At 33.0% G+C, this 144,179-nt stretch overlaps 8 protein-coding genes across 8 annotated transcripts; 3 read left to right on the forward strand and 5 right to left on the reverse strand.

Annotated features, from left to right (window-relative positions):
* Positions 1–19,020: 19,020 nt before the first annotated feature.
* On the forward strand, positions 19,021–21,365 carry LOC133316889 (protein neprosin-like). Its single transcript, XM_061518686.1, has 7 exons — positions 19,021–19,173; positions 19,271–19,357; positions 19,441–19,635; positions 19,738–19,905; positions 20,407–20,457; positions 20,666–20,812; positions 20,997–21,365. The coding sequence occupies exons 1-7, from the start codon at positions 19,021–19,023 to the stop codon at positions 21,363–21,365; spliced, it is 1,170 nt and encodes a 389-aa protein (XP_061374670.1).
* A 2,985-nt stretch (positions 21,366–24,350) lies between these two features.
* LOC133316890 (uncharacterized) lies at positions 24,351–30,659 on the forward strand. The gene is made up of 6 exons (XM_061518688.1): positions 24,351–25,449; positions 25,630–26,179; positions 26,230–26,437; positions 26,714–27,241; positions 28,058–28,254; positions 30,602–30,659. The coding sequence occupies exons 1-6, from the start codon at positions 24,351–24,353 to the stop codon at positions 30,657–30,659; spliced, it is 2,640 nt and encodes an 879-aa protein (XP_061374672.1).
* A 10,180-nt stretch (positions 30,660–40,839) lies between these two features.
* Positions 40,840–43,980, forward strand: LOC133316874 (ADP-ribosylation factor-like protein 8c). The gene is made up of 6 exons (XM_061518669.1): positions 40,840–41,074; positions 41,281–41,362; positions 41,456–41,488; positions 41,581–41,702; positions 43,354–43,515; positions 43,640–43,980. The coding sequence occupies exons 1-6, from the start codon at positions 41,037–41,039 to the stop codon at positions 43,755–43,757; spliced, it is 555 nt and encodes a 184-aa protein (XP_061374653.1). The 5' UTR covers positions 40,840–41,036; the 3' UTR covers positions 43,758–43,980.
* A 15,828-nt stretch (positions 43,981–59,808) lies between these two features.
* LOC133316873 (probable inactive receptor kinase RLK902) lies at positions 59,809–65,006 on the reverse strand. Its single transcript, XM_061518668.1, has 3 exons — positions 64,990–65,006; positions 61,664–62,910; positions 59,809–60,703 (listed from the first exon to the last, which is right to left on the reverse strand). Exons 1-3 carry the CDS (start codon positions 65,004–65,006, stop codon positions 60,039–60,041), a joined length of 1,929 nt encoding a protein of 642 aa, XP_061374652.1. The 3' UTR covers positions 59,809–60,038.
* A 14,845-nt stretch (positions 65,007–79,851) lies between these two features.
* LOC133316881 (15.7 kDa heat shock protein, peroxisomal) lies at positions 79,852–80,703 on the reverse strand. The gene is made up of 2 exons (XM_061518678.1): positions 80,464–80,703; positions 79,852–80,265 (listed from the first exon to the last, which is right to left on the reverse strand). Exons 1-2 carry the CDS (start codon positions 80,603–80,605, stop codon positions 79,979–79,981), a joined length of 429 nt encoding a protein of 142 aa, XP_061374662.1. The 5' UTR covers positions 80,606–80,703; the 3' UTR covers positions 79,852–79,978.
* Positions 80,704–90,733: 10,030 nt separating this feature from the next.
* On the reverse strand, positions 90,734–92,465 carry LOC133316891 (plasmodesmata-located protein 7-like). Its single transcript, XM_061518689.1, has 3 exons — positions 91,736–92,465; positions 90,883–91,003; positions 90,734–90,737 (listed from the first exon to the last, which is right to left on the reverse strand). Exons 1-3 carry the CDS (start codon positions 92,463–92,465, stop codon positions 90,734–90,736), a joined length of 855 nt encoding a protein of 284 aa, XP_061374673.1.
* Positions 92,466–103,705: 11,240 nt separating this feature from the next.
* LOC133316885 (nudix hydrolase 18, mitochondrial-like) lies at positions 103,706–104,746 on the reverse strand. The gene is made up of 5 exons (XM_061518683.1): positions 104,649–104,746; positions 104,404–104,515; positions 104,200–104,283; positions 103,964–104,092; positions 103,706–103,846 (listed from the first exon to the last, which is right to left on the reverse strand). Exons 1-5 carry the CDS (start codon positions 104,744–104,746, stop codon positions 103,706–103,708), a joined length of 564 nt encoding a protein of 187 aa, XP_061374667.1.
* Positions 104,747–108,753: 4,007 nt separating this feature from the next.
* Positions 108,754–110,926, reverse strand: LOC133316892 (probable inactive receptor kinase At1g48480). Its single transcript, XM_061518690.1, has 2 exons — positions 110,700–110,926; positions 108,754–108,905 (listed from the first exon to the last, which is right to left on the reverse strand). The coding sequence occupies exons 1-2, from the start codon at positions 110,899–110,901 to the stop codon at positions 108,754–108,756; spliced, it is 354 nt and encodes a 117-aa protein (XP_061374674.1). The 5' UTR covers positions 110,902–110,926.
* Positions 110,927–144,179: the final 33,253 nt, after the last annotated feature.

Raw genomic sequence — 144,179 nt, forward strand, 5'->3', positions numbered from 1 at the left:
GCTTGAGTTTGAAGCATGAGATAGTCCACTCACTGACAAAAAAACTCCGAGGATGGTAAGACTATAAGTAAAAGTAAAACAATACCTCAAATTATATGTACACATCACAAGTCTCGTCTCCTATTTTTTCTTTGACATATTCATATACGAATACTCGTTTCATAAATGAGATAGTCCACGTTTCATACGTGAATACTCGCAATGTTCACATGGAAAAAATTTATTATGTTATCACCCATCATTTATTCAGTGATTCTTTTTTATAAATAGAATTTTTTCTATTTAGACCACTGTACTCCCGTTCCACCAAAAACTCTCTTTTCACATAAGGTGAATAGAAAAAAAAGATATACACAAGCTGTATATTTAATATAGAAGATTTTAGACTTGACGCGTAGATATTGTATAGACCTAATTTTTTTTATTGTTAATTTATCTTGTACTTATTTAATTCTACAAATAGAGAGCGGTGAAGATCGAACTTATAATCTTATAGCCACTCAAGCTCTGATAAGAACTACTTCAACCCAAAATCTTATGACGTTGGTTGATAATTTTTTTATGATTTATATTATTCTTTATCAAGCAACAAATTAAATTAGTACATTCAATAATTTGTTTTAATATATTAAATAAAAAATTTAGATATTAAACAGATGTTTGAAATTTCAATTTAAAAGTCTATACCCTCATTTTACTAGAAAGAATATTAAACCAAATGTTAACAAAAATATTGTTAAATGAAATTTTTGTATCTTGTCACTATATTTTTTAAGCGTTAAATGGGTGGACTAAACATAGTGGCAAAGCTAGAAATAAAACTTAGTTATTGCCAAAAGACTTATTGGGTGGAATTCAGTCAGTGTCAATGTTGTATTATTTTTAAAAACTCAACCAATATTAAAGTTGTACTATAAACTTTGAAAAAAATCTGTATCATTTTTAAAAATAAATGGGGCGTGACATACAAGTGGCTTCGCTGCTGACTAAACACATGTATTTTCTTTAAAAAAAAAATATGAAGGTTTTCTAAAAAAGATAACTGTATTTTCTTAACAAAAAATTGCTAAGAAGAAATGTGAATAAATAAAGGAGTTTGCATTTATCATTTCACATGACACAAAAAAGTTTTCTACACACACAATATTTTGTGAGGCCCACACTTTTTGAAGCAAAAAAAAAACTATGACACGCAAAATGAATTTCTATAACATTACACAATCACTTTTCCTACAACATAACTCTTACAAAACCCATAAATAAAAGGATTGGCCCGAATACAAAAGGAAATAAATAAAACTGGCGGCTGTTAATTGCTTAATTAGATGTACGATAAAAAAAATATTTTTCTAAAAATGTTCTTTTATTATAATATATCTTTGGATAATTTGTTTAACAAAAAGGGTAAGCACTGAAAAATACATTTTGTATTTCTTTAGTTAGCCTCTGTGCTTCTAAAAAAAATACATTTTTATACAGCATAAAAAAGCTCTTTATACTTTTAAAAAATAAAAAATATTTCTCAATGTTTACATCTAAATATAACTATTTTTAAAAAAGCTAACCGAAGAAGCTTAAGCCATCCTCACATCGCATATACTTTTTCCCTGTTTGTGTCAAGAAAGACGTATTTATAGGAAATTATATTTTTAGCTTCTGCCACTTCAGAACCAAAATTATATCAACACTTGTGAATTTGTGAACGACTCCAAAGGATGATGTGATCATGTTGTAGTTTTTTTCTTTTTCTTTTTCTTTTTTGTCTATCGGTTCATCAATAGGATTACAACAACGGTAACGTTCTTCCTATATCACTTTTTATTATATATCATGCTTTTAAATTTTAACACAATAGTATAAAGAAACAAAACCGTCAATAAATTTACATCCTTAGTGATAACTATTCTAATCCCTTAGATCCACAAAAAGAAACAATAAAGGACGTGATGTGTGATCAACAGAATTGGCTAAGCAATTTAATAATAGTAATTGATGATTTAATATTTCTCGAGGAGATAATGTGACCTAATTATCTTCCATCATGACTATGACTCAAAATGATATAATTTTGAGATCAGAGGAAATAACTTTATTTTCAATGATTGAAAAAACTTTAAATTCATATATATAAAATATATATATATATATATATATATATATATATATATATATATATATATATATATATTCTATGACTATGACTCAAAATGATATAATTTTGAGATAAGAGAAAATAACTTTATTTTCAATGATTGAAGAAATATTAAATTCATATATAAAACATTAAATACACACATATATATGTATATATATATATATATACATATATTAAGGGTTTCTCGTTTCTGCTGTTGCTGCAGATAGAAAAAGTTGCAGCAAACCTATTAACACTAGGATATGGAGTCGTATCCTGGAATAATAATAAAAAATACCAGGATACAGAACCATGCATATCCTGATGGAAAGAAGTGCAAATTACCAAGAAGATCTGTATATATAATAGGAGATTGATTTTTTTTTTTTTATAAAAACTTTTATTGTTCAAATTATATGATGAAAATTAAGTTTTTTCCTCTTTATTAGCAATAACTTCTCTATTAATTATTAATTTTCTCCTAAATTATCATTGCTTAACTAAAAAATGAAAGAACGGGAAAGAGGAATGAGGTAAAAGATCCGTATCGTAAAATGGATTGGTCCCCTACTCTCTTTAGTTTTACGGTTTTACCATATATATAAGCAAAGGTATAAAAACACAAATATATAAATCCAGTGTCATTATATATTTACCATAAGTATTAGTTCTCGTTTTCTCAAGCAATGACAGGTTGTGGTTGCGACATTGTTAAGCTGCAACAAATTAAAAGGACCTGCAGAGTAAGTCTATGTACGCAATTCTTATTATTTATTTTTTTTGGTAAACAAATTCTTATTCTTATAAGAACTCATATATACACTATTTTCAAAAAGAAAAAAAAAAACTGATATACCTTATTTTTTTAGTTAATACCTTTTTTAAAAGATCTGACTTATAAGCTTCCAAGTTTGGCCTTATTTTTTAATTTTTTTTTTTTTTTATCTTTTCAAACCCTCCTCTTATAAATTTGATTATTAATTTGGTTTAAAGGGAATGTGGAAGGCAGTGGCGTAGCCACATTATGTTTAGGTGGGGCTGGACCCCGACTACATTTCAATAAATTTTATTTATTATATATAATTATATAAATAATTATAATTGGGCCCTAACTAAAATTGTAAGTTGGTCTTCGCTAAAATTGTAACAATGGTAACATACGAAGATTTGGAGCTGCTCTGCTTGTATGATCATATAACAAATTGCTTTCTTCTTAATTTCTTCTTCTTCTTTTATCTTTTTTCAATTAGGATTTTCTTCTAACTTTTTTTTCTTATTCGCACCCATCACCCGAAACTCAACCATTATGTGACAAGGTACGATGTTTTGTTCTTTTTTCAAGATTTTAGGAATACATATTCTTGGAATATGCATTGGTAATTATATTGTCCACTCGGAAAAAAATTGATTTATATTTTTGAACCTTGTAAAAGAGAAATTCTTTGTTTTTGCTGACCATAATTATTTATTGGGTGTTTTTAACATGAGTGAAATTCATTCCCTTTTTTTTATTTATAACTTTTTTTGCGCGGTTGTATTTATTGATTTTATTTCCTTTGAAACATAGAGTGCTGTTTTACATTTATCTTTTTTTAAAAAAAATTATTTTAATGTAGAGTTACAGTTGCTATTGGTAATGGAATTGAATTGTTTTGTTGGAGTTATTTGTATTTGATTTCACAACAGGAATGAGAATTTTGACGATTAATCAATGAAAATTGTTAAAAAGAAAAATCAATTAAGATATATGTATATATATGGAGTATGAAAATTTCTTGTACATATTCATTAACAACTTCTTTGGTTTTTTTTTTTTGTATTTTTAAAAAATTTAAAATATCTAAACACTAATTAAATGATTTATCTGGATCAAACGTCATTTAAATGATTTTCGACATTTGTTGCTGATTGTTCCATGTTTCTTTTTAATTGTGAAGTTTGTTGTCCCTCTACGTTGATGTTCTTCACAGGTCACGACTAGAGGTATAAATGGACTAAGTTAGACCAGGCTTTGACTTTGATAGCCTAAGCCTAAGCCTATGTAAAATATTTATAGCCTATACTGACCTATTAGCCCATTAAAGACTTGATTTATAGGTCTATCCTGACCTATTATAAAAAACTAAAAAATCTAATTCGACCTGTAAGGCCTATCAAGTTGCAAATTAAAGTTTATAGGCCTCAAACCAAATTAAAATATAAAAGATAAAAAAAATATTCACAAAGATCACATGAAATAAATTTTCATTAACATCACATGAAATAATATTCATAAATATCACATAAAAATATTCATAAAAATCACATGAAAATTTCATATATGTATATATGCATATAATTTGCACTTTCTTTACTAATTTATTTTTATATTGTATTTTAAATTTTAAATAAATAATTTATTATTTGTTAAAGTAACATCAATCCTATTACTTTATAAATTTTAAGTAATTTTTTTCATAATAGATTTGTATAATTACGAAAATATTTTGATAATTTGATATGTCAAATTTTTTAGTCCCAGCTAAAACTAAACCCTAACTCTGCCACTGGTAACGAGGGAAATGAGAAAGGAGGGTAGAGTTTATAAAGAGGAACAATGCCCAATGCAATCATGGCGCCAAAACTTCCCGCCATTTTCCCCGTAGCGTTTGGAATTGGATCGTCGAGAACGTACCATGCTTGCTGTAGCGTTAGTTGAGGAGTGTGTGAGTCTTCAATTCAATACCACTCCATAACGGTAAATGTTTTCCTTAAAATAAAAAACAAAATAAAGTATTTGTCATTTTAAATGGCATAAATTATGTCATTTTAAGAGAGATAGAGACAAAATGAAAAAAATATTTAAAATTTAAATTAAAAAAAAATCACTCACCTTCTTCCCCATAAATTTCATTTCTTGTGTCTATATCTATTAAAATGACATAACTTAAATAATTTAAAATAACAAACATCAAACCCTTTGAAAAAATAGAAGAAAAATATTTTTTGAAAAATTTATAAAGCCCATGAGATGGTCCAAGGAGACACCGCAATTAGAGGTGTTAACGGGCCAAGCTGAGCCGAGCTTTGGTCTTAAAAGGCTAAGCCTGTATTTAAATGTGTCAGCTTGACCAAGCCTGTTACTTGTTATAAATATTATTATTGTCCTATGGCCTGACTTATTTACAAAAAGTAAAAGCCTGATTTAGCCTGTTTAAAAAAAATAAAATAATAAAAATTTATCCAAACAGAATATACAATCAACAACACTAGTAATTCCATAAATATTATAAATTCAATATATATCCAAACAGCATAATATAGAAAAAAAAATCATTCAAAAAGTATATTTAACCAATAAAATAGAGTGAAATGGGTTGAGGAGAAAGAGAGGATATTACAACTAGTATAAAGGGCCGACCCAGTTCAAATACCCACTTCGTGAGTGTCTGGGGAAGGGAATACTCTAGGCAGTCTTTCCCCTGCTTTTTGCAGAGAGGCTGATTCGAACCCGCGACCTGACACACAACTAGTATAAAAAAAAAAATATACTTGGCCAGCCTGAGAGGCTCTAAGGCCGAGCTTTTGAATTGGAGCCTGTGACCCTTTTATTAAATGAGCTTTTATACAAGTTCAAGTTTGGTGTCAACAACCAAATTTTGACATGTAAGCTCAGGTCTTCACGAGCCGAGCCAAAAGCCCCTGACTCATTTAGCACCCATAACCGCAATGTAAGAAGGGATATATTCTATATTTGTATGTCTAATATTAATCACGAAAAATTGTATGTTTGGCTTTCATGAAAATTCGATCGTATGAATTTGGACAATTTTAACCTTATTTTTTGTACAGTCTATGACTTCTATCTTTAAAATGTAATTAACATACCCCAAACTCTATCATAGATTCTCTCTTATTTGGAATGTTCATCGACCGATTCAAACTGTACTGACTGAACTAAAAAATCAATAATTGAATTAATCAAAAATAAAAAAATTGAAAATCGAAAAAAATTGTAAATTTTAATTAAAATTGGATTGATTTTCAGTTTGATTGGTGAAAAATCGATCCAATCCAAACCGAACAATATATTAATTTTTCTCTATCTACTTGGGTCTTTCCCCAATCATAACCAAAAAATTCTAAATTTAAGACCCATTAACCCATCAGCTAAACCCCAAGATAATCACACCTCGTCAACAAAATTTCGTCTGTGTAAAGCTTCGTATTATTACCCTACCCGAAAATATTTGAAGGAAATTATTGATACTTGTTTGTCAAGTAGAAATCACTAATCCCAAGGAATATTCCGTGTTATATATTTGCTGGGCATATACATACGAACAAGATTGTCCAGAGATGGACACAAACAAAATAGGAAATTTATTATGTTTGAATGAGAAACAAATTAAGGGGAATAAAAAAGACAAAAGAGATCCAAATTCTTTTTATTTGAAGAGAAACAGAAATATTATTTCCATCCGTCATATGTTATAGAATTATTCCCCGTGAATTCCCATAACCTTTCATCGTTTGAGCAGGGCTTGTAGTTTAAATTCATCATCCCTTCTTAAAGATATATTTGGTGGGAATAAAACTCATGTTTTCTTCCTACCTTCTTAATCTATATTGTCAATTAAGCTACGCTCATTAAATTGTTATAGAATTATTTTCCTATATTTAAGACTAAGAAAAGGCCCTTTTTTTTTGTTGGGAATCCATCCGTAATGTTACAGAATTTTTTTTGTTTTTCCTACAGACACAGTTTTTTTGAGGGACCCATACATTGCTTTTCTCTCTCTTTATATCATTTTCTCTCTCTCAAAATATTGTCTCTGCGGGACAATTTGTTTTTTTTTCTGTAACATTACATATACATTCCCCTTTTTTGTTATACATAAAAAAATGTTTGTTTTGAATTAAATAGAAAAAAATCTCCATAGCCAACAGATTTAACTCATTTAATTGACCTTTTACTCATAATTCAAATCCCCATGAAAGAGTCTTCCTCTTAGATTAAACAATTTTTTACCAAATAAAGAAGGCAAAAGTATTTATGCCTTTGTGGCAGAAATATTTTGTTTGTCACGGATGCATTTTGTATCAGATCCGATGTTAGATCTTGGATTTTAAAAGAAAAAAAAAAAAGAATGATGAATATGTGTATGCGGCACATAAATCTTTTTGTCACATTTACAAAAAATGGAACCCAATAAAGAAAAAAGCTTCATTTTGTTATCAATTTTGACTTATAAATGATTCAGAAAACGTTTAGCTCATTTTGTGATTTTGCCTAATATTACACCCATAGTATATTATTTTGATATTTGCTTTCTTGCAATGAAGGAGACATAGCAACAACATAAATGAATAAGAAACTAGTACCATGTGCTCAAAGCTTCAAATCCAAATAAGTATGAATAAAATGATCTAACTAACTTTTAATATATATATGGGTGCATCGAATATCCTATTTTTCAACTATGTATTCCCAGAGTATAAATTATAATATTAAAGTTATTTTTTTTAATATGTATTTCCAAGAGTATATAATTAAAAATTGGTTGCAGGAATGAATATTATCATATTATCATTCTTACAACATGATTATTATATTTCTGTTAATAAATCTATCAATTTTTTCCACAAACAAATGGAAAAATTAGTATTTCAAATATAATAATCTTCCTCGCAGCAAAAAATTAAAGATATCTCCCTCGCCTTTCTTGAGATGATTGATAAAATGATAGGGCATTTTTGTATCTTTGTTCGTTATGTAGTCACTGTCGTCTTGTGATTGATGAACTCCAAACCCCCATAGAATAGAATCCATAAAACTCAGATGAAGCTTTTATGTATCACAGTAGTTATTTCATTAATTAATTAATTTTCTTTTAATTTGTGACATCTATTTCTGTCTTCTTCAGTGTGAATGGGTTATACATAACCAGACAAAGATTATGGAATCAGCTAAGAAGAAGCAAGGTCAAACTTTATCATGTTAAAATGTATTCAATTGAAATGACATGAAATGCCATTACATTATTTTCTACATCCAGGATTCAATTTATATATGGGTTTGTCTACTCTCATGTCATAGGAAAGAGCGTATCTTATGCTAAGACACAAAATGATGAGACCCACCACTAAAAAAGTGAAAAGAAAAGAAAAAAAAAATAGCAGCACACTTATCGAAGTGTCTATGGCATAAGATAATAGTCTCCTATAACATGAGACTACTATTTCCCTTTATATATACTTTGCGCTGCTGCTGAAGATACCTCTCTACATAATAAATGCAGCTCTAGATCTATTGTCCATGCTTCAATTTTCTTGGTTCGAAAATATCCAGGTGCTTACAGTTTTTGATGAAAATTGAATGTTCACTCTGCATACAGAGTATGAGGTTGTGAAGGAAAAGAGAAAGAATAACAATTACAAGGGTAAGAAGTCAAGATAAACAAACTTAATGCAAATTTAGATTCAGTAAGCGCTGTGTTACGATCGAGGGGCACATGGAATATTATTTTAAGAGGAAAAAATGAAACAGCAACAACCAGTTGATGGAAGTAGCAAGATTTGAATTTGACATCTGTTCTTACTAATTTTGCTGTTGATTATTGTTTCATGACAAAACTATTGTCCCATATGGTGGGAACTAACACTTATCTATATGTAGTAGCAATTGAAGATAAGAACATATGTTTGATCCTCTTAGTATCATCTTTGAAAATGATTTAAAGTCTTATTCTCGGGATCTGCACCTGAATCGGACTAGTCACAAAACAACAAATCGATTGGACTATATATAAAAAAATAACAGTCATCTTTCATCTAGGCGTTGTTTTATGTATATTGTCGCTTCGCTCGCGAAACAAGAGTGATGTTTTGTCTTCTTAAATTAATTATGTCCCAATTGATAAATGACTCAGAAAACGAAAATTTTATATTTTAATGTAAGAATGATGTTAGGAATAAATTTAGGGAAAAGTTAAAAAAATAAAAATAAAAATTCTGGTATTACTTTGAATCACTTAAGTTGTTTTCTCCCTCCACATCCCTCCTTAACATTGTTACAAATTAATTAAATATATCTATTCTACTCTTCTTAGAAAAAATAAATAAAATGATAAAAAAAAAATAAGACCAAATAATATGAAAATTTAAAACACTTAATAAAAGATTAAAAGAAAAAAAGATAAAAAAAAACCAAATGTGTCAAAAAAATAAATAGAATAAGAACAAAAAAATAGAAGAAACCAAATAACGGTAACTAGGTTGCGCATAAAGCTAAGCAGGTGTGGTAAGAGTATGTGCTCGATCCTCGCTAATACTTTTTTAGGGAGATATTTAAAGTTTTAATTCTGAACCCGCCTCGAATAGGATTGTCTCCCATGAAGGATATCTATGGTTTACCCACACACAAAAAATAAAAGAAAAAATAAGATCAAATATATTAAAAATCACAACAGTGAAAAAAAAGATTAAAATTAAAAAAAAATCCAAATGAAAAAAAAATACTGCAGACAAAAAAGAAAAAGATAAAATTAAGATAAAAAAATAAAATAAAAAAAATCACAGTTATGAGTTTTCAATGTATTTAGTTTATTTTTGTCCTTAGTCTATTTTATTCTTTTTATTTAGATATGTTTAGTCTATTCTCTTTTTTTTTCTTTCATTTTTTGGTTTATTTTATTCTGATTTTCTTCTCAAAAAAATTTTAGTCTTGTGCCACCCCATCTAATAAAAAATTTCCTAAATAAAAAATAAAAAGAAAAGAAACAATCAAATAGAGATATAAAAAAGATCAAACATATCTAAATAAAAAGAATAAATAAACCAAGGGCAAAAAAAGAAGAAGCAAATATATTGGAATTTCATAATTGTGATTTTTTTTCTTCTTTTTTATTCTTTATATATATATTTTTACTATAGTTTTCTGTCTTATATTAAGCGTTCTAATTTTTATAACATTTGGTCTTTTTTTATCACTTTATTTTATTCTTCTAAGACGGATATATTAGATCTACCTAGTTAATTTTCTAACAATGTTAAGAAGGATATGAATAGAAAAAATCACAGGAAATTAAATGATTAAAAAAAACTTAGGGATATAAATAATTCAAAACAATAGTGCATGAGTTTTTGACCTTTTCCCATAAATTTACTTATATATAATGTCATCATGGAGTTCATTAGTCTTCTTCATAGAGATCTGACAGTGGCTGCAATACCCAGACTTAGTTGTGTTTTCTGTTTTCTTTTGGTTTAATTTGTTTCTTTACAGATTCTTATAATGTGATTGATCTACAAGCATCGTTATCGCATTTTGAGTTTCCCTAAAAGGATTATCATTAACGTTAAGGGGGCATTTGGTACAAGAGAAATTTGTTTTTAACCAGGGAAACAATTTTGCTGTAATGTGGTTGGCAATATTTTTTTCTGGATAAATTATAAAAATGTGTTTGGTTAACCAAAATTTGTTCCGGAAATATTTGAGTTAGTTATGACTCCACTTTTACTTTTTCATTCAAAGTTAGTACAACAAACAAGGTTATTTTAGTCCACTTCACACCGACACTCTTTTCATATCCTCAGCTAATAATGTATCCCATGTTATCAATGGGCATTATCTGTTGCTTGTTGTACATGCATTAACACATAAAAGTAAAAAACTGGGATAACTTGATACCCGGAAAACAAGCTATTTTTTGTTACCAAACATGACATTTTCCTTTGACCAATGTTACTTTCCAAGATAAGCAAACATAATCCGCATACCAAACGCTTGTAATAGTATTTTTTGAGCGACTTGGCAAAAAATAATTGACCTTTTATCGTTGAAATTTTACTTCTCTTGCCGATAGCAACTCTGTTTTTGTTTATAATTTGTTGAGTTTCCATCTCATGGTATCCATTAACTTTGACTTATATATTATATATATATTTTTGCAAATTATATCCCAAAAACCAAGTTGTGTGCTGTCTCCAAATTGGATGAAATATATTTAACAAGTGTAATAGGCTTTTTGGATATCCACAATGTTCCTGCTTCTTCTAACTGCAACTGGTCCCCAATCTGCAATTAAAAAATTTCACCGAGCTTGAGTGTTCACGGCAAGATTGTGTAGTTATATGCTTTGGGAGCGTTTACTAGGGGCTGTTCTTATCTTCATCACAGTCTTTTGTATATTTATATATTTAATTTGGATTTGTATATATTCTCTCTTTCTTTCTGTGTCCTGGTTTCTTGACAAAACTGCTGCTGGTTTGCTCAATTTCGTAGCCTATATGCTTTCCATTCAAATCCCTATATTATAGTACAAATCTTTGTTGTACAATTGTACTAACCTTGGACTTGCCTGCGTAGCACTACTTTCCAATAAAATTACCAAACGAGAGTGCCACCTAATAAATAAGTCATATATAATACTGACTTTGAACTTTAACGATATACTTTTGTTTTTAATTTTAAATTCCAAATTTTGAGGTCATTCTAACGTGTTGCTTGTGTATGCAACCACTGAGTATTTATTTTTTTTCATTCGCTTGTCAGTGAGAGAAAAAACAAAGAAGTGTCATATACAACTTGAGTGAGTAATGATGTCTGTGTTACGATGTTAAAAAGTACTGAAATCTTCTTTTTTTAGAGATTAAAGTATCGAAGTCGTGCTATTTGTGTTAATTCAATTGGTTGCAAGAGAATTGAGTAAATGAAAAAGAAAAATCCTCGATTAGTTCTCTATTTGTCATTTTTAAAATAAGTTTAAATATCTGTATTTCTAATCTGTTCGACACTCTCGATTAATTTTATAGTCGGCTCAAAAAATCGAAGCTTATAAAAATACAAAGAGAGTCAACTCACCTCAAAGAGATAATTAAAAATGAGTTAACTAAAAAAAAAGTATCGAAGTCATATATTCAATATTTATTAGTATAGTAGCACCTAATTAGATTTTAAGATTTAACCAGTTTAAAGGGTAGTGAATTCGATTTCTCAAAATCGCAATTTCTCAATGGGCGAAAAATTCAAACCCAAAACTGAATTAATCAGATTTATTATATCTTCCACATTGGTTGGTACCTAAAACAAGTATTGATTTTTTTTTTAAGATTAAAGTATTGAAATCTTAGATAGGGTTGCAAAGTCCTTGGGGATAATGATTTTCAAATTCATGAAACTAGCTTGGTTTCCATATATGCTGTGCTTGAAAATTTTGTCATGCCTAATGGAATACTTAAAGAAAATAATTATACAACCATGAGGAGAGAAAGAAAGAACTTACAGCATGCTCTTTTAAATTTCCTCGCAACTCGGCTAACACCTTTAGACAAACAACTGAAACAAGTGCATGCGCATAAAGCTAAAAAAACAAAATTGAAAAACTCAATTATGAATCGCTCAATTAATGGGTGGTTAATATATAATAATATGCATATTTTCCTCGTTTATATAAATTGAATTACTCTCTTCATGACACTTCATGCTTACATCATTATTTCTATCTCAGAAGCTAAAAATTTGACGCTGCTGACTTCAGAGTCAACTGAAATGTTAACACCGGCTTCTCTCAGCTGCACAAATTTTCAATGAGAAGAAAAAATAAATACTAGAAATTTAGAAAGAAAAAAAAAATGGAAGAAAGAAAAGCCGTCGGTGATGTTTTTTCTTCTGCAGTTAATTATCTAGTAGATATTTGATAGAATTTCGATCATGCATGACATATATATACACTTCCAATTATTGCTATGTGACTTGTGTCGAAAACGTTGCATTCAAAATTAGGAAAATATCTTATATACGGAAAAATTTAATATGCTCCAGGCCTACCACTTATTTAGTGGTCTATTTTTTATAAATAAAAAATTTTCTTCCATTTCTACCCTTTTCTTTTTGATTTTTTTCTTCTCCATCTTTTTTTTTCTATTTTGGGAAAGGACCACCATAGTCCAAGCCCACTAAATATCTTCTCCTGATGTACTTAGGTAGTATCTACATTCGACTAATAGGGACATAACATATGTGTTGACATATTTTTTGAAGAGAAAAAAAAATGAATTTTAATATTATATTTATGTCTTCTCAAAAATACATAATTTGTAATTTTCTTTTAAGTAGGAATCATACCCACTATTTAATACGAAAAAGATCCGTTTACAAATTTTTATAAATTAACTATGTATTCTTAAAAGTACATATTACACAGTGTAACCTAATGTATTTCTGAAAATACATAATGTAGTTTATAAAAATTTATAAATATAACTCTCTCTATTTAATATAACAATAGTACTAAAAATATTCTCCAAAATTGTTAAATTTAAATAGCTCGTGAGGAAAAAGTACAATAATTTAGCCTTATCATAGTAACAGACGAAAGAAGTGACATCACACTTTACTAGGAAAACTAGCTAATGGATCTGGAAAAAGTCTGAGCCTAAGGAAGTAGCTGAGATTTTTGTGAAAATATTCATATGTATTTATGATTGCTTTTTTCAGTAGTGTGCCCAATCTAAAAAGTTAGTCAAAGAGTCTACCAAAAAAAAAAAAAGGTTAGTCAAAGATAGTTGGGTAATAGACAAAGCCCAACCTATTTGATCAAATTGCAACCAAATCCAAAAATGTCAGAGGCCTATAACATTCTTTGTTTATATAGACCCAAAAAGAAAAAACGATTGCAGTTTTTTTTTTTCCGGGAAAGACATGGTCAGAAAAAGTAAGAATGTGAAAATTTTAAATAAACATTACTTTATATTAACTAGGTATAGCGAAAATTTTTAATTTTTAATTTTTAAAAAATACTTATAAATTGGTTTATTTTAATTAGAAGAGAGTGAAAATAAATTTTATTTGAAAGATGATCCACTTTTGCTGAGGTTTCAAGACGGCACAAGCAATACAAGAAAACCTTACAATTCATAAGACAATTGAAGATGCTAAACAATAGATGTTGCATGGATTAAAACAAAAATTTAGTAAACATTTTATTGAGCAATTAAGAAGTCAAACAAATATGTTAACCTTAATTAACCCACTACAAACTTGTCAAAAAAATAAAAATAAAAAACCATTACAGAAAAAGCTAAAAATTAACTAAGCTATCTCCGAAACCCAACATTCACTGTTTCAATGCTTTTGCAAAATCTGGCCCATTAACCCAAATAAAACCTTACTAGTGTAGCAGTGGTGACTGCTCGATGGGTTCTGTTCAGTGGTAATTGGGTCATGGGGAGACAGGGATCAGTGGATAATTTTTTCTTGGTTATGGGTTCATAGTTTTGGGTTAGACATAAGGAGAATGGCATCGTGTTGTTATGTACGGGTGTTAATTAACCAATCCAAATCGATTCAATCAGTGGTGACCGAATCAAAAAATTGATAACTGAATAAATTAAAAATCAAAAAATAAAAAACTGAAAAAAACCGCAAATTTTAATTGGATTGGATCGATTTTCGAATTGGTTGATGAAAATCGATCCAATCCAATCCAAACCGGTCTATTATATTAATTCTCTTTTACCTATTTGGGTCTTTCTCCAATCATAGCCCAAAAATTTCTAAGCCCAAAACTCATTAACCCATCAACTAAATCCAAGAAAAAAACCTAATCACATCTCGTCAACAGAATTTCATCTATGTAGAGCTTCATATCTTATTGTCCAAAAAAAAAACTATATTATCGTTTAATGATGCTTTTGTATTTCAAAAAAAATAAAATTATAAAGTCAATACATACAGAAGATGTCATTTGCACAATAATCATGAAACAAATTTTAGGATTTTCAATAAATTGAAAACCGAAAAAAATTGTATTGGATCGGATCGGAATTGAAAAAAAATTCAAATCGAATAGATAATTATATAATCAAACCGAAAGGATTGGTTCAGATGATTTTTGCTTTCAAAATTGATCCAATCTAGACCTCGAACACCCTAATGTTATGATCTTATTAAATATTGAATAAAGTTAAATATTTTTATATACTCTAAATATTAAAAATGATACATTATCATTCTTAAAAATGTTTATCATTTATACTATTGTTTCTAATTTATAATATAACTCGTTACTGATGTCTTAAATTATTTAATTTAATTTCATCTTTGTCCCTGCTAAAAATAACAAAATTATATGGCCCCATCCTTCAATAGGTAATACTTATGAAAAGGAAACTCTGATGCCCAAGGTTGGCGCCCCTGAATTGTAATTGATTCCTCAGCTTTGTGCTGAGAACTCAGTTTCTTTAGGACGTGTTTGAAAGTGTTTTAGTTTTTTTGTTTTCAAAATATGTTTTAAATATGAATTTTAAAAATTGTTTTTGAGAGTAAAAAATAAAAAAACTTGTTTGAGTGTAGTTAAATTAAAGTTATGAAGAAGTTGTAATTATTTACAAAAATATTATTAATGAAGTTTTAGAATTATAAAAATTCCACCATAAAGTAATTGTTTTGAGTCTTGATATTAACGAAATTGCCATTAATGAATTCTGAAATTTACATTTTTGCCACCACGTAAACAGTGCTGCCGGAGAACATCGAGAGTTTGTTTTGATTTTCTGGTTTTTAAAACTAAAAAAGAGTCATTGTTTTGGGAAGCATTTTGCAAAACAATCATTTCCAAACAGATTTATTTACTTTTTTGTTTTAAAAACTTAAAAACTATTTTTCAGAATAGGAATCAAACAGACCCTTAATCTCGACCAAATTTTTTTTTGCGAAAGTCAAATATCGAGCTCAGAACTTGGTTATAAAGGTCGGCCTGAATTCATCAAGTCAATCTATGTGTAGTAGAAACGAAAAACGCAAAGGAGAGAGACAAAGAGATGAACACAATAGATTATAATGTGGAAAAACCTACTACAATGTGAAGAAATAAAAAATTCACGGGACACTAGTTTAGAATCAAACTTCTATTATGAAAATAATGGGTTACAGAAGATCAAATTTTACCAATAGATAGTGATACACTCAAACCTCACCTATAATGGTGATATTATCTCAAACTTTCCTAAAGAGATTTAACACTCGAATTTCTCCATGCTCTTCAAATTATCTCAAAAGTGTCTAACAAGTCAACCTCTCCTCCAACCCTTAACTAATGCTTATATAGGGGAGGAGAGAAATATTAAAAGTGAGGATTGGGGTTAACTGAGCCTTAAGTTCATAGAACCTCACTCACCAACATTGAGCCTTGGGAGCATTAAGAAGGAAAAGCCCAACAACTTGACTCTCCTTGTTCATGCCTAAGATGGATTATAATATACATAAAGAAAAATGAACTCTCTGTATACAAAATATTCTTTTAATCTCTTAAGAGCTTTACCTAAGTTCAAATCTAATATCTATAAATTTATTTATTTTTTCTTCATGCTTAGTTATTATTTTCTTTTTCTTTTTCTTTTTCTTTTATTCATTTAAGCATATATTATCTCAAGTATATACATGAGGGGAAAAGATCTACAAATATGACATTAAGTGGGTGTTTGGTAGATAGTTTATTTTCAAATTCCCGATAAAGTAAGGGTGGTAATCTAATTTATCCATGTTTGGTAGAAGATTTCTAAATTTTTTCCTGTAAATGTAATTTTCTCAGGATTTTATTTTGTGTATAAAACATAAACCAAAATACCACCCAAGAATACCACTCACAAGGTGGTATTCTCACTTTCACGGAAAATAAAAAAGAGTAAAACTTCTTTTGGGTCCTTGAAAAAATATACAGTCCCCATTTACGTCCCTTACAAATAAAAAATTAACTTTTGATCCCTCTACAATTCTGGTTCTTTAAAAATGTGATCCCTAAAAAATTCAATGAAGGCCCAATTTAGTACCCATTTGGATTAGGGGTGTTCGCAGTCTGGATTGGATCGGTTTTGGAAGCAAAACTCATCCGATCCAATCCCTTCGGTTTGATCACGTAATCATCCATTCGGTTTAGATTTTTTTTCAAATCCGATCCGATCCAATTCAAATTTTTTCAGTTTGGATTGGATCGGTTTTCGGTTTTTTGAATATCCTAAAATTAGTTTCATGATTATTGTGCAAATAACATCTTTTGTATATATTGGCTTTGTAAAAAGAAAATTTGAAATACAAAAATATCAGTAAACATTACTATAGTTGATGAGACGTGACTAAGTTTTTTTTTTAGATTTAGTTGATGAGTTAATGAGTCTTGAGTTTAGAAATTTTTGGGTTATGATTGGAGAAATGACAAGTAAGTAGAGGATAATTAATATATTGGATCGGTTTTCATCAACCCATCCGAAAATCAATCCAATCCAATTAAAATTTGCGATTTTCTTTCGGTTTCCGATTTTTTGGTTTTTGGTTTATTCGGTTATCGATTTTTCGGTTCGGTTTTCGCGGTTTGGATCGGTTGATGAACACCCCTAGTTTGGATGAGCTTTTATTTCTTAAAAAGTCGTTTTTTTAAAAAATAAAAGTCCTTTTGAGAATTTTTAGATATTTGGATAACAACTTTTAAAAAAGCAAAATTTAAAATAAAAGTTAAAATGCTGCTTTTTCTTATAGCCAGTAGTTGGTTGTACTTGAAAAAAGCAGAAATTAAAAGATAATAAATTTTTTTTTTGAAAAAAGATAATATAAATTTTTAAAATAAAATTTTAACCTTATCCTATCATACTTATTTTATCTCTCATTATCCCTCGATCATGCTATTTTATCTCTCCTTTATTGTAATTTTATATATATAAAGTGTTTTTTTTTAACATTCAAATCTTTTTATGTAAAAGTGATTTTTAGATCATACATCCAAACGTAAAATAACTTTAACTTTTAAAAAAAGCAATGCATAAAAGTCATTTTTAAAAAAACTCATCCAAATGGGCTCTTAGTCCTTAAAAAAACACTAATATGGGTGTTTTTTTTTAACGGACGAAAATGGGAACCGTGTTTTTTGTTAGGGACCTAAAAGGGGCTTTACTTAATAAAAAATTAGATGTGAAATTCTGACAAAAATTCTGATAATATTTTGTCATACCAAACAACTTTTTGGTAACATTCCTGGCAAACTCACTTTTCCATTATATTCTGATAAGAAAAAAAAATCTCCTCTACCAAACACCCCTCAATGCCATATTTGAAGATATTTTCTTTATGCCTATTCATTAATTGATTTATTTTTTCATTTAATTGTATATTATTTTAGGGATACACATAAAGGAAAATAATCTACAAATATGACCTTGAATGTTTTACATTATGCTATGAAGATAGATATGTCTATCTGAAATGCCTAGTGAGTTTATCTTCGATCTAGGTGCTCTCTAAGATATTAATGAATTAGATATCCTTGAGTATAACAGATTATCGTGCATAAGAAAATAAAAAACAATGTTTGCCAAATGGGTGATGTCAGTTTGTGTGCGACTGTGCGCACAGTGATGCTATCGTATTAAGATTAATATCTTAGATTAATACTCTCGTTTCATTATATCATATTCTTATTTGAATTGCCTCTTATACTAAATGGGTCTTATATATAAGTCCATAACATATTATATTATTTTTTCTTTAAGTCCATTTATTTATTTATTCATTTCCTTTTTTTCATTTAATTATATATCATTTTAGTGATATACATAAAGGAAAAGAATCTACGGTCAACACTTGATATTTATGTTATATTATTTTTTTATTTATGCCTAGTTATTAATTTATTTATTTTTTCATTTAACTACATATCATTTTAGGGATATACATAAAGGGGAAAATCCGTAAAATAGGCTGTCAACACCTGATATTATTTACTTGACGATTATGAAATTAAATGTGTTACCTTAATTCATTTCATTTAGTCAGCAGCATACTGCTATAAAAGTAGGCTATAGTAAAATGAAATTGATCATCGAATCATTTTGTTTGACAAGAGAGTTGTGTGAAAATGATAAATATATTGTTCTTTGTCTTGTGTTTGGTTAGTAGCAGTAGCAGTAGCAGCCATATAGTTGGTGGTATGCAAAGTGCACTGAAAGAAGATTTGGAGTTGGAGCAAAAGCTAAAGGATATCAACAAGATTCCCCTCAAGAGTATTCATGTATTCCTTACATCTTATATTTCACCATATGCTTCCTTTTGTTGAATTTGATTTCACCACATGGTTTTATTTATTTTTTTAATTTTGGTTTCTATAGACAAAGTTTGGGTACATTGTTGATTGCATCGACATTAACAAGCAACCAGCTTTTGACCATCCTTTACTAAAGAATCACAAGTTGCAGGTACACACCCAATTTGAATAGGTCTAACGTGGTTATGTTTTTTTATCTTTTTTCTTTGATTACATTTCCTCTCTCAATTGCAGAGAAAACCTAGCTTTCAAAAAACAATTGGAAAAACAAATTCGAATAGTTCACCGGCTAAACCCATAATCGGGCTTGAGAAGGACCAGTGTCCTACAGGAACTGTTCCTATTAGGAGGACAACAAAAGATGACCTCATTCGAGCCAATTCATTATTAAATAATCATATCCTAAGTCAAGACAGTCCTGTTAGTCATGTAAGTTTTCTCTTGTACAACTCAATGTCAAATATTCTTAGTTTATTTCAACATGTAATGTTTCAATTTTGGATAACTTATCTGAATCTATTGAATCCGTAGGTTGCAAAACTATATCTTATAACAGTTCCTAATATGCCTTATTACGGCGTTGGTGGAGAAAATAGCCTTTATAGTCTGAAAGTTACGAAAGATCAAACAACCTCTTCTCATATATGGGTTCAAAATGGAAAGGGAGATGCTACTAGTAAAATCCTCACCGGATGGCACGTGAGTTTTAATTTGTGAAATTATCGCAATATTTTCTTTTTTTAAAAAATGAATATATATAGAGAATTCTTTGACACCAAATCATAATCGTTAATTTCCATCAATCAATGATTATTATTTTTTAGGAATTAATAATTAAATCATAAATTTGATTCCCAATATATGATAATCATTGATCGGTGAAAATCAATGATTAAGATTTGATGTCAAATTTTAAAGTTTGATACCAATATCAAAGGATGTTGCTACATATAAAGACAGAATTCTTTAACACAGTTATCAAACTTTGATTTTTGACACCAAATCTCAATCATTGATTTCTGTCAATCAACAATTATTATACATTGAAAATTAATAAATGTTGATTGACAGAAATTTAATGTCAAATTTTGAAATTTGACATCAGTGTCAAATGATCATACCTATATATATATTGTTAATTTGAGTCAATTTTAATGATATATAAAATATTACCTAATTTATCCTACGCATTGGTGTTAGATACATCCGCAATTATACGGTGACGCTGGAACTCACGTCTACGCATACTGGGTAAGGAAAGTTTTATTTATATATTTTTACCATTACTTATCCTATAGAGAAGCTCCATTTGCTTATATTAAATTATTTTTTATAAATTATTTGCTTTCTGCCAAAATTTTCAATTTTGCTTTGAATGTAATTTTGCTTTGGAGGTAGACTGAAAAAAAAAAAAAAGTTTCATTCCTTCAAAATTTAACGTGATGTTAATAAATGGCAGTCAGATAATTCCAAGAAGACAGGATGCTTCAATGTACAATGTCCAGGTTTTGTTCAGACGGACAAAGAAATTTACCTCGGTGCACTTGTGGATAATACATCTACCTATGGTGGGAAAATGTTTGTGATTACATCTTATCTTCACCAGGTTATGCCCGATCCACAAAATTTTCTCAATAAGATAGAATTATATTCAACTTATATAAGGTTAAAATTTATTCAATTCACCAACCATAAATTCTCAAGTAAATGTAATGACAAAGTTTATATGTGACGATCGAGCAAAGGCTAGCTATGATATATTTTTAACAAAAGTTTATGGATGTTTGCAGGACCCAGTTACCAAAAATTGGTGGTTAAATTTGGAAAATAAAAATGTTGGATATTTTCCAGCAGCTTTATTCTCCAACCTGACCTCAGCAGATCAAGTAGGGTGGGGTGGGAGAACAACAACAACTGGTGGTGCACCTAGCCCTCCAATGGGATCTGGATACTTTCCTGATGGTGACTTTGTTCATGCATGTTATTTCAAGAATGTTACGTTTCGGAATGCTTCCAGACAAGATGATGGACCTCCAGAATATTTGGCAGAACCATACACCGACAAACCAGATTGCTTTGGTGTTAAATACTATGGATATGTGAATGATTTTTTTAATTATGCTCTCCAATTTGGAGGACCTGGTGGTGAGTCCTGTTGATTCATATTTTGATCAAGCTTTGTTTGAAGCTCAAAATAAATAAATAAAAGAAATGTGACCTCATTACTTAAAAGAATTTGTTTTTCTAATGAGTTATATGTATCTCTTTGCTTGGGATTTTCACTATGCTGTCTATTATCACCCTTGATCATCCTCTCTGTTAGGAATGCAGTGCCTAACGGAGAAAACGAAAAGAAACTTGGTTTATTACTTTCTTGAATGGTTCCTTACAGTACATACACCATTATTTATATTCGAGTCCATACACAAAGATGCATATATCAGCAAACTGAAAATGATAACAGATCACAACTACTAACCAATCTACTAACAACTATTCTAAATATCCTCCAACTTCTTTAACAGTTTTTACCATTAGTCTAAATATTCTCCCATGATATTCCAGACCGAAGATGGAGACCATCAACATTATATCATAACAAAGTAAAAGGTTGTGCATATCAATGAAAACAAAATTAGACGATTAACTATGTTACCATACAATGTGTATTTTGATGAAATGCAATGCCTGAAAACAGAGATGAAACAATGATTGCAGTTGAATTGCAAAGGAACATTCAATGGAACATATTATCACAGAAAATCACTCCAAAATCCTACCAATTATTAATGGACAAATTCATAGAAAGTTAAGGTAATATATACAATGATAACAAACTTTAAAATAAAAGTCTTTTCTAATTTAACTAGTGCCATGTGAGTCAGGCTTAGCACCGAACAATGAAATGGAAGTGATTCTTCAGACAGGGCTTTAGCTTCATGTTGTAGTAATGCAGAAAAATTCTTAAATTAGTTGCAAGGTATTTAAGAATGCAATGGTCAAGGCAGGGCACTTAAGTTAAAATTGTTTACATCCCATCAAATTTTTAGTTATAGTGAAGATTATGCATCATCATTCACCGTATGAGAGAGTGAGAAAGGCTTAAACATTGAGATGAAACTATTGAAGCTATCAATATATCTATGAAGATGGAAGCATGTAACAAAGATTCATGAGCTTGATCTATCGCATTAGAACTTTCAATTCAAGGGTTAAATTATTGAAATTAAATTCAATGTTTATCTAAAAAAAAAGAAATTTAATGGGTTTAACTGATTAAGTATTATAAACTGAAACTAAGATATTCAGCCACAAACTGTTTTGGACCATATCACACATCTTCTCTAAGATGTTCAGCCATCTTGATTTAATTCTCACTTTAAATTTTGGAAATCAAATTGTAATTTGAAGCATATGTCTTAAGTGGCACAAAACCGGGGACTTGAAAATGGATACATGGTGTTAAAAACTGCCATTGAAGGATGAGACAATGTTGCTCTCTCTCTCTCTCTCTGTGATAAAACATCATGAAAGATTTGGCAGAATTTCCCGTAACCATTTCAAATATGTAACAGTATTACTATCACCGAAAAGTGTTAAATGTCATTTCAACCAAAAATAAAGCTTAGGGTAAGCCCTCCCCTTTGCTCTTGAAATATGGATATTGCACAAGCCAAGTTCTTTGAGCTTGAAACATGAATATTGCATAGGTCCAATTTTTGATTTATCTTTTTGTGTTTTTTATTTATTTAATTTCACTTGAAAGTGAAGGCTGTGAGAATCGAACTCGTGACTTTATGTTCTTTGAAGCTCCAATATCATGTTAAACGCGACTTCAACCAAAAATCTTTTTAATGGTTTATGTTACCGTGTAACGAAAAGAAACCCAGCTACTGACATATAAACTTTTTATGTTAAATAGTATTACATTCAGTCATTCACGTTTGTATAACTGTTGAATAAAGGCTTCAAAGAAAAGTAATGATATGTGAATGTCATAGTTTTTACCCAGAGTTTTAGCTTAAAAGGTTACAGGTAACGGAAATAGATAACAAAACAGAACCTGGTCAAATAAAACCTCTCCTAATAGCTCGCTCGTAGTACGTAGTTCTTATCGACCTGTAATAATCCCACTGACAACCCAGCTTTCAGGCGAAGAGTACTGGGAGGGTGATCGTTCCTCCATAGATGACGGCAGAATAATGGGTTGCGGAGCAGCAACTGGTTGTGGCGAACGACGCCGCACTTTATAGATGGTCCAAATCAGCAGCAGCAGCACCAGAATTACAAAGAGTATCACGCTTACGGCGACTATGATCGGAGTCCTCCAATTTTTGTGGCCGAAGGGATTCGGGTGAGGGACGTTGTAGCCTCTGACATGAAGGGGCGGAGGATGAGAGGGTGGGGGTGTTGCCATTCTTGTGCCATGACCATAGGCGAGGAGGTTCTTGAAGAAAGTGTAGGTGCCATTTTTGGTGGTGCTCTGCAACAGACAACTGCAGTAAATGGAAGAACCACAGTAATAGCATTTATCTATAACAAGACTTTACTTAAAATCACTCTAATAATTAACTTTTTGAGTTTGTTTAGGTTCTGGGTGCCAATTAAATGCAAAGCAATCCTCCTCACTTTAAAAACATTCTCTAATTATTATTAAATAAAGGATTTTATAATTTTCGACTAGAGTTGAAATCTTAAGTCATAAAGATAAAAGATATATGAGATTTATATTTTAAAAAATATATATGTGTGAGGAATTTGGATTCTCTTGTATAAAAAAATAATCATATATTTAATTACAATCACTCATATAAGAAAATTTTAATCTATGTGTAATATCCACCTAACACAGAAATTGAAAAGTGCATAGAAATATTTTAATAATATTGAATAAGAATTATAAAATCTTTAAATAAAATGTTATATTCTTTTAGGGGGCGTTTGGTTGAGGAGAAATTTGTTGAATAGTATGTAGGAAAATATAATTGATGGGGAAATGATTGGAAAGTGAGACAAAGTGAGATAGGTAGGAAAATGTAAAAAAAAGTAATTTGGTTTGAAAAAAATTTACTGGATAAATTAGGTAACTTTTATGAAATCCATGTTTGGTTGAAGATAAAATATAGATGGGTATTTTTTGAGCGATGAGTGAGAGAGAGAAAGGTGATCATGGGAAGAATCCTGGCAAATCAAGTGAAGAACTTGACATTCTTCAAAGAAGTAATAAGAGGAATAAAGGTGAGGGAGATCAGTTTTCAAATGATGTATCTATGATACCTAGACATGAAGGTTGGATGGAAGATGAGAATGACCAACGTTCAACCTGGAGGGAAATTCTGATGCGTCATAATGGAGAAGATGATGAATGGGAAGGAGAGGCGTCTGCCGAGGAAGACTTAGATGGGGAGGAACCTGCTGAGGAAGAGGATGTCAACCATGGAGGAATTAAGATGTGGGAGGAAGATGATGGGCGTACTTATTTTAGTTGCACCAAAAGAGCAAGGAAGAGAATGAGGAAACCTTGGGAGAAAGCTCTGATTGTTAAACTCCTTGGGAAGAAAATTGGGGTGGAGTTCATGAAGAAAAAAATAAATGTCTTATGGGCTAGAAAAGGCAAAATCAATGTCACTGATATTGGTAATGACTTTTTCGTAGTCCAGTTTAGTGAGAAGGATGATCTCAATTTTGCGTTGAACGGTGGTCCATGGATTGTTTTGGGTCATTATTTATCGTTGAGGAAGTGGGAACCAACTTTCAGACCTAATAGTGCTGGAATTGCTAAGATTGCTGCTTGGATTCGTCTACCGGATATTCCCATTGAATTCTATTATGAAGCTTTTTTTAGAAGGATTGGAAACTGGTTAGGCAAGATGATCAAGGTAGACAACAATACAAATGCTCATGTAAGAGGACGGTTTGCAAGAATATGTGTGGAACTGGACCTATCTCAGCCATTAAAGGGTGATTATGTGCTGGAAGGATTTACCAAACAAATTGAGTATGAAGGATTAAGGCTCATTTGTTTTGGTTGTGGGAAATATGGACATAGCACCGAGAATTGTTCAGCTGCTCCAAAGCAACGCAGTTCATCCGATATTCATAATGACGATCAAATTCATCAAGAGGAACCTGGCAACTCAGAATTCCATCGAAGTAAAGGATTGGGACCTTGGATGGTTGTTAATCGTCAACGCAGGAGCCGGCAACCTCCTCAGACGGCCGGTGCAGTCCAGCCAGGCGCTGGTTCAAAAACGTTACAAAGGAATAATGATAAGGGAGTTATGACCAGCGATAATCATGGAGATAATCATGGTGATAAGAGAGTTATGACCAGCGATAATCATGGTAATCATGGTAATAAGGGAGTTATGACCAGCGGTAATCATGGTAATAAGGGAGTTATGACCAGCGATAATCATGGAGATAATCATGGTGATAAGGAGGAAATTACGCAATCACGGTTTGCAATCTTAACAGCTGGACCTATTAATGAGGAGGATCATAATCAAATAATTAATTCTGTTACTCCTCATATGGGGGGCCCTCAGTTTGAAATTCCTCAGAAAATATGGACTAAATCCAAAAAGTCCAAAGATACCCCTAGGACTAAATCAACGGTTCCTGCTATGCATGCGGCTCATTCTTCAAGCACGGGTAAGAGGTGTCCAGTCCAGAGTGAAAATCGTGAAGATCATACTCCCATTCCACCATCTCCATCAATTGCTACTCCCATGGCGGTTAGTCCTATGCAAGCAAATCAACATGATCAGGAAAATGGGATGAAAGCAGATAGCACTTTGAACCAGAATCAAGAGCAGTTATATGACACATTTCATAAAACTGGTCCTGATATATCAGTTGACAACAGCAGCGACATCCAAAATCCTGAAACCTCAACCATCTCTACGTGCATGGAGGTGGACAGAGTTCACCAGGAAGATATTTCAAGAATGAAGGATGCAAGAACCTTGGAGTCTTGCGTTCAACATAGTTTTTAATGAATTTATTCTTCTGGAACTGTAGGGGAGCAGTGAAACCCCAGTTTCAAAATTCGCTTTTTCTGTTTACTAGGAAATATAAGCCTAGTATTGTAGTGATTCTAGAACCTCGGTGTAGTGGTCAAAAAGCTTCTGACATTATCCGAAAATCTGGGTTTAAGCATGCTTTTGTTCAAGAGGCAGAAGGTTACTCATGGGGTATTTGGATCCTCTGGAATGATGAGACTGGTCTCGTTGAAATTATTAATCACACAAAACAGTTTGTTCATTTTAAAGTTCAGAATTTTCATGTTCCTTCCTTTTCTTGCACGGCAGTTTATGCGAGTCCTAGGGAAGAAAATAGAAAGGAGCTATGGGATGATCTGCTAAACATTAGTCTCCATTGTAATGGGCCGTGGTTGGTGGCTGGGGATTTTAATGAAATAGCAAATCGGGATGAGAAGAAAGGTGGTTGTAGAGTTAACTTAAACAGATGTTCCAATTTTGCAAATGTTCTTCATAATTGCAAGCTGCTGGATCTTGGAGGATCAGGTCCTTGGTTTACATGGAAGGGTCCGAAGTTTCTTCATCTTGATCGTGTTTTTAAGAGGCTGGACCGAGCCTGTGCTAATGCAAGTTGGAAGACTACCTTTACTGATGCTGGCGTTAAGGTACTTCCACGGATTTATTCTGATCATAGTCCCATTTTGGTCTACTTGTCTAACTTGGACACAGGTTGGAAAAATCGTCCCTTTCGCTTTGAGATTGCTTGGATGGAGCATTATAACTTTACTCAGTTTCTGGCTAGGAGCTGGAATGTTGTGAAAGACACTAGAACGAATCTGCATGATCTGACTCCAAATTTAAAAAGATGGAACAAGATAGTCTTTGGCAACATTTTCAATAGGAAGACTAACCTATTGCATAGTATTGCAGAAATTCAGAATCAAGTTGATTATCATACCAACTTATCTCTCCAATCTAGAGAAAAGGAGGTTAGGAAGGACCTTGATGCGGTTCTCATACAAGAAGAGATCTTATGGTTTCAAAAAGCCAGGGTGAAATGGATAAATGATGGGGATAGAAACACCAAATTCTATCACATTAAAACAGCTACTCGAAGAAGTTCGAATAGGATTCTTGAGTTAAAAAATTCTGATGGAATTTGGGTGAAGGAAGCTAGACAACTTCATCAATTGGTAACAGATTTCTATAGCAACTTGTTTAGTGAGGAAGTCCTTAATCGTGATTGGGTGAAATCAAAGACTACTTGGCCCCTTCTGCACGATGATCTGCTATCTAATTTGACTCGTAATCTTTCGGATGACGAAATTTCAAAAGCTGTTTTTAGTATCAATGGGTCAAAAGCTCCAGGGGAAGATGGTTTTCCAGCTGCCTTTTTTCATAAGAATTGGAGTCTTATTAAGACTAATGTTATTAAGGATGTTAACATGATGTTTCAGAATCCCAATCTGATTCACCTTGTGAACTCGACTCTTCTGGTCCTCATTCCAAAAGTAAAGAGACCTGAAAGTGCTAAGCAGCTCAGACCAATCTCTTTGTGCAATGTCATTTATAAAATCCTCAGTAAAATTCTGGTTAACAGAATGAAGCCCCTAATGGAAGAGATGGTGTCTCCCTTCCAAGCTAGTTTTGTTCCTAAACGACATATCCAGGACAACATCATCATCACCCAAGAGTTGATCCATTCAATGCGTAGAATGAGAGGAAGAAAGTGTTTCATGGCAATTAAAATCGACTTGGAAAAGGCTTATGATATGTTAAATTGGGAGTTTGTTCGTAAAATTTTGGATGAAATTCAAATCCCACACTGGTTCACAAATATTATCATGAATTGTATCAACTCTGATAAGGTCTCAGTGCTTTGGAATGGAGCCATTGCAGGTGACTTCCTTTCTTCAAGAGGAGTTCGTCAGGGTGATCCTTTATCTCCCTACATTTTTGTTCTAGCCATGGAAAAATTGTCTCATCTCATTCAAGATGCGGTTGACAATAAGAGATGGAAGCCAATCTCCGTGGGATCAAAAGGTCCTAAGATAGCCCATCTGATGTTTGCTGATGATTTGATGTTGTTTGCAGAAGCTTCTCTAGATCAAATCAAAGTTATAGTGGATTGCTTGGAGACTTTTAGTTCAATGTCTGGCCTAAAGGTTAGTATTCCGAAATCTAGTATTTTTTTCTCGAAAAATACAGATGCTCACATTGCAGATGATATCACAAATGTGTGTGGCTTCAAGCAAACTCACAATATAGGGAGATATCTTGGGTCCATGATGAAACATGGTCGAGTAACCAAAGACCATTATGCTGATGTTGTTGCAAGAATTAGGCACAAGTTATCTGGTTGGAGTAACCAGGTCTTATCTTTTGCCGGTCGAATTACACTTTCCAACTCCGTTATTTCAGCAACTCCTATATTTCAAATGCAACACAGTCTGCTTCCTGTAGCCATTTGTGATGAAATAGAGAAGTTGCAGCGTGCCTTTATTTGGGGTGATAAAAATGGTCAAAGGAGATCTCATCTGGTTGCATGGGATAATATTTGCAAGCCTAAGAGCATGGGTGGCTTAGGGGTGATTAACCTTCGTGTCCAAAATATGGCTTTCTTTCACAAGCTTGCATGGACGATACTTACTTCGCCCGATTCGTTGTGGGTTCGAGTTGTAACAAGTAAATATAAGAGAGGTTTGGATCTTCGGAGGGAAGTAAATCATAAAGCATATGACTCATACTTCTGGAAAAATCTGTGTAGTGTTTGGCCATCTTTTCTTCAAGCAATGCAATGGGAGATTGGAGACGGTAATGATGCATTATTTTGGACAGACAATTGGTTGGGTTTAACTGAGTGTCTTGCCTCTCTGGCTACTCGTACTCCAACTGGTTTGGAGTTGAATCTCCCTGTTAGTGCCTTCGTGAACAGCAATACTGGTCAATGGAACTTTCCCTATATTCGTCAATATCTCAATGATCAAGCTGTTGCAAGGATCCAAGCTGCTCTCATTCCTAGCGCATCGGATGGAAATGACCGCATTATTTGGAGAAATCAAAAGGTTGGCTGCTCTTTAGTTAAAACCGCATATTATAACATGCTTGGTTTCCCTCTCATGCCGTTGAAAAATTCTTGGCCTACCATATGGAAATGGCATGGGTCTCAACGTGTTAAATCTTGTATGTGGATCGTAATGCATGGCTGCCTTCTTACTAAAGACCGCACATCTAGATGGAGTGGGGAATCTGGTCATTGTAAAATATGTCCTGGTGAGTTGGAAACAAACCTCCATGTTCTAAGAGATTGTAAGCATGCTAGAAGTGTTTGGAATTCTCTGGTTTCAGCTAATCGGCAAAGCTTATTCTACAGCTTGGATCTTAGAGATTGGGTTGAAAATAATATCTCAAAAGCCTGGAATCAAAGTAATTCAGATGATTGGCGTGATGTCTTTTTTATCTCTTGTTGGTTCATTTGGGGATGGAGGAACAAAAGTGTCCATGATACTAACTTCAAGCATCCAACCCATGGAACGCACATAATTGCTATGTATATAGAGGAAGTTCGTAACTGCATGGGTAGGAAGGCTATGGCTACTACTAGCATTCATCCAACTCGCATGAGTTTATGGAAACCTCCAAGGTTAAATTGGGTGAAGATTAATATTGATGGGGCAGTTGAAAGGAATACTGAGGTGGCTGCTTGTGGTGGGATTATCAGATCTGATGATGGCTCTTGGTTGGGAGGCTTTGAGTATCATATTGGTGCTTGCACTCCTTTAATGGCGGAGCTTTGGGGAACTCTAAAAGGTCTGGAATTGGTTTGGCAACTGGGATTTAAGAAGGTGGAACTAGAAGGAGATGCTTCTGAAGTATTCTCTTTGCTTGCTGATTGCAATGCAGCTTGTCAGCCTCGTATAGTGGCTAAGATACAAGCACTCATCGGTCAGGATTGGGAGGTAACGCTTTCTCATATTCCAAGGGAAGCTAATTCCTGTGCTGATTGGTTAGCCAAGTCTGCTCTTCACAAAGATACTGGATTCTGGAGTCATAGAGTTATGCCGTTTCACCTTGCTCAGTTATTTGATCACGATCTTCAGGGAATCTCCTCTTGTAGGGGTATAGACCCTGGATAGTTATTTTTTGTTTCTGGTTGTTTGTTTGTTTTTGTTTGGGGCTTCGCCCCTTAATGTTATCAAAAAAAAAAAAAATATAGATAGGTAAATAAATATTGTTTACGAAAATAGCCCTGATATTAAAATTTTAATTCGGTGGCTACAAACACATGTCAATACTGATATTAATGGTCACTAAAGTCACCCAGAAGCATTATTGACAAGAAGGTTATTTAAACAAACCACAATAGATAATTGTTTATTGAACTCTTTGCTGATGAATGTGTATAATATAAGATTGGAAAGGATGGATCCACATGCCAATAACCGCACCGTGATTTCCCAGTTAGGATGAATAGCACACAGATCCCAACAGATTCAAATTAAAAGCAACCTGTTTATTTTCGAAACAAAAGTCAATTCTGTAAAATGAGAGTACGCTAGTCTTTTGTAGCAAAGCCAATGTCAGCAACTGAGGGTGATTTTCAAAAATACCGCATGCTCAAAGGGAAAGTGTTCCCCAGCTATATCCAAGAATGCACCTCATTCCCTGGTTTGATAGGAAAGTCATTTAGGTCGGTAAGTTACCCATTTGGCTCAACCAAACATGGTGGATTGGTATTCTCCCACCTGTAATTTATCCATCTATCTCAACAACCCACCCCCCCCCCCCCACCAAACACACCATTAGGGAAAATTGTTTATCTTTTTAAATGACACAATTTATATCATTTCAGTCTCACATTTTTATTTTTTTTGTCAACTATCTCTCCTCTTTTATCTATCTCTTTCTCTCTCTTAAAATGACACAACTTTACATCTTTTAAAATGACACACTATCCATTCTCTTAATATTAAATATGATTTTTTTCACGGATTATAATTACCTCCTTTAACAGAGTCGGTCCCGAATCCCCCCTTGGCACTTAATTACAAGTGAATTTATATATTTTTATCCGAGATATTATTACTTTTAACTTTCTTTAATTGATCCTTTTTTATTTTAGGCTAATTTTCATTAAGAGACTGTTAAAAGCTCTAAAAAAAAATACAGAGACAAACTAAACAATGACAAAAGTAATTTAAGTAGGGATATCCCTGCATATGGATGAAAAGTGGGTTGTCTCTCGTAAAACTTATATAAAGTTATTATGATGGTTTTGAAGAATATAAAATTAAAGAATTTATTATTAAGATAAAGAATAAAATTTATAAATATAAATTTAAAATATGAGTAAACTCTAAAATAAATACGAGGAATCAAATCCAAAATCTCCCTCTATTCTACTTAATCTATCTTAGTAACTGAGCTATATTTATTGGATTAAATATGATACATTTTGATTCTTGAAACTGTATCTCTTTTTGGAATTTTGTATTATGAGAAATGACTCATTTCTTAAATTGTTAAATTCTTTTTATCTTAACTTCTATTCAAAATAACAAAATCATATATGTTCCTTTATAGCACCTCCTAATAATAGTGATCTAGACACTAGAGTTATCTTATTATAGAAATAATGATGGTATGTGAACAAAGATGAAAGAGCAACCTTAACTGAAAAGAAATCATTCCATTATGGGTAAAAACAAGAGCGTATCGCATGGTGAGAGTGCTGCTGCATGATAAACTTTTTTTTTTTTTTTTTGTAACAAGGGTTAAGCCCAAAACAAAACAAATAGAAAATAGCAAAGTAAAAAGAAATGGAACTAAGACAAAATCATCTCAAAGGAAAAGTCTGGGCCTGGAGACCCCTATTGCATCAACTTGCAAGAGCTGCAGGCGGTATGTGTGATGAAATGTCAAATATCATTCAACTCCGAGTAGTCCAAGAAGTAATTAGTCAACTAGCTCACACAACAGTTTGTTTCCTGGAAGGTATGCACCAGACGAATCTGCCAGTCACGCCCCAATCATTCTCGTATTTAAGTCAACAAATGCGACTCACGGTCATTATCACCAGGCTTGGTGAGCAAGGAAATAACTGTTACCACATCACATTCAACAATCAGACTTCTCCACCCCATTTTCTAGGCAAATTTCAAACCTCTCAAAAGCCTTCAAAGTTCTGCTTGCAGCGCTGAACACCATCCTACTCCATAGAAGAAATCACCTAGCCAACTTCCTTGCGAGTCCAGCAACAGACCACCACAAGTAGCAATACCTGAATTTCCCCTTACAACACCATATGTATTAGGCTTCCCCAGATCAACTTAAGATGTGGATGATAACATTCATAAAAATATTATTATTTTCAATTTGAAAAAATAAAAATGATTAGATATCCTGACATGCACAAAAATTTAAAAATTGGAAGAGTGAAGTTAAACAACTCGTTTATATAAATATTAATAGATAGCAAATATTTATATATTTGGCAGTTTAGGTGGGTTTCACATCACATTTGAATCCAAAATTTTAAGGTAATATAAATATATGGGAAAAGTGTGTGTCATTTTAAAGAATATAAAGTTGTGTCATTTTAAGAGAGAGAAAGAGGTAAATAAAAGAAGAGAGGAAGTTGACAAAAAAGGTAAAGGTGTGGGTCCCACCTCTTTGTGAGAGTGAAAGGATATAAGTTGTGTCATTTAAAAGTACAAACAATTTTCCTTATATATATATATATATGGGTCAGGATCATTTTACACCAGTGTAAGTTACACTCTCAATCTTGTCCATTGATCTAATTTATATCTAAGGGTTCAAATCTTTTAGTAATGTGAGCCATTGGATACAAGTGGATCAATGATTAAGATTAAGTGTAAGACTTCTAACTCTTACACCAGTGTAAGAATATCCTACCCCTATATATATATATATACATGGGCAGGGATCATTTGACTCCAGAGTAAGACTTATAGTCTTACTCTTCATCCTAGTCGTTGATTTCTGTCAATCCAACGGCTATAATTTAGGGAGTTATATTAATTATTTAATTATTAATTACACTATAAATGACAATCGTTGATTTCTGTCCATCAACGGCTGAGATTGAGAGTAAGACTTACAAATCTTACTCTGGAGTCAAAAGAACCCTCCTATATATATATATATATATATATATATATATATATATATATATATATTAATTCATTTCTTCTCGGCGCAGGATTTTGTCACTCACACTTAAGTTTCCAATAAGTCATATAAATCTCAACTCCCCTCAAGCAAAAGCTCACTTCTTTGAGTATTCATAGGATACCAATCAAGGGTAACCCAAAAGCTCACTTTAATTTAACTTGTTGAACCAATGACCTATTAACTCAGTATCTTAACCGGATCAATCACCGGTCCAAGTTTAATAACATTATTTTTATCCTTTCAGATATTGATAAATATTTTGTTGACTTTTTATGGTTGCTCATATCCAAATACCATTGAAATAGATGTTTCATGCATCTTGATTTTATATTCTTATTTATCATATATATATATATATATATATATATATATTGGATTATAGTTTGTCCTTTAACATGACACCATCAAATTTCCTACACACACAACATTTTGTGGGGCCCACACTTTTTAAAACAAAAAAAAAATTAAAAAAGTTAAGGCACGCAAAACGAATCTCTATAACATTACACAATCACTTTTCCTACAACATAACTCTTATAAAACCATATATATATATATATATATATATATATATATATATATATATATATATATGAGAAGAATATTGTAACAACCAATTAGTGTTACTACCAATCAATTTCACAGTTAAATCGATTATGTTGATCCAACGATTATATTTATTTCCATCTTTGTATGGTTATGATTCCCCATATTTAAACTTTATTTTTATTTTCACCTTTGTATGGTTATGATTTCCAATATTTAATGCGAAAACATTAAATTTTGGTTTCCCATTAAATATTGAAAATCTTAACCATATAAAGATGAAAATAAATATAACTGTCGGATCAACATAAGTGATCTAACGGTGAAATTGATTGGTAGTAACATTAGTAGTAACATTAATTGGTTGTTATAACATCCTACCCCACACACACACACACATATATATATATATATAGGAAAAATGTTTATCATTTAAAATGACACAACTTAAAAATGTTCTAATGAGACCCACACCTTTATTTTTTTGTCAACTCTCTCTCCTCCTTTATCTATTTCTTTCTCTCTCTTACAATGACACAACTTTACATCCTTTAAAATGATACACACTTTATCATATATATATAGAAAAAGTATTTCTACAGCCACTTTAGATAACACTATCTACAGCTACCTTTTTTAATTAAGTCTGACCAGTAAGACATAGTTATAACAATAAATCTGTTCTTTTTCCTATTTCCTCAGACATTGTCGGCTGAGGTAGCGGAGAGAGAAAATATAATTTTTATGTCTTACTGGTTAGACTTAGTTAAAAAGGAATAGCCATAGAAAACCTTATATAAAGTGGCTGCAGAAATGTTGTCTACAGCTACTCTTTTTTCACTAAGTACGACCGGTCGTACATTAAAATTGCATTTTCTCTCTCCGCCACGTCAGCCGACAATGTCTGAGGAAAGAGAAAAAACGAACAGCTTTATTGTTATAACTAAGTACGACCGGTCGTACTTAGTGAAAAAGGAGTAGCTGTAGACAACCTTATATGTAGAAATACTTTTCTCTCATATATATATATATATATACTTTCTTTTTTATATTGTTATATAGTTTCTTTTATTAACGATGGGGTGGAAATATTTTTTAAGGATAAAAGTCTAGTGTCTATATGCAATTATGTACTATGTAATTCGGTTTTGCATATGATCTTTTGGATTATTACTAAAAACAGAGATGAATATTCAAATGAAAATAATTAGAAATTATGACTGTATATCGGATGTTAGTTTGAGAAATTTAACCATAAAATAATTGGATAAGACTGACTTCTTTGCTCTATATTATTGGAAAATAAATGAGAAACAAATATAAAGTTGACAGAAACAAAAAATTTATGCTTCTCCCTTCATCAAATTTTTTTTTTTTTTATGCTTCTCCTTTTATATAATTGTAATTGTACACTTACGTTAATATATTATATATTTGTGTTGGCATGAAAAATATTCATTTGTTTGTTTTATTTTCTTATTTATTATTATTTTTTTATCTATCGATATTTGTAGGTGTCTAAATTTCTAAGGATCCAATTAATATGATTTCGGGTTTGAGCATCTTCACAATCTCGAAAATAGATCCCATGCACTACCGTTTGGGAAAATTTAATCTTGGTCTAGCAAAGTATCCATTAAACCAACGACTCTGAAGTATATTCTTACAGGGAAAAATATTTCTGCAGTTAATGCAGATAAGTTATCTGTATTTATTCGCAAAACGATGTCGTTTTGGTATTGAAATCTCAAAAAATTATAAATACAAAGACTATTATAACCCTGGAATAAATTAAAATTACAAAAACACCATGATTTATGCCCCAAAACGACGTTGTATTAACTTACTGCAGATAACTTATCTGCAGTTACTGCAGAAAAAATGAACTCATTCTTATATACCCTCATTGTATATAATCATATGGGTTTTATAAGAGTTATGTTGTAGGAAAACTGATTGTGTTATGTTATAGAGATTCGTTTTGCATGCCAAAGTTTTTTTTGTTTTTTTGCTGTGGGCCCCACAAAATGATGTGTGTGTATGAAACTTTTTGTGATCATGTTAAATGATAGATAATAAACCCTAATCATATATCAATTAATCCTTAAACTATAGTACATGATATATAATGTAGCATACGCTGTAAAGGTTTTAAAAAAAATTCAGTATAAAACGAAATAGTGACCAATGTACTACGTTTTTGGTATTTATATACAAAATTGTCATGCAAACAGTAAAATTAATCAGACTGTCACGCGTTAAAATTCGCTACGACTGATAGCGAACTTGATAGCGAATGATTTTTTGATACGTGACATACCTTCACAGGAAAAGCTGACTGTCACGTGTCCAAGTTCGCTATTACTGGTAACAAAATTAGTATCAATGATTTCGTGACATGTGGCATATTTTTCCAGAAAAAGTGGATAGGAAGGGTAGCGAACTTCGTGCGCTACGTGGTCCAATCTCGTTGCCCGATCAGAATTAATGTACCAATCACAATCAAAAAAAAAATGAAGGAAAATGACTATTTAATCAATGTACTAATCACAATTAATGTATCAATCACCAATAATAATTAATATATCAATCACCAATCACAATTAATTTTGATCACAATTAATGTACCAATCACAATTAATTTTGATTAATACATTAATTACGATTGATGATTGATACATTAATTGTTTGTGATACCATTGTTACAAATTCAAATGATGTTTGTGAGAGATAAAATAGGTCAAATGAGATGACATTGCGTAGATCTCGAAAAGTTATATGAAATCAAATAAAAAATATCTGATTTTGATATCCGAATCAAAAGTTATGGCTCTCCGAAGTAATTGGTAATTGGTAAATTAATTGTGATTGGTACAACTAAAAGTTAATCTCACTGTATGCTAATTACGATTGGTGATTGATACATTAATTTTGATTGATACATTAATTAAGTAGTCATTTTTATTCTTCTTTTTTATGGTGATTGGTATATTTTTTGATCGAATAATGAGATTGTGCCACATGGCGCACGATGTTCGCTACCCTTGGTAGCGAACTTCGTCCAGTTAGTTTTTTTCTGTAAAAGTATATCACATGTCATGAAATCATTGACTATTAAGTTCGGTACCAGTCGTAATGGTCTTTAACGCATGACAGTTTGATAAAAAAATACTATTTGCATGATAGATTGATAAAAAATTGCCAAAAATGTTGTAGTCTGGTCACTGTTTCGAATAGAACACCAATGTTTTTTTTTTTTTTTTTTGGTATATGTATGTTCCTTTTTTAAAATGAATGGAAATTATTATTTCATGGAATATAATTGATACCCTGCATTCAACTTCTGTAAAGTTTATTTTATTCTGAGTGGAAAATTAATTTCAACTTTTTTTAAAAAAAAATGTAAAAGTGTGACACAGTAATGGAACTACGGATTTTAATCTTTTTTTTCTAACTATTGACTAAACTATTGGAAGTGATAACATTATTTTCTTACTGTATATTAATTTGAGTAAACGTAATATAGAATTATTCGTTTAATGTCAAGGAATTGCTAAAATGGTTGAATTCATAATATCTGTACATGTTAATGTTATTAATAATTAAATAACCATTATACAACCAAATAATAGCAGTTCAATTGATGTATGGAAGCTGAGTAAATAAAAGTGAGAGCATATATTCGATCCTCCTAAATATCATATTTGAGAGAGACTTAAAGTCTTAGGGGTGTATTGGATTGAGATTTCAAAGAATTTTAATGGATTATTTTTGGAAAAAAAATACATTGATATTCAATTAAGATTTAAAGGAATGAAAAAAACTCATGTGGTATTCGATTAGAATTTTAAAAGATTATTTTAAAGTTATCCAAATCTGTTAGTATTCAATTAGGAGTTTAAACAAAAGAAAATAATCGTGGTATTCAAAAATCTAACGATTTTAATGTATTTTTTTGTGTGTGAAGATTTTGATGTATTTTCTATTTGTGTGGATTTCGTGATTTTTAGTTAGAAATACAAATAGAATGCCTATTCATAATCTCACCATAACTAGGGATATGCATAGGTCGAACCGAACCAATTTTTTTTGAAAAACTGAATCGAATTTTCGATTCGATTCAAAACTGTTTCGGTTGAAAACATATTGGTTCGGTTCGGAACGAGTTCGGGTCGACCCTATTTTGAAAAGAAAAAATAAAATAAAAATAAAGTTATAAAAATCGTTCGGTTCGAGAACGGTTCTGTTCGGTTCGGCAACGGTTCGGTACATAAACTGGTTCTAAAAATCGGTTCGGTTTATGAACTGGTTCTTTAAAAACCGGTTCGGTTCATGAACCGATTTTTAAAAACTGATTCGATTCATGAAGTAGTTTTTAAAAACTGATTATTTTAAGTGTAGTTCAGTACGGTTCATGCTTCGGTTCAGTTTTTTGGTTATTTTGCAGACCCCTAACCATAACCCTTATGATTTTTTGAGATTTCTCTATTGCAGTGTCTTCTTATTCCTTTGGCGGGTTGACCCGCTTGAAATTGAGTTTCGCCATGGTAGCATCGTCAAAACTCAAAAATAACAGATTTTTTAGAGCTTTTGGATGTTTACAAAATATTTTTTCAAGCTATTGGTCATAATTTTTTTGGCACAAAATATGTGATTTTTGTTTTACAAATAGAGGTAGAATATTATAACAACCAATTAGTGTTACTATCAATGTTACTACCAGTCAATTTCATCGTTAGATCGATTATATTGATCCAACGGTTATATTTATTTTCATCTTTGTATGGTTATGATTTTTCATATTTAGTGCTTTCACATTAAATATGGAAAATTATAACCATACAAAGGTGAAAATAAATATAAAGTGTTAAATATGTGGAATAATAATCACACAAAGATGGAAATAATCATAACCGTTGGATCAACATAATCGAGCTAACGGTCAAATTGATTGGTAATAATATTAATTGGTTGTTACGATATCCTTTCCCTTAAAAATAACATAAAATGTGAAAAAATGACAGGTAACTAAAACCTTCAAACTAATTTTTTTTACATCAATAAAACAATATAAATTTAAAGAAAGATTGAAACTTTCATAATTATGAACCCTATATTTCGTAATAACACATTCATGAACTAAATTCATTCGCTATAAGAAACAATTTCAAACAATTTTTGTGTCAATAGATAATTAAAATCTCTTTTTTCGAAAGCCTCAAAGCAATTTAAGATTTCGATGTATCGATTAAAAATAATTTGAGAAAATTTCTAAACTTTCATGTAAAAAAAACCCAGAAATTCAAATTCAAATTTTTTTTAGAATACTCAATGAAAACATGCATATGATAGATGATTAGAAAACTCTCAAAACCCTCCAAGGTTTCTAAGGTCAATTGTAAAAAATTTCAAACGAAATTTTATCAATAACTTTAGGGCTCGTTTGGTGAACATGATAGGATAAGAACAGATAGGATAAAAGAGTTGGATAAGAGTAGGATATGATATAGGATTGATAAGTTTATATTATATCATGTGTTTGATGAGCACCTGATTAGCAATCTGATAAAATTATGAAATTTTTTCTGTTTAAGATAACCCAATTTCCTGAATGCTCCAACCACACCAAACTGTGTCGAGCCTCACTCACATGAGAAGAAGAGAGGGGGGAGTTCGACAAGGACGAGGAGGAGGGAGATGGTCGAGAGGGAGGAGTGGGTTTGGAAGGGAGGTAGCGTGGGGATATATTAGGTATCCAATTTTGGTATCCTATCCTGTTGAATCCTAACCCAGCTCCCCCATAGGATAAGAAATCATGTATTGGATAGGATAAAATGAGACAATAGGATAAGCTAATCATATCCTATTGACCCACCAAATAAGAGATAAAAGTAGGATATGATAAGTTATCCTATCCTATCTTCTTTATCAGGTGCTCCAAACAGGCCCTTAGGTTCTATATGCAAATTTATAATTATTTAAATAAATAATAAAATAGGTCTTATAATCATATATGCATAGCTCTGATATCAAATGAAGAAGATAATTTTCAACTCATTGATCAAATCCAAGAGCAAGAACGAGAAAATGATAATGCGTGGAGGACTAGTATAACTTTAGATATGTGGAAATCTGTTACTTAGTAATTGAATGTTTGTTAAAAATTATATTATGTTTTAGTGATTGAGAAAATTATATTATATTATATATATTTTTTATTAGAGTAAATACCCTTTTTGGTCCTCAGCAAATTTCACGAAGCTCGTTTTAGTCCTGAGCAAATAAAAAGGCCCACCGTGGTCCCTAAGAAATTCAAAATAGGCCCATTTTAGTCCTTTTAGGGACTAATATAGGTCTTTTTTGAATTTATGAGGGACCACGATTTCAACTAAATGGGTCCACTTTGAATTTCTTAGGGACCACGATGAGCCTTTTTATTTGCTAGAGACTAAAGCGGACATCGTAAAATTTGTTGAGGACCAAAAATGACATTTATTATTTTTATTAATATCATTGCATTTCTTATCTTTTTTATTTTCGGTAAACTCTTTGTTATTTTTTTTATTGAATCTTATAATTTTGTAATGTTTTTTAAAAATTCATATGATTTTTTAAAATCTTATAAATTCATATTGTTATTTCAAATCTTATAAATTCTATTAACATTCTTTAAAATTCAATCTTATAAAATCTTAATGGTAAAAAATTCTTCTAATTTTAAATAATTTGTTAAAATTTATAAAAAAAATTATCTAAGAAAAATCTTTTAAAATCATAATTCAATATACCTTCTAAATCTTAAACTCGCTCCAAATAGGATTCTGTAATTTATTTAAAAAAAAAAAAAAAGCATTATACAAAGTACATGCGAGAGAGGGGAAAGTAGCAAGGTCGAAATGGCGGTTAATGACAAAACAAGGTACTAGAAAAGGAACAGACAAGAAGACGTATGTTATGTCGTATCGTCATTCTCATTCTAGATTCCAATCCATTCTTCCTTCCTTAACATTCTATTCGGCCAAGTTTCGTGTTTCCTCCGGCCTCTACCTCCTTTTCTCTCTCTCTCTCTCTCTCTTTCTCTTTCAATATCTCTTCTAATTCACAATGGGTCTCTGGGATTCCCTTCTCAACTGGCTCCGCAGGTAACCTCTTTTTTACAACATCATTTTTTCGTTTATTTATTTTACTTCAATTGTTTCTATTTATTATCTGTGAAATTTCATTCCAACTGCTAGGATATGCCCACAATTTGAAAGTTGAACCTCTATTACTTTATGTGGTTTGTATGAATAGGCTAATTGATTTATAACTTAAGCTGAATTTGTGTGTGCACTGTATGTTGTGTCAGTTTGTTTTTTAAACAGGAGATGGAACTTTCCCTTGTGGGCCTTCAGAATGCAGGGAAGACATCTCTTGTCAATTCAATTGCTGTGAGTTGATGCATTGCAAACCCTGAATTTCAATACTGTTATTGCACTTATTGCCATATTTTTGACGTTGATCTTTTGATTTTTGTTTATCAGACCGGGGGCTACAGTGAGGACATGATTCCAACTGTCCGTATCTTTTTTATTTTTCAATTAAATCTTGAATTACATATTTGATGATTGTGAGCATGAATATCTAATCCTTTTTGTATTAAACACAGGTTGGTTTCAACATGCGGAAAGTCACAAAGGGAAATGTCACAATAAAGCTTTGGGACCTTGGTGGACAAAGGAGGTTCCGAACAATGTGGGAGCGTTACTGTCGTGGTGTCTCTGCTATTGTGTATTGTCTTCTCTTAATGTTCTCTCTTATAGACATATATTCATACCTACATACATTGAGGCATATGCACTAGTTGCCAGTAGGTAGTTACTGACTTATGGGCTTTAGGTACTCCACAATAACAGCTCTTGGTTTCATATGATTTTTTGGAAAGTATCTTCATTATACACTTTCATTATTAGAGGTGCTTCTAAAAAATAGTTCCATTTCATCCCTTTCCTTGTTGAGATACCTCTTACCACCATAGGTAGTTTTCTGGTTCCTTGGAGAAGCCCATAAAGAATCAAATGTATATGATGCCTATATCCTTTCCCTAAGGTTGCTTTTGTTTTAAGAATTGTTGAGTTACTTTTGGGAAAGTGAACTCGGGTGTATGATATTCCCATGTTTGATAAACGATAAAAAAAACAACATCCTGGGCATTATCTAAGTTTTGCTTGATTTTTATTCACATGATGAGGAGTGGGTATGCAGCATTCCTATGGCATGGGAATGAAAGTGTTACGAGTAAAAGAAATAGGGGAGCCCCTACATGGGCAAAGGACTTTGTAGTGAATGTCTAAGTGGATATGTTGTATTTTAATAACTGTGAATTTGTATCTCAGTATTGTAGTGAGGGTTTAATAGTAAAGAGGCTGTTGTATTGTGATTAGTGAGGTGAGGTGGCAGTCTGTTAGTTAGTTAAGGCCATGTGTCCATTGCTAAAGGATTGCATGTGGTTAGTTAGGTGTGATAGTTATAAAAGGACATCTGTAACAAAGTGAAGAACATTCTGAATAATAAAGTTGTGTATTCTTTCGTTTCTTTCTTGTTTCTCTGTTAGGGTTCACCCCCTTACAGAAAGATACCTTGTAACCCAATCATTAACTTCAACTCCCACTTATTCGACCACATTCTTTCTCCCATCATTAGGATTTTGAATGTTTTTGAATTTACTAACAAATAGCATTTCCTGTCATAGAATTTTGGGATTGTCATTCCTAGGAATATATGATCATATACCTTGAAACAAATACCTGCCGTGATCTTCTTAGCAGAAAAGGAAAACGTAAGTGAAGCCTACAGTTATAATGATTACCTATTTCACAGACTAACCATCTTGAAAGTTTAAGCCATCAAGAGAAGACCTTGGAATGGTTTTGATTTATATCTCTAATACACACCCTCATGCAAATGGCCTTTTTCCTTTAAGTATAGATGAAGTATATGTTCACCACTATATGTGCTGAAGCTTAATTTGATATGAGATGGGGGCAGCAAGAACTGAACTCCAGACCACTTTATGGAAGGGGCTCTAATACCATATGAAGTTTCAATCGTCCTTGAAGTATTATCCATTAGGAAAGGAACAGGGATGGTTGTCATTTACATTGCTTAGATATATAACAACCTATAATACAGGGTATACTGACTTCATTCAGCAATTTGTATAATGCTGTCTTCTTCCCTTTTTATGCTTCAAACATAAAGAACAGAAAGCTTAGTATTTTTTATTTTTTTTTATCAATATCTATTGTTTCGGATGATCAGAAGGAAGATTGGTCATGCATGCTTCTTCTTGTGGCACATTATAGCCTCTCAAGTAATTGGGAGTGGTGTTTCTCCATGCTTTTACAGTTTTGTTTCTTTTCACTGATGGATTCAAAGACAGGTATGTTGTAGATGCTGCTGACAGAGACAGTGTTCCGATTACTCGAAGTGAGTTACAGGAGCTCTTGACAAAACCTTCTTTGAGTGGGATTCCTTTGCTTGTTCTAGGAAACAAAATTGACAAGTCAGAAGCTCTTTCCGAGCAAGCATTGGTAGATCAGCTGTGAGTTCGGAGAATATTAAGTGTTCCAGAAATCAATATTATCATATAATTTTTTTTATTGACATTTGCTTGATGCCTTATGTTACTAATTAATTCTTTGGTTTTCCACCTTCGGTGATTTCAGAGGACTTCATTCAATTAAAGACAGAGAAGTCTGCTGCTATATGATTTCATGCAAGGATTCTGTAAACATAGATGTTGTCATTGACTGGCTTATCAAACACTCACGAACTGCAAAATGATCATTGGTTTGACCAGTATTTCTTTTTTGGTCATAGGTGCAAGGTGTTGGTGAAATTCCTTGTGGATCACAATTTCCTTGATTTTAGTTGTGGTTCAAAGTAAGTGTGTTTGTACAGTAATTGAACTTGGTCAAATCTTCCATGCAACGTTCTTATGTTCAGTATACCGGTTACTTGGTCTTGTACAAATTTTTAATGGTTTCTATTTATAATAAGGTACAAATCCAGCAATTTTATTTGTCTAAAAATATCGTATATTATTAAGATCCTTATATGGAACAAAAATGTTTTATCTCGATGACTGCTTCCCAAATAAACTCTACTCTCCATTTGAAAGTGTTCTAACACTTGAGCTGAGACAAATTGCTTCCCGGATTTGGAATCTTGAAAGGAAATTGCTTCAGTATTTCAACCCTGGAATTTTGCAGGATGCTAGGCTTTGAAGGTAGCAATACATTAGGTAGAACTTGTATGTCTGTAATTGAGAAATGGCCAATAGATTATTAGAGTTGCAGAGATGGGTTTTTGAAAAGTAGAACTCGCAAAAATGTCACTGATTGTGATGAACAACTAATAGGTCAAGTCATCATATAAAATGGTCATACATCAATGCCCATGAGTTCAGATGAAATCTCAAACAATGAGACTAAAAACGAATGAAACTGACCTACATCCTGTTTAAATTCATCAAGCACTACAGGTTAAACCACCGATGAGTTCTTTTACTTCAATCCGTTGTTGGCGGCGGAATTATCGTCGGCGAGGGGCTGGTTGGAAGAGGAATTGTTACGGTTGCGCTTGTGATGCGACACCGTTTGCCATTCGTTATGGTTTTTATTGTTTTTGTTGTTGTTTAGTATTTGGAGGGTCCTTCTTCTATGAGCTTCTTCATCTTCTTCTTGCTCCCTGAGAATGGCTTGGATGAGAGCTGCATTCTCGTCCATGTTTTCAATCAACACACTCTCTGTCTCTCTCTCTCTCTCTACTTTTCTGTCACCCTTACTGTTGCTGTTGCTGGTTCCATAACTCAGCTATTATTTAGCCTCACTATCTCACTCAACAACAGTCTTAAATGATTTGGTTTTGCTTGTGAGATATATGGGATTAATCACAACACTCGCCTAGAAATGAACGAGTCCCGTTGTAAACACAAGAGAGGAAAAAAAAAAAAAAACAGTGGAATCCACTTGCATTTTTATTTCAGAGTGATAGAAAAACTTTTTATGCAACAAAAACAGATAATAATATTGACATAAGAGATGAGATGGAAAAGAGTAAGAGGTCATTATTTGTCTATGACTGGAAGCTGCTTCAACTTGAATTGGTCACGTGTTTTATGCTGTAGATACCAACCAATGTGTACCGTTGACAATCTATATATGATTCAGGGTGAACTGAAAGTCGCTGTACTTGAACATCAATTGATGGGTTCCTAAATCAAAATTATTAATTATTAATCCCACATTCACGTCCAAACAAAAGGCATAGAGAGTACAGAAAAACTGGTGCAGCTATCATTCAACGATGGGATATGGGGGGTTGCTTCATGTGATGGGTTGCTTCATGGATCACATATGCACTGGGAATTCTATTTCAGAGTCTATTAACAACTTGTGTGATCTAATTTAAAGTGAATTAATTTAGTTAAAATTGTGTTCGGTTACAAATTCAAAAAAGATTTACAATAGTTACTTAAAATGACTAAAATGTGTCCACTTTAAATTTTATAGAGACCAGGTCACTAATTTTTTTGTAAGAGACTAAAGTGGAGACCGAAATTTTTGTTAGTGACCAAAAAGAGTATTTACTCTTATATTAGTTAGCAACGTAGCAACGCACAGAGTTGATTAAAATAACATAACAACGCAAATTGATTAGAGAGAAAACTTATTCTTCCTCCCCTGTCACGTGCCCATTCTGATGCTCTCTTCATCCTTTATTTCTTTTTTTTATTTTTATAAAAAAGAGATGATTGATTTCACGTCTAACATTCTCAAATAAGTTAATCTCTAAAGACAAGACCTTCACTGTGATTTCGCTTGCCTTCTGTACAGGTGGTGTTGATTTTTTTATTCACCACTATAAAATAGAATAATGATGTATGGATGTACTGAAGTATATTCTCATCTTTGTTTTGGAGGATTGATAAGATTTAGAAGGGAAAATGATTGGTCAAACTATTGTCTGCAGCTTGTTATGGAAGCAACTAGATTATGAGCGAGTTCACGACCTTATACATAAAACGTTAATCTAAATTGTCTTTACAAAAAAAAAAATCGGGAACGTTGCCCCCGAACTCTAATCATTAAATGTGCGGACATAAACATTTTTTTCTGAGTCCACCACTGCACACAATCATATAAGTTAAGTTCACATGACATTTCTTTACCACCAAATAAATACTCTAACCCATATATGTGCATGGTAACAAAATTAGAATGTACTTAAAACAAGTTATGAGGCCAAAATAATAAGATAGTTGATACAAATATAAGTCAATGTGTGTGTAAATATGCATGTGTATGCGTCGGTAACATTATATTCCCAAATTCTCCTTATATCCATATAATTTTCGTATTTAACTCGTAAGACATTTCTTATCTTACATATTATTAAACATTTATTTTCGTTTTATTAATGTGTCCCCTTAATATCACCGCTACTGGGCCTAAATATCCCGCTACTTTTGTCTTTCGATTTATTAATGTTGTCTTTCAAACTCGCTATGGATAGTATGTTACGTGTCTGAGAGTGGAGGAAGCAAAAATTTTAATAAGAGGGGGCGAAAATAAAAAATACTATATCTTAAACAAAAGTACTTGAAATATAATACAAACTTAATATACAAAAAATTAAAAGAAATCTATTATATAAATTAATATCACTTCACTTACTCTTACTCTACGTATTTTTATATTATTAAACTCATATATAATTGAATCTGTGTTAAAAGTCAAAATAATTTCTTTTTCAATGTATGAAATCAAAGATAGTCTATGACTATACATACATGCGATGATTTTAGAAAGGTGGAAGTTGATTCTGCCTACTCTAGAATTTACACAGCCAAAATCGAAAGGCTGAAGAAGGAGGTTGGTGATGGACGAAACACAGAAAGAAAAGAGAGAGGATGATATGATGTTCTCAAGGAAAAATATGGGTAAGAGCATGAGCAGAAGCATGGGAAACTGAAGGAAAAAACGTATACAACACGGTAATTTCATCATCACATCTTTTTACTTATATTATAAATTTTTTTTTCCAAATTTTAGAGGGGAGCGGGGGCCCACCCTAGCCCCTCTACTGGGTCCGCTCCTTGTGTCTGACACGTGGCCATACATGCTATGCTGCATAGTATGTTATTTGTAAGTAGCCGAACAATCCAGTGTTTTTATTCTAATAAATTCACTACTCCTGAAAATAATTAATTAACAGTTCTAAAATAATTTAAATTAATAAAAGTAAATTAAACTAAGCTTACAAAAAAAATAAAAATAAAATTAAATTAAATTAATTAACAGACATAAATAAAATAAAATTTATTAACACTCTTACATTAAATTAAATTATTTAACAGTTCAAAACAATTTTAACTTAACATCAACTAAATTAAATGAAATTAATTAACACTCCTAAAAATAATTAATTAATAGTTCCAAATTAATTTAAATTAATACAAACTAAATTAAACTAAATTAAGTAACAGACATAAATTAAATTTAATTCATTAACACTTCTAATTTAAATTAAATTACTTAACAGTTCAAAAAAATTCAACTTAACATAAACTAAATTGAATGAAATTAATTAATACTCGTAAAAATAATTAATTAACAATTCTAAAATAATTTAAATTAATATATACAAAATTAAACTAAATTAATTAACAGACATAAATTTTATCTGGTATTTGGTTCACAGTATTTACCAATGTTATTAAAAATGGTCCGGTCATCGACCCGGTCGAGGTACTGGGTTACTGGGTCACTGGTTCAACCAGTGGGTCATTGGTTCAATCGCATGACTCGGTAATTATATGCAATTTTATAATTTATATTAAAAATTATAAACATACTCAAATATCTAAAAAAATGATAAAAATTTCAAATATTTTAATATAAAAATAATAAATCACATAATATTATCCAATAAAAAATCAAACAAAAATATAATGATCGTGATGCGGGACTTTAGGTTCAGAAAGCGACATGTCTAACTATAAATTAATTCAAAATTTTCTACATAGTACATAATTGAGATAATATTAGTGTTGTAGGTACATAACTTATGTAAGTCAATAAGCAAAAACATATTCCAATATGTCCATTATGATTTTTTTTGAAAAAAAAATTTGGAATTTTTTTTTTTGACCGGGCCGGGTCACCGGTTAACCGACCGGGTCACCGGTTTTTTATGAAAATCAGCCGGATCGGACCGGGTCGCACCGGTTCTGATCATGGCCGGTCCGTTACTTCAACCGGACCAGTTATATGACCGGTTTAACGATTCCCGGGTCGACCTGGCCGGGTCGGTCCAGTTTTAATAACTATGGTATTTACCAATAGGGGTCGTTGAGTGACGCGAGGAGGACAACTGCACCAAGTGTCGCACCCCGCGTCACTCACACATTTTTTTATTTTTTCAATTGAGTGACGCCCCCCTCTCCTGAGACGCTTAGGGTGCGCAAGACAACCTTCCCGGAATCAATTCTTTTTTAATTTGAACAGAAATGGATAGAAAACTTGTTTGGTAAAACCAGTTTATTTTTTTGTTCCCAGGATGAACCGGATTAATTTTTGTGCTGGGGAACAGTAAAGAGAATCAGAAAATTTCTGTTTTTTTGTTCCCGGGCACAAAATGAGAAACACTTATCTCTCTTAATCACTTTCTATCTCTACCATCATCACCACCACCACTATCATTCCAACACGACCACTGCCACCATCATCGCCGCCATCGTCGTACCGCTAGTGCTATCGTGACCACCCCACCACCACGATGCCACTGCCACCATCACCACCACCTCCACCATGACTACCACCATTCCACCATCACCACCACCACAACTACCACCGCTGCAACCACCACCAACTGTCACCGTCACCATCGTCATCACCACTACCGCCATCAACCACCACCACCATCATTGCAACCACTGCCGCCACCGTCACCATCGGCATCACCACGCCACTGTCACTGCCACCACTACCATCGCCACCACTACCACCACCGCTACCATCACCATCATTATCACCAACCACCACTATCAATGTCGCCGCTGCCGCCACCAACCACCACCACCATCGCCACCACCACTGTCACCTACCACCACCGCCACCGCCGCAGCCAATGCCACCACCACCACCATCTCCATGATGCCATCACAACCACCACCACCATGCCACTGCTACCATTGTCGCCGCCACCAATGTCACAACCACCATTGTCGCAGCCACTGCTGTCACCTCCACCACCACCACCACCACCATGCCACTGACACGAGCTGTCGAACTCGCGCAAATTAAAAATTATTTTTTTATTAGGGTTCAGAAAATTTGTAGTAAAGTGGAAACCCTAAGTCGTCTCTCAAGGAAATTGTTTTGGTAAAAATCGCTTATGATGACAGAAAATTAAAAGGGGGTTTTGGATTTTGATTGAATAATTAAGAAGGCAGAATATAAATTTGGAATAAAAATTCGTAATTAAAAATTAACCAACCTAAGGTTAGGGTTCCATGGACGTCTTTCCTCGGATAAAAAGATATCAGAATCGTGATTGATCGTCAATCGAATCAGAATCCTTATTTCCAATTGACAACTCTCTCTAAGCGATCGCTTAGAATTTGATCAAATACGGTGCTTCTACTCATACAATCGCAGAGTATCAGCCCGTTTGATTTAAGGTCATAAGGTCAATCAATCTAACCATCAAATCTGATGATTAATCCCTTTCCATAATCGCAATCGCGAACCTCAGATTGAATATCCACGATCGCACGATATCAATCTGAGTTGGGAAGGGAAACAAAACTGACTTAAAATAAAGCGCAGACCCTCAAGACTAATCCATGGAATATGTTACCCTTAGGTTGATTAAAAGGTTCTTAGCCTCGCATGACTAAGGTAAACATGATTAAAAAAAAAAGAAAAAGATGAAGAACGCTCCAGAGAAAGTGCTTTGATCCCAAAATACGAAAATTCAGAATGAATAATAGTTTCCTACTCTACCATCATATACCCCTACCCAAATCGGGTTAGGGTTCAGTTCTGATCAGCCTATCTGTCTAAAATACGAAATAAAATAAAATAAAACTTGGCTTTGGGCCACTTATGTAATTGGGTTTTAATTTAAATTACAAGTCTAAAACTTCAGCAAAACATGTCCGACTTGGCGCAAGAATTCGACCAGCTTCCAGTCTGAATTGGGCTTTGAGCTCTACATAAGAATTGTAGCCCTCTGTGTTATCTGAAAAACCCAACAAGAACGGAGTCAATAAAACAACTGTGGACCAAGATATGGCCAAAATACAAAAGTAATGTAAAGCTGAAAAATTCTGATGAAAATAAATTAAACACAATCAAAAACTAAAAATGTAAATTAACTCAAAACATCATTATTTTATTCAAATAAATCCTAAAAATACTAATCAAGAGTAAAAAATAAGTACAATAAAATATGAGTTATCAAATTTAACCGCACTTATCTTTTTGCACTCCTAGGCAAAAACTAGAATAGAAAGAAAAAAAAATAAGAAAAGAGTGAAGATCAACCTATCCTTCCTAATAATTAGCAAGTATACAAAAGATAACAAAAATCACAAGTCTTGAACAGATAAAACAACCAGGACAAAAATTTCTTAATCTCAAATCACAAGACCGGCCAATTTCAATTGCAACTGCAACTGCTAACTACACAAAAATGGTTCCTCACAATATGCTCTCAATTTTCTCTCAAGTGTATCAGTTAATTCAGTATATCACTCAAATCAACTCAAGAAAATCATCCTACCATAGGCATGCTCAACTTTTACTTCTCCACTGCTAATAACACATGCATGCACAAATCTAGAGGGCTTTATGCAGGGTTGTAATGGGGCTGAGCTAAAGGCATGGATGAATATGGAAGAGAAAGCTAAACACCCCAGAAATTTACAAAGAGAAAAAGTTAAGAACTCAACTAAAAACATAAAACAAAGATACTGAAAAGATAGAAATAAACACATCCTTTTTTTGTTTTTTTTTTGTTTTTTTTTTCAGAAGTAAGACCACATAAGTAAAACCACATAGCATAAATGAATCAAATGGTCACCCCCACACTTAAACTTTTTGTCCGTCTCGGGAAAACCCCCACACTTAAACACAACATCACAATGAAACCAATGTTCAGTAAATCTCCAGGGTAGGGAATTAATTGGTTTTTCACTTAGGATTGTAATGTGGCTTAAGAAATAAAGGAAAGAAAGGCTCAAAGGGCTTACCAAGGGATAATAATATAAGGGATGGCTATCTGGATAAAGTGGATAAAGAAAGAAAGAATGCCTCAATCATATTCATGCATGCAAGTGGAAACTGCAGTTTCAAAAAGAACAAGAGCAAGTTCTAGAGGACAACAATCAAGAGCAGAATCACACAAGAAAGAAAAATTGGCCTACAGATGAAGACCATGTCTACAAGCTCATAAACCTCACAAGGGTCTACCAAATCATGCAATCAGCAGCACAGTATCAAGCAGCAAGTAATGCAATCCAAGAATCAAAGAACCAAGCCTAAGCAGAAATTTCTATCAAATCTTGTGATTCAAATATAATCCATGTATAACTCACTAATCATAAGAGAACAAGAAAATCAATCAACTCTTTTTTTTTATTGAAATCCAAACATGAAAAACAAAGCTAAGAAAGGAAGTGAACTCCCTGTCCTCGTTAAGGAGGGTAAACAACATCAAGCAGCCGAAGCTTTGCATCCATCTGTGTCTCTACAAGCTGCTGCTGCTGTACTCCTTCATAAAAGGGCTTCAGACTATGCCCATTCACAGTGAAGGTGTTTCCAGTCTGCTTATCACTTAATTCAACTGCACGATAAGGAAAAATAGCAGTAATAATAAAGGGGCCATACCATCTTGATCTGAGTTTACCAGGCATAAACTTAAGACGGGAATTGAATAACAGCACATTCTGACCCACTGCAAATTCTTTCCTCAGGATCTGCTTATCATGGAATGCCTTTGTTTTTTCCTTGTTTAGGTGTGAGCTCTCATAGGCATCCAAACGAAGCTCCTCTACTCTTGCAGTTGTAATTTCCTTTCTCCCCCTGACTGGATTAGGTCCGTGTTACACTGCTTCACAGCCCAACATGCCCGATGCTCTAGCTCCACTGGTAGGTGGCATGCCTTACCATAAACAAGCCGGTAAGGGAACATCCCAATCGGAGTCTTATAGGTAGTCCTGTATGCCCACAAAGCATCTTCTAACTTCTTGCTCCAATCCTTTCTATTAGTATTGACAGTCTTCTGAAGGATTTGCTTAACTTCTCTGTTTGAAACTTCAGCTTGGCCATTTGGCCGGAAGAGGGATGTTCACCTTAACTTTCTGGAATGTGTCAAGTATTCTTTATCTTGAGCCTTTGCTTACTGCTTCTTTGACTGAGTGGCTCTCTGAGGGAATGGCAGAGGGATATGGACATCAAATGTATCAGTGCTCTGCTTCATGGAGCTAATGTCACTTCCCTTAGATGACTCAGCAGCAGTGTGGTTTGGCTCCTCCATTTGCTTGCCAGACCGCAGAGTAATAGCACTCACATTTCCGCTTCCTTTTGGATTTGGAACTGTTTGGGATGGAAGGGAGCTGCCACTTGCTTGTTGATTTTGACTCATTGATGTTGCAAGTTGGCCAATCTGTGTTTGCAGATTCTGGATGGAAGACTCAGTCCTCTGCTGGAACTGCAGATTGTTAGTTGTCATCTGCTTCACTCAATCCTCTAAAGAAGGACCATTGCCACTAGCTTGCTGCTGCACTGGTGGCTGCTGCATTGGTGGCTGCTGCACTTGCTGTTGAGGTGAAAATTGTTGAAAATTCTGCCTCTGTTGTGAAGGTACAAACTGTTACCTCTGTTGGAATGGTTCACTTTGTTGATTCTTGCTCCATTTGAGATTTGGATGATTTTTTCAGCCAGGATTATATGTATTGGAGAAGGGATTGTTTTGCTGCTGCTGGTAATGTGGCTTTGCAGGAAAACTGCAGCAACAGACTGATCAACTTGGAAACCGCTATCTTGGAAGGAAGGACAAACATCCGTGGGGTGAGAAGGATCACAGCAGATGCCACACAGGTTGTTTATCTGTTGAGCAGAAGGTTGCACAGTTTGTGTCACTGCCAATTGCCTCACCATTGATGTCAACTCATCAAGTCTGTTTTCCATTCTCTGGTTATCTGTGCTTGATGCTCCTCCTGCTGCCACTATTGGATTTTGCACTGGAGGAGCTTGCAATTGGAACACTGAACTGCTGTTTGCTCTAGTGCCAAATTGTTGAGCATTAGCTGCTATCTCAGCAATCAACCCTTTTGCTTCATCAGTTGTTTTATTGCTTAGGATTCCTCCACTAGCTGCATGTAAAAGGTTCCTATCCATAGGCAACAACCCTTCATAGAAGTAAACAATCGGGAGATTTTCTGGAATTTGATGATGTGGACAGCTTGCACAAAGCCTTTTGAACCGCTCCCAATACTCATGCATGTTCTCCCCATTAGCCTGTCTTATTCCACTGATCTCCTTTCGGATTGTGGTGGCCCTGGATGAAGGGAAGAATTTTTCAAGAAATAATCTGGACATGTCATTCCAGCTTACAATGGAGGAAGGTGGCAAGTAGTACAGCCAGTCCTTAGCTCCACTGTCCAAAGAGAAAGGAAAAGCACGCAGCTTGATTTGTTCCTCATCCACCCCTGGTGGCTTCATAGTGTTGCAGACTATATGAAATTCCTTCAGATGTTTGTGAGGATCCTCACCTGCAAGACCATGAAACTTGGGAAGCAAATGTATCAGTCCAGACTTAAGCTCAAAAGGTACAACAGGATTAGTATAACGAAACACAGGGGTTGTTCATTATCAACATTAGAAGCAGCCAATTGCTTAAGTGTTCTATCACCCATGATTTCAGAATCAAATAAATTACCAAACGAATAAACACTATGTAAAGGAATCGAAGAAACAGACTCAACAGATTCAGACTCTAAGGTATGCTCAGGAACAGCTCTACTGTAAGTCAACCTACGAGCTCTACTAGCAGCATGCAATGATCTCTCTATCTCAAGGTCATATGCATATAAATCGTCAACACTGGTAGTACTCCTAGTCATGCATCATAGGCAAAAGCATACAACAGTAAAGTCGCAAAACATACGATAGAACACAAAAATTGAAGAAAATAGCAAACAGAAGCAAAAATAAATCTACAAAAAATACCAAATGACCTCAGAATGCTATGAGACCAACTCTCCTAAACTCTAAATGACCTTACGGACTCAAAAATCAAATAAATTTTTTTCAAAAAATAAAATAAAATAGTAAACGACCGAATTCGGTGAAACTAGGGCCTGATTCGTGGGGCATATCCCCACGACTTTTGACAGGGATGATCGTCTTCTTCAGGTCACCAATTTTCAGATCGACCAAAGTAAGTCGAACAAATCCAGAAATACCCGACACGTCCTGAAACGACAAAGAAACACCAAAACGGGTTAGTAAAAGACAGAATTTGGTAAAATTAAGGGTAACCTCACGCCCATTGGGCGTGACTTATGCTCAGAAGATCAAATTCCCTTGGGAATAGAACTCCCGAAGCCAATCCCTTAGACAAAAGTTTTACCGATTTCCCAAATTGCACTAAAACGTAAACCATAATGCAAAATATTCAAAAACTGAGAAAAGATGCATGTGCAGAATCAAATTCCGATGTAGAATCAAATTCCGATGTAGAATCAAAGGTGCAGAAATCGGAATCAGAAACACAGACGAGTGCAAACGCAGAAACAAGACAGGTGTGCAAATAGAAATTTATGGTTTTTTTTTATGAAACAGAAACGAAAATTAAAGAAGAAGAAGAAGATGATCAAATTCAGAAAACGATTTAGACCGATGCAATTTCCCCGGCAACGGCGCCAAATTTGACACGAGCTGTTGAACTCGCGCAAATTAAAAATTATTTTTTTATTAGGGTTCAGAAAATTTGTAGTAAAGTGAAAACCCTAAGTCGTCTCTCAAGGAAATTGTTTTGCTAAAAATCGCTTATGATGACAGAAAATTAAAATGGGGGTTTTGGATTTTGATTGAATAATTAAGAAGGCAGAATATAAATTTGGAATAAAAATTCGTAATTAAAAATTAACCAACCTAAGGTTAGGGTTCCATGGACGTTTTTCCTCGGATAAAAAGATATCAGAATCGTGATTGATCGTCAATTGAATCAGAATTCTTATTTTCAATTGACAACCCTCTCTAAGCGATCGCTTAGAATTTGATCAAATACGGTGTTTCTACTCATACAATCGCAGAGTATCAGCCCGTTTGATTTAAGTTCATAGGGTCAAATAATATAACCAACAAATCTGATGATTAATCCCTTTCCATAATCGCAATCGCGAACCTCAGATTGAATATCCACGATCGCACGATATCAATCTGAGTTGGGAAGGGAAACGAAACTGACTTAAAATAAAGCGCAGACCCTCAAGACTAATCCATGGAATCCGTTACCCTTAGGTTGATTAAAAGGTTCTTAGCCTCGCATGGCTAAGGTAAACATGATTAAAATAAAATAAAATAAAAGAAGAAGAAAAAGATGAAGAACGCGAAGAACGCTCCAGAGAATGTGCTTTGATCCCAAAATAGGAAAATTCAGAATGAATGATAGTTTCCTACTTTGCCGTCATATACCCCTACCCAAATCGGGTTAGGGCTCAGTTCTGATCGGCCCATCTGTCTAAAATACGAAATAAAATAAAATAAAACTTAGCTTTGGGCCACTTATGTAATTGGGTTTTAATTTAAATTACATGTCTAAAACTTCAGCAAAATGTGTCCGACTTGGCGCAAAAATTCGACCATCTTCAAGTCCGAATTGGGCTTCGAGCTCTGCATAAGAATTGTAGCCCTCTGTGTTATCTGAAAAACCCAATAAGAACGAAGTCAATCCAACAACTGTGGACCAAGATATGGCCAAAATACAGAAGTAACGTAAAGTTGAAAAATTCAGACAAAAATAAATTAAACCCAATCAAAAACTAAAAATGTAAATTAACTCAAAACATCATTATTTTATTCAAATAAATCCTAAAAATACTAATCAAGAGTAACAAATAAGTGCAATAAAATATGACTTATCATGTTATCAAAAAAAAAAAAATATGAGTTATCAGCCACCGCTACCATTGTCGCCACCACCAATGTCACAACCACCATTGTCGCAGCCACTACTATCACCTCCACCACAACCACCATGCCTTCGCTACCATTGCCGCCGCCACCAATGTCACAACCACCATTGTTGCAGCCACTGCTGTCACCTCCACCACCACTACCGCCACCGCTACCATCACCAACACTATCATTTCTGCAGCCACCACCTCCATCGTCACAGCCACTACTGTCACCACCACCACCACCACCACTGTCACCACCACCACCACCATTGTCACCTACCACCACCTGCAGCACTGCCACCACCACTACCATCTCCATGATGCCATCACAACCACCACCACCATGCCATCGCTACCATTGTCGCCGCCACCAATGCCACCAACCACCGTTGTCGCAGCCACTGCCGTCACCACTTCCACTGCCATCGTCGTAGTCACTGTCATCACAACCAGCACCACTATCATCACCACATCACTGCCACCACTACTGCCGTACCGCCGCCGCCACCACCACCATGCCACCCCCGCCGCGACCACCACCACAACCACACCATATGGAAAGGAAAGTGATGTTCCAAATTTTTTATATTTTAATAGGAATTATTTTTTATTATATTATTTGTTGTGTTATCAAACACAATTCTCATTCTCGGAATAAAAATAGAATATGTTATCAAACACATTTTTTTCTCAAAAACTGTTCCAAGGAACAGAAATAGAAAATAATTGTTACTTTTCAGAAACATTGTTAAGGAATAGAATGGTTGTCATGCACACCCTTGTAGAATTGTTTCGCAGGGGAAGGGGCGTCACTTAATAAAAAAAAATGTGTGAGTGATGCGAGGAAAGGGTCACAACACTCAGTAACGCTTGGTCCTCTCACGTAATTAAATGAAATTATTATTTTTCTAAAATTAACTTGTAATTTCTCTAAAATTTGAATTTTTTGAAATTGTAATACCTCTGAAATTTAAAAACTAACTAGACAACTAAACACGAGTCTCAGTCACAACTTTTTTGTTTTTTTCGATAGACAGTCTCAATCACAACTTAATAGCCATTAGCCACATGACATCCAGGGGGCGTTTGGTTGAAGATAAATTTTAAGAATACTAGAGAAATGTAATTATTAGGTATCCGTAGTGAAAGTTGAATAGATGGGGAAGTTAAAAAAAAGTAGTTTGGTTTGACAAAATTTTACCAGGAAAATATATGACAAAAAGTGTGTCAACAGTGCTTTATCCGGATTTTCTCAAAAAACCACCTTCAAATCGGGTTTCTAAACAGTGCAAATTACTATTTTTCTCAAAAAGCCAAGCATTTCACAGATGAGTTTTGATCAAAACCTCTTGAACCAAACATGGTCAAGTGGAAATCCACGTAAAAGTTGCCTGAGTTTCTTCAACAAAACCCCCGACCAAACACCACCCTATAGTAATTATTATTGCTGAAACCTGGGTTTGCATCATGATTCACTATTGTACTTTATTTCATTTCAAAATACAAACACTCTTCAAAAAAAAAAATTTACAATTCCACAATATTGTGATCAACCGGAAATTGCTCATCTGGGCAGATCCCTTAATTTTTCCCGGTTTAGGAAACCTCCTTGAACTTCAAATATATCCACAAAAGCTTAGCATAGGGTGCCCACGACCACAATTTGTTGCCTCTTTACTTCCACCAAAGCTGTGAAAGCTAATTGTCAAAATTGATCAATGGATCTAGGACACACCCAGATTCACAAAAACTACAAAAAAAGAAGAAAGAAATGTTATTCCATATCTTGTGTTTTTTTTCATTAAACAGGAATTTCGACAACGGACTGGAGAAGTGGGACAAACCTTTTCCTTTATAAAAGGCATCTTCAGAATAATTGAATAGAAGACGAAGAAGACGAGGGGATAGCAGCATCAATGGCATCAGCACCAAACGTTAGTGGCGGAGGCATAACCATTATTAGCCACACCCACAACCATTACCCGGAACGTAACACCACGAGCCCCTTGGTGATTCCCGTCGTTGTAGTGATGGCGGCTATGTTGGCTCGCCTAATCGAGCCCATACTTAGGTCATTACTGCAGCGGTGCATCGGAATTGGAGTGGCACCGGCGGAGGAGGCATCGGCTGAGGTGGATCCTATTGTAGTGGTGGAGATAGAACGTGGAATTTAAGAGTGATTAGTTAGGACTGAAATTTAAGAGTGATTAGTTATTAGCAATGTTATTGAAACCGGCCGGTCATTGACTGGTAGAGGTACTAGGTTATCGGTTCAACTAGTGGATCACTGTCATATACCAACCTTTATTTTTATTTTTTTTATAGTCATTCAAGGTTTTACCATATCTATGATGGGAAATTCGTTCCCTCAAACTCCAATGTCAAGCGGGTCCAGGGGAAGCCCGTGACGGGGAGCCACCACCAATGAGCTAAGGCTACACCAACCAAGTGTATCTGACATCATGTCTCAACTCAAAACCTTAAGGTATTAGGTTCATGGGTCCTTTCACTTATATACTCTTCACTTAGCTCATTACCAACCAATGTCGGACTCATCACAAGTGTGCATGATCCTGAAATAGCATATCCAGAAGCATGTGATGAAATATTTGATATGACTTTAACACATATCATCACTTCCCAAACTAATTGAAACAACTCAGTTTCAACAAATCAAAATTGCATCAGAAGCGAAAGTAAGCAAGATTTCACTTTTTGTCTGTCTTTTTCTTCTTTTCTCACGGATGGCCATAATTTTAGATTACCGGTTAGAACTTAGAAAGCATAATTCTTTACAACTAAGTTTCAACAAACCGAAGTTGTATCAAAAAGCAAAAGTAGCGTAATAAACATTTACATATACAATTAAATATACTAATTTTAACAGTTCTAATTATTCAAAAGAATGAATGCTCTCCATGTCACTCAAAAAGATGTGCAACAGAAAATATGTGTCAATTTCCCAGAACAAGAATAAAAGCCTTAAAAGGGAAGCACGTTGCAGAAAATTTTCGGCATCTCTATCTTGGTTTGAAACCAGGTGTTCATATTATAGAATTTTCTTTAGTATCTTGGAATTTGAAGACACGAAGATGTTGCCCAAGAGTAGAACAGAGCCAATGCAGCACCAATGTAAAGGCTGCTCTATCATTTTTCTTTATTAAAAACACAAAATAAACAATAAAGTTATATAAACCCAAGTGTTCCAGTTGCAACCTTATCACTTGAAAAAAGTTTTTTTTTTTTTTTTTTCTCTCTCGAATATAACTCACTTTGTAAAGGATGCTACCTTAAGATTATTGTAACATTCGATTATCGCAAAAAATAGTTAAAAAAAAAATACCTTATCATGTATGGCTCGCTAAAATTGTTTTCATCAATTTCGATGAAAGTTTTGCTTTAGGCTCTTTGAAGAAAAGTCTAATTAGAAGCCATTTGACTTATTAGAATTCGATGTTAAAAGGAGATGATTAAGAACCTCTAGTTCAGTTGTTGACAAACATAGGCTGGACTTCAAGAAGAACTTGTTTCAGTACACACAAATTACAATACAAGCTGAACCTACTAGAAATAGGAGGGAGAAACATGAATGAAGAAATCCAAACAAATTATTCACATTTCACACAAAATCCTGTAAAAATAAAAATAAATAAATGTCTTTGGTGAATGTAGAGTATGAATAAATAAACCGGGGAATAGAAAACCCCAACCAAGACTCCTTGGAATAACAAGAGGGAGAGAGAAAAGACAAAGGATCACAAACGGTTTCTATAATCCCTCAATGAATAAACAAAGCACAGTATAATATGCATGCCAAAAACAGGTCAAAGTTGAAAACAATGAGGTCTCTTCTCTTCTGAATTCTATATTCAAGCTTGTGATGCACCCGAATCAACAGAATAGTACTGTTGGGAAACTCCATTATCTGCTTCTTTAAACGAACCATGATTCTTCTCCTCCTCTTCCTCTAAAATAGGATGACAAATTTCCTGAATCCTGCTTGCCACCACATCCATTGAAGGTCTCTTGTCAGGATATTGAGCAGTACAATCAAGAGCAAGCTGCAAGAGCTTCACCATTTCCTCCTCAACATTCTGGTACCTTAGAAGCTCCATGTCAAAAACTTCAGTATTCCACTCGTCTTGAACCACAGATTGGACCCATCTTGGTAGGTCTACCCCTTCTTCATTCAGTGAAGAATGAGTAGGAGCCTTCCCTGTTAGGAGCTCCAAAAGCATTATACCAAAGCTATAGACATCTGCTTTTTGGGAAACTTTGCGGGCATCAGTGACCTCTGGGGCACGGTAACCTGAAACACGGTTTGGTGTAGAGGTTGGGAGAGCAAGATGAGCAAGGCCAAAGTCAGAGACACGAGGTTCATAAGATTTGGTGAGAAGGATGTTTGATGACTTGATATTTCCATGAGAGGTTGTTTGGCCATGTGAATGTAGGTATGCAATCCCACGTGCAGCACCAAGGGCAATGGCAGACCTTGTTTCCCAACTCAGTGGAGTCCTGCCAGCTCCATTATTTGCTATAACAAGAAAATAGAAAGATATATAAGCAAACATTGTCAAGTAAGGTGTTTGACTGTCTAGAACCCAAATTACAATCCATTTTTTGGCATCCCAGTTCTAAATCAATTGCAGTTTCATTCACCTAAAACTTGCTCAAGAAAACAGAAATATTGTTCTTTGCAGGCAGCATTTCATCAAATCTGGATCCTTATACTAAATCCATAATTGAAATATTACTAGCTAATTAGAATTATTCACGTGCGTGCTTAATGTGGGCAGCAAAAGCCTGAGCTTGAGCTAGAATGATACTCTGTAATAGAAATATTTAACATGCAATCACTAAATCCTAGAGCCTTATACTAAATCCATAATTGAAATATTACTAGCTAATTAGAATTATTCACATGCGTGCTTAATGTGCGAAGCAAAAGCCTGAGCTGGAGCTAGAATGATACTCTAATAGAAATATTTAACATGCAATCACTAAATCCTAGAGCCTTATGCTGTCAACATTAATTTAGAAAATATTTGAATGTTAGAACATTAAGTACAATCCTGAAAGGAAATACTTAATGATACCAAATTTTAAAACACAGAGGATCAGCTAAGAGGCACAAACTACAGATTTCTCAGATAATGCTTTATATGTCATCAAATTAAACTCTTGATGCAAGATTTCATCTCCCATGGAAAAAATGTACTACAAATATTATATAAATTTTGTCACTAAAAGCAAGCTTTTTACTCAGAAAAACAAACTGAAATCAGATAGGCACAAGAAGTGATGAAATGAATCCATATTGAGACAAGAAGGTTAGTGGAATAGCCACGACAGTAGATTACAAAAATGAATAAGAACAGCCGCAATCATTCATTTGATTTATAATAAACAAAAGAAGTAGCATCATGACACACAGAAAAGAGAGGGATCCTATTGTCCAAAAAAAAACAACCAAGCAAAAAAGATGCCTACTTACCATGTAAGAGTGCAGATAAGCTTCCCATGGGCATGTAATCATAAACAATGAGCTTTTCATCCCTGCTAAAATAATAACCTCTGAGTGGGACCAAGTTCTCATGAACCATCTTCCCCACTTCCTCAATTTTCTCTCGGAATTCCTTTTCCGTTGAGACAACATCTTTCAACCTCTTCACAGCCACACTAAACCCCGTTTCCATGTTAGCCTTATAAGTGGTTCCAAATGTCCCCTTACCCAGCACTTCAGCAGAAGCCCTAAACAACTCCTCCAAATTATACTGTTTATTCACATTCTCAAAAAACACTAAACCCTTATCTCCACCACCACCACTCTTAACATCACTCCTTTCCCCTGCTGATGCTAAAGCCAAATTACTCGCACTAATACTCTCACTATCCCTATCAGTCTTCTGAAGAGCATCATGCTTAGCAGGTGCAACATCCAACGAATCACTTTTCCCGCTCCTTTTTCTACACAAAAAGAATAAAAGGAGCAGAATCAACAACACACCAATCAAAGAACCAATGACGATACCCGCAATGGCTCCACGAGACAACTTGTTGTTCTTCCCCGTTGTTCCAGGGCAAGCTAGCAAGGGCTTCCCGCAGAGGGAATTCCCAATAAAAGCACTTTGGTCCAAACTCGAAAACCTCTCAGGAATGGACCCACTTAGCTTATTGTCCGAGACATTGAATTGCACAAGGGGAGGAACACTGAGGTCAGGGATGGACCCAGTGAACCCGTTGTGCTCCAAATACAGTGTATCCAAACGAGTGAGCCCATTGAATTTGGGAGAGATCTCTCCGCTGAAATTGTTGCCACCCAAATTCAACCTTACCAAGTTCTGCCAACCGAACACCAAATCGGGAATTTCGCCGGAGAAAAAGTTACCCTGCAGATAGAGGTTCCGCAGGACAGAGAGGTTGGAGAAATCGGGTGGAATGGGTCCGGTTAGAGCGTTGAACCGGAGAGAAAGGGTCTGAAGTTGGGTCAGGTTCCCCAAACCCATCGGAAGGTTCCCGGAGAGACCCACTCCGGGAAGATGCAACATCGTGACCCTCTCGTTGTTGCAGGTCACACCGGTCCACAAGCACGGGCTCGCCTGAGAGAGGTTCCACATGAGAGTGCGGCCACCAACGCCGGCACGGAGGGCCACCAGGCCGGCTCTGTCGGAAGCTAGATCCGCCCCGGCAATGGCGAAGATGCAGAGAGTGAAGCAGAGGAGCAAAGACTTCATTTTTTTTCTTTCTTTTTTTTGGTTTGTCTTCACCAAGGTACTACTTTGAAGCGATTTTGTGGCCTTGGGATAAATGGGTAGGCTAGGGAATCAGCGCCAAGGAGAATCCCGAGATTAGTGTTATTCGCCGCTGGGCTGTTTGGTTGCTGAGAAAACGGAGAGATAATGCAGAGGGAAAATGAAGAAAGAGAAAGAAAAAAAGAAAGAAAGAGAGGGAGCGGCGTAGAAAAGAGTGTGGTGGTTGTCACGTATTATAACAAAGGGTTAGAGAAAGAGAACTATACTCAGTTTTACGAGAGAGAAATGTTAACGTACCTCACGTGCAGAAAAACGCTCGTGTACCACGCTGTTTATCAATGATCATTGGTGGTTTACATTAAAATATTTAAAGAAGGTTCTTAGTAGACCCCACATGTTCGAATATGTCCAGCGAGAAGGGCTCTGATTCGGTGGTGGCGTGTCCCAGCGTGACCTCCGAGCTGGATCCTCTGTTCAGAAAAAAACCTTATTATATGCATATGGGTCCCATGCTTGTTATTTTTTCCTTTACTATTTTCTTTGAAACCCAATCAGATAATAGAAAGTATAATTTTTTTTTTTTTTTGGCTGTTTGTCATGAAAAAGGAAATGCGTTTAGGGACAAAATTCCAGTTACCACTCCTTTCCTTTCCTTTCGCTTCATGTAACGGACCATTTTTATTTCGAATTTTTTGTACTTTTTCTTAATGAAATAATATTTGGTTTCTTAATTTAGATTTCTACGAACAGAAATTATTTTTTCATCTTTGCTTTCTCCCTTCGTTCTATTGAAAAGGTTAATGGTATTTTCACTGCTACACTAGACAATATACATTAATTAACGAATCTTATGTGAGTATTTTTAAATTCAAAATAAACATATATAAAATAAAAGAAAAATATTTAAATGTAAATACTAAATTTAAAATTTAAAAACCAAGAATAAAATATGTCGTTAAAAATGTCTTTTGTATTCCTAATTATCTATCATCACAATTTCGTAATAAACAGATTTATTCTTTCAAAAATATTTTTTATTAAATATTTCAGTTAAACTAATATTTTGTTGCCTCTTTTGAATTTATGTAAATTTTACTTAATGATACAAATATAAAATAAAACTAACCATCTACCTACAACGTGTTTTTTTTTTTAAATACAACATACCTTAAATAAAAAAAATGGTAAACGCTATGTTATATTAAACAACTCAAAGGGTGGTGTTATATGCACTCGAGCTCATAGCATCCCAATTTTTAAAGCTTCTGACGTTTGTTTTTTAGGACATACCTTCAAGGAATAAAGTAAGCTATTAAACTAATATTTTTTTTGTTGTTGCTAAATTAGCTTATATAACAATAACAAACTTTAATGTAAAAAATATGTAGTTAAGAATTAATAGATTCTCATAATTAGATTTGACCAATTCGGGACACGATCAATAATATAATTTTGAATTATTAATAGTGTACAAAAGATTTCCAATATTATCAAATTATAAATTATTACGGTATTAAAAAGATTTGACTATAATATTTGTTTGAGAAATTAAGCTCTGCTATAACATAATCATTCAATCAAAATTAAACCATATCATCGGTGATTATTATAAGGAACAATATTTAATATCAACCAAACTACATTAACCGTGATCAAAAGAATTCATTACTGAAAGAGATTTGTAATCCCCCCCCCCCCCCCTAGTTCGCATTGTTTTATGTGGAAAATATTATTAGTGAGTGGTGAGTGGTGACAGAGGGAATGAGTAGGCGTTTTCAGTGCCTTTAAATTGGTATACCGTGAAAATCAGCCTAATTTAAAGGGATATTTAGCAGCAGAGCCAACCATTCAAAAAATCTGATCTAACAAATTGACTACATAAAATTGAAGCATAAGGAAAAAAAAATCCAGGACAAAAATAAATTGGAATATTTATATTACCATAAAAAATAAAAGATTTGTGTCTTTTAATACATGAAATAATGATTTAGAAATACATAAAAGCAAAATGAACCAATGTTTATCTTTATGACATACGAGGTATGAAACTACGACTGGGACATGCCGCGTATAAAATATTCTCATGCCGTGTGATGTGACATATCCTGTGCAATAAAAATTACCTTTCACTTGGGATAAAAAGTTTTAGAAATATAATAGATTTCTAAGCCATATATATATGGGTAATAGTTTTCTTATGTTGTAGAAGATAAGAGTTATCTTCTACACACTCATTAGTATAGGTGGGGTCCATTTTTAGGAAAAGAGAGAGAAAAAGTAAAGTGGGACCCATCTTGAATTTATGTGTAGGAGATAGATTATATTTTATGCAACATAAGAATAATAAATTCCTATATATATATATATATATATATATATATATATATATATATATAAACAAAATTTATCTGTATGACATATGTTAAGGTAGGAATGGAACATGCCGATTGAGTATAAAATATTCTCATGCCGTGTGAAGACCAGTGCAATTAAACTACCTTTTCACTTGGGATAAAAAGTTTTTAATTAATTTTTTAAAATTTGAAACACCATACATGCAATTTATTAACAGGAATGAGATACCTCATGCGTACACATAAAAGAATAGGTAGAATTCACTAAAAAAAAGAGAGAGAAAAAAACAAATAGTTCCATTCACTTTTTTTGTATATTGTCTCATACAATAATAGGAATTATATTTTCTTTATTAGTTATTACTACGAATGTCAATATAGATTATGACACGTGGGTCGACCCGCGACACGACACGAAAAATCGTGTTCAGGTTGACCCGTAAAATAATTCGTGTCGTGTTCGTGTTAGGAAAAATGATACGTAAAAAATTTGTGTCGTGTTCGTGTTGAGGTATTCGTGTTTGTGTCGACCCATATTTTATTTTTATTAATTTATTTTTATTATTTTTTATTATTTTTAATTTTGAACCATTTTTTTAATTTTTTTGTCAATTACTGTTTTAACCCCTATTTTGCTTGTTATTCGTGTCGTGTTGAGTTACTCCGCAAAAAATCCGTGTCGTGTCAGTGTTAAAGATTTTGACACGAATAAAAATTCATATCGTGTTAGTATTGATGTATTCGTGTCGTGTCAACTCGTTTTGACACCCTTAGTTATTACCTATACTTAATAAATTAACATTACTTTTTTTAAACCTTGCCACTTTTTACAAGATTCCACACCGCGGCCAAACAAATGCATGAAAGAGAAAATAACTATCTATTGCGATATTGCATAGACATTTTTATAAGCACTTTTTAAAGTTGAGGCATGTTGTAAGGGTGTGTTTGGTATACGAGAAATTTTTTGATTACCGGGAATCATGATTAATGGGAATTCAGTAGAAATTGAGTTTACTTGGAATCTTACGAAAGAGGTGTTTGGTTCGCCAAAATATTACCGGGAATATTGGGTAAAAATTACTGATTCCATATTTAGTTTAGAACGAAATATGACTTGGAATATGAGGTTATTTTACAAAAATAACCCCAAACTATTTTTACTTTTGTAATTGATAGATTGGGTCTAGATTTTTATGTGTATTGGGGTATTTTTGTCTCAAAATTTATTATTGTGCTTTCCCTTTACTTGGTATTCTGATTGGTATTCTGAATTACCATATTATTTTTGGTAATCTGAATAGTGACTTTTCTTTATAAATCAAATTACCGGTAATCCTTGGATATCCGGGAATCGTAATTTATTCCTTCTACCAAACGTGATAATTACATTTACCAAAGAAAGATTACCAGTAATCCTCTTCAAAAACCTGAAACAAACACCCCCTGAGAGTTGAAACTTGAAACTATTCTTTATTGGACCACAAAAGAGCTAATAAAAGCTACCCTATTATCTCCACCCAAAAAAAAAAAAAAAAGGCTCCCCTATTATTGTATGACTGTCTTTTCACCTAAGTGCAATAACAGTTTCATTGCCCCCACTAAGACCAACCGTTCTCTTATTTTTTTTTATCCTTTGTGCGCTGATAGAAGTTATTTATTTGAGTACGGCCATGTTTTCATTTATCTATATAGTGAGTTTCTTCTATAAAAAAATTCCAATGAAAGTATATAAGGGCATCTAACTATATATTTCCTCAAATGCAGATGCCATTTGCTTTTGAATTCAATTTTTTATCCAATGTCTTTTAAGGGTGCTCCAAGTACATATTTTCACTAATAGAATAAGATATTAGATACGAATAATAATGAGACGATATTTTGATCATTCAAAAGCAACAAAAAAGATAGCTAGAATAGAGGATATGATACTAGACTCTCTCTTTTTCTTTTCAGAATCAAAATTCCTTACTAATTAAGGCTGCTAAGTCAGAAGACTAATGATACATTTTCCATATATATATATATATATATATATATATATATATATATATATATATATATATGGAAATTGTTTTTTTATGTAACATAAGGTAAAGCTTCTCTCTTACACTCACATATAAAGAGATGAGATCCATTTATATTTTTTTTCTCTCTTATATTCTCTTTTCTCTTTTCTCTATATGTGTTTATAGGAAATAAGTTTTATTCTATGTCATATGAGAAAACAATTTTCATATATATATATATATATAAAGAAGAATTATGAGTTTATATTATTAGTGGGATATATGTAACCGACAAATGGAACACAGTCATTAAACAGTTTAGTTTTGATTTTTTATTTATGTAAAAGAAATTTACACTGATAATCTGATTATATATTATCGTTATTTAGGAAAACTACAACTATTTTAACAGGATAAACAATTCTGATATCATCATGACAAGGTTCTTCGGAATCTGACCACATTATTTTGTGATGGAATATTTTTTATATAAATTTATATTTTTAGAATTTAATTGAATTAATTATAATATCTTTTTATAATTAAAAATATTTTCATATTTTATTTAAATTAATATTCCTATAATACACAATATATGTATAGTGAGGATTCACAATATAATATCCCTGCATACTTTTCTGTGCCATTGATTAAATAGGTGATAACTAGTTATCCTAGCCTAGTGTATTGCAGGAGTTGTTTAAGTTAAATATATATATGATTCTGAATTTCTTTAATAAATAATTATGTAGCACACGATCAAAAAATTTTATTTTGAAATTTAAAAAAATTTATAGTCAAAATGTTTCAAAAACAATATTTAGTTAGAAACATTAGATAAAAAATATATTCCCTTATGGTATCTTTTCATAAACATTAAATTGGTAATAAAGTATCTACCAAAAAATTGGTAATAAAGTAATTAAAATAAAAAATTATCATGCGACAAATAATAATAAAACAATTTTTATACTATGTACGTACATAATATATAGATTGATTTTGTGTAGGGAATTCATGGAATGCCGTGTATTGACAACGTATTGGTTAAGCGGAAAACAAACTAACAAGAGGGGTTCATCTCGAACAAATCTTTAGTACACCCGTCAGTGTAACGGTAACTTAAAATATAAATATGAATTATATATTCGAAAAAAGGGAAGGTTATATTTATGATCTATTTTTGTTTATAATTTTTTACAATCATATTTTAACCGTTGATTTTCGTCTATCAACGGTTAAGATTTTCGCAATTCAAATTTATTAATTAATCACAATAAATGACAATCATTAATTGACGGAAATCAACAGTTAAGATAAGATTGTAAGAGTTTGTAAATTATTTGGGTTATAAATATAACTCCTCCCTTCGAAAAAAAATATAATTATAATATTTTTTTTTCTCTTTTTAGAAACATATAAGCTGATGTAATTTATTCTCGTTGGTCCGTTGTACTCAGGGGCGGACCGAGGGGGGTGCTAAGGTAGGCGGCCGCCCCCCTCAAAATTTGAAGAATTTTTTTAATATAAGTATAATGCAAAAAACCTTCATTTTTTCTCTCCATTAATATGAAGTAGTTTTCTCCCACCGCAGAGAGTTTATAGAGTTTCTTTATATTCTCAGGTTTATTTAAGATTACATCACAGTGTTGGAAGTATCAGTGACCACCAATAGAGCTACATGGTTTCTCTTAGTTCAAATTCTTTTAGCTACATGGCTCTTGTTTGTTGGCACAGACCTGGTGGTAACAATTAGCATATGGAATTAGCATTAAATTATAGGAAAAGATCTGTTTACAATTTTTTTTTACAAATTACACAGTATGACCAGTCATACACTATTGATTAAAGTATGACGGTCAGACACAGTATAATTTGTAAGAGTTTCTAAACGAAAAGTTTATAAATATAACATTCCCCTTAAATTATAGTTTAAACCTCGACTTGAAACTAACAGTTTCAACTTTTATTATGCTTAGATGTTAGCACAAATCTTTCCATCCATGAATAAAAATAGAGTAAACACCCTTTTTAGTCCCTGTCAATATTTACGAAGTCCTTTTTAGTCTCTGGCAATAAAAAAGGACCAAATTGGTCCCTGAAATTACAAAAAAAAGGCCATGTTAGTCCTTATGTCAACTCCCAAATATGTAGAGTGGCCCTTTTCTTGTACTTTCAGGGACCAATTTGGTCCTTTTTTATTTCCAGGGACTGAAAAGGACTTCGTAGATATTGTCAGGGACTAAAAAGGGTGTTTACTCGTAAAAATAAGAAGTCCGAGAGCCTTATGAAAGAATGAACCTCATTCTTTCGATCCTCTCCTTTTCTGATGATTCGTGACAGAGAGGGAAGTGAGGGGCAGAAGGGTTTAGTGATTGTGCTTCTTGGCAATCTGTTATCTTTGGCTTTTTTTTCTTGTTGGACTAATAGTGAGCAAATAGAAAAAGAGGTTAAGAAATGAGAGGGGTCTGCTTTGAATTATCTATTTAGATTATAGTAATTAGTACATATCTTTTGTGAAATCTAAACCTTTGCTCTCTTCTCTTTTTCTTTGTTTTCTTTGCATAAAAAATGTTCATTTTAGGGGTTGAAAAAGTGTAGTTTTTTTCAAATTGATAGTAGATTTTGCCGTGACATCTTCCACCGCTCTCCCTCTCTCTCTCCTTCTTTCTCTCTATAACAAGTTAAAAGAGGTATTTATGAGTTATGTTCTTTGGATTGGTATTTCAGCCTCCCACATATTGTGATTGAAGAGAGGAACAAATATTTAATTTTTTGTATTTTGGCCTCTCATATATTATGTTTGAAGAGAGAAACAAATGTGTAATTTTAGCCCCCCACGAGAAAAATTCCTGGGTCCGCCATTGGTTGTACTGAAAATTTGTTCCCATCTTCGAGTCAATTTAGCGATGGGGTCATTTCGTATCAATTATGGCATACCCTTTAAGTTATTCAAAATGTTGTTATACCCTTTTCCTCTTGCCAAAACGTGAAATATTTTTTATTACATTTTAATAACATATAATATATTCCCATGCAGTTGTTTAACTGATGGTAAGGTACTATACAATTTTTATACTTTGCGTGAATATATCTCGACTATTTTTACTTTTTTTATTTTGGGTACAAATCTCTGGACTATATACCCTTCGGGCTTCGTGGTCATTATTATTTAACATATGTCTCGCTAGCCAATGTCAGCCTTGCCAAATTACTATCTTGTTTAGTGTTTTCTCTACGTTTATAAGTTTGTACAATCGAAAAAGCGTTTGCTTTTTTAAATTACACAATTTATATTTTTCACTCTCATCAAAAGGTGGAATTTACAATTTTATATTTTTTTGTCCACTCTCTCTTCCTTTATCTATCTCTTTTTCTCACTTAAAATGACACAACTTTACATCATGATATACCCTTTTCTCTTGGACAATATATTCCCCATTCTTTGTATTTCCGTGTATGTATTACTTTGTCCTCGTATCGGGAATTTTTTAATGTGCTTCAGAAAACAACGTGTTCTTTCTACTTAAAAATTGACATATGTATTAATTTTTTTTCTCTCATCTTTTTTTAATCTTTTCTCTCACCCCAGTCTCATTCAAATTTTTTTTTTTTGCTCTCGGACCACAATAATTTCACTCCGTATACGGAGGGTACAAGTTATAATCACAGTGAAGCTCTCTTATATATGATATAAAAGATTTATAAAAATAATGTTGCAAAAATATGATCGTATCATATTAGAAATACCAAAAGTGAGACCCATCAGTTTTTTTTTAATAAAAAAAAACAATCACACACCAAATCATAACCCGGGATATAAACAACCCCATTCTTAGTTACGATTCTCTTGATTTTTGGCCTTTAGGCACTAATTCTTTTACATCAAGAAATCTTAATTGGTTAGATTTCGTAAGGGAATTACACACACTATTTCTTTACACCAGGGATTTATTCAACCCGATAGGACTGCATTCATATGCAATATCAGTTTTCTTAACCAAGTAGGCCACGATAAAAGACAGTACAAATGAGAAAAATGACACATGTCAACTTGAGTTTGATTAAGATAGTCTGGACTCTGGATTAGGAAAGTAGCATGTGTTGGAATAGCTATCCAAAAAAAAAAAAAAAAAAACATGTGTTGGAATAAGGTTCAACTTTACATTAAAAAAAAAAAAACCTATATTAATTAAAGAAAGCAATTAAGTAGCGGTACAAGGTTTAGATTTGAGCTAAAAAGAATTCTTTAATAAAATTAAAAATCGGTAGAAACGTGACTGAAGTGTATTGACAGTAAAGATGATCAGAATAAATTTGTGACGGTGATGATTAGAAAATGCCTATGACAGTGATTAGAAGATGTTGACGATTGGAAAATTAGAGAATGCTGCCAACGGCATAATTGATACCAGTAATGATGGCGGGAAAATGCAAGCAACATTATAATGATCAATTAATATAAATTTTGTTCTGAATTGGTAGTTTGGGTTTTTATACATTTCATTCTCATTACATGACAAAAGTTCTTTTCGTTATCCTTTTGATTCACCTATATAACCTACCACCTCCCACCTCCCACCTACTCTTCATTTACATCTACTCATCTATGCAATTTTCAGAAGCTGCTTCCTTTATTACATGCATTTTAAAATATCTTCATGATTATTTGTGAAAATAATATTTTTCGTAAAAAATAGAGATAATTTTATCTCATGCTCTTATATGAGTGAGTGGGGTAATGTGAAATGAAAAAGAAAAACACAGAAAGAATAAGTGCTACTCACTTTCTTATAAGTGTAGAAAATAAAATTATTTTCGTCTTATATAAAAAATATTATTCCTATTATTTATATAATAAAGAAAAGGGGACTTTTATTTACAAATTTTTTGATTACAAACTACACTATATATTACCGGAAGTAGACTAGGTTACAATATGTACTTCCCCATAAAGAAATTAATTAAGGATATTTTGGTAAAATTCATATAACAAATAACAAACAATTTTTTAAAAATATCTTCATTAATTCATCCAAATCCCAAAACGATGTAATTTTGAGGTATGTGGCAGCAACAACTGTAACATTTCCGTCTCGAGCCGGTTCAATTAACATGCATATGATACAAACAGAAACAGCGGAAGACTTAATTACGAAAATACGAGTTAACTTTTTTCTTTTTCTTTTTAAATTCTTATTCGGCGTAAACGAAATTCGGACAGAGTAACCTCTGTAAATCGGACAAATGAGAATTTTCAAATCCCACTCTCAAGAGTTCCTGATAGACAGTTTGAACAATATATATATCCAGAAGTACCAGTCATGCAAATATACTCAGATACCCATCTATGGGTGCATGCAGAACCTGGCTCCGTGCCACTAATCTAATAGCATGCAATCCAATACATAACATAACTGAATACTACATAGTCATATCAACATGTCTGAATACATAAATGTACATGCATCAAACTGAAAAACATGTACAAGACATATACAGGCCCTATACAAGGTGAGAGATCAAACATCATGATCCCAAAATAACTGAAAATACAAAATACACTAATACACTCAAAAAAGGGTAGTAGCCTACAGCCACTCAAAATTCGATCCGTCAATTGCCTCAGTCACGTGTCGCGTCCCTGCCTAATGAGGGCTCACCGGGAGTAGGGGAACCTGAAATAATGTCCCCAAAAAGGGGTGAGATAACAATCTCAATAAGCTCCAGGTTTATCAAGAATTCTCCATACCCCTGGCTCACTCCTGCATGAAAGTCAGATACAGAGTATACAAATGCATTTATAACAGATATCATAGCAGGACAAAGCATATTTCATATCATATCATATCAGAGGCGTGCGCCGTCATTCCCAAGGGAGGACCCCAAGTGAAAATCAACGCACGTGTTCCCAATAGAACAAAACATATATCCATATCATATCAGAGGCGTGCACCGTCATTTCCAAGGGAGGACCCCAAGCAGAAATTAACGCACGTGTTTCCAAGGGAAGACCCCAAGCAGAACCAGAACATATCAGAGGTGTACATCGTCAATCTCAGGGAAGCCCCAAGAAGACATCAGTGTACCGTACATCATTACAGAAATCATATCAGAACAAGTCATATCATATTATCAAATAGCTCTGTATGAATGCATCTATACACAGCATCAAAACAACAGTCATACAGTCCAACCATAGTTCACTAACCATGGTGAAGCACTCAAGCAGGAAAAGACTCCTTAAACATAAAGTTTACCTCTTGAAGCTTTTCTAATTCGCTTACTTGTCACGCAAGTTACTTATATAGCTCCAATGGAAGTTCAAACCTTCTCAATCCCTAGGCACACCTAGAGAAGGATTCAAAACAACAATCAATAAAATGTTACAATTGCCAAGAAATTTACACAAGGCATACATCTTATTGTTCACTTTCGTTTCCTCACATTATGCAAATTCACAAGTCAAGACCACTACTTTATCTTTTCCTTTAATTTACCATTTCATAATCGTTAACGTTCCCTAAATTAACTAAGTATCCACTTGAGAATTTTCAACATAATTCATGCCCTTATTCTTTTTAAGGTTGTGGGTACCCTAAAGGGAAACAAGCCTTCTTTCAACAATTTTTGAGTCATATTCTTTCTTTAACTCATCCATTACATAGATTGGAAAATTAAACATTTTATTACATAACATGTAACTAACTCTATCCCTAAACCACCCTATAGGTCGAAATCTACAAGGAATAGGCAAAGGTTCTTTTCTTTTTCGTTTCATTTTCTTCACTTAATTAGCAACTTAAACATACATATATGTATCCAAAAGGTCCCAACAAAATTTTTCGAACATCAAGTCCCTCACAAACACACCATGGCCGAAATATAGGGACATAACACATAGGATTTTTTTTCCACTTTGGCTTTCTTACTAATCTACCAAATTTATACTTAATCCAACACATTACACATTCCTAATACATAGAATAAAATTTTGCACATCATGCTCTACTTACACTATGAAGGCTGAGGCATAAAGGAAGGTGCAATAGAGTTTTTTTCAATTTTTTTAAACACAATACAATGCTTACTTCACCTTCCTATATCCAAAACATCAACAATCTATTATCAATTCAATTTTTAATCAGAAGGCTTTCCCTCCAAAACATACTCTAATTTTTCAAAACCTAAATCATGACAAACTGATAACACATATTTTGTTACACTTATTTATTACTCTTGGTTGGTATTTTTATGATTTATTTGAATTAAATAAAGATCTTTTGGGTCAAATCACAATTCTAGATTTTGATTGTGTTTAATTGATTTTAGTCATAATTTTCTAGATTTACACTACTTTCTTATTTTGACCATATTTCACTCTACAGATGTCCGATTGACTCCTTTCTTGTTGCTTTTTGCAGCTAACAGATAGGGCTACAATCTCTATTTCAGCTAATGAAGCCCAATTCGGACGGGAAGACGGTCGAAAACTGAGCTCAAGATGACATATTTTTGCTGTAATTTTAGTTTGACGTTTGGACTTGTAATTCACATTAGGACCCAATGTGTTTAGGGCCCAAGGCCATGTTTTATTTTATTTTATTCAACTTTTATTTTATGTATGGGCCGAAGCGGTGAAACCCTAGCCGTTCTGAATGACAGCTATTTAAGGGAGACTTTAGGAAACCCTTCGGTAGTGAGTTTTTGGGAGTTTTGACGACAGACAAGTTTTCTCTGAATTTCAATTCAATTATGTTCTTCTTCTTCATCTTCTGTTCTTATTCTTTTTAATTTTTAATTATGTTTACCTTAGCCATGCGAGACTAAGAACCTTTTAATCAACCTAAGGGTAACGGATTCCATGGATTAGTCTTGAGGATCTGCGCTTTATTTTAAATCAGTTTCGTTTCCCTTCCAAACTCATATTGATATCGTGCGATCATGGATATTCAATTTGAGGTTCGCGATTGCGATTATGGAAAAGGATTAATCATCAGATTTGATGATTAGATTGATTGACCCTATGACCTTAAATCAAATGGGTTGATACTCTGCGATTGTATGAGTAAAAATATCGTATTTGATCAAATGCTAAGCGATCGCTTAGAGAGGGTTGTCAATTGGAAATAAGGATTCTGATTCAATTGACAATCAATCACGATTCTTATACCTCTTTATCCGAGGAAAGACATCCATGGAACCCTAACCTTAGGTTGGTAATTTTTAATTACGAATTTTAATTCCAATGTTATATTCTGCCTTTTAAATTATTAAACTGAAATAAAAAACCCCCTTTTTATTTTCTGTTTTCAAAAACGATTTTTACCCAAACAATTCCTTTGAGAGACGACTTAGGGTTTCCACTTACTGCAAATTTTTTGAACCCTAATTAAAAAAATAATTTTCAATTTGCGCGAGTTCGACAGCTCGTGTCACAAACAAACCATAAAAATAGAGATTTATTACCTCTAGTTGCTAACTCCATGGCAGCCGCGGGTTGGGAGGGGGAGAAGGAGAGAGAGATGGTGAGTGAATAGTGATTTTAAGTCACTTATGGTCTTTTAAGCACATGTGACCTTTTTAATCCGGTTGTTTTTCTTTCGCGTATTTTAACTTAAACGGACCCGGAACTAACTTAAAGCTACGGACATATTCTTATTTTTCGAAAGTCATTTACATTCATTTTTATTTCCTAAGGAACAATATTCAAAATTCACAGTATGGTTTCTGCATCGTTTTTGACGAAATGCACTGTGAATCACTAACAGTACTTTGTTTACTTGCGAAACTTAAAACTTATGAACTTATCATTTTTGGGCCTATTTTGACTTGCTTGGCATATATTGGACTTTCTTATTCTTATTTTATCAAATATTTTCTTCTGGACTCTACCGGTTGCTTAAACAGCAGTACAAAATACCCGGTAGAAACACTATTCACGAAATTTTCACAGAAAGTGCCAGACTATACAATTTTTCGTTCTGGACTCATATTTGGCGTCAGAATTGTAAAATTATGTCTCAATAATCATTTTGCTCATTTAAGCTCTACCGGTTAATTCACAAGACTGCAAATTCTCCGACATAACGCACTGTTCATAACCTAGTTATGATTACAGTCAAAATACTCGAATTCATTCACTGAATCTAATTTTTGGCATTTAAATCCTTAAATTAAACCTCTAATTAAAATTTATCATTTAGGGTCATTATAACAACGATAAACCTAGGTTTATGTTTTCTCCTGCCACATGAGATAAATTTATCTAGTAACTCCAAAACTATGTCATTTTGCGGGTTGGAGAAATTAATGAAGAGTGTTTTGATAAATTTCATATAATAAAGAAAAAAAGTTCCTAAAATATCTTTTATTAATTCTCTCAATCTCTAAAATGACATAATTTTAAATTAGCTCTCACGATTTCAAAACTATATCGGTATGAGGTTGAGGAAATTAAGGAATAATATTTTGATAATATATATATTAAAAAGAAATAAATAAAATTTATAAAATATCATTTATTAAATTTCTTAATCCTAAAACGACATTTCGAAGTTATTGAGGATAATTTTATATTACATGACAGCAGAAACGATAAATCCATTAACATTTATGTCCTAAGATAGAGATTTTTTTATCTTTTACCTTTCCAATTCTTACGTTGGGAAAAACGTGTGTCCTTCTAAAAGACACACAAGGACACACACACTTATATTCTTTTAAGAGAGATAAAAGAATAATTTATGAGGAAGAGAGAGTGGAAAAAAAAAATTTGTAATTTAAAATTTATTAAATTCATCTAAAAGGACCAATAAACACTAAACCCTCTTACAATACTAACACTAATTTAAGTGCCACTGACTACACAGGTGAAGGCGTGACCGCACACCTCTTTTTCCCACCCGTAATACAGGAAAATACATCCAGACAAATATGTAGTCAGTTCATGCGGACTTTCATGCGGACTTTATAAAATTTATTATAAATACTGAAAAAAATAGAACAGTTATTTTTTAATTGCATAGAATTAGAATCAGATTAGAATTTCAATTCTAACGTATATCACAAACAAGATAATTAAATTAGGAGATTAAAATATAATTTTGAGATTCCGGTCCAAGTCCAATTATACGTACGAACTCTCAAACTATAATTCAAATGATGTCTGAGAATTGAGTAAGTGAAGATGAGAGCATGTATTCGATAACACACTACCAAACCACACGTTAATATAGAGCCTGTTTGGTGTGATGTATAAGGCTTGATAGTATAAGCTTATATTATACGTTATGACATTTTCAGTTGTTTGGTATGACCATCGTATAGTATAAGCTTATACAACATGACCCCTTTATACATCAAAATGATGTATAACTTAATCCGGCCTAGGAGTGGTGGATTAAGCCTGATAAGGGGTTGATGTATTAATATTGCTTACAAGTACAATTCCCAAGAACTAATGTATTATTTCAATATTTATATAAAAAATAATATTTTTTAATATATTATTTTTTTAAATATTGGAGGATAATATCTTATACAATATCATATCAAACGCTGGATAGTATTAAAATTTAATCAGGTCTTATACTATCAGACCATATCATATACTATACACCAAACAGATAGTTTCCAAACTTTCTTCGGGTGTGGATTGAGGGGCCGGGGAAGGTAGGTACATATACCTCGTGCAGTTCAATCATCTATGTGGGTAGGTTTAATCGGATCGTTATCACTTTGGCAAGTCTTGATTGTCTATTTTGTGAAATGCAACAACAAAAACAGGAATTGGGGCTAATTGGCTTAGATGCATTAGTTATGCCTTTTCGTTTTTACTTGCGTTTTTGGATCTTGCTCTTTGAATTTTTTTTAGAACTAATTATTTGATTTGATTTAGCTCTCAAATGCCTGTGATTGGTGCTCAATAAAAGATTTCATTTTGGTGTATGCATGGAAATTTTTACTAACTTCTTAAATGTTGAGAAATGAATAAAAACACGCTTTCAAGTTTTGAATACTACAATAGTCTTTTTTATTAAATAAAAAAAAATTGAAATACATATACTATTTTATTTATTATTTAAACGGGCGAGCACACACACTCTTTTCGTACAAAAAATTATGGGTGTATCAGACCTAGGGGTGTTAACGGGCCGAACCGAGCCGAACTTTGGTCTTAAAAGGCTAAGTCTGTGTTTAAATGTGTCAGCCTGACCAAGCCTGTTACCTGTTATAAATATAACTATCGGCTTGTGGACTGACTTATTTACAAAAAATGAAAGCCTTGTTTAGCCTGTTAGCTTGTTTAAACAAAATAAGACAACAAAAATTTATCCAAACAAAATATACAATTAACAACCCTATTAATTCCATAAATATTCATAAATTCAATTTATATTCAAACAACATAATATAGAACAAAATCATTCAAAAGTATATTTAACCAATAAAATGGGGTGAAATGGATTGAGGAGAAAGAAACAGCTATTACAAGTAGTATAAAAAATATAAAATATAAATAAAAAAAATAATATACTAGGCCAACCTTATAAGCTTTAAGGCCGAGCTTTTGAATTGGAGCCTTAGGCCTTTTTATTAAATGAGCTTTCATACAAGTTCAAGCCTGGTGCTAACAACTAATTTTAGACATGTAAGTTCAGGCCTTCACGAGTCGAGCTAAAACCCCTAAAAAAACCCCTAATTTGTTTAGCACCCTAATCGGACCCAAATGGTAATGAACTGACCCAAACGAGTGTATCGGACAATTCCTTTGTAACTTTATTCGGTTGAAGAGCAAAGGGCTACTAAAATACAAAATCCGTCTATGTCATCATAACTTTTTAACCTGAAAGACAGGTGGACAAGGCATTTTACTAGCTAAGGAGAGTTTGGTGTTAATTTTGCTTATTATCATATATTTGTCCTCTGATATAACTATGCTCATGAGCCATCCGTCGTTGCTAAAAGATTATTAAAAGCAGTCTAATATAGTCCTTCAGTTTCAATTCAAGTGACAATCAAATTCCTTTTGAGACTTGAACTACTTGGTCTTTCACTAGCACCCCTAAGTGACTACCATTCTTCACAGTTCACACTGGTTCTTCCAACTCACGTTCCTCTTAAATGTAGTTGGTGATTTGCTACCTGTCTCATTATTGATGACGCATAATTAGAAGGATAGTGCATACGGAATTTTTTTTATTTTTTCTAAAGATTTTCTCAAATAGAAATAGAGAACGAAGTAACTAGAAAAAAAAACGGATTGTTATAATAGTCCTATTTTTTCTATATTTGTAAAAGTAAAGTTACAGTTGAGCATGCGTTGCTGTTTTGTGATACACAGTTAATCAAATCTGATTTGCTGGCCCTTTGTACAAACTAGGTTCTTTTCATAATCCAAATTCATGTTTCCCCGAGCTATTTATCATACGCATGCGAATTAAGGGTGGATAATGCACCGTTATTGTGGAGGAGACTGTTGGTTGATTTAGCAAGGATTCAAGAAAGTTTTATGAAAGTTACACAAGGTTCTTATCAATCAACAAAACAGGGGAAACAAAACACTGCTGTCTGACTGTTTAATCTTACATTCCTTCTTTAGTACAACATACAATGTTTGCGTCATAAGATACAAATTTATTTTATTTTTTCTCAATTCTTATTCATATCAACATAAACAGATTTCCAAATCTCAAAGCCTGCTAGTGATGTTAATGTTTCGCACTTTAGGTGATTTGAGTGATGCATCTTTAGGCACAACTACAGTGAGGACTCCATTTTCAACATGTGCCTTAATCTGGTCCACTTTCACATTCTCTGGCAATTCGATTGCCCTTGAGAAATCCCCTTTCATAGTTCCTCTCTCAGTTACATGCCAAACAGTGTCCTTTCCTTGAGCCTCCTCTTTCGCACCTTCCCCTTTGATGTGCAGAATATTCCCATCCTCAACCTGCACCTTTATGTCATCTTTGCTGAAACCTGTCCACAGACCCATTACCCGAAACCCAATCATAATCAATTAACCTACTCAAATCCACAAAAAGATTCTATTTTTACCACCAAACACAGAATTATCACTAAAGATACTAATGGGTCATTACTCATTAAAAGTGAAGAAAGAGAGAGTGAAAGTGTGTAATTATAAAAAGAAAAACCAAAAAAACAACAACATGGTACCTGGAACGTTGATTTTGATGATGTGAGAAGTAGGGGATTCAAGCCAATCCATGAGGGCGGTTGATCCATCCCATTCTCTTGAAATGAGAGGATGGCCCCAGAAGAAGCTTCTGAAAGGGTACCCAAAGATACCGTCAGCCATTGATTCAATCCTCGTAGTTCAGCCCAGCTGGTTGATGAAGCACACGAGAACAGATAGCAAAAGAGATAAACTCACTATATAATGAGGTACTTGCAATTTTCGTGATAAGTGTTCATCTGTGATTTAAACGAGACCACTTATATCTTTTCACTCTCACAAATATAGTGAAACCACATCTTTATTTTTTTTTTTAACTCTTTCTTTATTTATCTCTTTCTTTCTCTAAATGACACAATTTTATATGTCCTTTTGAATGACACTCATTTTTTTCAAAAATAAATTATGTCCCCATTTTAGTTCCTTACAAAAAAAAAATTAGTCAGTTGGTTCCTAACAAATTCAAAGTGAACTCATTTAGTTGAAATCGTGGTCCCTCATAATTTCAAAAAAGACCCATATTAGTCCAGACTAAAATGGGTTTACTTTGAATTTGTTAGCTACCAAGTGACTAACTTTTTTTGTAAGGGATTAAAGTGAGAAACGTGTTTTTTGTTTGGGACCCAAAAGGTATTTAATCTTATATTTTTTGCATTTATCATTGGAGTTGTCGCGGACACTCGAGAATGTTCTTATGATTCTTGGTTCTTCTTCCTCAAGCATTATCGTTCTGGGTTCTTCCTGAATCACGAAATGGGAAGTGATAAACTGCAACTGGATTTTCCAACCCGAGCCCATTGATTTGGGGCCTTCCAATAATTGTTTGTATTGGGCTTCGAGTTTGACATTGAAAATAGCACAAGTCATGGGTGGGAGCAAAAATGCAAACCAAGTTTGTGTACAAAAAAAAAAAATCCAACCAAATGGTAGTAGGCACAAAAAATAATAAGCAGAATAACTTATTCCTATAAAAATATATGAAGCTCATATTTTTTTTTTTCTCTTTTCTTCTCGTAGCCTCATACACTTATATATATATATATATATATATATATATATATATAGGGGTTTGATTTTCTCATGTTAAATGAGAATTCAATTCTCATGTTGTAGAGATAAAAAGTATATGAGACCCATGTATTAGAAAAAATTATATGTAGGACCCATGTCAGCACAAAAATCGAAGGGTGTGTAGGAAAATTTGAATTCTCATGTTAAATGAGAATTATAAAACCTATATATATATATATATATATATATATATATATATTATCTTGTACAAATTAATGAACATTTATCCCTTTAACATATGGGTGGTGTTATTAATTTTATGTCAAAAGAAGATAAATTATCTTATATTAAAAAGATAAAACTGTGTGGGATCTACTATTTATAAAATAAAAAATAAAAAATAAAAAAGCTGTCCCACTTTTTATATTAGTGTAGGAGAGAAAAAAGAAATAATTTTCTTAATGAGAAAAATATTTATCCTTTTAAATGACATAACTTATATCATTTCACTCTCATAAAGAAATAAGACCTACACCTTTATATTTTTTTATTCATTTTCTTTCCTTCTTTATCTATCTCTTTCCCTCACTTAACTAACATAATTTTACATCCATTAAAACACAACTGACAAGTTTACATCTATTTAAAATCCTTAATATACATAGTTGAACGGTTTCGTTAGCACACAATTCTGAACCATCTGTGATACCCCATTGTCTCTAGTGTGTTCCCGAACATTCAGAAAATGGAGAACACCGCATTCATAGGTCAAAACTTCGTCGACAATGAACAAGAAGAAATCTCTGATTCCTTTGTTTGCTGCATTTGTCTGTAAATTTCTTTTACCGCATTTCAATTACATAAGCTTCTTTTTCCTTGAAGAAAAGAAAGGAAAGAAAAACACCCTTTGCTAAGAAAAAACACCGCGTTTCAAAATCTAAAAGGGTCAACAGGGATACTTTACTTTTTTTTTTTCTTAAAAATGAAATTTATTTATGAATTAAGTTGACGTGAACAATTCGAATTTTTTTTTTTCCGGATCTGAAATTGCTAAGCATGCATTGTATTTCTGAAATTTCAATTAAATACTCAATTCATTGAACATGATGTAGATGTAATTAGAAGAGGAAAAACTCAGCCTGTGTTTTATCAAGTCAGAGTGGTGATTGATAATTTTTATTTTTTAGTTTTTAAATGTAAAGATTTGACTCCAAACCCCAAAATGTGATTCTTTCTCGCTGCTTGATACAGATTCATGAGCTTTAAAGTTTTTATTATATTGTTTAGAGTTAAAGGATGAAGCTGGGTTTGGACCTTTTGGTTATTGAGTTATTTTAAGTTGTTATATGAGCTGCCTTATTTTCTTTAGCTGATTTTGACTTTACTTTCATTATGCTGGGATGTATTGTACAAGCCTCTTGCGTAGGGACGGAGCTAGAATTTAATTTTAGTCGGAGTCAAAATATAATTACACATACCTTTTATTTTTTTAATAATATATATATATATATATATATATATGATATATATTATTTATTTAAAAATTTATTCTGAGATCGTAATTCATAACATTAATTTTTAAAGTAATAGGATTAATGTTATTTTAACAAATAATAAATATTTATTTAAAATTTAAATATAATATAAAATTCAAATAGTAAAGAAAGTGCAAATTATATGTATATATACATATATTTAATGTGATTTTTATGAACATTTTCATGTGATCTTTATGAACATTATTTCCTGTGATGTTAATGAAAATTTATTTCATGTGATCTTTGTGAATAATTTTTTTTATCTTTTACATTTCAATTTGGTTTGGGCCTATAAATTTTAAGGGGTGTATTAAATTATGATTTTAAAAGACTTTTTTGAGATAAAAAATCTTATAAATTTTAATAGAATTTATAAGATTTGAAAGGACAATATGAATTTATACGATTTTAAAAAATCATATGAATTTTTAACAAACATTCAAAATTACAAGAGTCAATAAAAATAATAATAAAGAAATGCAATGATATTAATAAAAAAGTAAACCCTAATATAATTTTTTCAATAAGTAAAACTTAATATAATTTTTAACAAACATTCAAAATTACTAAGCATCAGCTCTTCACTCTAAAGTTATACTAGTCCTCCACGCATCAGCATCTTCTTACTCTTGCTCTTGGGTTTGACCAATGAGTTAAAAGTTATCTTCTTCATTAACTAGTGATATTCAAAATGAAGATGCATCTATTGATTCAATTGAAAATTTATCTGAACGACATTCTTTGCTAAGAAAGTTATGTAGTGCTACGCACGAGAGCTAAGCATGTGAGGGTGAGAGCATGTGTTCGAATCTCTACAGTACCATTTTTGGGAGGAATTTAAAGCCTTAGTCCTAGACCCGCCTCGGATCAGATTAGTTGCGAAGCAATGAACCAATTGAAATATTTCAAAAAAAAAAAAATGCAAAGCAAGTTAGTCACTTTGTAAAAAATTGTCAGTTCCAAATTTTTTTCTCTAAAAACAAAGAGTAATATTATATTTATAAATTTTTTGTTTACAAATTATACTAAATACGACCGGTGTGTACGACCGGTCATAGTAATTTGTAAAAAAAGTTTGTAAATGGATCATTCCCTAAAAACAAATTAGTTTCTTGAGTAATATATTTTTTAATTTTAAATATATAGTAAAATAACTATCTTAATGACATTTATTATTTATTTTCGCATGATAAAATAATGATTGCTTTTTAATTATGATTTTATATTTTATAGAATAATTTTTTAATGGTAAAATTACATTAAATATATAATTGAAGTTTTACAATTAGATATATATAAGTGTAGATAAGGTTTTTGCATTATGCTAGATATAAGTTTAGGAGTGATGATAGTCTAACTACCAAAAATTCTTACTACTAACTTACTACCCATCACATCACCATTGTATCAAAGAGAGAAAATGTTAAAAAGTTTTTGAAGAGAGAGAAAATGTTAATCTAATGATGATCAGATAGGTAGTAAGTAGGTAGTGAAAAATTTTGGTAGTGAGAATATCCCTCCTCTAAGTTTAGATATTAAATTCATAATTTAAGTCTCCTTTGAATTTTCATTTTTGCAATGACCTTTCGATTATATGGCTTCATGTTTTAGTTAATGACTCATAAGATTTATGTTCTATTTTGTTTGTAATACCAGTAAATTTGGTTTTAAAGACTGACTCTTGCTTTATGCTTTCAAAATAAATTGAAAAATTGCAGGTCCTTTCTTTATGAAATCTTTCGGTTTTTATCAAATGGTGGTAGTTCAATTGGCACATGAAAGGTAAGCAGGTGGGAATAAGAGCATGTGTTCGAATCTCCTCAATACCACCTTTGTGAGGGGGTTTAAAGCCTTAATTCTGGACCCGTCCCGAATCAAATTAGTTACGAAGCAATGAATCGATTGAAATATTTTCAAAAAAATAAAAATAAAAAATAAAAAATCTTTCGGTTTCCCCTCTGCAGAAAGAAATGACTATATATGGTCAAAATTCGATTTCGCAAGCACGTCGCTTAGGTTCCAAATTCGAATACGAGGAGAATATACTAATGGGGTTGAACTTTGTTTGGGCTATCCATCTCCTTCATTAACTTAGCTTACACCAATGTACCAAAAAAAAAACTTAGCTTACACCATGAAGAAGGTAGAAATAATATTCGAATAAATTAATTTGTTACTTTATTTGTGGGCTTCTTATGGAATATGATAATTAGCCTATTAGGGCCCTTACACTAGATGATTCAGATCAGTTGGCATGGCAGTGACCCAAGTTTTTTGTTTTGACCAGCATCTCACACTTTAGTGAAACTGTCTATATATAGTGATAAAATCATTATAATTAAAGGAACACAATTATCTAGTATAAACTAAGGGTTTTATTAATCTCCTTTTACATAAGATATGTATCTTATGTTGTAGAGAGAAACTGAGTGTATCCCACCATTACAAGAAAAAAGAAAAAAAAAAAATGAGGTGCGAAAATCGAAGTGAGAGAAAATGAGATAAGTTACCTTATGTAAAAGGAGAGTAATATTTTCCATAAACTAAAGAAAAGCCAACTAAATAAATTTTTTTAATCGGGGAAGGTTATATTTTCAATTTTTTTTTTTTACAAGCCACACTTAGCATAATTTGTATAAAAAAATATATAAACGGATCATTTCCCTTTTTAATATACTGATTTTAATTATTTCTTTGAAGTGAATGAATATCCGATATTTCCACAAACTTCAATATCCGATATATCCGATATTTCTTTTCAAGTCAAGATTTAGTTACAATTAAAGCTTCCTGCCCTCCAAAAAAATGTATGAGGTAGAAATTAAACCATATTCCCTCCTCACCTACCTGACCAGTGTCAGCAACATAGCTACACTCATTGGGTGTAAATAACCTATTTTTTCTCCTCAATCAGACATATTCTAAAACATGAACAAAGAAAGTTGTTATAATTCAATGTTCACCAAGCTGGTTGAAGTGAGTGGCATCGACGACGTCAATGTCAGAGGAAGGCAAAAAGAGCTTTAATCGGTTATATATGATTTCTATGTGCTTCACAATCATGCCCATTTTTATGGATCCCACCAAAGGGATGGATTTGTATAAGATTCTTGTTTTTCTGTTCAAATTAACTATTAATTGGTTTACATTAAAAATAGTAAAAAAAGCAATCGTCTCTTTCCTTTAGCTCCTATATATTGTATATTACTGCATATATGATTGACAATACTTTTTTAAAATAGTGCTTTTTTGCTTGGTCTCTTGTTTAATTGTGGGCTATAATAATATTTTAGGCTTCTGCTGCATGCTTTATCGTAATCATGCTCAGTATGTATTTGTGCAGCGTTTCCTTAATCTTTAAGCTTTAGATATATGGATCTTTCTGGAGGCCAAAAGAGATGGATTCCATCCAATTAATGATGTTTCTGGTAAAAGACGAAGAAGAAAAAGTGTAAAGAGCAATTGTTTTTAGGTCCTTCATATTATATGATTTTGAAATGAATTTGATTAGAATGGCTTCTCTCACTATGATATCTTCTTGGATGGGTGATGGGCCATACTATAAAACATTAAGAGCACCTGGGTGCTGTTTGGCGGGATATTCTGTGTGCTTTTTGTCCATTGAGGATTAAATTAAATTATACTTCTGCTTTTAGGTACATTATTTAGTGCTCGGCATGTTTCAAATTATATTTACTAAGAATAATGACTTCCTAGCACCACTAGAGTTAGCCTAGTGGTGTGGGTGTGTGTTAGGAGTGTGTGTAGTGTAGGGTGTTGTGTCCAATTCCTTGTAACCAATAAAAAAATAAATAAATAATGACTTCCTTGTTTCTCCAATAGAAAGTTGAATGAATACTTTAAGGACAATGATGAAATTCAATAAAATCAATAACTCACATGATATATATTGTTGCCTTGTAAAATGAGTTACATAATCCTTCAGTCAGAATCTTAAGTGGAATGGAGCTAGTACATACATATACATGGGCAATGCTTTTCTCATGCTACATGAGATAATATTATCTCATGTAGAGACATAATTAGGTGGGTCTCACGGTTAAAAAAAAAAGAAAAAAAGAAAAAAAATGATGACTCGGATTGCGATGTGTATGTGACATGAGATAAATTTTTTTATGTAACTTGAGAAAAACATTTCTCGTTTATTGAGCGAAAATTAATTCTTTGGTTTCTCTCTTTCTTCTTTCTCTATTAATCCTCTTTTTTTTTTCTTCTCTCTTTCTCTTTGGCGGTGCATTGGGCTGGGAGCACTATATATTTGCTCTTATTCGGCAGTCCTAAATAATAAATTATTTGAGTTAATTTGCTCATTCATGTTATTTAATTGATTTGTATAATTAGAATTTAGAAATATCAATTTACTGTATAATTATTTAGACATGTTAATTTGCTAATTTATATAATTTATATGTTTTTATTCACGAGAGCAAACCTTGAAATGGCGATAAAAATTTTCATTATGTTTGGAAAGTCACGGATATTCATTTATAGAAAAAACTTTTAAAAAAAATATAGGGATAAAACTATACAATCTTGGGTTTTATATATTTGGGATTTTGTTTTCTTATGTACAGCAATACTATTCCTCCTTCTTACACATACATAGGATTTTGCATCAGCTTTTCTTTTTAATTTTTATTTTATTTTAAATAATAGCCGCCACTTATTAATGTCTCGGTAGGAAAGTATAGCTTCTCCCCTGCAACTGATGAAAAGCATTTCCCTATATAATTTTGTCCAGTCTTGCCTAAGATCCCACATGCCTTAGGAGTGAGGATGACATGAGTGGTATATGTATATAGGTGGTTGTGAAAAATATTCTAAAATGGCCAAACTATCCGGTTCAAGAAAATTTTAAATATTCTAACCATGTAACTATATTTGTATAGATTTTTATTTTATTAAAGGATAAAATTTAAAATTGAAAAGCATTAAACTTTGCTATTGAGAGCGGGTCAAACAGAAATGCAACATCCGATTGGTGTGCCAACATTAGCCTCCAATTCTATGGTCTATTTTCTCGAATGTTTTTTAAACTATAGTATCACGTTTAAATAAGTTTGTTTTAAACACTTTCATGTCATTCGGGATAGAAAATTGTTAACTTCATCTAACCTACCAATTTTGCAAAAATTTATATTCAATGATCATTAAATTCAAAAGATTCCAGTTTTAAATGCACACATTTATACAATATATATATATATATATATATATATATATATATATATATATATATATATATATATATATATAACTATGAGTAACTATATTTTAATAATTCGACATGTAAAATCCATATAAGTACCCAAAAAGTGGCTTTTTGACCGTGTTAATGTATTTTTTAAAATATTTCACCTGGTTAGTTTCATGATCAAATGTATTACCGATGTAATACAACCGCGTAAAGTCGCGCACCTAGAGGCACCGCATCCTTCACAAATGTCTGACAAAAGTTGACGCGTATCCGAGACAACCGCGTCTCTGATTGATCAATCATAGTCGCACATGAGAACATAACGCGTTTGGCTCCTATACAACTACACAATTCTCATTTCCAATAAAAGGGGCTTGAAGATTCTGTACCTGTTTTTAATATTTAATTGCCATGTATATTAGATGTGAGGTTCATGGAAGATGCATTAAGAATTTTCACAGGATTTAATTGCCAATGAATACAGATACATGACATGAAAATAGTATTCTTTTATTTTATTTTTATGAAAAAGCGATAATTTTAACACAATAAAAAAACTTTTGTGGATCCAGTTGTTTGGTACGTGGCGAGGAAATGACAAAACAAGGTTTACATCCACAAAAAACCTGTATTTTAAAAAGGAAAAAATATTTATCTTTTTAAATGACACAACTTATATCTTTTCACTCTTGTAAAGAGGTGGGACCCACACCTTTATTTTTTTTGTCAACTCTCTCTCCTCTTTTATCTATTTTTTTTCTATCTTAAAATGACACAACTTTACATATTTTAAAATGAGATACACTTTTTCTTTTTAAAAATTAGTAGAACTGAGCGGAAAATAATAAGGTGCAGTAAAGTGAACAATGGTTCCATTGTTATCTTATTTTAAAATAATGGTAAAAAAATGATGACTTAATTCTATCTAAATTAATAATTTGGTATTTTGATTAATTTCAATGAAACAATTAACTTGTATAGTGCCTAAAACCGGGGGGAAAACACATTGTTTAAGGAAAATTCTCAGAAGAATTTTTTTTTCTTAAATTAAGAAAAATAAATATTTCAGGCTATGAAAAACAAATGAACACGTTTGAAGTGAGTTTATCTTTGAATAATATGTGATGACAAATTTGTGGATTTTTTAAGTGCGTATTCTAATGATCCATCTTTTACTTATAAATCTGTGTTAAGACAGATTATAAAATGTTGAATAACTGATATGCATATCAATTTGTTTGAAGAGGGAGGATATTTTGACTACCAAAAGTTTCCACTACCACCTTACTACCTATCTAATCATCATTGGATTAACATTTTCTCTCTCTTCAAAAACTTTTTAACATTCTCTCTCTTTGATCCAATGGTGATTTGATAGGTAGTAAAGTGGTAGTGGATACTTTTGGTAGTCAAAATATCCTCCCTCTTGTTTGAAATCTATTAGTGTTTCCTACTATGTTAGGGAGGATTATGATCAATCGAATGAGTTTAATTTGATCCTAAAGTGTTTGTATTGAAGTGGCTATTAGAAATTTTGCATATGGGCAAACAATTTTACTATTTTAAAATACAGGTTTTTTGTGGATGTGAACCTTGTTTTGTCATTTCCACGCCACGTACCAAACAACTGTATCCACAAAAGTTTTTTTTTTTGTGTTAAAATTATCGCTTTTTCATAAAAATAAAATAAAAGAATACTATTTTGATGTCATGCATCTGTATTCATTGGCAATTAAATCCCGTGAAAATTCTTAATGCATCTTCCCTGAACCTCACATCTAATATACATGGCAATTAAATATTAGAAACAGGTACAGAATCTTCAAGCCCTTTTTATTGGAAATGAGAATTGTGTAGTTTGTATAGGAGCCAAACGCGTTATGTTCTCATGCGCGACTATGATTGATCATACAGCTTTTGTCAGACATTTGTGAAGGACGCGGTGCCTCTAGGTGCGCGACTTTACGTGATTGTACCCCCAACACGTCTTCTTGCATTACGTCGGTAATACATTTGATCATGAAACTAACCAGGTGGAATATTTTTAAAAATGCATTAACACGGTCAAAAAGCCCCAAAAAGTTCATCGGTGCATATACCGACGAATGACAATAAACAAATCAAAAATGTTACACAACTTTACAGAAAACAAAAGAATAATATAATTACTTTTCTTTGCAAACATGAGACATTTGACAACACAACTTTTTAAAGAGGGGAGGAAAGTAACTGGAATCTCTTAGCTCTTAGGTTTTCTTCATCTTTCCTTCTGTATTCAAATACAAAAGTGCCCCATTTGACACTCTTTTTTTCCAAACGGTATCCTCCTCAAGCTTCAAAGTCCTTTTGTGAACTGAATTTTAAATTTGAAATAGTAAAAAAGGAAGCAAAAGAAGCACAAAAGCAGACCATTAGAGTGCGATTGGGTGGAAATTGATCAGTGCCAGCGCCACTGAATAATGTCACGAACTTAATTTTATTTATTTACCTGCATGATAAAAGATACAAGCAAAAAGGAATGCTGTTAATATATTGCGGAATCTATGGGTTTTCTTTTTCTTTTTTTCTCAATACAATAAATTAAATTAAAATGAATGAAAAACAAAGAAACACAGAGAGAAAAAAGTGTGTACTCTTTACCATGCTGTCCACAAATCTTGCTCAAGAAAGCAAGGAAAATAATGAGTATAGCTAATCCTGCTAATGAACCAATAATTATAGCAAATGTCTTTTCACCTCCCTTTCTTGATTTACCTGCAACGCATCAATCACCAATACAGCAAAAGGAGTTAATCAAGTAATAAAGAAAAAATGCGTAGTTTTTTTCTAACAAAAAATATGTTTTGGCTTGTAATTTTTGCAAGAGACCCAAAATCAGCAAAAAGAGCTAACCGCACGTGTCTACGTGATGTCAATGGTTCATAATGAAGCTCAACTTTGGTTAATAAAGTAGTGAATTGGGGTTTAAACCGTCTAGGCATGTGTAAAATAGTATGAAACTACCCAAACTTGTTAGTTTAATTTATAGAGGGTTGATCTATTTTTTAAAAGTAAAATGTGTGGCTTGACCTATCAAGCCAACAAAACCTACCAAACCTCCTATATTTCCAATTATAATCAATCAAACATGAATTATTTAAAAAATTACTACACAAGAATAAATAAATGTTATCTAATTATAAAATAATATCAAAAAGAACATCAAGGTAACTCAGTTGGCAACTGATCTTATTTGCACAATAAATATATATATATATATATATATATATATATATATATATATATTAAAAAGAAAATACGGTAAATTATGTTGTTAATATTCATATTCTCATGAAAATTTACATTTTGCCCCATCTAACTCCCAAAGTTCTTTTGGCCACTCTTACATGTTACAAGTGTATCTTCAGTTCAAACCTTCAAACCCGTAAGAATATAAAACAAGTTGAAGAAGAAGAAGAACCACTATCACCATAAGATGGGCCTTACCGCGGGCCTTAGAGGCATCGTGGGCCCCACCGGTGGAGTACCTCGCGTAGCACTTCGCCAAGAACATGTCACCATAATCCGCCGTGCCGCAATCGCTCTTCAGCCTCGAGATGGCCTCAGAGATACAGTCCTGGCATTCCCCGGAGCTCAGGTCGCCGGTGCACTGAGCCACGCCGCGCACGCCACCGGCCCCTCCCAACCGAAAAGGCCCTCCGGTGCCAGCCAGCCCGGCGAGCACAGCGTCCCTGCTACCCATGGCGTCGGGGTTGTAACCGACGGAGGGCCCACACTTCTTCAACACCACCGTCTTGTCCTCCGCGCCAAGGAACGTGGCGTTGTCGTACTTAACGTAACAGCCATCGAGCTGGACGGCGCCGCCGCAAGCCTCCGGGCACAGGTCACGGGCGCGAGTGATGGCGCGGGCGACGCAGGTGGCGCAGTCCGGCATGGAGAGGTCGCCGCGGCACTGGTAGAGGCCGTACACGACGTCCTGTTGGGTGGTGCCTAAGACGGTGAAGTTGTTGTAGGTGGAGTACGTGGCCGAGTTGACCAGGGAATTGAGTAGCGAGTCGAGGTTTGACTCGTAGGGCGAGTTTGGCACGTACCTCTGCTGAGTGCACCCACTGTAGAGGAAGTTGTCTGTGGTGGATGATGACACTGAGAGTGAAGGAAAGAAGGCGCTCAGAGAAAGAAGAAATATCGTGAAGAGTGAGATGCTCCTTTTGGCCATTTTTTTTTTAAACAAAAATCTTTCTAATATATCTATATTTGTTTCTCAATGTGTGTGTGTGTTGGATAAAAACCAAGTTTGGTTGGAGATTTTGACAACGTACGTAAGATAGGTTTAGGTCAAAAGGACTTTGAATATGGAGCACGTATGCTGAATGGTGTTATGCATGGAATGAGAGTTTTGATGCCATTACTTGCTTTGAATTATGGAACAAGACCTCTGAGTATGGACATGGAGTTGCTTTAAATAAGCAAAATCCACGGCATGGCCATGTCATCTGTATGGCAAAGAAAACGCAAAAAGCATCTCTTACAATTATTTTACAGCTGTGGGGTCCATCTTAACCATTTTTTTTTTCTTGTTTAGTTTATCATCATGCTTAATTAATTGGTTCCTTTTCTTTTTGGTCGCTATAATTCAAATAAAGTATCAACTTTAATTTCTTTCTTTCTTTTAAACTTTAAACTTTAAACAATGTTTTACTGTTTTATTATTAAAAATGATCCAAATTTAATTTACACGTACGTTTCACTCTATGTAACCACTGAGGATTTTATTCCAGTAAAGGAATAGGAAGATTTCAATTTTATTGTTGACAATGAAACGGAGTGCATGGTGTTGAGCAAAACTAAATCAATCTTACTCCATCAATTTAATAAAACATCACTTTTATACTCACGACACATTTGGAGATATATAGAGCATTCCAGTGCAGTGATGAGCTTCTGGACGTGTGAAATTAGTGGCCTGGATCTAATTATATAGATTGGTTGAATCACAGTTTTGTCATGGCTTCGAAAATATGCCAATGGTCTATGCATTTATTTTTGCTGTTTCTGTGGCGCTGTAATACTTGCTTATATCGACTAAAGCATTATTTTAAAATTTTTGGATAAAAGAATTCTTTAGTTGAAGTTGATTGGATAAATTTTTTTAAAATAGTGCAGTCAAACATATCACATATGCTGACGGACTAGTCCCGTCAATGATACTGACGAGACTCGTGCCACATCAGCGCCACGTAGGCAGTCCAGTTATCGTAAAATTTTGGAAGATTATAACTTTTGACTCGGGTATCCAAATCAGACGATTTTTTTTTTATTTCACATAACTTTTTGATATCTACGCAATGACAACTCATTTGATATATTTTATCTTCCACAAACAGTTTGAATTTGTAACAATTGTACCACAATCATAAGAGTGTTTAAATCCATAAGATCTTCAAACTATGTTTGTGGTAGATAAAATATGTCAAATGAGGTGTCATTGCGTAGATATCAAAAAGTTATGTGAAATAAAAAAAATCGTCTGATTTGAATACCCGAGTCAAAAGTTATGATCTTTCGAAATTTTATGATAACTGAACTGCCTACGTGACACTGACATGGCACGAGTCCTGTCAATATACGGGAGTAGTCTTGACGTGACATGTTTTTTTCCAATCAACTTTCTTTTCCCTGGTTATATCATATTCGTAATCGTACAGCATTGTCTTTTCCAAATGCATGTATGGAAAAGTAACATTTGTACAACAACAACGTTACCACTGTAACTTTGTAAAATGTTTTCATTTTTTTTTTCACTCTGTAATAGCGATATGTGAATATATTCATCTATGCCTCTGTGGATTAATTGCGAAGTAAGCTCACGCTGATAAAGGAAACTGTAGGAAATCTTAGATTTATGCGGAAGCGGTTTAGGATCTAGTACATTGGTATGCTTACCGAATCATCCTTGTTTCACAATTACCTCTCGGTGCGCAGGTCTCGTGTAGAATCTTTCCCTGTAGGATTCCTCTTCACAAACAGCTCACCTCAGCGCCGCAGCACGAACAACCTCCTTGAAGCTGGACTGTGGCAGATCTTCCAAACTATCTCTCGAGGAGGAAGGAGAAGTGTGTGGGCACTGATTAGATTCTGAGCTTGCCTCTTTCTCACAAAAAAAACCTCTAAGGCTGATGACTTAAGAGGTACAATTTATATGGGTTCCAAGAAACCCTAGCTCATTGGGCTCTAGGTTCCTTGGGCTCTTCTCATACTAATAACCCATTTGGGCTTTAGTAAAAGAGCAAACCCAACAATCTCCCACTTGCTCTTTTGGATACAAACTTGAGTCGTAAAACCCAAGATCATGTAACCCATAAGTCATCATCTATCCGAAAAATACCCCATCCCTTGTCTCAAGCTAGCTTGGGGATCTACCATCTGTTATTAATCAAGGCTCCTAATAATCAACGAATGATTATTTATTTCGGTGCTACTCCACTAAAAGCCCGAACTTGAACTCCAAGATTAACAACACTTATAACATGAATATGCATCGCCCCTTTGTAAAATGTCTATAATTGATTGACAAGTTTTCTGTAACTCAATCAATTATTTATTCCCTTGACTATGATAGTTTCTCTAATGGATTACATGCACTAGCCAGTGTCTTTAATATCCAAGTACCGAAACATATCAAAGGGACATATCCTACAAATTCCATGTTGTTTATTTCATAAATACCGATAATCAAATAATCTCACTCCCAAAATACCGAGTTATTGGTCGTCAATAGATCGAACCTCACCCGTTGGTAAATCAAAGAATAAAAACTATTTGATTACCTATTTATAATAAACTCAGGATTAAGAGCAATCACATAACTATAGTTAACTGGAGATTTGATAACTTATGACAGAAAAACAACCTTAATCAAATCTCTCCTTGATCCTTTTAACGTAAATGTTAATTCACACCAATATTTTACAATGATTCGGACAAAATCATTTCATAAAATATTGCAGCCTGAATAAAGTGCCCAACTTTATTTAACGGCTGTGACTCCATTCATCAATTGTGAGAACCTATGATCATGTCCTCCATGAACGTATCCATATGATCCTATACTCCACAATTTGATCCGGACCTCTATGTTTGTAAATAGTGCACAAAATAAATAAATAAAACCTTATTTATGAAATTCAGAAAATTATTTTATTGTTTCATCATCTTACTCCAAGAGCACAATGAAACCAATAACTCTCACTTGCTTAATGCAAGTCTGGGATCCTCCTAAGACCCAAAGAAGTAACATGCCTCTCGAACACAAGTTCAGGCAAACTCTTAGTAACTGGGTCTGCAAGATCCATCTCTAATGCTATATGAGTTTAGTGAAAAACTCATAGCTCGAGGTTGATTTTCTTGAGTCAATATCCACTTGAAATAACTGAATTTTTGAAAACTCAGCTTTTCAAGACTCCCACTAGAATATACCAGCATATAATCTCTCGTTCTCCAAAGATACTTGAGTACATGCTTAACAATAATATAGTATTCCTCTAGGTTCAAAATGGTACTATCTCACTACTCCCACTACGTGACAGATGTCTGGTTTAACGCCCAACATGATATGCGTGAGTCTACCTTTGCCAAAGCATAAGATATCTTGCTCATGCATTCTTCCTTCTTAGAAGTCTTTGGTCACTCCTTAGGAAGATGAATTCCACATCTGAGAATTATAATTCTTCTCTTAGAATTCTCATGTTGAATTTTGGCAAGAGTTTTGTCAATGTAAGTAGCCTGAGGTGATGCCAACAATTTATTCTTCCGGCCTCATAAGTGTTTTATACCAAGAATATAATTGGCTTCCCCAGTACTTCCATACCAAAACACTAACTTAGCCAACTCTTTATGCTTGATATTATCTCTACATTGTTTCTAATAAGGAGCATATCATCTACATAAAGTACCAGAAAAGCTACTGTCTTCTAGTGCATTATCGTAACTAGTAGGATCAATGTCACTCAACAAGAAACAACTTGAGAGTTAACAAGGTTCTCTCCCACTACGAATGTACTGCACTAGACCTTGTGTATTTATAGGTAAAACAAAGAGTGGGTCAAATGATGGATCTTCAATTTCTTGAGGATCCGCTTATCCTTGATATTGTTCCTTTACATGTGATACTAATATTTCTACTAGTTTCATTTATATATTATCGTGTTGAATTTCCAATCATGGTTCTCTTGTTTGTTCACTTAGAGATATATCTATCCCCTCTTGAACAATCAAGGGAACAGTGGATGAAGCTTCTAGAGATTCTGGAAATTCTTGAGCTGAGATAAATCTCATCAAGAATAACCTAACTTAAGAGCTTATAATTTCTCATCTAGTCCTCCTTTAAGAAAATCATGTGAGTGCTCACTTAGATTATCTTGTCCTTAAGACTAAATAAAAATCATCCCTAGTTCTCTTAGGGTAGCTAAAAGATATGCACTCTTCCATACAAGATTCCATCTTATTTGACTGCTGTTGTAGGACGTGTGCCGTAGCACCCTAAATCCGAATAGGGTTTGATCTGGGCTTGCACCCCTTCCATAATTCTTTAGGTGTCTTTACAACAAACTTTGATGGAACCAAGTTAAGAAGATATATTTCCTTCTCTTAGGCATCTCCCTTGAACAACATTGACAAAGATGAATAACTGAACATGATCTTCACCAAGTCTAGAAATGTTTGATTTTTGCATACTGCAACTTCATTCAACTAACGCGTTCTTAGAGTTGACAGTTACGAAAACTATCCCCTCTTAAATCAGGTAAGACCTGAAATTACCAGACAGGTAGCCAAACACTTTAATAGACCAAAGTGGTTTGATTTGAACACCTACATGCTTTTCTGCCTCAGACTTAAACCTCTTGGAAATTTCCAAAAGCTTTAGACTTATAGCGCACTTGGTTCATCTGTCCAAATCCAGGGTAAACATTCATATAATGAAGTACTCATCACCTCTTCTGGTCTGAACGCTAAGTGTCCACATACTTTAGTATGTACCATTTCCAGTTGAATAGTTGCGCAAAACCTTTTTGACCCTTGTAGTTGGCCATTTTACCTTCCAAATAGGACTAACATATAGCTGTTAGTTAAAAGATTCTTGAACTTTCAGTCCCTCTTTTAACTAAAACATGTTTGCTACTTGAGATCATGTGACTCAATCACAAAGGCCAAAGTTGTTTCATTTGAAACTTTTATTTCTTTGGTGAAAATCCTTGTTCATCATCCTTTCCATTCAACACAAAAATTTAGGGGGTATAGGACAAAGGTAATAAAGACTATTTAAACAATGTACCAGAACAAAACAAGACGAAGATGAACTTCGAAATGTAACTGAGGAATCAATTGCATTGTCAAACCGTGTTTTAACCAAAACAACTAACAAAAATTGAATTCCTCTTGAAATCTGGAACAAATAAACAGTCACCCAAAACCATAGTCTTATAAATAACTTGTTCTACTGCAAATGCAGACACAAGTTCCCATTTTCAAGCTTAAAATATCTATGTCCATTGCTGACAGGTATGCCATGTTTGAACTACTACAAAGAGTAACAAACATAATCAGTGATTCCTGAATCAATAATTCATTCACTGATCAGGCCTTGATATGCCCATGTCAGGTTCTTTTCATCACCTCTGGGCAATTTTTCTTTCAGTATCCCTTTAGTCTGCACTTGAAGAACTTGCCTTGCGACTTCTTCATAGCAACTGGTTTGACAACTGATAACCAAGTCATTTTGTTCTTGTTACCACCCTTGGGTTTCCCTTTGGATTTAACAAGACTCTTAGCAAAACCTGCACCGACTGCATTCTGTCTAGCAGAGCTGCTAGATGCAGCAAACATGTCATTAAGAGTCTGAAGCATTTTACTCCACTCTTAATCATGTACACTTGCTTCTGCAAGTATTTGGAAAGACTGACAATAATATAGCAGCGAACTACCATATCTGCCCTTTCCCAATCTGAGAAATGCATCTTAGTTTCCTTAGACGCATTCTCTGCAGGTTGCTATGGCCCTCGCATTGTCAGGACAAATTTTAGCTTCCATGTTTTAGAACAATATCAAAGATTTGCTTTTCACTTATTCATAGTTGGTACCATCTAGAGGTTTTCGACTCAAAATCATTTCTAAGATATTTTCTGAAAAACATATAAAGCACACAATTACAAACAAATAATGCAATAAACAAACGAAGTGCAAGTAGATTCTCATAACTACTCTTGTTTATTGTTAACAATCCTTCAGTTTATCTTTACAAGACTTACGATGGGCAAGTCACTTATAAAACCAAAATTGTTATTTGGGCCTTCAGTGCCATTGCCAGAGCCTCGATGGGAGGGTTAACAATTTTACCAAAGTTGAATGTAATTAACCATTGTTTAATTTCAAAATTATCCTTAGTGTCTAAGCATTGCCGACGATGGGCCGTACAATACTTTACTAAAATTTTGAAATTATTAAGATTTAATCTAGTGAAATCTGATTATCCTTATCCGATAGGGCTTCAGCGATAACCTTTTCACTAATAAACACACAAATGGAGCCCGCAGGTTTTAAAATTATTTAATTTTTAAAACCTTCACCCATTCAACATTTTTGTTTGAGAATTTTCATAAGCCCTGTCGAATTCATTGTTTAATTTCAAAATTATCTTTAATAACTTAGTATTATCGACGATGGGCCATACAATACTTTATTAAAATTTTGAAATTATTAAGGCCCAATAAAATCCAATCATGCTAATCCGTTGGGGCCTCACATGATTATTTTATTGATAGGCCCACAATGCCCCTGGAGGTTAAATTAATTTCTTAATTTAAATCTCCTCCCATAATTATTTAAGTCCAATCTAATAAAATCCAATCATGCTTATTCGATGAGACTTCACATGATTATTTTATTAATGGTCCTATAATGCGCTTGAAGGTTAAATTAATCTCTTAATTTAAATCTCCTTCCATTCAACATAAGCAACATTTTCTAATTTCCAAGAATTATTTAATTGAGAGTATCCTTTGTTCGATTTCAAAAACTATATAAGTAAGAGCGCCGATAAACGTGCACTAAGCTTAACATAATTTTGAAAGCATTAAGGTCCTGAAATCCGGTCACTTTACGTCAGCGTGTGCACCAAACAATCATGATACATGAAGGTTGTATGCAGCGTGTGTTATTCCATGACCATTTCAGAAAACCCACAAATTACTCGCAAAATAAAAGAATTCTCTTAGGAAATTTTCTCTAAATATTTTTCTAGATTTAAATCATCCAAATAGCTGACTTAATTATTAATCTAGATTGAAACAATCATAATAATTATCATTTATGAGGATAATTTGAAATCAAAATAATTTCCATAACGATTATTTGTCTTGATGTTAATTCTCCAAAATTAATTAATTCAATTATTAATCTAGATTTTTAATAAAAATCATAATAATTATTAATTAATTTCTTAGGATAATTTAAAATCAAAATAATCTCATAATAACTATCATACTAGTCGCTGAAGACATAATAGTTATTATGCTCATGCAATCATACAAGTTATGCAACGATATGACACCACCTATTCTATATGGCATGTTATCACAATAAAGCATGTTATCAATCATATAATTTATACCAATCAATAAAAGCATTAAATAATAAATCATAATTACTTTAATCCATGGCCTTCCTATTTTAAAGAAAATTAAATTAAATTAAATTAAATAATACAACTTTGGAATTCGACTTTCGCCTAGCCCATAGTATCTGTCTCAAGCCCCTTTAGGGTTTCATGGGCCCAAAAGCCCAAAGACCCAATCCTTTGGCGAGAAACCCTAGGACGCGAAAGAGGAACCCTAGCCGTCAGGTCTGCCGCACCGTCACCCGAATTCAAATCAGGCTGAAACTCCAGGGGAAGGACCACCACGTAGAGACGAGTGCACCGCCGTCGGAACCACCCAAAAAGGTGGCCGGACGCTCCCTCACTCTCCAATTCTTTGCCGGAGAGTGGCGACCACTCTCAGCCGCTTGTGGAGGCGCGTGGGGGTGCGTGAAGGGTTAGATGGCGGTGATCCACCCACCGTTGCGTTCGTCTTTCCGTCGTATTTCCAACCATATATAGATCGCCCCATTCTGAGATCGGGAAGTCCTCGAAAAGTCTCCGACAGTACTGACTACGCATCTTACTCGCGGTTTCTCGATCTTGAACTTTTACAAAATATTGGAAAAATACACAGAAATTCCGAAAATAAATAAAAACAGCAAGGAGAAAACCTAATCATATGGGATTAGCCTCCTTGTTACAAATCGAGAAATACACGAGAGACCCTAACCATGGATTAAAGCATTTTTACCGATTAGAATTTAAACTTTTATGAAAATGAATTATAAAATACACATGCTAGATTCATACCATAATCCTAGAACCCTAGGTGCCACATTCCAAGAAGCAAAACTAATTACATGAATAGTGAAACTAGATTCACATACCAATGTACAGCCAAGGCTCTGATACCAATTGTAGGAAATCTTAGATTTATGCGGAAGCGGTTTAGGACCTAGTACATTGGTATGCTTACCGAATCATCCTTGTTTCACAATTACCTCTCGGTGCGCAGGTCTCGTGTAGAATCTTCCCTTGTAGGATTCCTCTTCACGAACAGCTCACCTCAGCGCCGCAGCACGAACAACCTCCTTGAAGCTGGACTGTGGCAGATCTTCCAAACTATCTCTCGAGGAGGAAGGAGAAGTGTGTGGGCACTGATTAGATTCTGAGCTTGCCTCTTTCTCACAAAAAAGACCTCTAAGGCTGATGACTTAAGAGGTACTATTTATATAGGTTCCAAGAAACCCTAACTCATTGAGCTCTAGGTTTTTTGGGCTCTTCTCATACTAATAACCCATTTAGACTTTAGTAAAAGAGCAAACCCAACAGAAACGGCTTCAACACTTTCCCTATCATATATATATGGGTTCAAGTTTTCTCATGTTGTAGGATAGTAGGAGAGAAAAAAAGTAGAGAGAAGTTAAATGTGGGTCCCATCTTTTATATTAAAAAAGAAAAGAAAAATTAATTGGCACGGAAAACGAATTTGTGTAGGAAAAAATGTTACTCTCATGTAGCATGAGAGTATTATTTCCCTATATATATATACACACAACACAATTGACTTTATCGATTGAAGAGATTGAAGGACAACTGTGACATCTCACTATACCTACCGTCCTCAATCTCATCCTTACTTTAGCACAGCCTAGAATATTTCATTCTAATATAGCTTGCATTGGACATTCGGTTGCATCAGCTAAATCGTCTTGAATAGGCTTGCAATGTTAGCACTAGCTAACACGGATATATAATTAAAGGGAAATATTATTCTTATGCAACATAAGATAATATTTTTTTCCTACACACCCATTGATTTCCGTGTAGTTTAATTTATAATTTTTTATTTTTTATAAGTGAGTGGGCCCCATCCATAATTGTGTCTATGGTAGGAGATAACACTCTCCTACAACATGAGATTACTAAAACCCATAATTAAATATAGTTATTAGTATACTACACTGGGCATCAATGAGCAAGACTCGCACACGCTAAACCCAATAACAAAACTTTAGTTGTGACAAATTGGAAAATTATTTCTAGAACGTGATATTTTAAAACATAATTTGCGAAAAAGTGGCAAAATGATCGTTGCACCTTTTTTTTTATATACCATCTTATTTTTTTTTAACCTTATGAAAGAGTGATCAAACATGCTCCTAACTTTCAATTTTGTGTTTTATGAATTAATGTTAGCTTTGCCTTGGTCTGTATAATGACTACAGGCTACGGGCTTCTCTAGCCCATATGTTTACATTGCCATCTTCATGACTAGACAGGCCTGCCCACCAGTATCTTCGGCCCAACAAATTATTTTAAGAGATCGATTTCATGTGTAGGCCTGAGTACGACACTTGCTGTTATCAGGTTTGGGCACTATCCCCACTCTCCCTGGAGGCTGAAGCCCACATATATACTTCTTTTTGGACCAATACAATTTCAATAAAATTTCTCTTTGTGGGATATGGCTCATACTTCGCATGCTGATGATGACTCTTGTTGTCGGATCAGCAAAAAGACAACTGGACCCATGAATAATTGTTATTAGGATTTTTTCTAATCCTATTTATATTCTCTTTGTAAACCGAGTGACTTGTAATGAGTGGCGGTGAAGTGAATATAGTACAGACAAGCTGGACGTAGCTTAAATTGGATGAATGAGGATAAATTGTTGTATCTATTCTCTCTCTTTCTCTTTTCGTTTGCATTGTCTATTTCCAACAGTCTTTGACCTTTCGGTTCTCAATTTCGCTTTAGCAATTCCACCGTTGATCAAGATCAATGGCTGGGTTCAATTTCACAAGCATCCCTCTAAGCAGCAAAGGAGTATATCAGATCATACCTCAAGCATCAAAATTAGCTTCAAGTTGATTGTACCAAAAATAAAAAAAATAAAAGTAAAAAAATAAAAAAAATAAAATAAGCATGTGCCTTTATCTTCACTTGTGTCTTGATTAAAAGGTAGAATTAATTAGAACAAAAATTACAATTTTTAGGATGCATAAGATGTAGAACAAAAAAGATTTCTAGCGGAAAACGTCAGAACCCATTGGATCAATTCATGTAGATTTCTTTGAATCATGTGCTTCAACTTTATTCATGCTAGATAAAATCTCCTTTCATCCGGAGGGTATTGAACTTGGAAATGAATCCTCTCTCATGTCAAAAGAACTGACATAGTCATGTGAAAAGATCACAACCATATATATGTTAATCAACCATTATGATTTTGTAACTATTTGTTTCAATATTTTTTTCCTCTCTTTGTTTCTCACAATTGATCTATCTTTATATGATTATAATTCTTTGTATAACCATATCGTTTTTTTTAACACGAAAGAATTTAGATTCGTTCAACTTCTAATTTCCACACACTAACCATATCATATAGTAAAAAAATTCAGCATTTCACTGTTTGAACTCAAACAAGCCTTATCCCTACTTAACATAGGCATATACATCCTTAGCTAATGCAAGACATTTATCTTATCGCACTTCTGCCATGCCCATCACATACATGTTTTGTCAGTTGCTTGAAAACAAAAGCAATTCGTTTATTTAACAACTGATTTCCGGAAGTCTCACCATACAGATGCACTGAATTCTCACATATATTTGTCATGTTTTTGCCCCATTAGATATAAATTAAGTTTTTTTCTTTTGTTTTTTTAGGGGAATTGTCAACTTTTTTTTTTATGCGATATACAACTATTATTTATATTCTAATTCTATCATTTGTACAAATTCCATCCCTAGTTTGGATCCTACTATTCCTCATCAGTTCATGCCGTCAAAGAAAAGCTAAAAGGGCTGCTGTTAATTTACAAGTCAGATTTGGCATCTCCTATGCATATTACAGAACCTACTACTTGTTTTCGAGCCGTGAGACGATTCACTAGTCTCTCTAGAGCTTCTTTCATCCACCAGTGTTGACACACTTCCCTTGCTTCAGAAACGCTCATCTACACCCACAAAGAAAAATTCAAACACTATCTCAGTGATCATTTAGAAAACAAAGTTGAAAGAAATAGAAAAAAAAAATCAATACACTATTTCAGTATTACATGTTTTTAACCTACCCATATTCTTCTACGAACGTTATGCTCTGGCCAGAACTCTAATTGCTCTTGAACAAGTAGAGGAAACATATAGCCTTCATAGAAAGTATCATGGCTTTTGCTTTTGAAGCTCCACTTACCCAATTTGCCCTACAACAACCCAAAAAAGAGCATTTCAACTTGCTAGTTTTACATTTGATAATGGCAAGTGTGTGATTATTTTAAGCCCAATAATTAAGTTGATCAAATAGCCTCACCCCAACAATGCCTCGTACACCTGCTTCCTCTATGGTTTCTCGCAAAGCTGCCTCCTTTTTTGATTCGTCTAGTTCCCAGCCTCCCTGGTGTTTGGTCAAACACACAACACATTGAACAAAAAAAAAAAAAGAGAGTAAATAAATCAAAATAATATACCATTTGGGTGTTGAAAATAATTAACTAATATATTGGTGTAGGCTTACCTTAGGAAATAGCATCCCTTTGCCTTTCTGAGAAGTAATAACCAAAACTTCTAATTCTTGTGCTGCCTCCATGGAAGTTTGGTCACCATTTTTATGTCTGTATGGTATGCATCTGCTAGGTAGCGCAGGCACAAAATTGTTAAAAAAAAAAAAAAAAAAAAAAAAAAAAAAAATGAACGTTGGATTAAAAACAAAGAAAAGTTCAATGGAAACCCATATAGAGGATTAGGGTACAAGAGACAAACCCCACGACTTGGCGACGACCTTTTCTGTAGCGTTGCAACTCCCTGCCTGACCGAGAAACCAATGCCACAACGTTTTCTTGGGAAACCAAAGCCGCCATTTTCTTTTTTTTTTTTTTTTTTTTTTTTTTGGTGAGGAACTTTGAAAGAGGAAGAGAGAAGAAGGTAAAAGTTTGAGAGATGGGAAGGCAAAAGTAGTGAAAGCAAATTGAGTTAATTAGCGGATAGGATGATAGGAAGTGGGGGTCCTATTAATAATGGAATTATGGTAATGCTACAAAGAATGTCATAGCAAGGGCATGAGTGGGGAGAAATGTCAATATAATAAACTATATGATTACATAGTTTTCGCAGTGATATCTAGGGTGTTTGCAGTCTGGGTTGAATCGATTTTGAAAGCAAGAATCATCTGATTCAATTCCTCCGGTTTGGATTTTTTTTCAAATCTGATCCAATCAAATCTAAATTTTTTCGGTTTGAATTAGATCGGTTTTCGATTTTTTGAAAATCCTAAAATTTATTTCACGATTATTGTGCAAATAACATATTTTGAATATATTGACTTTGTAATTTTTTTTTTAAATACAAAAGCATTAGTAAACTATAATATAGCTTTTTTTTTTTGCAACGAAATATGAAGCTCTACAAAGATAAAATTTTGTTGATGAGATGTGATTAGATTTTTTCTTGGGATTAGTTGATGGGTTAATGGGTCTTGGGTTTAGAAATTTTTAAGCTATTATTAGGAAAAAATCAAAGTAGGTAGAGGAGAATTAATATAGTGGATCGGTTGGGATTTGATCGACTTTTATCAACCCATTCAAAAATCGATCCAATCCAATTAAAATTTGCGATTTTTTTTTTCAGTTCTTGGTTTTCCGATTTTCGATTTATTCAGTTATCGATTTTTCGGTTCGGTCACCGCTGTTTGAATCGATTTGGATCGGTTGATGAACATCCCAATGATATGTGGGATATCTTTAGGGGGAAAGAATTTAAAAGCAAAATAAAACATAGACGTGTAATTCTCTATCTTTGTATGATTTATTAGTAAGATTTTGTCTTAATATATGCATTGGAAATGGTCGAAGTGACGGCTCAATCAAATTGGCCAAAAGCATCTTCATCCACCCATATATTCGCGCCCACCTTCCAAGAAAATTAGGCAAACCGAAACGCAACCCCTTCCTCTCTTTGGCCTTATAAGAGACGAGTTGCTTAACTTTCAACTCCATATTACTATTGCATTTCTAGCACATGCATGGTTGTTAGCTAGGAAATATAAATAAGAATAATGATATGATAAGACATCCATACGTGAATATTTGGTAAAGTTTAAAAATTAAAAGACACAATACTGATAAGATACAATGTACAGAATACCAATACAGCAACCATAATAGTGAAGCACCGGTGCTTCATTGATTCTTTAGCCCATGAAATGTTAGTCATATTTGATTTGGCATTTCTTCTATCGTCATTTTGTTTTCCAAAATAAGGGTGTACTCTCTCTCCCTCTTGCTTGCTTTGGTGTCACGTGTAGATATGTCAGCGGTGGTAAATTTCTGGTGACCGAAGTATATATTGGCAGTGATACACGACTTGGTAAGCTATCTAAGTGGTGATACATCTTTATTTCCGTTTTTGTTTTGTTTTATTGACACTTTTTAAATGTTATCTGTGTGTTTTTCTTTTTATAGTCATATGTCTTATAAGTGGTTTTCCAAAAGCAAGAGAAAGAAGTCATTGAAGTTCACACACGTGAAGTTTATCATTGACATTAATCTTGGAGTTCCACCGAAATCAACCACTTTGGTGTAAATCTGATAACTTGATGATAGATACATATTTAAATAAAATCATATTGTTTATATTTATCCTAAAATAAATTTTCTTTCTTAATTATATCATATCATATTTTATGTAATGAACACCTTTTTTAAACAAAATGGCAAAAAATTCAAGATGTCTAATTAAGAGGAATAAATTCTTTATTACTTAAATCAATAATTGTTGATAATAAATAAAATTCAATTTTCTTGAAAGTGTTAGAGTCTCTTTATTTCTGTCTGTTAGAAAATTTAATGGTCCTTTGAGTTTGATATAACGGTCATGTGGTGGCTGCACTAAAGTTGTTTGACGAGTCTTGACGATATTATAATGGTCAGTTTTTTGGTAGTATAATAAGTTATTAAGTTAATGTTTATTTGTGTGTAATGTGTCTCTTAATTGTTATGCTTTTTAGTTTTAGTTTCTGACTTATATTAAGTTTGGATCAGTTTATGAAATATGTATTCCCTCTTCAAATATTGTGAGTTATATTTCTGCATCTTAATTTCTTTTAACAGTGGTATCAGAGCCAAAGGTTTGGTTGGGCCGGGTAGTTAGAGACGGTGATGTTTCAAGACCTCCGCAGAAGGCTAGTGTGACTCCAATAGTTAAAAGAAAAAAGACTTCCGCAGAAGTTGCCCTTAAAGGGGAGCATGATATTGGGTCTCACATTTGAGGGGAAGATGTTGGAAATATTCAAGTATGAATTATAAAGAAGTACCACATCGGCTAGACATAGACCAAGCGATGACCATATAAACTGCAAAAGATCCATAAACCTACAGCCTTAAAGTTTTGGGTTGAGATGTGGTGTCGGCCCACTTATTGTGGTTTATTGCTTGGCCCATGCCCATGGATATATCCCTTGCAAAGAATTTTGGGCTCCCCCGTATCATTCTTAACAGAAAGTGCGAACTTGAATAGAGAAGGAAAAAATTAATTTATTAAAAAAAATCAAACCTTTGACATTAAATTACACTAAAACTAAAATTTTAAAGACTTATTCGTGGACTTGTGAAATAATAAAGTTGTGAGATACTTAAAAGTGCATGGGTTTGAATCTCGTAATACATTTCACGCCTTTCTCCCTGTTCTTTCTCATGCGTGTTTCATAATAATTATTTGGAAAAAACAAATATCATGTTATAGGAAAAATTCTTATGGGGTCCATCATTTTTAAAACAAAAGAAAATTAAAAAATTTGATGGGTTCACTTTTACGTATCTGTAGGAAAATTCTTCATGTCATGTGAAAGGAAAAAAATATTACCCTAATTATTTTCGTACTTTTTAGCATAAAATTGTTTCGAAAAAAAAGTTGAGGATAACAGACAACGTCACAAAATAAGAGCCCATGGGATTTAGGGACTGGAAAAGCCCACGGAGCCCACTACGACTCCAGGACATCGCCAACCCAAAACCAAATAATCACACTACCATTAACCTGTTTTAGCTTATGCCTCAACGACACAGATATGTTGAAAGATAAAAATAATTGATGTGAAAATGTCAGTTATTATTATTTATTTATTTTTTCTGAACCATGAATACGTATGACAACCTTATGTATATTATTGGCCTCTTACAAACGAGGAGAGAGACAATATTGGTAAAAATTGCTTAGTCAATGGTTAATTGCAAAATATCAGTGGAGCCATGCTACTAGAATCAAGCCTCCATTTGTCACTTGTTATGTCTATGTAGTAGACAATGTCTATATAAGATTCTAAATTAATTCTTAAGAGAACATATAAGATATTCTAAATTATTTTAAAATATAATTACTACATCACAAAATATTTTTTATATATTAATTCTAAGAGTTCATTTTGTACGGTTCAGTTGTTGACAAACGGTAGGCTGGACTTGAAGAAGAACTTGTTTCAGTACACCAAAATTACAATACAAACCGAATATTCTAAAAATTAAATTGAAAATAAACCGGGGGATAGAAAATCAAAAACGGTTTCTATAATCACTCAATGAATGAACAAACCCCAGTATAATATACATGCCAAAAACAGGTCAATGACGAAAACAACGATGTCTCTTCTCGATTCTATATTCAAGCTTGGGAAATTTCGTTATATGCATCTTTAAACGAACCATGATTCTTCTCTGAAATAGGATGACAAACTTCCTGAATCCTTCTTGCCACCACATCCATTGAAGGCCTCTTGTCAGGATATTGAGCAGTACAATCAAGAGCAAGCTGCAAGAGCTTTACCATTTCCTCGACAACATTGTGGTACCTGAGAAGCTCCATGTCAAAAACTTTGTTATTCCATGAGAAGGATGTTTGACGACTTGATATTTCCATGAGAGGTTGTTTGGCCATGTGAATGTAGGTACGCAATCCCACGAGCAGCACCAAGGGCAATGGAAGACCTTGTTTCCCAACTCAGTAGAGTCCTCCCAGCTCCATTATTTGCTATAACATGAAAATGGAAAGATATGTAAGCAAACATTAACTGTCTAGAATCCAAATTAAAATCCATATTAATTCTAAATCAATTGCAGTATCATTCACCTAAAACTTGCCAAAAAAGAAAAAGAAATATTGTTCTTTGCAAGCAGCATTTCATCAAATATTAAGCCTTATACTAAAACCATAATTGAAATATTTAAAATGCAATAACTAAATCCTTGAGCCTTATGCTGTCAGCGATACTTCAGAAGAATTTTGAATGTTAGAACATTAAGTACAATCCTGAAAGGAAATATTTAATGACACCAAAGTTTAAAAGACTGAGGATCAGCTAAGAGGCACAAAATTCAGATTTCTCAGACAATGCTTTATATATCATCAAACTAAACTCTTGATGCAAGATTTCATCTCCCATAGGAAAAAATGTACTACAAATATGCAGTGGCCTCGAAATCAGAATTTCATATAAATTTTGTCACTAAATACAACTATACAGGCAAACACATCAATATTCACTCGTCACTCGTGTCAAAGCGTGAAAGCTGAAAACGCATCTTTTATTAGCCCTTTCAGCCTTGAAGCAAATGGGGTCTTCCAGCTTCAGCAGTGTATAAACTCACAAAAATTTGCTCACACTTTTGTGTCTCAAATCTCAATAATGTAGCAGAATTGGCTTCGGATTTTGTTACACTGGGGAGGTGATACTTTTTTACCAACTAGAATGGACGCAAATTATCTTAAAAAGCTCTGGTGAATTAAACAGACAAAGAGAACCGGACAAGATAATGCTTGAAAGAATCTTGAATAAGAAATCGGTGCAATCAATAGTGCAAAAAAGAAAATGCAAAAAGCATGAACAAATGTGCGGTACTATTGGAATCCTAGCAGATCACGAAACCAGAAGACCAATCTTTAAGGGAGAGGGACTATTATACCAAGGAAGAAATGAGAAGTAGAATATGATGAGATACAATATATGAATGTATAAAATTTTATTAGTTCATGGTAATATGCTATCATTGTATTTTTAGTTATAAATATTATATATTATCAAAATATATGTTCCGAGAGAAGTTCCATTGTTTGCAGCCAAAATATTAAAGTTTTGATTATATAGCTTATATCATGTCAAAAAATAAGTTAGTAGGGTCACATATAAATACTAAATTTCAAAAAAATAAACTGAAATCAGACAGGCACAAGATGTGATGAAATATAGCCATACTTGAGACAAGAAGGTTAGTGACATAGAAAACGGCGCCATGACAATAGAATCCCGTGCGATGCACGAAAGAAAAAGATCAAAAATTCTGTCGGCGTCTGTCGTCGCTTAATCGCTAAAAGAAAAAATCGTGTTAATATTTTGTGCTATCTAAGGAGGTGAAAAAGATATAACACTCATATAGAATTTTGTAAGTATCTACCACAAACAAAACTCTGCAATTAAGAAACATCAATTATTATGCAAATAAAAGATAGTTATATACTCTATAATTGATTATTCTCATATACAACAATCATTTGATTTATAATAGGTAATACTTTTTTTATGTTGAATAAGAAAAATATTATCTCCTATTCAAATAATAAATAGAAGAGAGAAAAAAATTGGAAGTGAAAGAAAAAAAATTTGTGAGATCCATTTAAAAAATATGAATGTAGGAGATAATATTTCTAGTGTGCAATATAAAAAAAATGTTACCTTTATAATAAACAAAAAAAGTAGCATGATGACACGGAAAAGAGAGGATACTATTGTCCAAAAATGACAACCAAGCAAAAAAGATGCCTACTTACAATGTAAGAGTGCAGATAAGCTTCCCATGGGCATATAATCATAAACAATGAGCTTTTCATCCCTGCGAAAAGAATAACCTCTGAGTGGGACCAAGTTCTCATGAATCATCTTCCCCACTTCTTCAATTTTTTCTCGGAATTCTTTTTCTGTTGAGACAACATCCTTCAACCTCTTCACAGCCACACTAAACCCCATTTCCATAATAGCCTTAAAAGTGGTTCCAAATGTCCCCAGCATTTCAGCAGAAGCCCTCAACAACTCCTCCAAATTAAACAGTTTATTCACATTCCCAAAAAATACCAAACTCTTATCCCCACCACCACCACTCTTAACATCACTCATTTTCCAATGTTGATGCTCATTGACAGGCATAACAATATGACGGAAAGAGTGTCCATACTCGTGAGGTTTACCTCTTATTTATAGGATTTTATGATGTGCAGTGAAATTCAGGATATTTGGTGATTTTCTGGATGCCCATGTCCAAATTCGTAGGTTTTCTATTAGGATTAATATCATGATTATTTCTTCTATTTGTGCTAACTTCCTCTTTTGGTTACCCTTTCTTGGACTTACTAAAACATGGGCTTCTCCCTACAAAAAAAATTGATGATCAGTGTAAGTTGGGAAAACCTCCACTAGATGATTTAATTTTTGCAAGTTTTAAACCTCCACATTTTAATATTATATTTTGCTATTTTAATTTGTTTAAAAATATATATATTTTTTATAATTTATATTCACTTTTTACATATTATAAAGCGCGGCAAAGATTTTTAGGGAGTGTATTGGATTGGAATTTCAAATGATTTTAAAGGATTATTTTTGGAAAGAAAAATCCGTTGGTATTCGATTAAGATTTTAAAAGATTGAAAAAAAGTCATGTGGTATTCGATTAAGATTTTAAAAGATTATTTTAGAGTCCGTCCAAATCCTATAGTATTCAATCAGGATTTTAAACAAACAAAAAATCTTGTGATATTCAAAAATCTGACGATTTTAATGAATTTTCTATTGGTGTGGATTTCGTGAATTTTTTATTGAAAAATATAAATAGGATTCCTTTTTCGAAACCGGATTTCGCTATGGGAGTTTCGTCAAAGCTCAAAAATAGCAGATTTTTTAGCGATTTTAATCACAAAATAACCCAAAAACAACAAACTAACAAGATTGTAATATAATCCATCTAAAAAAAAGTACATTTTTAAGAGCTTTTAAAAATTTAAAAAATAATTTTTCAAGCTATAAGTCGCTATTTTTCTTAGTATGATTTTTGTATTAAAAATAACATAAAACAGTGAAAAAATAACAGACGAACTAAAACCCTCAAACCAATTCTCGTTTTACATTAATGACACAATATCAATTTTAAGAAAGATTGAAACTTTCATAATATGAATACTATATTTGTAATAATATATTCATTAATGAAATTTTTTCGTTATAGGAAATGATTTCAAATAATTTTTATGTCATTAGATAATTAAAAATTTAATTTTCAAAAGCCGTAAAACAATTTAAAGTTTGAACGAGAATCCATGTCATGACATTCAGGGGAAATCTTTACAAAATATGAATTGTATGCAGCCTTTACCGTGTTGGTTGTTCTTGTTTTATAGTATTAGACTGCATGAGACTATGATTAGGATTTGGTTTGGCGTGCCAAAAGGACATGCAATTAAAAATAAAAATGAATAAAACAAAAATAGAAAAAATGATTCCATGATTGAGGGCCCGAAATGAAATAAAAAAAAAATTTGTTTAAAAAAAATGGACACATATTAAAGAATTAAAAGAAAAAAAATTAAATGAAATATTCAATGTTTTATAAAATGTTAAAAAAAGTGAGCAAAAAGTTAAAAAATGTTTTTTTATTCTTGAATTAGTTATAATAAATAATAAATAATAGTTTTATTCTCAAGGCACAATTTTGGAAGGGGGGAATTGGAAACTTAAACCAAGTGATGTTAAGAGAGTAAGAGAGTAAGAGAGTAAGAGAGTAAGAGGCAGCCAAATTGGCTAAGGTAAACTCAAGACTTCTCTAACCTTTTGAGAATTCTTGACCAGTTTACCATATCATCCATCATAATTTTTATCTGTTAGGACCAAGTTGATACACAATAAGATAAGGTGCTTGTTGTTGGAGGATTCAATGACATCTCCATATCTCAGACCTCCAATGGTTACCAAATACCAAAGACTAGCCCCTTAAAATGTTTTCATTATGAAAAGCCACGAGAGGCAACATCCATAACATAATCTGAAACTTGTGATTGCAGTTACAAGTTTATCCTTATTGTGACTGTTTGTTATTAGATTTGTTTATCTTTATTTTAATTTTTTTAAAGTAATATTATATTATTTTATTAATAGTTATCTTAAGAGTGTTATTAATTTTTAATTCAATTTAGGATTTTCTTATCCTTGATGAAGTTGTAATCGTATAAATTGTTAATTCACTAGCACACAAGGGATGCAAAAGAAAATAATTCAAGCCTCTCTCTCAATATTTCAATCTTCTTCTTAAATTTTTCTTCTTCTAAATCCTCTCTATCTTTCTAATTTTGCTTCTTAAGTTTGACAAGCAAAGAGATGTAGGCACAGCACGACAGAGAAGTTCATCAGCGGGCATCGATCCAAAAGTGCGAATAAATTTTTGGTACTACTGTTGCACTAAAGATTCAGTGCATCCCACTAATAAAAATATTACATGTCACTCAATTTTTTTTTTCTTGCTAAATTTTTTTCTCTCCTCTTATGTGCAATACTCTTATTGATTGGATGCACTAAATCTAGGTGTAACAGTAACACCAAAAATTTATTCCATATCTTAAACACAAGTCGTGTTTCCACGGGAAAGAGAATGTTGCGTTAAAAGTTTATCCTTATCCTTATTATTTGTTATTAGACAAATTTTTCTCTATCTTATTTTTTATTTTTTTTTGAAATTAGTTATATTATTTTATTAGTAGTTATCTTTTGAGTATTATTAATTTTTAATTCAAATCATGATTAATTTCTTACACTTGCAGTAATATGTTCCAACAGGTAAATGACATACAACGAAAGGCAAATATTTCAGCCCTAAATATATATGGACAGAACAGAGCATTTTTACAACAAGTACAACAAAAAAGTTAATGATATTGTCCTCCAGTCCAGGTTCTTTATTTTTTTTGTTTTTTTTGGGTGCAGGAAAGTAAACTCAAGTCGTCATGCGCATCCATTTTATGTTTCATGACAAGATGGAACTAAGGGAGTGTTTGTTATGGAGATTTTGTTTAAAATGATGGGAAAGTGGAGAGGGAAATGTTTTTTGTCAATGTTTGGTATAAGCTATCATGATTCATTGCCAGCAAAAAAATTCTCCTATTAATCTCCATTTTCACTAAGTAGTGGAAAAAAACTATCCCCCCAAATCTATGGTATTTATTTTTTCCCGTTTACTTTGATTCTGATTGTAATAAATTCACGTTAGAAAATATAGGGACAATGGCGATTTGCGTTGCTCCTGACTTTTGGATAAAAAATGACTACTGTTGACAATATTCAAAATGACATGGGTAAAGTGGTAATTTATGTTAACTTTCCCTTTAATATTTTACAATCAACCAAATACATCATCAGTAAAATTAAGCACATTTTTTCAGTAAAATTTTGACCTACCAAACAACTTTTTGTTACTTTCCCGGACTAAATTATTTCTCATCATATTATCAGAAATCTTTTTTTCCTGGACAAAAAAAATATCTCCCATACCAAACGCATCCGGTGTTTGTGAACTTATCACCCCACTAGAAGGTTTAAGGGCATGTTTGGTGCATAGTATAGGATAAGGCCTGATAGTATAAGACCTGATAGTATAAGACCTGATTGTATAAGACCTAATTAAATTTTAATACTATCCAGCGTTTGGTATGATATTTTATAAGATAATATCCTCCAATATTTCAAAAATTAATATATTAAAAAAATTTATTTTAATATATAAATATTGAAATGATATATTAGTTCTTGAGAATTGTACTTGTAATCAATATTAATACATCAATCCCTTATCAGGCCTAATCCACCACTCCTAGGCCGGATAAGTTATACATCATTTTGATGTATAAAGGGGTCCTGCTGTATAAGCTTATACTATACGATGGTCACACCAAACAACTGAAAATGTCATAACGTATAGTATAAGCTTATACTATCAGGTCTTATACATCACACCAAACAGGCCCTAAGCCTTCTTCTGCATGCTGATTCCTATAGGGTCTCAATTCTCCGTTTGGTATGTTATATCTTTGTCAATGCACTCAACAAAAAGATAGAGTGAGAGACAAGCGCAATTTCCAAGCACCCCTCACCATTCCCAGAATTATTTTTATTTTTATTTTCATTTTTCATGTAACTAACCACCAACGAAAACCGTACAGAATTATTGAATATTGATGTTTATCAGCATCAAATAAGTGATCAACAACCAAATTTAAGACAGTATGCTTAGCATGCCTATTTGAACGGATGGATTTCCTTGCGGAAAACAATGACAAGGACACAAAGTTAAAAGATAAATTGAAGCTAATTAAACTTTACAAATAATGAAAAAAGGAAAGAAAAAAAAAACATGAAATCAACATTATATGAAGGTGTTATAGATCATATTACGAAACTAGCATGAATATACCGATGTTTTTGACATTATATATATATATCCTTTCCCAGGTTGAGTAGTTACCATTGTCTCATTCCACTATTCACATCCATAAACCATTTCTAATTATTTTCATTTGAATATTCATCTCTGTTTTTAGTAATAATCCAAAAGATCATATGCCAAACCGAATTACATAGCACATAATTTCATATAGACACTAGACTTTTATCCTTAAAAAATATTTCCACCCCATCGTTAATAAAAGAAAGTATATAACAATATAAAAAATAAAGTATATATATATATATATATATATATATATATATATATATATATATATATATATATGGTTAAACATTTCTACAGCCACTTTATATAAGGTTGTCTACGGCTATCCTTTTTAACTAAGTCTGACCAGTAAGACATAAAATTTATATTTTCTCTCTCCGCTACCTCAGCCGACAATGTCCGAGGAAATAGAAAAAAGAACAGCTTTATTGTTATAAATATGTTTTACTGGTCAGACTTAATTAAAAAAGGATAGTTGTAGATAATGTTATCTAAAGTGGCTGTGTTGTAGAAATACTTTTTCCATATATATATATATATATATATATATATATAGGGTAGGATGTTATAACAACCAATTAGTGTTACTACCAATTAATTTCACCGTAAGATTGCTTATGTTGATCCGACGGTTATATTTATTTCCATCTTTATATAACCGTACAAAGATTGTTTTTGCATTAAATATTGGAAATCATAACCATACAAAGGTGAAAATAAAAATTGTTATAAAAAATAAAAATAAAAATAAAAATAAAGTATTAAACATGGGGAATCATAACCATACAAAGATGAAAATAAATATAACCGTTGGATCAACATAATCGATCTAACGGTGAAATTGATTGGGAGTAACATTGATAGTAATACTAATTGATTGTTACAGTATCCTTTCCCTATATATATATATATATATATATATATATATATATATATATATATATAGGATCAGGATCATTTTACACCAGTGTAAGTTACACTCTCAATCTTGTCCGTTGATCCCACTTATATCTAGGAGCTCTAATTTTTTAGTAATGTGAGCCATTGGATACAAGTGGATCAGTGGTCAAGATTGAGTGTAAGACTTCTAACTCTTACACCGGTGTAAGAATATCATGCCCTATATATATATATATATATATATATATATATATATATATATGTAAAAACATTTCTGCAGCCACTTTAGATAAGGTTATCTACAGCTATCCCATTTAAACTAAGTATGACTGATCATATACTAAAATTGCATTTTTTCTCTCCGCCACATCAGCCGACAGTGTCTGAGGAAAGAGAAAAAAAGAACAGTTTTATTGTTATAACTAAGTATGACCGGTCATACTTAGTTAAAAATGGGTAGCTGTAGATAACCTTATCTAAAGTGGCTGTAGAAATACTTTTTCCATATATATATACTAGTTATTTACCTGTGCGCTGCACGGAGGGAAAAAAATTTCAGTCGGTTGTCGACCGAATCTTGTCGCATCCTTCTAAATGAATTGACGTTTAATAAAAATTATTAACTTATATAACTATAGGTACGGGAATTGTTATCACATAAACAATCAGCCAAAATATTACACATATAAGATGTTCGACAAAATATGAAATGACTACTTAAAAATTATCAGTTTCAATTATGTAGTAAAACAAAACATTAAAAATCAAAAAAATTCGTTGGACAAAATAACTCACCTTGGTTGGTCATCACTGCAATGTTTTTGGCAATTATTACAAAACAATCTGTCAAAATCTTCACAAACATAATAGAGGCATTTCTTATAGGATTTGTATCACCAATTGAATTTACTCCCAATTGCTTTGATGGTTCCGTAAGCAATGCACATCATAATCTGAAAAAAGAAAAAAAAAATATAACATTAACGACATTTAAAAATATATAAAAATAATTAAAAATATAGCATAACTTTATCCGGAACCATAAGTAAAAAAAATCATAAGGACATGCACAAAATTAAAAAAAATAAAAAGATTTTTTCATCATAAATGCATTCAAGTTTGTGAACTGCAAAAAGAAATCAAATCAACTACACTAACCTTTGAAATACTTCTTTATAGACAATGTTATAGGTACTATTTGCAACACAACCATTATCATCAAATATAAGAATCTTCAATCCTTGTTTGCTCTTTACTCTTGATAGCGCCACATATAATTGTCCATGAGTAAAAACAGGTCTAGGAAGATAAATTCCAACATGAGAAAGCGATTGTCCTTGACTCTTGTTGATAGTCATTGCAAATGAAACCACCAAGGGAAATTGTCTTCTTTGGAAATTTATAGGAAACGTATGAGAAGACGGGCTGACAGTGAGCCTAGGGATTAAGACAGTTTCTCCTATATTGCATCCTGTAAGAACAGTTGCCTCAACAACATGGTTGCCTAATCTAGAAATAAGCAGTCTTGTGCCGTTACATAACCCCTTTGATTGATCAATGTTTCTCAAAAGCATAACCGGCACATTAACCTTTAAAGTTAATTTATGATCAGGAAGTCCGGAACATGAGAAGGTATTTAAAATCTCAGGAGAAAATTCAACATCCTCTGGCTCAGAATTTCCATCTTGCTTCAAAACACTATCTGAACTGAAATATGTTCGTTCTTCGCCCGGAATAAAACTCATAAGCCGCTCTTTTAAGATAGCAACATCTGCCAATTTAGGAGTCAAAATGGCACGTTCTTTGAAAAAAGCAGGATCAAAAATATGATTCAACATATTCGGATACACAAAATCAACCAAATCTGAAAGTGGATCTTCCGATTCTTTGATCAATAGTGCATTTGGAATTGTTATAATAGATTCCCCATCCACATCATCTCCAAGATCACCATCTCCTATTTTAAGAAGCCATTCAGAGAATTCTTTTATTTCCATCAAATTTTGATTACTATTTCCTGAAGTTAAACGCATGTTTTTGATTACCATCTTCACCGTAAGGAAATAACAAAGGATACTGCAAACCCAAATATAATGGATGTTTAACATCAATGCGCTTTAAAACTCCATCCTGTGTCTCAACAATGATGTCCCTATCACCCATCGCGGTGTCTATATCTCCAACAACTAAAACAACTACTTCAGATGCGGAAGGAAGATTATAAAGTCTTCCATCATTGCCACGCTTTCGAATAAGCCTCAATCTCACGCCTTTGAGTTGATCTTCGTTATAACGGTCTCTAGCATAGCGAAAAGATTGGACAATACTGTTGTGTTTATCAAAAAATCGGTATTATTAATAGCCAAAAAAATCGGTATTATTAATAGCATTTAGAGAAAAAAAAGCAAATATTTAATGAAATAAGCATATTCATCATTTGTTGGGAAACCAATTTTTTGAAAAAAATACCATATTTAACGCTATTTAATGAGTGGTATAAAAATAAATCTTTTATTTTTTGTTTAATTTAAGTAGCAAAAAATTCAGTATTATTAATACCATTTTGAAAAACGGATTGTAATTTCTGTTTCTAATAAGCATATTCATCATTTGTTGGAAAACCAACTTTTTGAAAAAAATACCATATTTAACGCTCTTTATTTAAAATTGTGTTTAATTTTGTTGGTAACAGAACTTTAATCAGTGGTATAAAAATAAATATATTTTTTTGTTTAATTTAAGTAGGTAAAAATTCAGTATTATTAATACCATTTTGAAAAAAAAAAGTAATTACTTAATGAAATAAGCATATTCATCATTTGTTGGAAAACCAACTTCTTGAAAAAAATACCATATTTAACGCTCTTTATTTAAAATTGTATTTAATTTTGATGGTAACATTACTTTAATCAGTGGTATAAAAATAAATCTTTTATTTTTTGTTTAATTTAAGTAGATAAAAATTCAGTATTATTAATACAATTTGAAAAAAAAAAGTAATTACTTAATGAAATAAGCATATTCATCATTTGTTGGGAAACCAATATTTTGTAAAAAAATACCGTATTATTTGTTGATTGTTTAATTTATTCCAATAAATCGATATTTGAATTAAAAAAAATGTATTTGTTTTTACTGAGGAAAGCTTTTCTACAATAAAAGGTTATATAACGATAAGTCACAAATGCAGCGTTCATGAAGTTTCATTTGTTGTGAAAACTCATGAGTAATTATGGTGAATTTCCAAACACATGTAATAATCTATATTAATATGCATACGGAAATTGTTATCAGAGAAATATTAGCCAAAAAAAATTGGATTAAACAATTCAAAATATTTCAGAAATATAAGATGTTCAACAAAATATGAAATACATACTTCAAAATTAAATCGTCCAAGATGAAAAAAACCAAACAACCAAATAAATTAAAAGACAAAACATAACAATGATAATAACACCAGCGAAGTCTATGTCCAAAAACGAAATTTGCCTCTTTCGAACAACGACTTTATTAATCTGCCACGTTGTCTTCATTCGCTGCATCAAAACTTACACAATAACAAAAAAAAAATGGAAATATATCAGTAAAGTGTATTAGAAAAATCATTATACAGTGTTTGGCATGAGTACTAACAATTTCTCCAATTTAATTTTTTTAATTGTATGGACAACAGAGCGTTCACCAATTTCGTCTATAAATTCATTAGAATTGACAGACGGTGTCATCATAGACAGAGAATCATTAACAGGATCTGCACTTTCACATGTCTGACTCGCAACATCCTGACGGAAAAAAATAATATTATGGGATGATGAAAATCAAGATTGTTAAGAATGCATAAAAATATTTAAAGTTAATTTATTTAACTTACCGCAGCTCTTCCATTTTCAGCAGCAACAATGTCATTGTCGAAAGCTTGATCAAACAGAGTTTCATCCTGTGATTGTTTGGCAGAAGAAAAGGAAGATATAAAAGAAAAATGTATGCAAGGCAACTATATGAAAGAAGCGACAAACACAAAACAAAAAAAAAAGTACATTTAATTCTGTTGCAGACTTGATGAAGGAAGACATAATAGTTTCATCGGTACAAACTTTAGAAACTTGATATTTAGGCTCACTGTATGAGTCAAAATTGTTTTTTCTAACATTAATCTTGAACAACATGGACTTGTCAATAAGAACATCAAATTCTTTTGGATAATGTTCCAAATCAGCACCCTAGAAAAAATTTCCAAAAAAAAAAAAGATTCCAACCAATAAAAATATCAGAATTTAGAACTAATTAATATGACAACAGTTGATGAACACAGCGTTGGAAAAAAATAGAATACCAACCCTCTTGTATTGCAATTCACGCAAATCAGAAGCACTCATACCCAACAAAGTAACACAATCTCTATCAAAGAGAATGAACGATGCAGAATCGGTGTTATCAACAACTCTGACTTGAACACTGAATCTATAATATAATAATTATTATTATCAGCGTCAATTACGTAGTATAAGAAAACATCAAAAATAAAAATAATCTCACCTTGGTTGATAATCACTCCAATGTCTTTGGCAGTTTTTACAAAACCATTTCTCATAATCTTCAAAAACAGAATACGGGCATTTCTTACAGGATTTGTACCACCAGTTGTATTTACTCTCAATTGCTTTGATAGTTCCGTAAGCAATACACGTCATAACCTGAAAAAAAAAATGTATAACATTAACGACAATTAAAAATAAATAAAAATAATTTAAAAAAGATAGCATAACTTTATCCCAATCACAAATAATCACCTCAGTAGAAATTTTAATATCAGTAATACACTTTCTTTCTGTACTTTTAAGAAAATCATTCTCAAAGGAATATGTCGATTGAGTAGACAACTGGGACAATCCACGAATACAATCCGCTGAAACATTTCCAAGCCTAAAACAAAAACAAACGTAACATATAAATTACGAATTCAAACATACAAAAATTTCATAACAGAACTTATACTGAATAATAGAGAGTTGCAACGGTCATAAAAAATATTTCTTACTGTTTCTTGAATTCAATAATTTCGGTTACATTCGAATCCATAATGAGACGCGTTGTATATCTTGTATTAGTTATTGACTTTTGACCTACACAATTAAAAGTGAAAAAAAAAACGGAAAGAGCTACAGTTACAAAAAAAGTAATAGAAGGAGACAGACAAAATAGATATTTATGAAGACAAATACCTCTGAAATCCTTCATCTTTGCAAGATGAACTATTATAACATTCTGAGAAGCCTGATTATTTGCCAAAAAACTCTGCACTTCATCAACATAATGCTCCCACAATGTGCATTCAAGTTTGTGACCTCTTTTTTTCGCAGAGGTTTTTAAAAAAATATACACAACTCATTACGGACATCAATTTACCACACATAAAATAAGTATAACTCTTACACATGCGTTATTCAAAATCGTTACAACAAAAAATACCTGTGGTTATCAAGCTCCAGCACAATTTTTTTTGCTTTCCTACCAAACACATCATGCTCTTCAACTTCGCTAGTTCCAGTCAGTAAACCGATGACATCTACAGAAAAAATAATTCAAATTAATGAAAATATTTTTTTCCAAGTAAATAAATTATTTAAAAAAATAACAAAAGAATACATTACCCAATAAATAAGGAGAGACCGTTTTTTACTGTATAATAAAATCAAACTCGACAAAATTGAAACAATTGACAGGTATGGTAGCATCAACAATGGCCTTAACATCTGTCCTCAAGTTGAAAGAAATTTTGTAAACATGCCTAGTTGCCTTGAAACCTTCACCATTCAATTCAACTCCAAAATTTCTAATAATGTACGCTTCCCCTTCTATAATTTTTTTTCTAACTTGCAAAGTCCCTCTGACAGTAGCATGGATCGTAGAACCCTACACAATTCAAACATAAATTAGCAAGAATAATCGAAGAATTAGAAAAAAAATAGAGCAAAATAAGTTTGCAACATAAAAAAAAAATACATGTTCATCTGCCAGAATCATCTCCAGATTGTCATCAAATCCCTTTTTCTCATAATTAGGGACCTTCCAAGTCCTAATGGCCCTAACCTTAATCCTCCAATCATCCTTAGAGGAATTTAGATCTTTTATAAAATCGTATTTTGAAAACATGACTAAAGCAGAAAGTAGAAGAAGGGAATAACAACAAGATACTGAAGAAGATGAATGAGTGGACCAGAGAAAAATGGAGGGTTCATATAAAAAATGATAACAATAGGGAGAGAAGACATTAGAAGTCTGAGAGAGACATTGGGACATTCAAAACATTGAATAATTACTTTCAGTTTCCAATGGGGTACAACAGTAGTAATTTTTACGTTCATCAATTACCAATGAAAGAAATAGATGGGATTTTAATTGGATTTCTGCCACCAATATATTTTCAGAATTAAAATTTTTTTTATTCAGTATTTATTTGTTTAATGTTCGAAATTCAAATTTTAAATGTCTACCAAAACAGGAAACTTTTTAAATTGTTGTAGGTGTGAACACAAACCTCAGATTCAAGGAGAATGCGACACATCATCAAAGTTTCCAATAAACGGTTTTACTTTAGAATAATATAGATATGTGTGTGTGTGTAAAAAAATTAAAAATTCAGTCACTGGACCGTCCAGTGCACTAAGTTTTCCCAATAAATATTACAATGGTGTTCTTCAGATGTTCTCCCGGAAGCATAGTTGTTAAAATCTCGATTTATCACTACGATTTTACCTTTTTACGATTTTTTTTCATCAAAACGATTTTACCAATATTTCAAACGCTTTTACGATTTCTTACGATTTTTTTACATTGCGATTTTATGTTTTACAATTTTTTAGCTCCCTTCTGATTTTACGTAAAATCTCGATTTTAACAACCTTGCCCGGGAGAACATAGTGCACTGGATCGATTTTTACATCCAGTCACTGTATACTTACTAAACCCTATATATATATATATATATATATATATATATATATATATATATATATATATATTTCAATGGTATTTGGATATGAGCAACCATAAAAAGTCAACAAAATATTTATCAATATCTGAAAGGATAAAAATAATGTTATTAAACTTGGATCGGTGATTGACCCGTTTAAGATACTCGATTAATAGGTTATTGGTTCAACAAGTTAAATTAAATTTATATTAAATTATATAATAAATGTATTAAATGGTGTATCTTAAACTAACAACACAATGCAGCCTAGTGGTAAATGTATTTTATACATCCTCTTGACATTGCTACATGTGAAATATTTATATTAAATGGTGCATTATAACCAATAATCGAACTTAGCCTAGTGGTAAGTGCTATTTTATTCATTCCCATGACAAGGGTAAAGGAAATATGTCCCAAAAAGGAGTAAAAGAATTGAAACAAAACATACGAGTAAATTAAGAAAATTGAATTGGGGCTTTATTTATATTCAAGATTACCCAAGTAAAATGATGTGTATTTGCTTTGCTTTCTTTTCCCGTTGTACTTAAGTTTTGGTTTTTTTTTTTTTTACAAAGTATTGAGAATTCAAGCGTGAATAGAAATGAGCTAAGCAAAGAACATATAAGAAAAATGACTCATAAACTTAATATCTTAACTCTTAAGATTTAAAATTTTGGGTTGAGATGTGATATAAGACTTATTTATTTGAGATGTCACTTACAGATGATGATTTTCATTTGGGTTACCCTTGATTAGTATCCTACGAATACTCAAAGAAGTGAGCTTTTGCTTGAGGGGAGTTGAGATTTATATGACTTATAATTGATCACGAGATTATTGGAAACTTAAGTGTGAGTGACAAAATCCCGCACCGAGAAGAAATGAATTTATATATATATATATATATATATATATATATATATATATATATATATATATTACCTTAAGATTTTGGATTCAAATGTGATGCGAAACCCACCTAAACTGCCAAATATATAGATAGTTGCTATCTATTAATATTTATAAAAATGAGTTGTTTGACTTCACTCTTCCAATTTTTAAATTTTTGTGCATGTCAGGATATCTAATCATTTTTATTTTTTCAAATTGAAAATAATAATATTTTTATGAATGTTATCATCTACATCTTAAGTTGATGTGGGAAGCCTAATACAGACGGTGTTGCGAGGGAAAATCCAGGTATTGCTACTTGTGGTGGTCTGTTGCTGGACTCGCAAGGAATTTAGCTAGGTGATTTCTCCTATGGAGTAGGATGGTGTTCAGCGCTGCATGCAGAACTTTGGGGGCATTTGAGAGGTTTGAAATTTGCCTAGAAAATGGGGTGGAGAAGTTTGATTGTTGAATGTGATGCGGTAACAGTTATTTCTTTGTTCACCAAGCCTGGTGATGATGACAGTGAGTCGCATTTGTTGACTTAAATACAAGAATGGTTGGGACGTGACTGGCAGATTCGTCTGATGCATACCTTCCAGGAAGCAAACTGTTGTGTGGGCTAGTTGACTAATTACCTCTTGGACTACTCGGAACCGCCTGCAGCTCTTGCTTTGCTCCTGCAAAGTTGATGCAATAGGGGTCTCGAGATCCAGGGTTTTCCTTTGAGATGATTTTGTCTTAGTTCCATTTCTTTTTTACTTTGCTATTTTCTATTTCTTTTGTTTTGAGCTATGTAGCACCGATATGATACGCGACACGTGACACGACACGACACGTCAATCCTAAAAAATTATGGATTTCGACACGTTGGGACACGTTTTAATATTAAATAATATTTTTAATTTATATAGTGTATATTTCATTTAATATTTAATAATTTAACAAAAAAGTAAAACTAAATTAATAATACCCATCAACACGTTATAAAGATGGAAGCTTTAATAAAAAAAATAAGAACTGAGATGAGAAAGAGATATAATATCAGATAGAGAGATCAAATCATATTAGAGAGAGATCAGAGAGAAGGAGATACAACAAGAGTGTGATAGGAATTGACAACAATGATGCTGAGATGATCTCTTATCTACTTAAGGGGAAAAAAGACAAAAAAATAAAATTGATATGATCAGGTGGAAGCTTTATTAATATATTTTAATTTTAAAAAAAATAATTTTTTTAAAAAAATTACGAAAATGCCATTTGACCGTGTCGGACACGATCAAATTCGCGTGTCGGAATGGTCAACGCGTCGGAAAAAGTTGACCGCGTGTCCGATACCGTGTCGGAGCGTGTCGGATACGACTCTCCCTGTTTTTACAAGTGTCCGTGCTTTCTTGGTTTTGGGCTTAACCCTTGTTCCCAAAAAAAAAAAAAACGTTTATCATGCAATAGCAGTCTCACCTTGCGATACGCTCTTGTTTTTACCCATAATGGAATGATTTCTTTTCAGTTAAGGTTACTCTTTCATCTTTGTTCACATACCATCATTATTTCTAGAATAAGATAACTCTGGAGTCTAGATCAATATTATTAGGAGGTGCTATCAAGGAACATATATGATTTTGTTATTTTGAATAGAAGGTGTTATTTTGAATAGAAGGTAAGATAAAAAGAATTTAACAATTTAAGAAATGAGTCATTTCTCATAATACAAAATTCCAAAAAGAGATACGGTTTCAAGAATCAAAATGTATCATATTTAATCCAATAAATATAGGGCTTTACATTTCTCATGTAATATGAACTAAAAATTTTTCTTATGCACACTCAACCAAAGTAGAACCCATTATGAGAAAGAGAGCACCTAATTCATTAATATCTTAAAGAGAGCACCTAGATCGAAGATAAACTCACTAGGCATTTGAGATAGACATATGTATCTTCATAGCATAATGTAAAACATTGAAGGTCATATTTGTAGATTATTTTCCTTTATGTGTTTCCCTAAAATAATATACAATTAAATGAAAAAATAAATCAATTAATGAATAGGCATAAAGAAAACATCTACAAATATGACATTGATGGGGTTTTTGGTAGAGGAGATTTTTTTTTTCTTATCAGAATATAATGGAAAAATGAGTTTGCCAGAAATGTTACCAAAAAGTTGTTTGGTATGACAAAATATTACCGAAATTTTTGTCAGAATTTCACATCTAATTTTTTATTGAGTAAAGCCCATTTTAGGTCCCTAACAAAAAACACGGTTCCTATTTTCGTCCTTTAAGAAAAACACTCATATTAGTCTTTTTTTAGGGACTAAGGGCCCATTAGAATGAGCTTTTAAAAAAATGACTTTTTATGCATTGCTTTTTTTAAAATAACTTTTTTTAAAGGTAAAGTTATTTTACGTTTGGATGTATGATCTATCTGAAAATCACTTTTACATGAAAAAAGTTGTTTGGATGTTAAAATAAAAAAAAACTCTTTTATATATAAAATTACAATAAAGGAGAGATAAAATAGAATGATCGTGGGATAATGAGAGATAAAATAGGTATGATAGGATAAGGTTAATATTGTATTTTAAAAATTTATATTATCTTTTTTCCAAAAAAAAAATTTATATTATCTTTTAATTTCTGCTTTTTTCAAAAGCAACCAACTACTGACTATTAAAAAAAGCAGCATTTTAACTTTTATTTTAAATTTTAATTTTTTAAAAGTTGTTATTCAAATATCTAAAAATTCTCAAAAGGACTTTTATTTTTAAAAAAGCAACTTTTTTAGAAATAAAAGCCCATTCGAACGGGCACTAAATTGGGCCTTCATTGAATTTTTGAGAGACCACATTTTCAAAGAACCGGAATTAAGAGGGACCAAAAGTTGACTTTTTATTTGTAAGGGACGAAAATGGAGACAGTATATTTTTTCAAGGACCCAAAAGAGGTTTTACTCTTTTTTATTTTCCGGTGAAAGTGAGAATACCACCCTGTGAGTGGTATTCTTGGGTGGTATTATGGTTTATATTTTATACACAAAATAAAATCCTGAAAATATTACATTTTTGGGAAAAAATTCAGAAATCTTCTAGAATTATTTAGTTTTAAAATATTTTTCTGTTTTGATTTATATTTTTCAAAATTTTCCTTTAATTCAAAAAAATTATTGTAACATACTAAATAATTGCTACTAGTTAAGTAATACCATTCCTTTTCATACATGTTCCAGTTAATCATTTCTCAATTATACATATTTTATGATAAAAAATAAAGAAATAAATACCACAATTTTTTTTTGTAATATAAATACCACAATTTTAGCTTGGGATAATAATTGCTTAAAAATTTTAATTCGACATTTTTCTTTTTTTTAATGTAAATAATTAAATATAAAGAATAATATTCTTCATGTTTTAGGAGATAAATTTTATCTCCTACATATATTATAAAAATGGGACAGATTATTCTACCTACCATTTTTTCTTCCTACCTTTGTCTACCATCCTAAAACACTGTTAGATAATAATCTCAAGAAGAGAGAAAAAAATAAATGTTAATTAAGATTCTGATCTAACGGTGATTTAGGATAGTAGGCAAAAGTAGGTAGAAAAAATGATAAGTAGAATAACTTATCCCTATAAAAATATATGGAGCTCATATTTTTTTTCTCTTTTCTTCTCGTAGCCTCATACACTTATATATATATATAAAATAAAATTATCTCGTACAAATTAATGAACATTTATCCCTTTAATATATGGGCGGTGTTATTAATTTTATGTCAAAAGAAGATAAATTAATGTAACATAATTTTACATGCATTAAAACACAACTGACAAGTTTACATTCATTTAAAACGATATAGAGTATTCCCTTCCTTAATATATATAGTTGAACGGTTTCGTTAGCACACAATTCTGAACCCTCTGTGATACCTCGTTGTCTCTCGTGTGTTCCCGAACATTCAGAAAATGGAGAACAACGCATTCATAGGTCAAAACTTCGTCCACAATGAACAAGAAGAAATCTCTGATTCCTTTGTTTGCTGCATTTGTCTGTAAGTCTCTTTTATCGCGTTTCAATTACATAAGCTTCTTTTTCCTTGGAGAAAAGAGAGGAAAGAAAAACACCCTTTGCTAAGAAAAAACACCGTGTTTCAAAATCCAAAAAGGTATACCTTTACTTTTTTTTCTTCTTAAAAATGAAATTTATTTATGAATTAAGTTGATGTTGATGTGAACAATTCGAATTTTTTTTTCCGGATCTGAAATTGCTAAGCATGCATTGTATATCTGAAATTTCAATTAAATACTCAATTCATTGAACATGATGTAGATGTAATTAGAAGGTTTTATAAGTCAGAGTGGTGATTGATAATTTTTATTTTTTAGTTTTTTTAAATGTAAAGATTTGACTCCAAACCCCAAAATGTGACTCTTTCTTGCTGCTTGATACAGATTCATGAGCTTTAAAGTTTTTATTATATTGTTTAAAGTTAAAGGATGAAGCTGGGTTTGAACCTTTTGGTTATTGTGTTATTTTAAGTTTATGAGCTGCCTTATTTTCTTTAGCTGATTTTGCCTTATTTTAAGTTGTTAGCGCAGATAGAGTTCTGGGATTGGAATGGCTCATTCAATTGGGCAAAATCAAAAGAGATGATCCTCAAGCATGGCGAGAAAGGTAGTGAGGCGGTGATTAAAGGAGATCTTTCTTTGTTCAGTTTTGAAACCTCTATCGCGTCTATTACTACATCCTCTATAACAGTTGCAAAATTGAAGTTTGGGCAAGTTAATTGGGATGGATTGATTAGTGGGAAGGTTGAATGCAATTCGTTAATGTGTGGTAGACTTGCTGGAGTTTTTTTTGTTGCGCCTTTCATTTTAGCAAGTTTCCCCTCAATTTCATGTATTGATTTTCGTAAAGCCCAATGGGATATAGGTGGTAGTTACTGTGTTTCATGCATAAGTTGGTCATTGAATTTCAAGCAATGGGATTCTGGAGGACTGATCTTCTTCACCTTGAGGACAAGGTGAAAGTTTTAGGGGGGGAGTATTGATAAGATCCTACCATAGCAAGTGTAGTGTAGGGCTTTTTGACCCTTATGCCCCTTAATTAATAATTAATTACCAAATTGCCCCTCATTCAAAACTATTTCGAAAATTTACCCTTCCCAACAAACATAACACCAATCTGCCCCTGTTTGACCGTTGACCACGAAGCCTACCCGGGTACACCATTACCTACCCGGGTAAATTTTGAAACTTTTTATCTACCCGAGTATGTAGGGGTGTACCCGGGTAGAGTTCTTGAATCTGGGAAAATGTTTGAATTATTTACCCGGGTACGTAGCAGTGTACCCGGGTAAATCGCGTCCAGAAACCCCAATATGTATGGGTTTCGGCCATTGTTGCGAGGTATAGGGTTTTTGAAACCCCAAATCTTTCTCTCTTACCCTCTCTAATCCGAAACATCACACATATTTCATCTCATCATTTCAGAAAGCTGAATCTTGGGGGGACATTGAGATTACATCTCCACACTCCCATTTTGTGCTAAAAAATCTGAACCAACCTCCAAACCCAAAACCTAGATCTAATTTTTGTGTGAAAGATGAGTTCAAGTCCAAACATGGTTCCTATAGTTGTTTACTACAATGGGAGGCATTTTGAAGGTCCGAACGATGTCCGATTTGAAGGAAAAACAAAAACGATGAAAATCAAAGTGGGCACTACATGCAATGAACTGAAGGAGAGAATTCTTCAAAAAATGGGGTCAGAAGGCATACATTCCATCCACCGCATGATAGCCAGGTTAGAGACTGTAGTGGATATGGATACAATATACTACATTGGAAATGATATAAATGATGATGAAGATGTGGAGTTCGTAACAGATGCGTTTGTTGAATGGAAAGTATTAAAATATATTGAGATATATGTTGAAGTTGATGTTGGACAATCTTCATCTTTACCGGTGCATACAACCACTACTGCACACTGTACCGGTCAAGAAGATACAGTTGTACGATCTTCTGCACCTCCTCAGGTAGCATGGGATGAGGATGAAGAGGATGAAGACGAGGACTATGTGGACAGCGAAGAGGAGGGAGAACCTGAAAGTGCTATTCCAGAAGGTGATTCGTCAGACACTGATGTGGACGGTAATTTTGAGGCTGACATGAGCGCCGTAAGTCTCGGTACCCCAGCCTTGTCACCACTTCATGTCGACCCAGTCAGTAGTGGTAAGTTATTAAATTTGAATATTTGCTTTAGACAATTTATTATTTGTGGTAAGTTATTAAATTTGACATGATCTTTAGATGCAGGGTCTGAGGAGCCATTCTGGAATGAAAGCCAACATTATTCATTCATTAACTGGGCGCACCCTAATGACGAGTTGGAGATCCTATATGGCGATGATGACTTGCACGGAGGTTGGAAGTTAGGAGATCCGTTATTTGTGCAACAAGAATTTGGGTCCAAACCAGAATTGCAACATGCTGTGAAGATACATTGTATGAAGGGGCGCAGGACAGCCATAGTTGAAAAAAGCGACGAGTCAAGATTTGTTATGAAGTGTAAAAACCATGCTGACGGTTGTCCCTGGTATATGAGGGCAATTAAGCCGAAGAAGGGAGCTAACTGGGTGGTCCGTAAATGGGGTCAAGGTCACACATGCCTAAATCAAGGCCTAGCACAGGATCATAGACAGTTGGATTCAAATGTCATTTGTGCGGCTATAATGAGTATGTATTCTACTGTTTATTTAATGATTCAGATTAATTGAGAATATGGTAAATGTCCCTATTGACTTTGTTGTTGTTCCTCCAGGTGAGAGGTTGGATGATTGGTCCTGGTTTCTTAGCCTTTTACGTTTTCATGTCACACACAGGCATGGTATTTGTCTAATATACGATCGTCATCGAAGCATCATAAGGGCGGTGAAAGACCACGGAGGGTGGCAGCCTCCATATGCTTATCATGTATTTTGTCTACGTCACATCGGAAGCAACTTCAATACCCGTTTTAGGAATGTGGAATTGAAGAAAACGTTGATGAAATTAGGTAATGTACGGTATAATTACTCACATTTTCAACCATTTGAAGAACACGTTGATGAAATTCACTAACTAATGCATATGTCATGGTTTTTTGCAGGGTACACATGTTCAAAGATAAATTTCGACATTAGGTACAAGGAATTTATCGAGAACAATCCTGAAGTTGCTTCATGGTTGGATGCGATTCCGAAAGAGCAATGGTGCAGGTCGTATGATGAGACAGGACGTAGGTTTGGTCATATGACAACTAACCTATCTGAGTGTGTGAATAAGGTGCTTCGTGGAGCACGAAATCTGCCTATATCTGCATTGGTCAAGATGACATTCAGTAGACTCGTTGAGTATTTCGTCAAGAGACGTGAAGGGATTGAAAAAGATATCTCACAAGGTTGGATAATTTCAAAGAAGGTTGAGGCAGCGTTGCAAAAAAATGATGAATTGGCTGGCACTTATCGTGTGAGGATATATGATAGTGACCTGTTATTGTTTGAGGTTGAGGATGCCTACAATCAATCTACACACGAGGTCGGTGACATCATGAGAGTGGACTTAATCAATCGTACATGTCAGTGTGGTAGGTTTACAGCAAGGAGGTATCCCTGCAGTCATGTATTAGCAGTTTGCAAGGTGGCCAAGCTAAACCATTATGATTATGTGGATCATGTTTTCAAAATTCCAACCATTGCTAAAGTATATGCTGCACACTGGTTTCCTATTGGCAATGAATTGTTGATTCCATCCGTTGTTGGGCCTACTGTAATTCCGGATGCTCAGTTGGTACGTGCAAAAGGAAGACCAAAGTCTTCAAGGATTCAGAATGAGATGGATTGGGTTGAGTCTCAACCCTCTAGCAGTCAGAGCAGATGTAAGCATTGCAAGCAAGTTGGACATAACATTCGTACATGTCCATTGAGACTAAGACAAGCATGATTACGTATTGTTTTTGTGTAGTACTTTGTTTTGTAATGACAATCACTTTACGTATTGTTTTGTTTCCTTGTACCCTAAACTTTATCTTGTATTTGTTATGTATTGTGTTGTTGAAATGTATTGTTGAACTGTATTCTTGTGTTGTTGAAATGTATTGTTGAAATGTATCCGTTAAGTTTAGCGAGTCACTCGTTCCGTATTGTGCAATCCGAATGTCTACCATACCCATTTACCCCTTCCCCGAGTCAGTTAAGGTTATTGTATTACACATCAATTACCAAGATGCTAACAAAATGGATTGAACAGCACCTGCTGCTGCATCTGCAACTGGTCTACCCGGGTAACTCGTAATGATATACCCGAGTACATACTACCCGGGTAGACTATTCGTGGTACCCGGGTAGACCAGTTGCAGATGCTGTTGCAGATGCTGTTTTGGCAATTTTTGTTGCATTTTGGTAATTGTTGTGCAATACCTACATACGGTATGACTTGGGGGTGGATTGACAATATTAATGCAAGGTCCCATACTAATGCATAGAACCAACAAGTCTGAACGTGCACAAAACGAAAATTTCATTCATTCAAATTTTGAATATCCAGTACAAAAACATCCATGCAATGTAGGTAAAGTTCCTAAATGTACCAAAATGACTACATTACATCAAACTAAATCAATGATATGAAACCCTATGGACACACTAATCCGATGCCGTGTCCTCCCCATTCTCTTCATCCGATTGTGTGTCATCCCCATTGTCATCATCCTCCTCCTCCTCCTCCTCCTCCTGAGTATGGGCACCCTCGCCAATTAAACCCTCCAAGCGTGAAACCCTTGTGTCCAACCGTGCAACCCTTGTGTCCATCTGGTTTCGCCACTTGCTCGTGCTCTGTCTATATCCTCTAAAGTCAGTAGTCAGATCATATAAGGATGCCATGACATGATCAAGTGTCCATCCACCCTCAGGAGGAGCTGGTGGTCGCCGACTGCGGGTGGGACGTGTCAGTCTGACATCAACCTCAGCAACGCCATCATCATCGTCATCATCATCAAGGCCTACATCATAAACCATGAAAAACAAACTTCAATACCACATTAAAAATTAAACAACACAAAATTGCATAAACTCATAAAGACCAACACATCACCTGCAGGTGCATCCTCCATCTCAGCATCGTGGTGGAATGGGATCTCAGGTGGTTCTGGTGCCTTCTTCCACGTCCAGATACCCGCTCTGGTAATTAATTATTAATTAAGGGGCATAAGGGTCAAAAAGCCGTAGTGTAGGGATAAAGATAAAAGGTTTTGGGCTTTTGGATGCTGTGGTTGGCCCAAGTGAAGATGTTGAAGATGGTCCAACACATGATGGCTCATGTAATAATGTTGGTGCTGCCCAAATTGCCCTGAACAGATTGCAAGCGTGGAAGTGTGTGGGAGCAAGTTAGTTACGGGAAACTGCATAAGAGGGGAGAATGAGGTGGGGGAAAGGCATCTGAAAAGTATATTGGAATTGGACCTTGGGAGAGAGTGAAGCCTCTCCAATTGCTTCACATTATCCTTTATCTTACTGCAATGTTATTTCATGTCCAAGTTCTTTGTCATTTTCCTTTCTTTGTAATTGTCTCTGTTTTACTGTCTCTAGATTGTAATAGTTTCTTGAAGAATATATAAAATCTGATTATTCAGGCCAAAATCCTTGTTCTTTGTGTTATTTTTGTATTTGAGTAGAAGGTCCCTATCAGCTTGCAAGTTAATTTTTTTTTTTAATATTTTAGCATTCTGCATTCACATATCAGGAAAAAAAATGTTTACAAATTACAAGGGTTATCTATTAATGGTGATCCCTTTAAGCTATGCAGTTGAATTCACATACAGCAAGACTACCAAATTAGTTCTGGTCGGTTTTGCAACTAAACAGAAAATGAGTTACTTCTAATTGGTCATTTGAATTTCGTGTATGACTACAATTTCACAGATCTCTTAGACTCTTAGGCGTATGACTTCGAAGCTTTCAAGAAAATACATTAGAAGTAAAAAAATTGTTGACCATATCCATCGAGTTAGTCAAACTTTAACTTTCAAAGGGAAGTTTATAAAATAGGTTTAATTGCACTTTTGGTCCCTCTACTATGGCTAATGTGCAATTTTGGTCCCCAATATTTTTTTGCAGCAATCAAATACCCCAATTTTTCTAATTGAAAAATTAAGTCCTTCTGTTAGTCTGCCGTCCAATTACTGACATGACGTGGCCAGAGATTTACATACGTGAAATGATGCTTTTATGAAAAAAGCTTTCTATTGACTAGTGACTTTAATACATGAGTAAACATCTTTTTTGGTCTCTAGCAATATCTACGAAATCATTTTTAGTCCCTGGCTGTTGAGATATATAAAACCATTAAAAAGCCATCACCCACCAGCTTAAGCTTTTGGGTCGAATTGGTTCTTTACATGGTATCAGAGCCTCGTGTCCCGGGTTCGAACCTCGCCGTCGCCCACTTTATTTCTAGTGGAATTTCTTTCTTCGCACAGGTAGGTGGGCCTGTGCATTGTCCACCCTTCAAGCCCAGTGGGCTCTTGTGTGAGGGGACGTGTTGAGATATATAAAACCATTAAAAAGCTCTCACCTACCAGCTTAAGCTTTTGGGTCGAATTGGTTCTTTACACTGGCAACAAAAAAGGATCAAATTGGTCCCTAACAGTATGTAAAAAGGGCCACGTTAATGACGGAGGAGTTGACATAAGGACTAACATGGCCCTTTATTCATAATTTTAGGGACCAATTTGGTCCTTTTTTATTGCCAGGGACTAAAAAGAATTTCGTAGATATTGCCAGGAACCAAAAAGGGTGTTTACTCTTAATATATTTAAATGTATTATTTTATTATGTTTAAACATGTTTTATATCTTATATATCGGGGGATATTAATAGATTAAAGTCATTAGCGGATCAATTAAGATGCCAACTTTGTAAATTGTAATGTCATGCATGTAAATTGTTGGCTATGTCACTAACATCCGTGAGTAGCTGGATGACACACTTCCTGTACCTTCTCATTCCACTATCAAGTTTTCTTTGTTTGATGTTTGTTTTCTTTAATTTCCCGTATCACTTCTCTTTCCATTCTTTGGATACTGTTAGAATAGGAAATATAATATGTATAGATTTGGTTTGCTTTCTTATTTGTAAATATTTTTTTCCTATTTAGGATTTGGATTAGATCTGTGCTTCTAACTTAAGCCCATTATGGTCTCTATATATCGTAACTCTTTGTATCAGTTTAATACACATCATATTATTTTATATTCAAGTGATTCAATTTGAGATCTCGTTCTACATTATATTTGCTTCTCCATCTAGCTGTTACTGTCCTTTTTGAAGCATTATCTCCTTAAAGTTGATTTGTTTTTCCTCATTTAACTTCCACCATCTTACTATAGGATTCTAAGCACTTATTTGTCGTACTTTGTTGTACCGAATCTCTACAAGCACCAACTTATGTTGCATAGTGTATACTTTCCAGGGTAGACTTTGCAATCTACATACAAGACTCTATCCTCTATTCTAGCAAGAAAGCAATCAATTTGGCTATAATTGTGACCTCTACGAAAAGTATGTATTTAGACGTGACTCACTTTTCTTAAAAAGGTATTCATAAACATCAAATCATATGTTAATTAACTCTCAAAATATCTTCGCCAGCCTCATTTCTAGTCATATTGCCAAAATTTATGAACTCTGTCAAAATCTTCACTACTTTGTCCAATATGTCTATTTAAATCACCTCCTATGAGTAGCTGATGTGCGTCTAGCATATGATGTTTTCTAACTTAAAAGAAACAAGGAATTAATCATAAATGTGTGAAAATAAGTCATAAATTCAAGAAATATTGATTATTCCTTCTCAATCATTCTCTCACTCAATTTATGTGTTTTAATAGAAGAAAACGCCACAAAAGGAAGCAAAAGAGAGAAGTTCAATTTTCCAGCTGGCGCACACTGCTCTGGAGTTGGCGCACGGTGCGCGGGCCTACCTCACGGTGCTCTGGAGTTGGCGCACGGTGCGCGGGGCCTGGCGCACGGTGCGCCAATTGATAGCTTCAGCTCTGTTTTCCCAAGCACAGTGCACCAGGCCTGGCGCAAAGTGCGTGGGCGATATTTTTTGATTCTTTTTTGATGCGAATTACCCAAAAAGGAGGCCCAATTGGAGAGCACTTGAAAGCAGGTTTTCCCAAAACCTAATAAAAGGATCATAAACAGAGGAATAAGACACTTTTTGAGAACCAAGAAGAGAAAAATAACAAAGAGAGTGAGAATTCCTTGGAGCTTCTGGGAGATTCAATTGTTCGATCATCAAGACGGAAGAGCTTCATCTTCCGTTTCTCTTTTAGGTTCTAAATGCTAATTTCTTTTGCTTTTATTTTGTCAGACATGAACATGTTTGGCTAGTTCTATCATTGTGGTAAGGGTCACAACCCTTGATGTGAACCCCTTGTACCTTGGTTGAAATTTATGTTTATCTATTTTAATTGCATTTATCTTTTCTTGTTCTTCATTTTATAATTCTATTGGAACTGATCAATCTAGTAGGATTGCGAGGGTTAGGGTTTTCAATAGGGATGTTGGAATTCTAATTCCTGACAAAGAATAAGATAATTGTTCATGTACACACTAGGGATAGGCTACATGAACCGCAAACGTTAAAGATTCATTGATTCTAAAGGTTAACTTGAAAAAGGATTTCTAAGGGATTATGATTCTAATAGAGTTAATAAGGTTAAAGTCACTAAGGGATTAGGGCTTAACTAATCATATAAAAGATGATGAATCGTTTGATCAATTGAATAAGTAAACGTAAACGTAATCCAAGTTGCAAGGTGGGGATCGAAAAGGTGTTTGTTTCTCTTTACCGCAATATTTTCCCAAATATTTTCTCCATCTTAAATCTTTTGTTCTTGCATTCTAAAAGAACTTTTGGAATCATTTACATTTTCTTTAATTGTTTTAGTTTATTTCATAAACCACAATTGTTCTCAACCTATTTTGATTAATCCAACAAGAGAGGAATAGTTATAACAACTTAGGTGCCTCAATCTTCGTGGAGACGACACTCTACTCATCCTTTATTACTTGGTACGATCGGTGCACTTGCTGATTTTACGCAAGAAGTTTTTGGCGCCGTTGCCGGCGATTGACTACACCAAGTTATTTACAACTTTTGATTTTCTTGATTGGATTTTTGTGTTACTGATCTATTTGCTTTAGTTTATACGTGGTACAGTTGATCCTGAAACTTTGATCTATGATCCAGAGATAGAAAGGATTGCAAAAAGATTAAGACAACTTACCAAGCAGAAGAGGCAAGTAGAGACTTCTACTTCACATTCTGAAGCAGAAACTTCCACTCCACAATTTGAAGTAGAAGCAGAGATGGCAGCTCAAGATCCACCAGCAGCTGAGTTGATGGAATCAGTTTTGACCCCTCAATTCACAAGGCCAAACTCGAGCCCTAAAGTTAATGATAAAATTTCGTTTGAAATATTTTGCAATTGTTCTTAGAAACTTTGGGGTTTTTAAGAATTTTCTAATCATATATCATATGCATGTTTTCATTGAGTTCTCTAAAAAAAAATTAATCTGAATTTTTGGGTTTTATTACATGAAAGTTTAGAAATTTTCTCAAATTATTTTTAATCGATACATTGAAACCTTAAATTGCTTTGAGGATTTTGAAAAAAGAGTTTTTAGTTATCTATTGACACAAAAATTGTTTGAAATTGTTTCCTATAGCGAATGAATTTAGTTCATGAATGTGTTATTACGAAATATATGATTCATATTATGAAAGTTTCAATCTTTCTTTAAATTTATATTGTTTTATTGATGTAAAAAAAATTGGTTTGAGGGTCTTAGTTACCTGTTATTTTTCCACATTTTATGTTATTTTTAAGGGAAAAGATATTGTAACAACCAATAGATATTACTACCAATCAGTTTCATCGTTAGATCGATTATGTTGATCCGACGGTTATGTTTATTTTTATCTTTATATGGTTATTATTCCCTATATTTAATACTTTATATTTATTTTCACCTTTGTATGGTTATAATTTCTCATATTTAATGCTTTCACATTAAATATGGGAAGTTATAACCATACAAAGATGGAAATAAATATAACCGTTGGATTAATATAATCGATCTAACGGTGAAATTGATTGGTAGTAATATTGATAGTAACACTAATTGATTGTAATAATATCCTACCCCTATTTGTAAAACAAAAATCACATATTTTTGTGCCAAAAAACAATTACGAGCAATAGCATGGAAATTATTTTTTAAACATCCAAAAGCTCTAAAAAATATGCTATTTTTAATATTAATTATATTATAATCTTGTTGATTTGTCATTTCTGGGTTGTTTTGTTATGGAAACTAGGTGTGTTCAAAATGTCCAAAAGAACCAAACTGATCGATAACCAAACTGCTCCACATTTTAAAAACTGGTTTCATATGAAACTGCATTTTATTTTATAAACTGGTTATTTACCAAACCATAAAAATAATTGGTTATTCATGATTATCCATAACCAAACTATTTTATAATTAAAGAACAAATAAGTATTATCTTTTATCCTTAACATTAAAATGTGAAAATTACATAAATATGAATCATTTTTAAATGTCACATTATTAGAAAAGTATCAAATACTAACAAAATTTATCGAAGAAGAATATGTCGTCGAAAATTTTGACAATAATCATGTTACATAGAAAATAGAGACGAAATTTTTTTTTTGTCGAAACTAGAGACGGAACAAGATTTTGCCATAATAACTGACATAAATTTTTAAGGGACAAAATATTCCAGTCAAAATTCTTGATAGAATCTAAATTGCATCGAAACTTTCGACAGAAACAATTCTGTCAAACTTTTCAACGAAAAACAATTCTGTAAAAAAATTTGACGAAACACATTTTCATAAAAAAAATTGACAGAAAATAATTTCGTCAAATTTTTTAACGAAAAATATTTTCGTTTAAATTTCCGAAGAAAAATATTTTCAACAAACACATATACAGCGAAAAATTTGACCAAAAATTTACGTAAAAATTTTGACGAAAAATATTTTAGAAAATTTTTTTGATGGAAAATATTTCTATAAAAAATTCCGACGAAAATTTTTTTGTCAAAGTTCTTTACGGAATCTAAATTCCCTACAATCATTTCCCACAAATTTTTTTACGGAAAATATTTTTATAAAACATTTTGACGAAAAACATTTTTGTCAAAATTTTTTATCGAAATATTGTTAGTCATAAAATTTTTACGAAAATTTTTCATACAAATGTGTTCCATTGAAAATTTTGATGGAAATGTTTTTTATCAAAAAATTTGACGAAAATATTTTTAGTCGAAAGTTTTCGATGTAAATGTGTTTTGTTAAAAATTTCAACGGGAATTTTTTTGTCAAAAAGTTTAACGAAAATGTTTCCGTCGAAAACTTTTGACGGAATTTGAATTCTGTAAAGAATTTTGATGAACTTTGGACGGAATTTGAATTCTGTAAAGAATTTTGATGAAATTTTTTTCCGTCAAAAGTTTTCGAAAGAAATGTGTTTCGTGAATATTTTTGATAGAAATATTTTTTCGTCAAAAATTTCGATGAATATGTTTTTTTGTGAAAGATTTTGACAAAATTTATATTCTGTAAAAAAATTCGACCAAAAAATTTTCCATCAAATTTTTTTACAAATATGTTTTTAGTCACAAATTTTGATGGAAATATTTTTCGTCAATAATTTTTGCGGAAAAATTTGATGGAAAATTTCTCCGTAAAAACAACGTGAACAATTTCTATAAGAATCATTTTGTCCAGAGTGTTCCAAAAAAATGGAGATTCTTGCAAGAAATAGTTGGTCAACTACCTATAACCTGGAGAAACAAACGACTACTTATAAAAATAGTAAAATCCATCAAAAATTGATTTTGAATTTGTTAAAAAACCGATTTTGAACTTGATAACCGGTTTATGGTTCATAACCGGTTTTGATTTAAAACCGGTTTCGAATTAAAACCGGTTTAAACCAAATTTAATTCAAAACCGGTTTTAAACCGGTTTGGACAAATTAAAAACCAGTTTTTTTAAAAAAAGGTGGTTCAGTTTAAAATCCAAACCGTTTAAAACTGGTTTGGTTTGGTTTTTGACAATAACCGAACCGAACCGCTCCATGCACATCCCTAATGGAAATCGCTAAAAAATTTGCTATTTTTGAGTTTGGACGATGCTCCTTTGGCGGAACTCAATTTCAAGCGGGTCAACCTGCCAAAGGAATAAGAAGACACTGCAATAGAGAAATCTCAAAAAATCATACGAGTTATGGTTAGAGGTCTGCAAAAAAACCAAAAAACTGAACCGAACCATGAACCGAACTGAACTGTACTTAAAGTAACCGATTTTTAAAATCTGGTTCATGAACCGAACCAGTTTTTAAAAATCGGTTCATGAACCGAAGCGATTTTTGAAGAACCAATTTAGAAACCAAACTGATTTTTAAAACCAGTTTAAGAACCGAACCGTTGCCTAACCGTTTTCGAACTGAACAATTTTTATAATGTTATTTTTTTTAAAAAAATTTCCTTTCCCAAACAGGCTCGACCCGAACCGGTTCCGAACCGAATCAAACTGTTTTCAACCGAACCGAACCGAACCAGTTTTGAAACGAATCGAACCATTTTCGAACCAAACCATTTAAACCAATTCGGTTCAATTTTTCAAAAAAATTGGTTCGGTTCGACTCATGCACATCCCTAGTTATGGTGAGATTATGAGAGAGACATTCTATTTGTATTTCTAACTAAAAAGTCTCACAAAATTCACACTAATAGAAAATACATTAAAATTGTTAGATTTTTGAATATCATGATTATTTTTATTTTGTTTAAAATCTTAATTGAATACCAACAGATTTGGACGGACTTTAAAATAATTTTTTAAAATTCTAATCGAATACCACGTGAGTTTTTTTCATTTCTTTAAAATACTAATTGAATATCAATGTATTTTTTTGTCCAAAAATAATGCATTAAAATCTTTTGAAATCTCAATCCAATACATGCCCCTAAGACTTTAAATCTCTCTCAAATATGATATTTAGAAGGATCGAATATATGCTCTCACCCTTACTTATTCAGCTTCCATACATCGATTGAACTACTATTATTTGGTTGTATAATGCTTATTTAGTTACTAATAACATGTACAGATATTTTGAATTCAACCATTTTAGCAATTTAAGCAATTCCTTGACATTAAACGAATAATTTTATATTACGTTTACTCAAATTAATATACAGTAAGAAAATAATGTTATCACTTCCAATAGTTTAGTCAATAGTTAGAAACAAAAATTAAAATCCGTAGTTCCATTACTGTGTCAGAAGTTGAATGCAGGGTATCAATTATATGGGAAAAATATTTCTGCAGTTAGATAAGTTATCTGTATTTAGATTGAAAAATAAAAAATTATAATTATAAAGACTATAATAATCCTGAAATAAATTAAAATTACAAAAACACCATGATTTCCTCCCAAAACGATGTCGTATTAGGCTTACTGCAGATAACTTATCTGCAGTGACTGCAAAACAATCCAACCCCAATTATGTTCCATGAAATAATAATTTCCATTCATTTTAAAAAAGGAACATACCCATACAACAAAAAAATACATTGGTGTTCTATTCAGAACAGTGACCAGAGTACAACATTTTTGGCAATTTTTTATCAATCTATCATGTAAACAATAATTTTTACCAAATTGTCACGCGTTGAAGTTTATTACGACTGGTACCGAACTTGGTAGTCAATGATTTCATGACATGTGGCATAATTTGGCAGGAAAAGCTGACTGGATGAATCGCTACCAAGGGTAGCGAACTTGGTGCGCCATGTGCTACAATCTTATTGCTCGATCAAAAAATGTACCAATCACCATAAAAAAAAGAAAAAAAAATGACTACTTAATTAATGTATCAACCAAAATTAATGTATCAATCACCAATCACAATTAGTATACCAATAGGATTAACTTTTGATTGTATCAATCACAATTAATTTACCAATTACCAATTACTTCGGAGGGCCATAACTTTTGATTCGGAAAATCAGATTTTTTTATTTGATTTCACATAACTTTTCGAGATCTACGCAATGACATTTCATTTGACCTATTTTATCTCTCACAAAGACGCAAGCCCTGCGAATAAAGACGCAAGCCCAATCATGGGAAGCCCAATTGCAGACACCAACAAATCCAGTAGACCAGTTAGAAGGAAGGAGACTCCAATCTGGATGAAAGATTACGCTTGTAAATCACAAGGAAACATGGGAAGCTAGTTAAGCGGTGGATTAGTTATAAGTTGACACGTAGGAGGGACGGTTGATTGTTGTACAGATACGTGTAACAGAATTGTGATTTGTGTAAAACCATTCATATAAATAGACATTGAATGTAAATGAAGAGGCATTGATAATAATACTTGAAGTTTTCCTTTTCCAATTTCCTTCTAGCTCTCTTCTTCTCCTTCTTTCGATACAACTGTATCATCTGGTGCTTTCACTGAGTTCACAATGAAAGTTCAGGAACTTGCCGATGAATTGAGGACCGAATTCAAGTCGGAAATCAACACCACTCGTTCTGATCTCACTCAGAAGTTGGATCAGCTAACAGAATCTGTTCTGGGTTTGGATGCTCGACTCCGAGAATTCATCATGAAGACCCATAGTTCTACACCACCTAGTTCAAAGAATCACGGTTCCACTGCTGATTCAGGCATTCCTCCTTTTCGTTTCTCCGAAACACCAGAGCAAAGAGTTTTGAAATCCATCAAGGTTGACATTCCCTTGTTTACGGGTTCGGACCCTAATAACTGGATTTTCAAGGCTGAGATGTTCTTCCAAATGCACAATGTTCCTCCATGCATGAAGGTTCAGCTTGCGGGTATGAAAATGGACGGGCAAGCATCACCTTGGTTTCAATGGATGTTTACTACAGGATTGATTTCTCAATTGGATGATTTTGCTGGTGCCTTACGCCAAAGGTTTGGAGCCTCAGCTTTTGTGGATATCAAAGGATCCATCTCCAAACTGTCCCAATCAGGTATTTTGATGGACTATATCCGAGACTTTGAATCTTTACTGAATCAGGTTCCAGGATTTAGTGATGATGTGTTAATGAGCTTCTTCATTTCGGGCCTTCAACCTGATCTTAGAGGAGCCATTCAGCTTCAATGGCCTAAATCCCTTCATCAGGCTATGCAATTGGCATATGCTTTAGATACTCATCATGAACAATTGCGTTCATCACTAGTTTCAAACCAAAAGAGAAATTCTTTTTCCTCTACCAGTAACCATACCCTATTGTCTAAAACACATTCTTCTTCCAATTTCACTACACCTACCCCACTAAATAACCCAACCAAACCTTTATCATCTAACTCCTCCACAGTACCTTTCAAAAAGCTCTCACCTGAAGAAATTGCCCGGAAAAGAGAACTTGGTCTATGTTTCACGTGTGAGGAAAGGAGGAATTCCAAACACAGGTGTAAAGCAAAAATGTTCCTTTTACTGGGTGAGATTGAGGATGACCAGCAAGAGTTGGAGGAAGAAATTCTTTGGTCCCCTACGGATGCTACTCCTGCAACCATTCCACCACCTACCTCAGAGGCTACTATGTTCTCATTGGCAAGCTCTTGTAATAATCGAGCCTTGATTCTGGATGCATGTGTTGGTGATCACAAGGTCAGTGTTTTGGTAGATTCTGGCAGCTCTCACAACTTCATCAATCGGGAGTTAGTTACCAAATTGCAGATTCCCATGAGTCATTCCAAGGGAATGAAAGTTTTTATGGGCAATGGAGAATTTTTATTTTGTGATAAAAGATGTAACATGGTTCCCTTGACAGTTCAGAACCATTCGTTTATGGTTGA

Source organism: Gastrolobium bilobum, unplaced genomic scaffold, assembly GCF_033153095.1.
Source record: "Gastrolobium bilobum isolate Gb01-03AN ecotype WA unplaced genomic scaffold, APGP_CSIRO_Gbil_v1 utg9312, whole genome shotgun sequence".
NCBI lineage: Eukaryota > Viridiplantae > Streptophyta > Magnoliopsida > Fabales > Fabaceae > Gastrolobium > Gastrolobium bilobum.

What these genes read in the sequence shown, in the direction of transcription:
- LOC133316889 (XM_061518686.1), top strand. Translation starts at nt 19,021, where the DNA reads ATGATAAATATATTGTTCTTTGTCTTGTGTTTGGTTAGTAGCAGTAGC. An exon ending in AAATCCTCACCGGATGGCAC is followed by an intron (nt 19,906 to 20,406) that starts GTGAGTTTTAAT and finishes CATTGGTGTTAG; the next exon opens with ATACATCCGCAATTATACGG. An exon ending in CTCACGTCTACGCATACTGG is followed by an intron (nt 20,458 to 20,665) that starts GTAAGGAAAGTT and finishes AATAAATGGCAG; the next exon opens with TCAGATAATTCCAAGAAGAC.
- LOC133316890 (XM_061518688.1), top strand. Translation starts at nt 24,351, where the DNA reads ATGAGTGAGAGAGAGAAAGGTGATCATGGGAAGAATCCTGGCAAATCA. An exon ending in AAGGATGCAAGAACCTTGGA is followed by an intron (nt 26,180 to 26,229) that starts GTCTTGCGTTCA and finishes CTGGAACTGTAG; the next exon opens with GGGAGCAGTGAAACCCCAGT. An exon ending in TATGGTTTCAAAAAGCCAGG is followed by an intron (nt 27,242 to 28,057) that starts GTGAAATGGATA and finishes AACTCTGATAAG; the next exon opens with GTCTCAGTGCTTTGGAATGG.
- LOC133316874 (XM_061518669.1), top strand. Translation starts at nt 41,037, where the DNA reads ATGGGTCTCTGGGATTCCCTTCTCAACTGGCTCCGCAG. An exon ending in CGTGGTGTCTCTGCTATTGT is followed by an intron (nt 41,703 to 43,353) that starts GTATTGTCTTCT and finishes ATTCAAAGACAG; the next exon opens with GTATGTTGTAGATGCTGCTG. An exon ending in CAAGCATTGGTAGATCAGCT is followed by an intron (nt 43,516 to 43,639) that starts GTGAGTTCGGAG and finishes CGGTGATTTCAG; the next exon opens with AGGACTTCATTCAATTAAAG.
- LOC133316873 (XM_061518668.1), bottom strand. An exon ending in CTTATCTGCACTCTTACATG is followed by an intron (nt 60,704 to 61,663) that starts GTAAGTAGGCAT and finishes TTCTTGTTATAG; the next exon opens with CAAATAATGGAGCTGGCAGG.
- LOC133316881 (XM_061518678.1), bottom strand. Translation starts at nt 80,605, where the DNA reads ATGGCTGACGGTATCTTTGGGTACCCTTTCAGAAGCTTCTTCTGGGGC. An exon ending in CATCAAAATCAACGTTCCAG is followed by an intron (nt 80,266 to 80,463) that starts GTACCATGTTGT and finishes GTCTGTGGACAG; the next exon opens with GTTTCAGCAAAGATGACATA.
- LOC133316891 (XM_061518689.1), bottom strand. Translation starts at nt 92,465, where the DNA reads ATGGCCAAAAGGAGCATCTCACTCTTCACGATATTTCTTCTTTCTCTG. An exon ending in CGATGCCTCTAAGGCCCGCG is followed by an intron (nt 91,004 to 91,735) that starts GTAAGGCCCATC and finishes GATGCGTTGCAG; the next exon opens with GTAAATCAAGAAAGGGAGGT.
- LOC133316885 (XM_061518683.1), bottom strand. Translation starts at nt 104,746, where the DNA reads ATGGCGGCTTTGGTTTCCCAAGAAAACGTTGTGGCATTGGTTTCTCGG. An exon ending in GTGTACGAGGCATTGTTGGG is followed by an intron (nt 104,093 to 104,199) that starts GTGAGGCTATTT and finishes GGGTTGTTGTAG; the next exon opens with GGCAAATTGGGTAAGTGGAG. An exon ending in ACGTTCGTAGAAGAATATGG is followed by an intron (nt 103,847 to 103,963) that starts GTAGGTTAAAAA and finishes TTGTGGGTGTAG; the next exon opens with ATGAGCGTTTCTGAAGCAAG.
- LOC133316892 (XM_061518690.1), bottom strand. Translation starts at nt 110,901, where the DNA reads ATGGAAATGGGGTTTAGTGTGGCTGTGAAGAGGTTGAAGGATGTTGTC. An exon ending in CTTATCTGCACTCTTACATT is followed by an intron (nt 108,906 to 110,699) that starts GTAAGTAGGCAT and finishes TTCATGTTATAG; the next exon opens with CAAATAATGGAGCTGGGAGG.